This window comes from Hydra vulgaris, chromosome 12 (genome assembly GCF_038396675.1).
Source record: "Hydra vulgaris chromosome 12, alternate assembly HydraT2T_AEP".
In the NCBI taxonomy this organism is placed as follows: Eukaryota; Metazoa; Cnidaria; class Hydrozoa; order Anthoathecata; family Hydridae; genus Hydra; species Hydra vulgaris.
Genome location: NC_088931.1, coordinates 40495319 through 40639497, shown reverse-complemented (window position 1 = coordinate 40639497; position 144179 = coordinate 40495319). Strand labels below are relative to the sequence as shown.

The following is a 144179-nucleotide window of genomic DNA, read 5'->3' as shown; positions in this document are numbered from 1 at the left end:
ATCTTTTAGAAGATCTTGATTGAATTTAGTTTAGATAATACTTTGCACTCATTATATATGAATGTAGAGTATTATTTATGCTTATATTTATACTTACGTATTTGAAAGATGTAGTTATGTAGATTATTAACCTCTCATTATAGGCGGTTCGCAAACTTTACATTGTTGTATCTATCAAACACTAAAATTTTTGTAAGTAAAATTTGAAATCTGTCAATTAGTAAAAGTTTGGTTTAAAATAGTAACAGTATACTACTAAAAAACTGCTTTTTACATCCTGTGCCCTTCAATCCACATTTGAGGTTGGAGTGCATAAGTTTAAGAATTATTGTTTCAATCGTTGCATTTTTTCGCACGACATTTGATAAAGCACAAACGTATTTTGTTCTATTTCTAAGAGTTATCTATCTCAAACACCTAAAAAAAGCTCAATTGTGGAGCAATGTGGTTTTAAAAAAATATTTTTTTTCTAAGTGTGTTATCTTTTAATGTGTCGATTATTGATCTAAGAGATGTTTGCATCAGCTATGTTTTTCATTACTATAAAAGCCCAGCTAAATTTTCCCTGTTTCTTCTTTTTTCTTATGATGGTAACTATAGTTTGATTAATCTCTCCTCAAAAAACTTTTGGACAGAGGAATCCGTTTTGCTTTTACCAACACCCAAAGATTCTTTTTTGCACCAATCTAGGCCAAAGGTTCTAGATTAGTGTAAAAAGATTTAAAATCCCATTTTAAGTCTTTTGATTTTAAATGGGATTTTAAATCAAAAGATTTTGACGCCACCCCCAGTTCTTTTTCTAGTTCTGTTTGTTTTGATTCAGTTTAAGCATATATTTATCTACATAACTATATGAATGTTTGATCATTAATAATACTCTATTGCTCTTAATAACCAAATAATTGATGTTCTCAATTTAAATCTTTTATCGCATAAATTCTTCCCCAGTCAATTTATCGTTCGGGTGTTGTTTTTTTTTGAATAAAAGTGTCAAAAATATTAGATTAACAATACTAAAACTAAAAAATCTTTAAAAAGTTCGTTATATATTTTGCACATATTTGTGCAAAAGGTATAACATAAAAACCAACTTGCGTTTCAAATATTGTAATGTAAATTAACTATGATTTTATGTACACCTGCTACCAGTTCACTAAGTGAACGCATTTTTTTTTGACACCTTACGCAATTTGTAACCAAATCAGCAGAATGTGATCAAATGATCATGATTTTATACGAAAACTTAAAATTTTTTAAATTAATTTATGTAGTACAATCTTAAAGTATTTTATTAACCCTTGGAATTAGGAAAAATGAGGTCGGTAATGAATTCCCGATCTTAAACTGTTAGAGGTTGGCATCAGGCCGGCAAAAAAAATTTGTCACCAAGGGGTTACCATAAAACATAAAAAAATGCGCGATCGGGGTTTTTTTGCCGACTTCAAACATTTTAAAGTCGGCAGTTAGGTCGGCATTGCCGAATGCTGACCGTAATTCCGAAAGCTGATCTATTAAAATAATTAACTTTTATTTAATCTTCTTTTATTAAATTTTAATCTTGATTTTTTAGAGGTATAGGTAGAATTCCCTTAAAAACTACGCAAATTTTCAAAATGGAGTACATTCATTTTTCTTCCCTGCAAGTCGTTATCCTTGTTTTGCCATATTTAGTGAGAATTGGCAGAGTGAATTTTCTGATTTTTTAAAACATTCCCCTTAAAAACTACAAGGAACATAATTGTATTTATATGGATGAAAAATTTCTGTAAGTTCTAAATTTTTTTCTTATTATATCAGAAATCAGTGTAGTATGATATATAAGGAGGCTTTCTATCTAAGTCTAACAAAAAATAGCATTTTAGCTAGTAAAGTCCCTTAAAAACTACTCGGTTTCCCCCTTCAATACTACATTACATTAGGTAAAATATGCATCCACAAGCTCACTCAGAATAGCCAGGAATGGAGAGAATGTTTATACTGATCTTCTTTAACTAAGAAATGGTAAAATGGTTATAACTGGTACCTTTCTGTTCATTTTGTGCTCATAATCTCTAATCAAGTATGTATATTCTTTATTTTTAGTGTGTTTAAATAAAATAATAGTATGGGAAAACCGCAATTTAATTTTAAGATTTCTGCTGGTAGAAAAAGAAGTAGAACAAAGACAAAGCCAGAAACTCGAGCTGAAGCAACAGTTTACAGGAAAAACATAAGAGCCAAACAAAATCAAATATCAGAGGCAGTAGATAAGTGCACAGAAAATAAAAAACGAGGACAGGCAGCAATAAAAACAGGAAAGTTTCCTTTAATTAAAATCATGGTACAACAGACAGAAGATTAGATGACAAAGTTAAGAATGTAAAATAGAACATTTGAGAGTGTTACATCCAGATGATGAGAAGGAAGTAGTTTGTTTTATTAGAAACAAAAACAGAGCCCATCAGGGACTCTATAAGAAAGAAGTTTCTGAAATTATTTTGCATGTGTTGAAAATTAGAGATCATTTAGACAAAAATGGAAAAAGTGGAAAAAAGTTTATAAAACTATCAGCAAGTACAAAAACAGCCCTACAAAATGGAAGGTATAATATTGTCATTAAGAGGCAAGGCCGAGTTAAAATGAAAAGATCCCTAAATTGTACTCGGGAGATGGCTACAGCTTATCTAGATACACATTTTTTATCACATATTGTTTTTTTTTAGCTAGACCTAAATATAAAAAGATCTATTTTCAATTTCATTCTCAAGTGTTCGACAACTTAGTTTTTATTCTTGAATATGTTTATATGTTTGTACTTTGATAATTTATGTAACTTGATTATCTTATTAATTTTTTACCCTTTTTTATCCCAGATGCCTAAGCAGATGAATTGATTGTTTGTAGTATAATTAAGAACTATAAAAAAACAAAAAATGGTATATAGGTCGGAGATATTGCCACAGAAAAAGTTTTCAATCATAATGAAACACCATAGTTTGTCAACTTTGGTGTAGATGGTACAGCCACTGGGTTAGTTTATGCTGGCAAAGGAGAGACATGTAAAAAAATGATTCGCAAAAACAGAGAGTGCATAACTATAAACCCATTTGTTTCATTATCAGGTGATTACCAACTAAACAAATCTTCACATCTAAAGTTGTGACTTTTATAGTTTTATATTTTTAAAAAGTGAATTATAATATTTATACTTATAGGAGAGGTTGTGTCAGGTAATATTTGTTAGCAAAAGGCATAACGAGCCAGATGGCACCACAAAAAGCTGTCAATAACATCAAAAATTTGATCATCTCTACGACAGAGAGTGGTTTGTAAGATAACTGTTCATTATTGGCTGCGTATAAGAAACTTGATAAACATCTCACCGAAAAAGGTATAGAGCAACCTGTTGTACTTCTATAAGATGGTCATTCGTTGTGGTTTGACTTTAAAGTTCTTAATTTTTTGCGTGAAAAGCAAATCTATTTATTTGCGTCTTCTCCTGATACTACTGGAGTCACACAGCTACTAGACTAAGCACCAAATCAACAGCTCCATCGATATTATAATAACATGCAAGATGAGCTCTTTTTCTCTTTTGAGACAATAAATTGAGAAATATTCATGAATATGCTAGGAACAGTGTAGAACAATTGGGCATCTGCTGCCAATATCGTAGCTGCTAAGAGAGTTGGTATAAATAAGAATAGTCTTATTGTTGATGATATGCAACAGGATAAATTTGAACAAGCTGCTCTTCTTATTGGTAAAACTGATGATGTTTCTCTACAAACTTCTACTCCTAAGAAACACGAAGTTTGACGTTAAAAGACGGACCCTTGGCAACAACTCCAAGATCACAATTCAAAGTCGCCCAAACAAAAGGAAGGTAAGGTTTAGACTAATATTGGAAATCAATGTATGAAATGTCACAATCATTCATTGAGGAATCATATGAGAAAAGCCTCAATTTAGCAAAAATGCCTGGTTTACTTTCAGTAAACCGGGTTATCAAGGAGGTTAATCAAACAAAAACAACAAGGGTCACTAATGTGCGTGGATCTATGGAGGCTCAAGATGTGCTTTCAAAAGTGGCTTCTCTCGAAGGAGAAAAACAAAACAAAAAATTGTGATTCAGAGGAGAAAAAGAAACTTAAGCTCCAAGAAAAAGAACTGTTTTATCGTTGAAAACTGCAATGCTCTAGTGTAGAGGAATGTCTTGCAAAATCTTTGAAACAGTGTTCGCAATGTCATTCCATTCTTAAATCTGTATGTACTCAAAATGGCTTGTAACATTGATAACAAAAAGCCGACAATGATTCTCCATGCATCTGCAGAATCATCCTATGATTCTTTAAAAAAACTACTCTATTTTAGTTCTGATTCAAATATTTTAAATCTTAATGACTCAAAGATGTTTTTTAGATGAAATGTTTGCTTATTTCCTATTATTCAAAATATACATTGTTATTGTATTAAAAGCTAGATTTCCTATAATAAAACTAGTGACCCCTTAAAAACCACATCCATAGCACTGCAAAAAAAAATACAAAATAATCTTTTGTTTATTTTGTATTTTTTTTAGAGTTTGTAAATTAGTTAATATTACATTGGTGGATTAGAATAAGTCTAACATTATTTAGAAATAAAATAACTGCAAATTTAAAATTAAATTATTAAACAGGAAGAGGTCATAATGCATAAATTGAACCATTTTTAATACTAAAAATTTGATTTGCATTCTCTTTTTGAGGATTTTAAAATTGCAAAAGAGGTAAATTTTTAATTAATTTGTCATCTAGGATGTTTAAAGATACTGATTTTATCATTGCTTAATAATTTCATTGACATTAGTGGAATCCAGAGCTGAAAGTTTGTACGTGTAATGTTTAAGGGGTATGTGTTTTTAAGGGAATTCTATCTGTATTAAGTAATTTTGCAAGTTTTTATTTTTTTCAATAAAGTATTACATCATGTGATGGTCTTAATTATGCTTAAAATGATGCTCTTAATTATACTTAAACAAGCGTAGTACTCTTTATTTTAAAATTTGCATGCGTGCAGGCACGCCAAAAGCTTTTGTGATGCCCGGGTCCAAAAGTTCAATGGATGCGATTTCATACTTCGACAAAAATTTTTAAAATAAAATACAAAATATAACGTAAAATAAAAAAAATATTGAAAAATTTCAATCAGTAAGGAGAAAAGTAATGAAAACGACAAACTCAAAAGAAAGAATACATTTAATCAAATTCACTTCATTACTCTTTTAGAACTTCATTACTCTTTTAGAAGGTTGATGAATGATTTCAAGTTTTTCTGCTAGTGGCTCGACTGCTTTAATCCGTGAGCTCCATTGCTTAACAGAGAGTTTATGTAATGATAACCCTGTCTCCTCCTAAAGAACTTTCGAACAACCAGAACTGCAGCAAACATATTGTACTGCGGCGAACAGTTTTTGAATATTTTTTTTATACATGTTTATTTTACAACTACAAAGTATTTACAAGTAACTACTAGCAGATTGGCGGTAAAGATATACAAATACAAATATCATAAAAGATAAAGTTCAAAAATACGAAGTAAATAAAAATATAGTTGCATAGAACTCCGAGACATGATTAAAATAAATACCAAACGCAACAATTTAATAACGTGAACGTAAAAAATAATCCGGAAATATATCTCTATATTCTTCCAATTAAAATAAAAAATACAATAAATAAAAATGAAAATAGACAGAAGTCAGTCTTGTCATCAAGTACCTTTTTCTAGACGTGTAAAACACATAAAAAATTAGTTACATACATGGTATATTTGTATGTGTTACATTTATATCTTATTATTATTATTATTTTTTTTTATCGATTTCTATTAAATGTTAAGTTAAATTTTTTGTTTGTTTGTTTTATTAGGGGTATTTTTTGTTATTTTTATATTTAAATTTTTAATTTAAAAAAATTTCTTATAATTGCTTAATTTGTTTATTGTAGGCTTTAGCTTTATTTTCAGCGAGTGTTCGTTGTTTAAATTTATTAGTGGTTCGTTTCTGGAAATTATTTTGCCTATAAAGTTACCTGTTGCTCGTGTATTGTATTTATTTATATTGTTTTTAAAAAAGTGTGCTGTGAAATGTTCTAGAACGAGACTTAGTTTATATTTAAACATGAAAAGTATATTTTGATGAACATTTATTTGAAATATATTTAGTGCGTTCATTTGTTCCATGAAATGATTGAGCATGAGTAAATAAGTTTTTGCTGTGTCTTAAAGCGTTTTTTTTTGACGTAAGGAAAGTGGTTCTAATTTAGATTTGTGGGTACTGCTACATGCTATATTTGTATACAAGAAATAGCTATGTATGAATGAAAAGTAAACAAGTTTTAGACTTTTTTGTGACAAAAATGGTTGTGTCTTGTAGAGTAAACCTATGTTCTTGATATGATATATCTACGTTCTATGATGTTTTTGTCATTATGTAGTTTATGTGGGGTTTCCAAGATATGTATTCATCAATTATAACCCCTAAAAACTTTGTATTCAGAGCTATTTTGATGGTTATATTTTTTATATTAATTGTTGGTAGGTTCAGGGGTATTTTTTTAATTTGTTGAGATTATAGTGGATTAGTATATACTTAGTCTTTTCTATATCGAGTTACAGTTAATTTGATTTAAACCATATATGTCAATTTTTTTTAGTTCATTGTTTTTATTTAGTATTTGTTTTTTCAAAGAGGTCTTCGATTGTCTTTGATGAGCAAAATAAGTTTGTATCGTCGGCAGGCATTACAGTTTTAAAGATATTAGATGCATTTGGAAGATCGTTTATATTAAATAAGAAACAAAAGAGGAGCAAGAATGGAACCTTGGGGTACACCACATTTTATTTTTAGTAAACTTCAATTGCTTTTTCTATCTATAATAGCACACTATTGTTTGTTATTAAGGTAGTTTTTAATTTATTTTAAAGCTTAATTTTTTATACTATAGTTTTTCATTTTTGTCAGTAAAATCTCATGATTGACGGTGTCAAACGTCTTTGACATAAAGATCCTTTATGTGAATTTTTTTTAAATGATTTACATATCCTATTTTGAGAGGTTAAGGATTGCATACTCTGTTGAGCGTAGCTTTTGGAAACCATATTGATCTTTATTGATAATTTTGTTAGTTTTTATTTATTCATTTAATTTTTTGTCGATTATTCGTTCTATAAGTTTTGAGATTACCGAAAAGATTGAGATTGGTCTATAATTGTTTAAAGAATTGGTTTCTCCCGATTTATAGATTGGTACAATTTTTGAGTTTATCAGTTACAATCCCTGTTGTAACTGATGAATTAAATACTAGGTAAATTGGATTACGTATCTACTTAAAAATATCTAACATTACATTGCAAGAAATGTCATCGATCCCTGGGGACTTAGTTTTAAGTAATTTCATTCCTATTTCAAGTTCGTTTTAATTTAGTTCATTGATATTTAAGGAGCAGTATGAGCCTGTTAAGTAACTTTTACATGTATTATTTGGGCATTGAATTTTTGATGCAAGATCAGCACCAATGTTGGCAAAATAGTTGTTAAATTCGTTTGAAACATCCCGTATATTGTTTGATTCATTTTCATTAGTTATTACTCTAGAAGGCATTTTGTTAAAATTAGATTTACTTTTACCAATTATTTCCTTCATAATGTCCCATGTCTTTTTTAAGTTTCCATTAAAAATTTTGTATTTGATTAGAATTATGTATAATTTTATGTTGTTTTTTTTGTATTTTTGAAACAGGTTTTTTATTGCTTGTAGAGGGATATGTTCGCTTTGCTTCTATTTTTTAAGTATTTTACGCAAATTTTTTTTTTGTTTTGATAATTTTCTCATTTCTTTTGTAATCCAAAGACAATTTAAATATTTTGCTTTTATTTCTTTTTCTTAAGTTTGGAAAAATTATATTATATTGTAGGATAAATAAATTTATAAAGGTAATGTACGCAGAGTTTGTGTTTCCTAGGTTACACCTTGGTAGACCTTTTGCCGATTTGTTGCCAATAGCAAGTCCTTAAGTTTTTGAGTTGACGTTTAATCGATAATTCTTTTATAACATAAGGGACCATCCATAGAGTACGTACGCAGTAAAAGTACTGATTTTGAACCCCCTCCCCCTTGTACGCACTTGAACTCTTTTAACGACCCTCCCCCCCCCCTTGCGTACGTACGCATTATTTATTCCAAAATAAAGCCCCCCTTCCTGAATGCATAAATATTTTTTTTAGTTATTTAGGTGCTCTAAGAAGTCCTAATGGTCTTATCACAGAGCACCGCCACAAGAAGAATATCAGTTATTAAGTTAGCTCTCAGTTTCCAACTTCACCGATAACGTTTATTTTCTTCGAGCGTGGATCGAACACGCAACCCTTTGGTTTGAGTCCAATGCTCTAACCACTGCGCCACGGCTGCTATAAAACATTAAAAACCAAAAAATATCTAGTTATTTCAACATTTATCTGTACTTAATTAAAAACCGGGAAGTTAATAATAAAAATAAAGAATAATATTATAAAAAAGGATTCTTGCGAGTATGCTATATTTTATATTTCCACAAATGGTGACTTTAATAAGTCAAACATATTATCAAATACAGACATGAACTCAGCTTCCACACTTTTATCGACAACCTCCTCACTGACATCTTTACTTTTATTAATATATTCACTTTTACTTACACTCTCCTCACTCTCCAATTCAATCGTTTTTTTTTTGTTTATTATGTGCTTTTTTATGCCGTTTCATTCCAGCCTCACTTGGCCAGTATTTATTGCAGTTAACGCAAACTCAGTTTGATAGCTTTTCTTTCATCGATGGGCAATACAGACCAAATGGTATTATTTTGTATTTTAATCCTTCTGTAGGTATATCATGTAGCAAAAGGCGATGTGTCAGTGGTGCAAATGTTGGTTGGTTTGATACGTTTTTAAAATATGTAGACGGCTCTATTGCTTTATAAACATTCTCGCAGTATTCGTAAATGGCTGGAAATGGAATGAAACGATGGGGTAGGTTTTTCATCCAGTTTGTTTGAAACGGTGTGTAGCATGACTTGTCTTGGCTTTTTACGATTTGAAGGCTATATCGCGATTGCTGACAACGTTTTTCTACTCAAACAGGATCAGGAGTAGATGGTTCATATGCTTTTCCAACTGGTACAGCCTGGCAATGAACAAGATACCCATCAATGACTGTTTTCTCCCAAACTTGGGCTAAAACGGTAGCCGCTTTTTGAAAGTTCTCAAGCTCCAATTTTTGGTCGATTGTTTTTCCTGAAGAATCAAGGTGGTTGCCAAAATAATCATGAGAAAGAAGTGCCATTCTTCTTTCGACGGGATTAAAGGCTGGAAGCCCAGCTGCATTTACACCATGAAGAAGGACATCTAAATCAAGCAAGCGGAAGAGATCAACAGCAGTTGCTAAGGTTTTAGGGAAGCGCGGTGCCTCATCCTGAGCTCCATCAGTCTCCATTAACATAATTGGTCTACATTCAACCAACTTGGTTTTAAAAAGCTCTCTGACATCAAAAGCATGTGTAAAAGCATTTGATGTATCGTGTTTCCCACTTCTTATGCGTATGAAAGTGTCCCCACTGTAAGATACATTTCCAGTTTTGTTAACTTCGCATATGCCATACACTGGTGGAATCAATTTGTGCTGTGGGTCAACGACAAAGTCGTAATCCATGAGTTTGACCTTGTATTCCATATGCATCAGCAATTTTCGCATTGAGTTTTCTGGACGTAATAGCTTCACTGGAACCGTGTTGACATGTTTTTTTCCTTCAGAAGTGTTTCCACGTTGTGGTAAAAGACGAAGGTACAAACAACTCCTACTCAAGGTAAAGCCTTTTTTTGTCAACTCTGTCTGAAGGTCATCCAAAGTGGAGACGCTACGAAGGCATTTTGTTCTTTGACGTTCGTCAGCTGCTGATGAGTTCTGCACAATTTTTATAATTGTTGATAAAAGCTCTGGTTGATCAACTTCAAGACGCGGTCGTCCAGGATGGTTTCGAATATACTGTTTCAAGGCACTTGACGTTTCAGGATTGTTCTGACACACAGTTTCGATACTCTCTTTAAGTTTTTGTCTTCGTTTTCTTTGACGAGCCGATTCACGAATCAATCTGAAAACAAAATTTCATTATAAAAACTTCTATACTTAAGGTTTTGCGAACTTTGGCTGATGTTGCAAAAGAAAAAGTACGCAAATTCTCATTTCAAACTAGAAATTATTATCGACAAAAAAATTATGAAAATTTCTGTCTGAAAAATATTTTAATGTATCTGTTTAACATATCTCTTGATATTTACTAGAAACCTGATAGTTAGACATTATAAAACGAAATGTTTAATAAAGAAATTATATACAATTAAATTATCTTACCTGTCCAATTTTGTATTTCTTTTCTTAAGCTTTCTTCCACAGTGTTTATTTGTTCCTTTGATACGGTAGACAAACCAGAGTCGCGTACGATTATCAAGGATGAACGTTGCGATTCAAGATCTGAGATTTTTGTTCGACTCCTAATTTGTGCCGGATTTTCTCTTTCCTTGTTGTTGGATGTTAAATCTAAATTGAAAAATACTGAAAAATGATTATAAATTCTTGGCAGTTGATACTAATCGATTTATTTTGGATATAGAAAATAGGTCTAGTGGCTAATGATAAATAAGTTTATGTGACTGCTCTATAGTCGTACGATATAGTTTGATTTATAATTTGGTTGAACTCGATGTATAGAAAATGTTTTAAAATATTACAAAAATTAAATTACCAAGTTCAATGCTTCAGGCTCTATCGTAGTTGCATTTAGAAAATTTGGCATTTCATTTGATGAAGACGGCATTGGATGAATATTTTTTTTTTTGCTAGGTGGTGAAAAGGCATTTCCCCAGAGTGACATAATTGATCCTTTCGATTTTGTTGCTTTCACTTTTAACTCGTTTACTTTTTTTTCATACAAGGATTGATCATTTTTTACTACTGCTGTTACAACATTTTTTACTCCTGTGCCTGCTGATATTGCTTTTGTTTTTAAAGCGTTGAATGCGCTTTTTTATACAACTCAATGAATTGAAGATATTTTTTCTTATTCTCTACAAATCCGTGCGGCATCTTGGTAATAATAAATATATATTTTTTTCTTTTTAATTTGGTGTTTTCAGTTTTCGAATAGAATGAAAAAGTTTTTATTGTTATCGTTTTGCTGTTAACTCATTAATTGCTCTTGCTCGCATAATAAAAAGTATTGGTTTCTATCTGCATTAAAATAACTATTTTTTAAAATTATTGTCATCGTTTTTTTAAGAGAAAAGTATTTTTGCCTTAAAACCCTATTTTAAATTCTTAAAATTCATTTAAAAGGGGGGCTTCAAATTTATTTAATGGACTAAAAACCCCAATCTTAAAAGCAATTTTATCATAATATTAGCTTATTTTTTATTATATTTAAAAATAAAAATATTAAATTCATTTAAGAGAAATGAACCACGTTGCGTAATTAAAAATAAAATACTTTTATTTAACCTCTTTTTGCTTCTCATCTCGCTTCCAATCAAATTATATTGCAAAAAATAAAAAACATTATTTGGAACAATTATCTCTCGATTTCTTTTTTCTTTTATTATTTATAAAGAGATATAAAAAAGAGTTGTGACCGAATTTAGAAAAAGAAAATATAATACTGCCTTTAACACCCCCACCCCTTGTACGCATTCGAACGCTTTTTGGTAACCCCCTCCCCCCATACCTGCGTACGTACTTTATGGATGGCCCCTAAGATTTTTGAATTATTAATTTTTGTGTAATTTTGTGATAAAGAGAAGTAGGGTAGTTAGGTTAATATGAGTACCTTGGTATTATGAGTATACTTAAAGATTTCTTAGATGCAAGCAGTGAAGTTAAAGTTGCTTTGTATTTTTCGAATCAACTTTATGTGGTGAAAACAAAAATCAGCACAATTAGCTTAAATTTATATGCTGTAATTAGCGGCTATCATCTAATTAAAACGCAATTAAATTTTTTGCGTTGTTAAAATAATGTCATCACGCATGGATAAATCTGTGGCGCGAAATTTTAGTGCTAAAATAATGAAACTAATTTTTTCGTAAAGAAAATTATGTTAGCTAAAAACACAATCTTTTTGGGTTGAAAAACAATGCATAGAACTATTTAGTTTTGACTTTATTTAAAGATGCCATTTTTGTGTAATATGAGCATGCTCAAATTACCCAGTGATTTTCATTGAAATTACCTAGTTTAAAGTCCTAAAAAAGCAGTGGTTTTAATTGGTTTTTTGAATAAAAATAAAATATAGTAAAACTTTTTAATATTCTAGCAATACTAAATATTTTTTTGTAATTTAAATTTAAAAAAATTGAATTTTTATCGTTCAAAGGTTTGAGTTGATAAAGTTGAAAAAATAACAAACTAATTTTTTTTTTTTTTTTTTTGCGGTAAACATAGTAGTATTGTTTCAATAAAAAGTGGCTTAAAATTTGATCTTTTAAGGATAAGTTTTGTCAATAACAAATCATTATATTCCAAAAATTTTCAGGTTGATATTTTTTTACTTAATGTTATTTTTTTGAACTAATATAAAGTGGTCATATTACCAAGTGGTCTGGGTAATATGAGCATTTTCGCTACTTTTTAAAAACCTGTGTGTTGCTAAGAAAAAATTTCGGCTGCCCAAATATCTAAGTGGATTATGAGTAGTGATCCTTAAAAATTGTTTATTCGCAAAAAGTTTGGATCCAGCATTATTATTTTTGAAAACATTCCAATTTTGCTTACGGTGCTCATATTACCCTAATCTACCTTATATTGGAAATTGATCTGAAATATCTGTTATCATTATTTCTGATTTTAGAGAAGTATCTTGTATTGAGTTTGTTAATATATTATCAATAGCAGGAGTAGGTTTGGAAGTTACCCTGGTAGGTTTGTTGATAATGGGGAAGATATTAAGTTGAAACACGTCGACAAAGAAATTTTTATTAATCGCATCCTCGTTGTACATTAAAATATTCATGTTTATATCTCCAATAATGAATAACTTTTTCTATTCTCTATTTTTTGTAATTATATGTTTCATGTAATTCGGAAATTTACAAGTATCACCATCTGGAGGTCTGTAGCATGTAGAAACTAGAAAGTTGTTTGACGCAGTGTTAGTAATTTCCATTGCGAGGACCTCACTTTCGCCATCAGAATTTGAAAGATCATTTCTTAACGTAATGTTTAGATCATTCCGTATATAATTCACAATTCCTCCTCCTCTGTTGTTAACTGATCTTTCTTTAGAAAATATGTTATAGTTTGGAATTTGGAGGTCAGAGTTTGTTTCTGCTTCGTCAGAGCATTAAGTCTCTGTGAAGCAGATCATTCTGAAAGTATCTTTGCATTCAAGTAGAAAGTTTTTTAATTTTTCTTTATTAATAAGTAAACTTCTGATGTTTATTTGTATTACCGTAAAGTCATTTATAGTGGTTTTAAGTTTAAATTTAAAACTTTGTATATGCAGACTCGGAGTATTTTTTGTTTAAAAAGTTAAAGCCGTTATAAAGATAGTAGGCGGTAAAGATTAGTTTCAAAGATGTTCAAACGCAGCGTTTCAAAGTCTATTGTTTCATTAGCCTTAATGAGTTTTTAGAATATAAAAACTTGTTAGATGCGCTCGTTTAAAACAGCTGTTTATCTTTTTAAATTTATCAAATTTAATAATGGCGTACTTACCAGCTTTACAAAGTCGTTTAACTTTTCTCCCATAGTCTCTTTCGATGTTCTATTGCTTTTTTCGCGTAGTCTTCGTTAATATATTTAAAATTAGGATTTTACAATAGCTGATGGTTTTATAACGTATACGCCACATGCACTACACACAAAAATGTGCACACGGTTGGTGTGTGTATAATAAAAAATAATTTAAATAGCTAGAAATTATACCTGCAAAATTTATTTGTTAAATACCCGCTTAACAAACTGTTAAATAATGAAATTTGCAAATTATTTTTCAATGGTCTTTACTTTTATTTATGCAAATAAAGATTTTACTCGAATTTAGTAGGCTGCAAATAATCAATTTTATCATTAAGGAGTGTGGAGAAATGAAAATAATTCTCCAGCGTGGTTAACTGGAGATTAAGCGCATGATCAGCGCCTTGTTTAAATCAACAGGTTTCTTTTGTTAGTCCACTGTCTTAATAAAAGCAGAACCGTTAGTGCTCCAACCTATATTAGAGACTGACTTAGGTTTTTTGTTCGAACCATTAAAAAGCATGAACCAATGTTAGGCAACAAAAACATGAAATCCACCTAATTAACTAACTCACTGGTATAGTGTACAAAATGTATGTTAACTCTCAGGTTAACATACTTCGAAGCAAATTAACCCCGGGAATTAAATGTTTTAAATTATGGCGAAATGAATTAACCGGGAGCTTAAATGTTTCAAACCCCAACCGAAAGTAATAAACAGACGTTTTAAACAGTTTAGTTTATAATAAAATCCAATGACATTGCCTGTCACGACTACGAAAATGTATTAGTATTTATAATTTTTTTTTTTTGTTATATTAGTATTTAGTTTTGAAAAAAGGAGGTGAAAATAATAATATTATTTTATCTGCATGAACTTCAATAAACATTTCTCTTTTTCAAATAATAATAAAATAATAATGCCTAAGATTTTTAATGCAATATTATTTAATAAGAAATTTCTGATTCGAAAAACAAATTTCCTGATTATAGGTAGTTGAAGAGGGTTTAGATTCAAAAATTTGGATTGCGCAAGTGTGGATGCTTTTTGTTGTTGTTGTTGTTGTTGTTGTTGTTGTTGTTTTAACAATTAATTTCTACAAAGTTTTCAAGTTTTTTATTGAATTTATTTATCAAATTTATAAATTTACAATCCAATTTTGTTAAAAATAATATCTGGATGTATTTCTGCAAAAAAGTTTTGTTAGTTTAAGTTTGTGCTGCTGTAACTGTTGGTTTTTAACGCTCAGCGTCAAAATGTATATTATACTTGCAATCAATATAAAACATTAAATATGTGATATTTAGATTTTTTTTTCCAATATGCATAACCTTGCATTTTTCATAATTAAATTTTGTGAGCCAAATAGATCCCCATGACTTTATATTATTATATCATTTTGGCAAGGCTTATTGAATTATTTGAGTTCTAATTATTCTCTATTTTACTGTCATTAACATAAAGTTTGATAGAGTTTTTGACTTGATCTGGCAAGTCTTTAATGAAAATCAAAACAGTACTGGTCCTATTACTGATTCTTGTGGATATATGTAAAATGTAAATGTAATACTGTAATGCAAATAAAACTGTACTATTTGTAAAAGACTGAAATATGTATTATACATATACACTGCAGTTTTATATTCATAGTTATACACTTTTATGGTTTGGGCTGTTTTTCATTATATCATTTTATTTATCAAAATGAAATTATAAAAAACTTGAAGGAAATCCAACATACTAGCTTAAATTTAAACTATTATTATAAAACAGGGCAAAGTATTGGTATAAGACCATCACTAGAAGGTATGCAACCTATGCTCCAAAACTTAAAAATTTTGATCTTGTTTCAAAATTCCCCATTATGATGTAGAACTAATCCAAACTATTTCCACTTGCTACAAACCAAATAATAAGAATAAGGGAAAAGACAAAACCATCTTGGTATTTTTTTGATTTTTTGTTGAGAACATACTGTTGTATTGTTCAGCACTTGTAGTGTAAACAGACTTGAACATTTAAACTTTTTTGCAAAATTAAACATTTTGTTTCATCCTAACTATTAACTTTCACTTTAGTATTGGCTTCCTACTGTTACATTTGAGATTATGAAGGCATTTCACTTTGGTAATATTATTTTGCTTCAAGGTCTTAAGGCTTTTTTTTAATATTTTATACCCTAAATGTTTAGGGTGTAATTTCTATTTTATATATGAGGGTGTTAGAAATGACTGCTAATTTGAGATTAATGGATGAAAGTCTGGAATTTTGTGATTCCCTTCAACTTATATAAGAGACATCCATTGTATAAAAAAAAAGTTATGATTAAGCAAATTGCATTTGCAAAGCGTTAATTCAAGAGTAAGTATTCATGACAGCACATTTTTTCTTCCTTGTTTCCAGAGCTAAAATTGCTATACTTTAATTTTATTGGTTGATATACAATGAAATAAATATATAGCAAGTAATTAAAATAAAAATAAAAAATTTGAAAGTTGGAAGGTGATTTTCAAATGCATTAACATTTTAATGTTTTTAATTTCGATTTGGAAATATTTATGATAATGCATTTGAAGTTTTCTATGCATAATTATGTTGATATTTTATTTTATTATTATTATTAAATTGAAAACTGTAGTGTAAAAATTACACGGAAAGTAATCGCATAAGAGATTACTTTATAACAGTTGAAGTTTACTTTTATCTTTTTTATCAATATTGTTTTTGTATAAGGTTTCCGAGAGTTCTTTTTTTCTCTTACGATTCCAGGTTAAAAAGTTTAAGTCTGTTTTCATATTTCATTTTTTTTAAAGATGGGACCATTTTTGTCGCTCTTTTTTGAACTTTTTCCAAATGGTCTATATTTTGTTTTTGGTGAGGATTCCAAACCGAGATAGCATAGTCGAAATGTGGTCTTACAAGTGATGTGTATAATAGTTTCATGGAGATTTTATTTATTTATACAACATTTTTTTGTTTTTTTGTTTTAGAACTTATACTGTTCTCAAAACTTGATAAATTTAAAGATCAAAACAAAGGATTTTGATTTAAAGACAAAAATTAAAACTTTAAACTCGAAGACCTAGATCCCGACAAAGACTTTGAGTTTTAAAACCTTTAAAACATCATATAAATAATTAAAAATATTTTGTTCATCAGATGTTATTAAAAACATACTTGCAATTAGCGAAAAAAAAAAAAGAATTATTTTGCCTATTCTAGCTGCAAATGGCCTTGGAGTCAAGACTGCAAGACTGCAAATGGAGTGCAAGACTGCAAATGGATCAGGTGATCAATGAAACTTTGTGGAATCGCTTCCCAGGCCTTTTGGATTTGTTCAAACAGTTGATCCTTATTACGAACAACTTCACAATTAATTCTGCGGTTGACAATCTCCCACAGGTTCTTGATAGGGTTGAGATCCGGAGATTGAGGCGGCCAATTCATCACCGATAGGTGGTTGTCTTGAAACCACTGCTTGACTACTTTTGCAGTGTGTTTCGGATCGTTGTCTTGCTGAAAAACCCATTTTATTGGCATATTCCATTCAGCATGAGGTAACATAACATCTTTCAGGATATTTTTATACATGAAACGATCCATTATTCCATCGTTTCGATGTATTGGACCTAGACCGTTAGCAGAAAAACACCCCCAGACCATTACATTGCCTCCACCATGCTTCACGGTCTTATGGCAGTAACGTAAATCGAGGCGTTTTCCGGCCGGTCGACGTACACAGCAAATACCATCGCTCCCAATGATGTTGAACTTCGATTCATCATTGAACAGGACAGTTCGCCATTTCTGCACATTCCAGTCAATATGAGATGTAGCAAACAGGAGTCTTTTCTTCTGGTTTTTTAGTGAAATCAGCGGTTTCTTTGCAGGGCGTCGAGAAAACAATCCGGCTTCAACATCACGTCGTCTGATTGTTCGGTCCGATACAGGCAGCTCTAATTGCTTTTGTATCTCGACTGATGATATCCAGGAATCCTTCTTGATGGATCTGAAGATCATAGAATTCTCTCTAAAGTGGTGGAACGCGGTCTTCCACCTTTGTTATCTGCTGCCAACTTCCCCGTAGAACGATATTTGGAACATGGTCTTGATACGGTCCATTTTTTCACGCGATATTTATCACAAATACTTTTTTGTGACATTCCACTTACGTAATCGCCAATAATTTCTTTCTTAGTTTCAATCCAAGACTGTCGGGAGCCATTTTTGCACTTGAAGTTATAAAAATAATAAAAATAAATAATCATGTTTCTCAAGGCTTACCGTGTTACATTTACCTTGTGATGATACAATAATGCTCTGTGGAACCCAACGTCTTGGTTGGATGTGGACTGTATTGATGTAATGAAACAATTGTTGTATTTCACTTCTTGTATTGATGTTCTTCGATAAAACACTTTGATAAAACTCACTTTTATTAACTGTCTTGATAATACTGACTTCCATATACTCACTGAATTACATGTCGATTTACATGTCTCTTATATAGTAAAATGAGCCTGTGTGAACCTGTTCTGGAAGATTCTGGATTTGTATGGATGCTTCTGAATGTTTCTGAATATTTTTAGATGCTACCAGATGCTTCTTCTGGAAACTTCTGGAAGCTTCTGCATGCTTCTGGAAACTTCTGGACACTTCTGGATACTTCCTTTAATTATTAAAAAACTTCCTTGACGTTGACACGGACCAGACTTAAGAAAATGAAACAAACCAAAAAAAGTTGCACTTGTTTTGTCCGCTGCAAAATGGCACTTGTCAACGAAATTCTGCCTATGTGCTGTCACCTGTCAGCTGATTGCTCATGTCATGGCATGCTATGACTCTAGACTCCTGAACTGTTTGCTGTGGTAGTATAGTTCGTTTCATTTTTAAGACATGTAAAATTAGGAACACTTTTTAGCATTGCTCGATGTTGGTTGCAAATGTTTTGTCCAATACTGTCCAATACAATATATAATTTTTTATTAATTTTAGGGGCCCCAAGAAGTCCTTACAGTCTTATCACAGTTCACTGCGGAAGCTCATTTGAAAGTAAGTTCACGTCTCTTTCTTTACCGATGTTAGGAAGCGTGCCCATGGTTCATCGGTACCTAACCGATGCGTTGAACCATGGATCTCTAGCTTTTAAATCACTGCGCTACGGCTGCTCATATATATAATAGGGGTGCACCGATGCCTACTTTTGGTCGATGCCAATTGGTACAGGCCGATACCAATGCATCGGCCTTTAATTAAAATTTGTACTCTTTTTTTAATTCATAAACTCAAATTTTTTTTTTTTTTTACTAATAGGTAAAATAGGATTTTTTTTCTAATATATACATAAATAATGCTTAAATAATTGTTATATTGTTATTGTCAAATAGTTGCTTTGCTCATTGTTGATCTATTTTCTATTTAATTTTATTTCCAAGTTTTTTTTTCTACTTATAGATAGAAATCCCTAAAATATAACCAGAAATTTATATATATATATATATATATATATATATATATATATATATATATATATATATATATATATATTTAACCAAAATATATATATATATATATGTATATATATATATATATATATATATATATATATATATATATATATATATATATATATATATATATATATATATATATATATATAGGTACGTCTTTACACATGTCCAGCCTAACCAGCTGCTGCGAAGCCAAGGCATTTGGAGAGGCCAGCCGGAAAAGAATCAAACTTTTCTTTATTTTACAAACTTCACTTTTACACTTTTACATTTTTAAACTTTAAACAGAAAATATATCAGCTGGGGACGGCCAATTTACTCTGACGCACAAATACGGATTCAATAAAGTTCAATAAAAAAAACAAAATACTTCAAGTAGTTGAAGTTAATTTGACGATGAAATGAGCTGTGTCGCTCTCTGTCTATTTTTGTTCGAGAGATTTAATCAAATTTAATTTGAAAAGAACTTATGTTATTGGTGGGCACCAAAAAATACTCTGCTGCTGTGACGAATCCAAGAATCTTTATTCATTCAAATCATTTCCTTGATCCGTCACTGCTCTGCTGAGCTTGCAAACGTCAACAAGATGAATTGATGTCTATCGAGGTACCAGAATTCACTGTGGGAGAAAAAACGATTGTTGAAGTTAATCTTATTATCAATCGACTTTTATTTAAGCTTGAAAGGCGAAGACAAGTTAATGCTTTACTTCTCCCTAGTTTTGGATTCTTTGTTCGTTTTCTAGATATGGATTCTGTCTCACTTACATGGATTTACTTCTAGTAAATCCATGTAAGTGAGGATTTGAACAAAGAAATTTCAATCGATTCCATAATGTCAATGTTGTTCTAAGGATGTTTGCTGTTGTTAAAAATTGTACTGGAAAAAGTTTCTTTTCAAACTTCAAAAAGAGCAAAAAATTGCTACAGGTCTAATAGCGAACAAAAAAAGCTTATCAGCTCTATAAAGTATGCTATGAAAAAAAAAAATAGTGCTGAAAAACAGATATTTTTGGTAGGGAGTGGGGGGGGGGGGGAGAGAGTCTGTAGAGGTCACAATTATTATTTCGCTTAGAACCTAAAGACGGGCCTATATATATATATATATATATATATATATATATATATATATATATATATATATATATATATATATATATATATATATATATATATATATATATATATATTTATATGTATATTTATATATATATATAAATAAATTTCAAACTATATTTTAGGAATTAAACTTATAAAAAAAATTAAATAAGAAATAAATTAACAATGCGAAAAGCAAGTAGAAGTCTAATAGACCATTTTGATATAGCTGAAAATAAACGTTCAAAGCAATTTGAAAATTTTGCAAAATAAAAATACCAAGAAGAGAAACATCTGGCAGAATTTTTTTTTACATTAAATTTACATTTCATGATTTTAAACGTATCTCTTTTTATAGTTTGGATCCATAATTCACATAATTGTTTTCATAATTTATAAAACGACACTAAATGCGTTTTTTATCAGCTTCTGATAAAAAACAGTTCAAAAAATAATTAAAGGTTTACTTCGGCTTATACATGCATTTTAGTTTATGAAATAATTACATTTTTGCATACAATATAGAAACATAAAGATAAAAAATACCGATTTTTTTAAACAAATACGGCCTTGGTTACCATCGGTCAATGGTAACCAAGGCCGTATAAAAATGTATATATGTAGATAGAGCCGTCTTAACGCATAGGCAAGGTAGGCCTAGGGTCCTCCAAAATGTGTCTTTTTGTGTAACTTTAGCAATTTAGGTTCCCAATAATGAAGTTCTTTTTGTCTTCTTTAAAAAATACTTAGTTCAAAAAAAAAAAAAAAATGCTCAAGTTCTCGCTCACACCGTTAGGTGGTCGACAACATCAGCTTAACAAAATGTTTTTTGATTGTTTATTATTTCAATAGTCAAAATTTTTTTATCGCCATCAGAAGCACTAAAATCATTCCTATCGTAATAAACAATATTTTCATTCACAAGGATTCCTCCGCCGCGTTTATTTTCTTATCTTTAAAGCGAAATTAATTTAAAATAAGGAATAAAAAAGGTCGAAATCCACGTTTCAGTTAAAAAAAGTATATTAAAAGTAAAGATTTCTAATAATTAGAATTTCTAATTCTGCACGTGAACATTCGAAACCTAAATGACAATTTAGATAAACTTCTTAACACTTGTTAGACGAGCAAAAAATCGTTTTAATATCTTTTTGTTTTAATAATCATTTTAAAAATGTTTCTGACAAAAATTCAAGTAAAATAAAATTTTAGATAATTTAATTTAAAATATTTTTTGTCAGAAACATATTTAAAAAGAAACCCTTTTAACTCGCTTGGATAGTGATTAAGCAATCCGTAAGCGCATCGTAAATACAAACACTCAAATATAATAATCATATTGAATTTAAATTTGCTGTGATCAAGTAATATATCTGAAATAAAAGCCCTTAAAATGTATAACCGTAGTTATAAAATGTATAACCGTAGTTATAAAATGTATAACCGTAGTTATAAAATGTATAACCGTAGTTATAAAATGTATAACCGTAGTTATAAAATGTATAACCGTAGTTATAAAATGTATAACCGTAGTTATAAAATGTATAACCGTAGTTATAAAATGTATAACCGTAGTTATAAAATTGCGAAGAAGGAAAAAAAGCCTCTAAAACAAAAGTCTAAATTTCTTACTTTGAAGTCATTTCTTTTGGTACAAAAGTCAAAGCCTGTAGTGACGGACAACGTTTTTTGTAGTCCATCAACAAGTTTTATCAGATCGAGCATTTCCAAATGAAATCCCACTAAATCAATTAGAATTAGACTCAGACCCAGAACTGGAACAAGAAGCGGGACAGCAGCCAGAGTCAGAACAGGAGCCATAGCAGGAACCAGATTAGGAACCAAAACAGTAGCCGGAATAAAAATAAACTAATTCCAACTCTACAACAAAAACAATGACACATCAAGAAACTGATCCAGCATTGTTATCCTTAAGTTATCCAAAAAAGCTCAAGCATTTTGGATATCTAATAGCCCGTCCATTCGCCAGAACAATGATGGAGCTTCAAAAATTCAGAAAGGTCAAGTTGTAGACAAAAAAAGTACTTATCAAAATCTTGCTTTAGACGCGAATTACACAATGGGTAATTTGTCAACTGTGAATGGCTGTTATATTTACTACCCGTTTTTGATAATGCATCAAACATGGCAGGAAAGTACTCAGGACTGCAAAGAAGGATAAATGACGACAGTGAATCGGCATTTTTTATTCCTTGTGCTGGACATTTAAATCTGGTTGGCAGCAGAGCTGCTGGATGTTGTCTACAAGCTATTTTTTTTTTTGATTTTGTTCAATACCTCTTCAACTTTTTTTCTGCATCAACTCATCGTTGGCAAGTGCTTCGGCATTTTGTTGGCAGTGGAAAATAAATTATCAAACAGCTGTCTGGAACTCGATGGTCAGCACTTGCAGATGCTGTTACTTGTTTGCATAAGAGTTATGATGAGATAAAAAAAGCTCTTGAATCTTTGATAGAATCTTTGATAGAATTTTGATAAAAGACAGAAGTCGGACAAAAGAAACCCGAAATAATCCCCAAAATATCTAGAAGAAAATGAACGAAAAAGCACGAAAACGTAGCATGTAAATATAGCTGTTGATCTAAAAAATGTTACCATATTAACATCTTCGTTTCATTTTTTATTAGAAATTTAAATGATTGAACAGTTAGAATTATCTGCAATAAACAACGCAAATTCAATAACAATTTTCCGCTAAATAAACTAAATATAGTTAATTTATTTATAATTAAATAAAGTTAAAAACTTTTTAGTTTACAATTAAATAAATTTACCTAAAACACATGTTTGATTTATAAACACTATGTTAGTATATGTAACTATATTTATTACATTTAATGGATTTACATTACATTTATGTTCCAATCAAAGAAAATCTCAAACAATAATTGTCTTCAGCTAATATGATTGAACAGTTAAAATTATCTGCAATAAACAAGGCAAATTCAATAACAAATCCTCCAAAATTCCGCGATGATTTTGTACATGGAAAGTTATTTCAGCAGAATACTTTTTTTGCTATCCATCCAGAAAGTATAGGAATCATATTATATTCAGATGATTTTGGATCTAATTCAAACCCTTTGCGGCAACAAACTCAAAAAGACACAAGACTGAATGACGAGTCAAATGAGATCGAGTTTTTGTCGATGGAACTAGATGTGATAGCTCCTTTGAGCAGCGACCATGATAGTACTTGTAGAAAAGAGAAAAATTTAAATGATGCAGGTCATCAGCATCATGAAAGCTCACGTTCTACGACTCCAACTAACGGCATGACGTATGACGGTTCGCTTTTACGTTACATCATCTTTATATAATTAATTACACAGGTCAACAAAAACTTTTTTTTTCTGGTGCTGAGCAAACAATTTGTTTTTTGTATAGCATTTCTCATTTTGATTTCAAATATGCAACTCTTTTTTTACCATCACGTCAAGTTGTAAAGATATTTAGGTTCAAATCTTAAGTATTTAGGGTAAAGTCCCTAATATTGTCGAAAAAAAAGTTATTCAAAAGCATGTCAACCTGGGTCTCAAAAGAAGCGTATTTTCATAGAGATTTTATAAATTATAAATATTTTCCTTAAAATTTATTGACAAAAAATTATGTGAAAAAATGCTATAGACTCTTAAAAAAAATTTCAACAGAATGTTATTCAGCAAAAATACAAAAAATATTTATTTTTATTACAAATGAATAACATTTTTAAAATCTCTATGAAAATACGCTTCTTTTGAGACCCAGGTTGACATACTTTTGAATAACTTTTTTTTCGACAATATTAGGGACTTTACCCTAAATTCTAAAGATTTGAACCTAAATATCTTTACAACTTGACGTGATGGTAAAAAAAGAGTTGCATATTTGAAATCAAAATGAGAAATGCTATACAAAAAACAAATTGTTTGCTCGGAACCAGAAAAAAAAAGTTTTTGTTGACCTGTGTAATTTAAGATAAAACAAATCAAAAGAAAAATTCTGAAAATGTTTTGAATTAACTAAAATATTTAACTTCACGTTTGATTGTTCTTCGATAAAAATATCTGCGCTCTCCGTGCAAGCTCCAAGGTGTCAACAGGAGAATATTTATTAATTGCCTCGATACCACTTGTTTCGTTGACGTCCTTATTTTTTGAACGCGGTAGATGGCTAAATTTTGCAGCTAGTCGAAGAGCTTTAATTGATTCCGCCATTTCATTAGATTTCATAAAGAAGTTAGGTATTTCATAATGTGTTTTTTTTCTTATATTAAATTAAGATTAAAATCAATTGAACTATTTTAATTTATTTAAAAAAACCAAACAAAAAGAATTTAAAAAATAATTTGAATACTAATGTCTCTAACAAATATGAAGTTAGTTCTTGAACTTTAGAAATGTGAAGTTAGTTTTTCGTTGAAAAACTAACCTCACATCCAGAAATGTAAAGTTGATGCTACTCATACTTATTTACTATAGTCAAAAAAGTCAGAACAGCAATAAAAATAATAGCACACTAAGTAAAAGTCACAGCCATGACCGACGCCATTAGGGGCAAGGGGAACACGCCCTCCCCCCCCCCAAATATTTTTTCTAAAGGACCCTTTTAAAATGAAATTTCAAGATAGAGAGGACTTTTTTTGAAAAAAACAAGTTATAGCACAGTAAAAAGTCACAGAACAACAAAAAAAAAATCACAGTACGGTAACAAAAGTCTCAGAACACTAAAAAAATTAACAGAGAAGTAAAAAAAGTCACAGAACAGAAATAAAAGTCACAGAACAAAAAATCATTAAAATTAAAAAAAATAAAAAGATACATTTCAGTTGAGCCATCTTTAGTAGGGGTTTTTGGAATATTATTTTCAAATGAATGTAAATCAGAAAACTCATGCCTCCCCTTTGCTGATTTGCTACTGTGAGTCATACAAATATTCTGATCAATGGATTTTTTCGATGTTTTTCTACTACTGTTTATGGCATCAACATGATCATCATCGCATATTATACCATTGGGATTACAGCATTTATTGAGACCTTGAAGGCATTTTTTTTCCATTGAGTGAACTAAAAATGTATTTTGAATTAAGTCAGAAGAGTTTTCATCTTGTTCATCAATATCACGTGCTGAAGTTTTTGCACTGACATTAATGACGTCAGTTTCAGTTTCAACAAATGGAATATCTTCTTTATACTCTATTGGTAGTACACTTTGATCATCATCACTTAACCAGTCTTGCTCAAACTCTAAGTTACTAAACTCTTTTAACCTGTTGTATTTTCTTTTAAATTCCTCAAGGTGGTTCATAAGCTCATCTGTGTCATCATCTGAACTAAGTTCCTCAACATTATCATCAACTTTTTTTTCTTCTTTATCAAGGATAACACTGCCATCATTTTTTATTTTTTGCTGATCTAAATTAACATCCAAAGACTTTAATGGTTCGATTAACTTTGTTTTTGTTATATGTTCGTCATTGATTATGCAATTATTTTCAGTTTTTGTATTTTCACTAAACTGTGGTTTACAAACAGGAGAAACATAACTAACCGGACTAGAAACATAACTAACCGGACTAGAAACATAACTAACCGGACTAGAATCTCTGATACTTTTTGTTATACAGTCTAGTTCTTGCAAATTTGAATGAAGTTTATCTAATAGTTCTAATTTGCTTAAATTAGAATCATAATATGAATCTTTTTTACTGGATGTCAAATCAAAGCTGACAGCAGTGTTAAAACTCTTAAAAAACTTAGCTGAGTGAGAAGATGATAGCAATACATAAGGAACAATTCCTATTTTTACTTGTCCATTATTCTGTCGATTACAGTCTTTTACATTGTACCAACCCAACAGTTCACGCATTCCTAAGGCACACTAATACATTAAAGAATTATTTATAGTTAATTATTATACTATTATTTTTAATTTATAACTACTTATATACAGAATATTAAGGCAGAATTTTATAAAAACTTTTAGATACTATAGGTGGAATTTTAATAGTTCAACGAGTCAAAATTGTAAATAAAACTAAATAAAGCAGTAATATAGGAGAGTAAAATATACCTGAAAACAGTGGAGAAACATCCACATACACGGTTCCAAGCAGAATGTCAATTTCAGAATTTGGCTCCTTATTTAAGCTCCTCCATACTGTAAATGAAAATTCATGATTCTTAAGTGATCTAAGATCAAAGCATTCATCTTTCTGAAAATTCCAAACTGGATTCTTGTTATTGGATATAACATTTGTATATACACACTTGTCAAAAATAGTATACGATACATAAATAAAGGAAACAACATCTTTATTGTGGTTGACTTTTGGAAGATGCAAAGCTTCTTCAATTCGAATTGATATTGTTGGTACGTCTGGATTTTTAGGTATTATTGGCTCACTCATTTCTTTATTGTCATTCAAAAAAACTGGAACTTGGGCACTAAATTGATCGGAAAACAGATCAGAAAAAATGTTAACTGTTTGTGTGCCAGTTCTTCTGAAGTAATTAGATTTATCTTCATTAAAATGAACAGTAATATTGCAATTTGAGCGACATATGCACTTGCTTCCAGCTCTGAACAACGGATAGCACCCACTAAAAAATATACATAAAAAAATCTATATACATGATCACATATAGACAACCACTGTTGCCTACTTTTTCTTATAATATACATACCTTATTGTATCAACACTATAAGGATCATGAGAAAATGGTTCCAAGCATACGTAAGAAGAGCCAATCAAAATATCAGAATTCTCATTATTTTCCAACCTACTATTATTTAACCAAAACTCAACTTCCAGACTTTCCTCTCTCAAATACCTAAAAAGGTTTTAAAAAATAATTGTAAATTAAAGGGACAGATTAAGTATTAACAGATTTTAAAAGCTGATTGTATATTAGACTGGGGTGAAAATAAACAAAAGTGTGAATTTCATCACAATAAATCGTACTTAATCGCCAATCCATGTATGAACAAGAAGCAGTTGTAAAAAATGCTTATAAAGCATTTTTTACAACAAGCATCCTGTAAAGCATTTTACAAATTGTAAAATACTTTTACAGGAAGTGCCCCATTTTGACCCTTAAATATCAGACAAGTCTCTAATATTATAGAAAAAAGTATGCCATGTTGGGTCTCAAACGAAGCGAAATTTTATAAAAATTTCGAAAATAATAATTATTTTACATTTAGATTATTAGTTTACATTTTAAATTTGTTTCTCAATGAATCACAAATCCGTCCTTCTACATATTGTATATATATACATGGATTTATTATATATATATATATATATATATATATATATATATATATATATATATATATATATATATATATATATATATATATATATATATATGCAGTATGTCAAAAAAGTACCCCTGTTGATTTTTCATTAAAAACAAAATTTTATATGCTTAAATTTAGATTTTTGACCTCAATTTTTTTTTTATATTGAATTTATATCAAAAAACATTTTTATAACAAGAAATTACTATTCTTATACTTAAAATAGAAATTATCCACTAAATTAGAAAAAGTGTAAGTCAAAAAAGTGTATCACCCCCTAATCATTTTTTAACTTTTCTGTTGTTTAATTTAGTAAAATTGCAGAAAATAAGCCAAAAACAATCAAATTTGATTGATAGAAGTTATTCTAACTAATCTTTTAGCAAAGTTTGTTTTCTTTTTAGGTTCTTAATAAGAAAATTATGGTGAAAAGATATGAAATTCATGAATCAGTAAAAAAACTGATCCTGGGACATTACAAAAGTGGAAAAGGATATAAAACTATTTCTAAAATAGTCCATTTAAGTCTAATAGTGTAGGAAATATCATTAGAAAATATAAAAAAATGGGTACTGTTAAAAATTTGCCAAGAAAAGGACGCCCAGCTAAGACTACCCAATGCATTGATAGAGAAATTATTCGAAAAGTTGAACAAGATTGAGGATTATCTGCACCGAAGCTTGCGAAAGATTTACAAACAGATCATGGTGTAACTGTAAATCCTCAAACTGTTCGCAATCACTTGAAAAATCGAGGTTTTGTAGGTAGAGTTGCTCCAAAAAAGCCTTTTTTGAGTAAAAAGAATCAAAAGAAAAGATTGGCTTGGGCTAAGAAACATTCAAATTGGACTTTGACCAATGGCAAAGAGTTTTATGGTCCGATGAAACAAAAATATGTTTGTTTGGTTCTGATGGTATCATACGCAAATGGAGGAAAAATGATGAACGCCAAAATCCTAAATGTATGAGACCAACTGTCAAGCATGGGGAAGGTGACATTAAGCTTTATTATAAAATTTCAATATAATATATATTTCTAACTTATTTTTTCCTCTTATCATAGGTCAAATGATGGTTTGAGGCTCTTTTGCTTGGAGTGCTGTTGGCGAACTCGAGTTCATTGACGGAATAATGACAAAAAAGGTTTATACTGACATTCTGAAGCAAAAACTGAGATCAAGCGCCAGAAGTGCTGGCTTATCTTGTAATTTTATCTTTCAGCAGGATGGAGATCCTAAACACACATCAAAGTTAGCTACTGAGTGGTTAAAGAAAAACAGTATTATGATGTTAGATTGGGTTCCTCAGTCACCAGACCTAAATTCGATTGAAAATTTATGGAATCTTTTTAAACTTAAAGTAGGTGATCAAAAACCATCCAGTTTGCCACAATTAAAGGCAATTCTCAATGAGGAGTGGGAAAAATTTGACACACAATCGCTTAAAAACTTAGTAAATTCAATGCCTAAAAGATGTCTTGCAGTAATCAAGGTAAAAAGCACACAAATAGACTATTAATTTTATATTAGCAAAATAATTATATAAGGGGTGACACTTTTTTGACTTTTTTGTAATTTAGTGGATAGTTTTGTTTTAAATATAAGAATATTAATTTCTTGTAATAAAAATGTATTGTGATATAAATTCAATATTTAAAAAAAAAAATTGGGTCAAAAATCTATATTTAAGCATATAAAAATTTGTTTTTATTGAAAAACCATCAGGGGGTGATATATATATATATATATATATATATATATATATATATATATATATATATATATATATATATATATATATATATATATATATATATATGAGTATGTACGTATGTATGTGAGTATGTACGTATGTATATTAGGGTGACAAAAAAAAAAGTATTCAAAATTTGACTATCAACCCTTTATTGTGTTCCTTTTAACTAAAAAATAAACTGTGCGAAAAATTATTATATTTTGATATGTTGCTCAATGAACTTGATACTATCAGATTTTAAGGTCAACGGAAAATAAAAACGAATGTATTTTAGTTTTTTTTTTTGATGCAAAATTTTAACTTTTTATTCAAATTTAATGTTTATTTTAATCAGATTTTGATACAAATTGTTTACTTGCTTTCATTTGTTGATTGTTCACTTGTTTTCATTAATGCCTTCATAATTATGGACTTTCGCATATCTGGAATTCAACGTTGATGTTCTTCCACGGTTTGTAAAACATTGCAATTGAATTTCATCTTTTGTCAAGATTTTTATGTAGTCTGAAACAAGTTTCACCCCTCTTTTGGCTTTGTCATTCACAACTTTCGTAGAATGAACAATCTTGTATGCTTCATGTTATTTGGTTACTGTGCTCCATGTGTCTAGGCAATGATCCTTCATAAATGTCCAATTTATTCCAAGCATTTCAAATGCATATTTTGATCTATTTGTTACAAAGTCATCTAAGTTCATTTTTACAATTGTATTCATTAATCCTTTACCTTCAGGCCTTTTTACCTGTTTTTTTATAATTGGCTTTTGAAGTGCAACCAACATTTTTTCTTTAGTTTGGTTACCAACATCATTGCTAAAAAAAAGAGACTCATAAGTTCTTCAGTTAAATACCATAAATGTCCTGCAATGGCTTTAATGGCAGATTCAGCAACTTCTTTGTGAAATATTTTGAAAATATCAAATTTCTTAATCAGTGTCAGGTCATTGTGAGGAGCAGATGAAGAGATGGGAGCCCAAAACCAGTGTTCTATGTAAATCAAAAATTAAAAATCATAGATTCTTCTCTTCATTCTTTGTTAAATGAAACTGATGTCGAAACAAGTAAATTTTAATAGAGTGCTTTTACCACCCATCGTGCTTGGTGCATAGCACCAGGAGTACGAAAGGTTATTCTGCCTTGACCTGGATGAGTTTTTCCTAAAAAAATTATAGACAGTTGCAAAATTTCTTTGCAATCATCGCAAAATTGTTTTGTTCCTAGCAGCATATTTACAGCAAATTCTATTGCTGATGGTACAAGCGAACCATACACTTTGAGATCTGCATCAGTTAAGAGCCAAGATTCAGAATTCAATTTACTCTACTGATCACAAAATCGTAGAAACAACTTATCCTCTGGACCAGAAAATGCTCAAAAGCAAGTTTTGTAAACACGGGATAAAATCACTTTATGAACATGGTGTCGACAGGCTATGTATAATTAAGACTTTTCAATTAATTTTTCCAGCAAGGTACAAGCACCTGAATGTATGCCTGTATTGCTTGAAGTAGTACTGGTGCATCTATTCAGTTTTGGGACTGACAACAGTTTTTCTACATCATATCCTGTCACTAGGATAGACAGTCAATCCACTTAATTTTTGCTGTTCTAATCAGGTAACAATTTTCCGTTCCAATGAACAGTTAATGGAACGTGTGGCTTGAATTCTAAGATGATTCTTTTTGCAACTTCTTTATGATTTTCAATACGTGCACATTGAAGAGATTCATATGATGTTGAAACATGTTCAATATTGGCACCTAACCCTTAACTAATTGTAGACAAAACCAAGGAACCAGAACGATTCGGAATTTTCAAACGATCAAGAGCTGAACAAAATGCTAGAGTAATCACTTTCTTTTTATTTTTTTCTTCCCACTTTTTCAGTTTTTTTGCTATTGATGGAAAAAAGTCATCTACTTTATTATCAGTACCCTGAGAGGAGTCTGATTCTGTCAAAACTGGGTCTGTGACTGTTCAACACGTTTTTTTTCTTTACTATTTATCTCTTTTGTTTCTCTTTCTTCATTTGCTTTTTTTCTGTCTAAAAAACGCTGTTTTTAGAATTGTGAATTGTTTGAACAATTCAAAATTAACTGAACTCATGTAGCCTTTTCTTCCTTCTCTTTGTAGTATAAGAAACGTCTTGTCGTTGCTTTGTCAGAACTCTAGCTCTTTGCCAAAAGTCTAGAACCAGATTTGTCACAAGGTCTGCACTTTGTCTTACATTGTTGTTATTTTTAAAAAAAAAAAAAGTTTGCAAAACTTGCCTTTTAGATGGCAACTTTTGTCCTGTGATCACAGCTTTAGCTTGACCAACATGCCATTCTAAATTTGACTTCTAGTCTCCATTATAAATCAATTTCAAAAATATCTATCGAATTATGTATTTTTAAAATGTATTTTCATTCAAGACAATGAACTCATTTAGAATTACAGGATGATGCACTAATTTTGGCAGTAGTACAATACTGATGCAATAACTTAAATGGATGATGAAGTATTACAGTGGGTTTTGTGAATTCCAGCCAACTTATTTTATTTTTAACTTTTTAAGTGATTTAGTGTGAGAAATATGAAAAACTGTGTGTTTGAGCAATCTTGCAAAACTAAAAAACTGGCTGAGCAACCCCTAAACATTAACATATTGCATCAAAAATTTCCCAACATCATTTTTTCAATGCATTTATTTGTCACCTTAATGTATATGTGTGTGTGTATATATATATATATATATATATATATATATATATATATATATATATATATATATATATATATATACACATTTAATTTTTTGTCACTTTGCTAAAATTTAAGTATATAAAAAAAGACATTGAATTAAATTCTAATTAAAAATTCTAAAATAAAAATCATTTGATCTATTTCTATTTTTTTGTTTGAAAGAAAATGGAGACTATTGTTTTGAACCTGAAAATATAGAAATATTTAAATTTGAAACAAAATGTAAGAAACAATTATTGATAACAGATACAAGATTTGTAAATGTGATTAAAATTTGACTAAAATAACTGAATGTGTTCAACAATGTGCTTTATTGATGAGCAATTTTTCCTTGTGTTTAATGAGATTCGTGTTTCAAAGTTTTGGGTTGAGAGAAAGTTACAAATAAATAAAAATAAAAATAAAAAATAAATAAAAATGAAAAATAAATAAAAATGAAAAATAAAACAAATTTAAAAAAATGTGGAATAACTAATGCAATAAAAGAAAAAAAAAATCCAAAAAAAACTTGCCATGCTAAAGTTGGAGTTGGTATTAATTGAAATTGGTGCATATGGTTGATTTCAGATAAAACAGACTCATTAAATCTCCTATATCTTGAAAACCTACTTTGAATGGCACCTAAAAATAGGAAATATAATCAAAATTAGTTGTAATTAGAGCATTTGAAACTTAACAAGTTTATAAAAATTGTATGTTGTTAAAATTTATTATTTTTAAAATTCATATTATTTATTTTAGGAAACCACTTATTCGAGGGGGTTCGAGAGGGGCTCTATGTATAAGATGATTCAAAAATAATACGTAATTAACATAACATTTAAAAAAACTTTCTGAATGGCAAAAAATACCTTGATCGCAAAACTTGTATCTAGCATAAATAAAGCTTCTCTCAGTTAAGAAATTGTCAATGACTTGGATAGGAAGAAAAAGTAGATTGATTGAAATTATGAAAAAACACAGCCTTTTATCTGTAGATAGCAACCAAGATTCATCATGATGCTGTACAATAAATTTGGGAGTCCAACCCCTTCCCATACCATAGTTAATTAAATTGTCTCGATCAAAAGGATTTAAAAACCTAATATTCAACTCGACTCCACCAGTCACTGTCTTTTCTTCAGTACATAGCTTAAATAAGTACCACCCTTTAACACCTAAATGTTATTTTAAAAGTTTTAATATATATATATATATATTAATATATATATATATACACACACACACACACACACACACACACACACACACACACACACATATATATATATACATATATATATATATACACACACACACACACACACACACACACACACACACACACACACACACACACACACACACACATTTATTTATATATATACATATTTATTTTTATAGTTATATATAATAACAGCAAAAGTTATATAAAAACAAACAACCATGCAATGAATAATTCATTTAAAATAAACACTTTTTTATATAAAAAAAATTAAATGAAAAATCTTGTTTATACGAAAAAAGCATTGTTTGTATGTCGTTTATATGAAAAAAGTATTGTTAGTTTAGCAAATTCAAAAGATAAAAGTTTTTATCTTCAATTGTTGTTTAAATTGTTTCAGCATAAGTTACCTTGATTAGATTTTTAGCATAATTATTATATTGCTATTAAGTTTCAAACTTATTTTTATTTATTTTATCATCTAAAATCATTTGTTCACATTTTTACAGTTAAATTACTTAAATTAAAAAAAAAAATGATCCTGCACCAAGACACCTAATGATCCTGCACCAAGACACCTGATGATCCTGCACCAAGACACCTAATGATATGGTTGGTGTCATATTTTACAAAAAACATTTTTTTCCTAAAGTATATCATGTTGGTCTCAAATGAAAAGAAATTTTATTGGGATTTTATAAAGAAAATCTTTATCAAATGTGACCTTCTTAAAGAAGATATCGTTTAAAAACGTCTTAAAGTTCCTTTTTTCAACTTTTGTTTAAAAATATTTGTTTCTTTACAATAAATTTGAAAAAATTGATTTTTATTTAAAAGCTTTAAATTTTAATATTTTTGGTAATATACGGCATATTTTTGGTAATATAAGGCACCATGTTGCCAGGTGTCTTAGTGCAGGAACTTTGTTATGAATTGAACAAAATAAATGTGATTTTCTTAATCAGCATTAAAATGTTCATTTATTCCTACAACTAGGCCAAAAAGACTATTTTTTTGTCATAACCCTAATAAACACAGTATAAAATTATTCTACATGGGTAATTTTATATTCACTGTATAAAATTAGCTTCGTGCATGTGTCTGTGTGTACACATATACAAAAATAAATATATACATACATATCTGAATATAATATATAATGTCTGAATGTATGCATTCAGACATTCATACATACATACATACATACATACATACATACATACATACATACATACATACATACATACATACATTTATGTGTATATAAATAAACAAATAGACCTAAATCTGCAATAGTAAATATATATAGTATAAATATGTAGTAAATATAAATATATAAAAAGAATCTCCAAATATTTAAAATTGTGTTTCTATTTCTGTTTTTACCAGTATTGTGAGTAAGAAGCTGTTTCAGCGGAATCTTTGCTTTGCCTAAGATAGTTTCATTAAGTTTGTCTTCATTTGTCCTAAATAGCAACAATGAAAACAATCAAAGTTAATAGTATATATAGTTTTTCTGATTGTTTTGATGCCCACTAAGTAAAAGTGAAGCTATTATGAACTATAATGAATTATATTGAAATATACAAAATAAAGACCTAATAAATACAATAAATATTCCTGCTAAAATGTAAATAAACTTAAAAAACAGTTTTTAACATTTTTAATAATGCGATAAGTTTATAAATATGTTTTTTTAAATGCTACTGGCTTATAAATATATTTTTTTAAAATTAGTTTATAAAAATGTTGCTATAAAAAACCTAGTAATAACGTTATTCAGAAATTTAATTTTACGGTTTGTTAATAATGTCTATATTAAAATAACATGTAATAAAATTGTTTCTTAATTATTATTTTCTTAAATGATAAAAAAAAAACCATTTTACTAAACTTATTTTAATTTTTCACAAGTTTACTTTGTTAAAAAGTTTTATCATGAACACAATATATCTACATATCTGAAAATATAAGAAAAAAAGAAGAATTTTAAACATACATTTCCTTCTCAAAATTATTCTTAACTATATTATTATCAATATTTATTAATTTATGTTACTTCGATAAATTCTTATAAAAGGTTGCATACAGGGATGGCCCTTTTACTTACCTTTATTTTACTTACACGAGTAAGTTAATTTTTATCAAAAAGTAAATTACATAAGTAATTTTAAATGTTTTATGTAAATTTACATTTCCTTATAAGTAATTAATTTTTTTGAAATAACTTTTACTTAATAATATAAGTTTTTTTACTTTCAAAAGTAAGTTATGTAAAAGTAGACTACATCAAAAAGTAATTTACATGCAAAAATATGTCATATGAAAAAGCTATTTTACTTTTACATTTAAAAGCTAATTACTTATGAAAATTACATTACATAATATAAAAGTTCCTCAAACTGTAATTTACATTTACCTATAAAAGTAACTAATTAAAAAAAAATTATATTAAAAAATAACTTTCGCATGAAAGTAAATTACATAAAAGTAATATGCACCCAAATGTAAATTAAGTTTACAAATAAAATAATAATTTTTAAGAAGGAATTTTTTATTTTAAAAGTAATAACAAATCTTTATTAAAATAAAATTATATAAAATAAAATTTAAATTACATAAGCTTACATTTTATATAATTTGTAAAGTAAATTAAAAGTAATTTAATAAAGTAAGTAAATTTACTTATATTTTACAATAACTTTGACAGGATCTTATACAAAAGTTATGCAAAAAAGTAAAACTTCAAGTCACTAACATTTAGATAGCCGCAACATTTGATTTGCGCGGTTTTAGGTATTTCTTCCCCGTAAAGTTTGAAAATATCAATAATAGGGGTCTGCCCATGATTAAAACCCTCTCTAGTTCTGGTCCATGAAAGTTTTAGGTAAAATAAGCATTCTCTGAATCAAACCGTCTCAAAAATATTCACTCTCTGGCCAACCATTTGAAAGGTCTGGAATTTCGACAAAGTTGAAACAAGGCAGTGAGCAGAAGGCGCATATACCCATGGGAGAAAGAAAGGGTGATTAGAAAGGGTAGTTTATTTGAAAGGAAAATAATTGGCATAATTGTTGGTTCGTTTTTACAAGTTTTTTGCGCAAATGTATTTATTATTTAAAAACTAAGGAGAAAACGTTTAAACCTGTCCTGAATTTTGGGGGCTGTAACACCATGCCCTGAAGATTAAGGAGCCCTGAACTTTTTAAGAGGATGCTTTATTTTTGTGAAGATTTTTTGCCACTTTGATACGATAAAAGTCCACCTGCTCAAGAATATCATTTGACTCTAAAAGTCTTGGTTTAAATAACTATGGTAATTTTATATGGAAAATTTAGAAATTTTCACATAAATATCTTAACCTGTGTGTAGTATCAGTAGCCTAGGTGCTGCAAGGCCAGCAAAACTTACGGTTCTACAAGCAATTAAACCTAGAGCCGCAAGGTTTAGGAGCCCTAAGATATATTTAAAGAGTTTTTTATTTTTATTAAGAAAAGTTATTGTTCCAGAGAAACAGAAATTGGACACCTGGACCAGTATGCCTACTGGCCAAAAGTATTTTCATATGCCACTGTGTAATATACATACAACCCGAGCTATAGCTAAGTAATGATTTATATGTAGATTAAAAAATAAAACTTGTGATAATTGGAGCCTGGAAATAAATACCCTAAAACATTACCATCCTTACCCCAAATGTGAGGGCAACAAATTAGTAACTTTTAATTTTTATTTTCTTACACTAAATTTAAGTCGACAGGTTTTAAAATTCAAAGGTTATGATTATATAAAGTTTACACCCAAACCGAACAAGGTGGTTGTTTCAACATTTTCCTAAACATTCTAATGTGATATAAACAAGAATATACTTAAGTTTGGCACTTAAGTAGGTTTTATTTACCAAAAGTTTATTTATTAAACAAAATCATTGGTTTTTCATTATTATAATAATATTACATCTCAGAATTTACGCAAGTAGACATCATTCTATTATTGGTTACCATAAAGTCTTTAAATGAGTTAAACATGGTCTTTAACAAGACATTAAAAGACCTTATTTGTTCGTAACTATAAATAATACTAATAGTTAAAGATGCTCTTGATTAAGTAATTCTAATCGGTTTAGTGATAAAATGGAATCGCTGCATTTTCAAATTATGAAAGCGTTTTATATTGCTTTAGATGTGGTATAATACCTTGCAATACTTGTATTTAAATCAATTTAAAGTTAAACCTTGTATTTTGTTTAACTTATATTTTCATGGATAATATTTTTTTAAACGATTTTATTTATATGTTAAAAAATAAAATTATTCGAAATTTCTGTTTTTTGTGCAAATTTCTTCTGTTTTAGTATGTTATTTTAGAAAAAGATTTATCTTTTTCTAAAGTACTAAAGCAGAGTTTGGTATTTTAGCTACATATATATTAATTTTTTTAGATGCATTCCCAAAAAATACAAAACTATAATTGTCAACTAAAATAAACTTATTAAACTCAAACTTCAGAAAAACACATCATCATCAATTTTTAATGACAAGTTTTTAATGACTTTAAATGGCTTGACAATAAGACTATTTGCCTTCTTCTTGTCCCCGCCATTTTTACAAAAGAAAAGTAATAATTTGTATCTGCAAATTTAGAAAAATAAAAAATTATAAAAATTAAAAATCAATCACTGCATTAAAGGATGTCTTTATGTAATAATAATAATAAAAAAAAAAAAAACAATGACGAAATTAAATTTGAAAAAAAAATGAATTATCAAATTGATAATAAGAAAAATAAGAATAATTTGAACAATATTATATTACTTTTGAAAAATACAAATGATCTTGTTGGCTAAAGTCACTTATAAAAACTTAATTTTCTTTGTTATTCTTTGACAAATTTTCAGTCCGCGTCATTTGACTACTTATTTACGAAAAATAAACTTTAAATAGTAAAGTTTAAATTTTAAAGACGAACTTATAACTTAATTAAAGATAATATTTTAAATCCCCTAAATAATTGGGGAGGTTGCTCAAAATTTATATGGTCATTTTTGAACACTAAGAGATTATTACATGACATTAGAGACTTTTTAATGAACTTAAATTTAGTTCAAAGTGTTAAAAAAATGTATATATAAATGCTATAAACTCAGCACTCTCACACTGATGGCATTCAAGAGAAGTTAACATTTTAGGGGTTTATTGTTAACAGACTCCAATTATCGCAAATCTTTTAAAAAGCTTTACATAAACATGAATATATAAATGGAGTTTGCTCCATGTCGTTACATAAAGTTAAATTCTCAAACAAAAACAAAAAGCTTGCTACAGGCCTGATTTTAAATATGTGATTAGAATCTGGTTGTTTAAATATTGTGATTTGCCCTTTTGTTAACCTTTTTACTTTAAATTTTTGAAAATTTAAAGTAAAAAAAGTAACAAAAATTTAAGGAAAAAAAAAAGTTCTTGATGTTATTTCATTTGTATGATAAAATATCAAGACACTTTTCTTCACAGTCGACCATCTTTCCTTACCATCTTTTTTCAAATAGATTATATATGATAAAACGCAAAAAAAGATTATATCCGATAAACACTCCTTTAATCATATAAATTATATCAGATAGTTTAAATGACTTATAATTTTTTGAAAACTGTTTTAGCAGTTGATGTCCTTGCGGATACCAAAAATTTTATATTGCGTCATATTACCATAACAAAATACTTAATTGAAAAGGCAAATATAAAGAAAAAATTTGAGAAAAAGCACGCTCTAACAAACAGTGACTTAGTCAAGGTTTACACATGCATGAATTACCCATAGCTTAGAAATTATGCTCCCTTCCCTCTTCCTCCTCCGACAAAGTTTTATTATGATCACTAACCTATTTCTGCTCAACAAAAAAAAGAAAGAAAAAATCAATGATTATTTAGCAGTCCCTATTAGCATTCCTGCAGCAGGGAGCCCATCTCCACACTACTGGTATACCCGCATGTTGACTATATTTGCTCCTAATTATAATAGATCTATCCTTTATGATATACGTGAATTAAAATCCTTTCCTGATGCCCCACTACAAATACTGCCCACATATATCAGAGTATTACCTAAAGTATTACCCAGGAGTGCCCTCAAAAAGGCAATGGATTTGAATATGCTACCTTTCTCAAAATTTATGTTAAATCAACATGAAATGACTGTTCTTTGAGAAAGTAAATAATATAACTTACATTTTACTTACAAAGTAAAGTATAAAATTTCAAAGAAAAAATTTACTTTTTTTTAAAAGTACATAACAATTTTTTTCAAATTACTTTTATGTAAGCTGCTATTGCTAATTAGTTACTATTACACGTAAAAGTAATTTGTAGTTATGATGTAGTTTTATTTTACTTTGTAAAGTAAGTGTTATGTTTTTTAAATATTATATTTACGTATTTACGTAAGTTTACTTCATAAATACCTTTTTTTACATTTAAAAAGTAAATTACATTTCAAAGTAAATTTTTTACATAACTATAACCAAAATTACTTTACAAAGTAATTTACACGAATTACCATTAAAAGTAAGTTACATTAACAAGTAAAAGTAAAAATGTAAATAACTTTTACTTGTAAAAGTAAATTACTTTTTCGAGTAAAAGTTACTCATTTAAAAAACTTAATTTAAGTAATTAAGTTTTACACATTAATTTATTTAGTTTTACACGTATAATTTATGAAGAAAAAAAAAATGAATTGCTTTTAAATATAAGTAAATTATATATTTTTATATGAGTTATATAAAGTAATTTACGCTTAAAAGTAAATTGCGTATTTACATCAAAATAAGTAAAAGTGCCATCCCTAGTTGCATAAAATGACGACTGGTTTATTTTGAAATGATCTAAGCTAAACAAGAAAAATGCATGTAAAGGTAAAAGAAGTCCAGAAATAGACTCTCACCTGATGACCAGAGATAGATTCTCACCTGATGACCAGAGATTCACAAGATTAAGATGGTATAAGAATATTAAGATGGTATAAGAAGAGAACTTGGTAGTCCTTGAAAAAGTAAAACCAAGAATTTTAAAGTTAATAGAATGAACAAAGCTTGTTTAAAATATTTTGAAAACTTACTTTTAATTTAATTTTTAAAATTTATAATGAGTTTTTACACCCATTATGAATGGTTTATTCCCACCTATTAATGGCTCATTTGCTTAACCAACTCATGCATACCGCAGGATATCAATGTTATCACTAATTTAAACAAAAATAATCTCAAAAAAAAAAAAAAAGAATTATTATAAAAAATATGTAAAATACAGTAAGTCTATAAAAGTCACATAAAACTTTGACAACACAGACAATCATTTCATTAGTAAAATGTGCTCAAAACAAAAAAAGGTTTTGAAAGTTTCTTAATTATATGAACAGAAATAAAAGTGGAATTTCATTATTTTAATATAATATAGCAAAAATTCAAGACATTTGGAAAAAAAGGTTTTAACAGAAATTAAAAACAATCTTCAAATAGCTATTGATATTTGCAAATTTATAAAGAAATTAAAAAATTATTTATATAGATAAATAAAATAAATATATAATAAAATATATTAAGAAATTAAAAAAAATTTCTTTGTTATATTAGGAAATTAAAAAATAATTTCTCTGTTATATTAAGAAATTAAAAAATAATTTCTCTGTTATATTAAGAAATTAAAAAATAATTTCTCTGTTACATTAAGAAACTAAAAAATAATTTCTCTGTTATATAAAGAAATTAAAAAATAATTTCTGATATATTAAGAAATTAAAAAATAATTTCTTTGTTATATTAATAAATAAATAAAATAATATTTAAAAAAGTGTTAATAGAAGCTATTCTTAATATTAACAGAAGTTATATTTGAAAATTTTTTAAAGTTATTTTATTTTCAGAAAAGCAATACTTTATATAATCTAGGCAATAATTTTTCATCTTTTCTTTTTCATGCTTTCCTCAGCATATTTACTATTCTTACTATAAATGTTTTACTATAAGCAATATAAAAGCTTACATAATTACATAATTACAGGGAAAATTATACGTCATAATTACAGGGAAAAGGTTTTACATTTTAACTAAATTACATAAATTTCTTAAGGTTGGGTTGCAAAATTTAAAAATAAATAAAATGACCTATTTTGATGTAACACACAAGAAATCAAATATTTTACACATATGTACACAATACTTTAAGCATTTCAATAACTAGAAAGTCTAACACAGAGCAATGAGAAAGTGTCTGCAAAGAAAGTTACAGAGCAATTAGAAAGTGCTTGCAAAAAAAGTCACAGAGAAATGAGAAAGTGCTTGCAAAAAAATATCAAACTAACAAAACTTAGCAAAATAAATATGAAACTTACAAAACTTGACAAATAAGATAACCATTTGAAATTTCAATCAACAAATCAGATTCGTTGTTGACTTTTAGAGGTACTTCATATTGAAAATTAAATGTGGGTGAGTGTGATGCAGCAACAACACAACTTTCTACGAATGAGGTCTCTGAAAGAAATGATAAATGACAGCGCACATATGTTCTTACTCCATTTTCTAAATATTGATCATGATATTTGTGGTGCCTAAATACTTCATTCACAGCATCCTGCAAATAAAACAAATACTTCATTCACAGCATCCTGCAAATAAAACAAATACTTCATTCACAGCATCCTGCAAATAAAACAAATACTTCATTCACAGCATCCTGCAAATAAAACAAATACTTCATTCACAGCATCCTGCAAATAAAACAAATACTTCATTCACAGCATCCTGCAAATTAAACAAATACCTCATTCACAGCATACTGCAAGCAAAAATCTTTTTTAACTGTTTATTTCAGTTCAGTTAAAAAATACAACACATTTATTGAGATTTTTTAATTTTCTATATCAATAAAAAAGCAAATTTGACAACTTTTAAATAATATATTTTTTTTTACAATATAAATATTACTTATTTTTTCATACTTAATAATATGCATACTTTTTAAACAGTATAAACAATAAAATACATTTATTTTATTTAAAAAAACACTTATACTTCATTTTTGATCTTTTTTTTGCCATCAAGGAATGTTTTGTTAATTTTTAATTGGTCACATGCAATAACAATTAACTACATAACATCAACATACATTTTATACTTTTTTGTTAAATGTTTTATTAATATATTTAAATTTAAAATAGATATTACTCATATAACAAAAAACAAAGTGACAAAACACTTAACTAAAAGTAGAAATTTCAAATAGAAAAAAATATATATATATAATCAAAAATACTAATTTGATTCATGCAATTAACTTTATCACATGCAATTAACTTTGTCACAATCAACTTTAGCAACATGTCAAAGTTTGCATCAAATCTTGAAAATCTGATATAAAATCTTGAAACAACAATTATTCAGATTACAGTGTATGGATTTTACTGCTTTAGGCTCTTCTTGAGCTAGTGTTAACTCTTTTTTTTTAAAAAGCATTTAAAATAGATAAAAAATATAAAGCAATTATTTTCAAGTGTATAAAATTTATTATAAAATGATGTCAGTGGTGAAAAACTTTTACTTCTAGATCTGGATAAACCTAGGATTCGGCCAGAACAGCTAGTGTTATGCTTTAATTTTTTTTCAATATTGATTTTGAAAATTGTTTTTTCATCAAAATGAACAATGTATGGTTACGAGACATGGTTACGAAGACTCTTAGATGCTAAGTTTTACATCTTCTTTAGCAATAACTGCCATTTCTTGAGCTATTTGTTTCACCTTTCTAGATGCTGCTGACCTGCTGCAACCTAGATTTGTAAGATTAACCCCATAGCTAGGATTACAGAAGTAACCTTTGCCAAAACATTGGGAGAAATACCAGTAACTGTAAGAATTGTGGTAAAAAGAATATCTCTTATTGTATTGGTGGTTTGACTTTCTTAATAAAAATGCATTTTTTTCATTTTTTTTATTTAGCTTTTCTTTACCACTTCGTAATAGTTTCTCACTATTATTTGTACATACTACTATCACTTTTTGTGATTTTTCTTATTTCCTATCAAACCTTCTATTAAACTATACATTATATTTTTAACAATATTTTGACATTTTTTTCTATTTTGAATTAAATGAGATTTACTTTGTTAAAAATATGGGATGAAACTAAAATATTTACTCCAGAATTTCATAATATGCATTAATGTTAATTTACTGTTGTCAGTTTTTTCTTTTAATGACTTTCTAAATGTAAGAAAACTTGTTTTTTATTTAAGAAAAATTAACAATAGAAAAAAAAGCAATTAAGCAAGCAAACCAATCAAAAGAAGACTTTTAATAATGCTTAAGTAGTTCAACGGTTTCATTGCATATTTTTTTTTTAAGCCTTTTTTTAATTTAAACAACAATTATTAAAAAAACAGGATACACAATAATCTAAAAAAACAAAAGACCATTATGAGCACATTAAAAAATTAAATTTTATGATTTACTATGTGCTCAAAGCCAAACTATTTGAGAACTATTTATTCATAAACTATTTAAGATAAATGTATTATTTTTTTTTTAAATAATAGATTTATCTTATAATATCAAAATATTTACAAGATAAATGCATATATTTGAAAACTTTTTTTGTAATTGTATTTTTCTCATATTTGCCCCAAATATATAATATATATATATATATATATATATATATATATATATATATATATATATATATATATATATATATATATATATATATATATATATATATATATATATTTATATATATACATACATACATACATACATACATACATACATACATACATACATACATACATACATACATACATACATATATATACATACATACAAACATACATATATATATATATATACAAACATACATATATATATATACAAACATATTTGAGATTTATAGAGATAGAGAATAGAATCCAAAGTAAGAAAGTGTCGAGCTCGATAAAGAGATGCAACCTTAGCAGATGCTAATTTTGTAACTGATTTGATATATGGTTTCCAAGAAAGATTGGAAGTAAGAGTTAATCCTAGAAGATGAAGAGTAGATGACTCATCGAGTACATCACCATTCATAAATATAGGGAGATCTAAATTATTGCGATAACGATTGGCTGAAAAAAATTCAGTTTTATTTGTATTGAAGTTCACCAGCCACTGTGAGCCCCATGCTGTAGCAGTAGTGAGATCCTTTTTAAGCTCATATATGTGTATGTATATACACACATATATATATATATATATATATATATATATATATATATATATATATATATATATATATATGTATATGTATATGTATATGTATATGTATATGTATATGTATATGTATATGTATATGTATATATATATGTATATGTATATATATATGTATATATTTGGTTAGCAACTAAATAATTACAGATTTCACTCATAGATAGCTTTAGTTGAATTTTTAGGTTTGCTGACATAATTGAAATGTCAAACACATTTGATAGTTGGTACATCAACTGTCACTCTGGATAAAATTTTTTTTGATTGGTTGTGTAGTTTTTGTTTGGCGTCTATTGAAAAATGGAAAATCAAAACAAATATATTTTACTTTTTTATTTGCGGAAAGGAAAAAAACGCATTGCAAGCTCACAAAAAGTTATGTGCTGCTTATGGTGACAAAGCTTTAAAAGAAAGGCAGTGTCAAAATTGGTTTTCCAAATTTCATTCGGGTGATTTTTCACTCAAAGATGAAAAATGCTCTGGTTGTCCAGTTAAAGTTGATGACGACCAAATCAAAGCAATAATCGATTCGGATCATCACAGTACAACAAGCGAGATTGCAGAGAAGTTTTATGTATCACATAAATGCATTGAAAACCACTAAAAACAACTTTGCTATGCACGAAAACTTGATATATGGGTTCCTCACGAACTGAAAGAAAATCATTTAACACAATGCATTAACATCTGCGATTTGTTAAAGAAACGTAATGAAAATGATCCTTTTTGAAACATAATGAAAATGATCCTTTTTAAAACAATTTATAACTGGTGATGAAAAATGGGCTGTTTACAATAATGTCAATTGGAAAAGATCGTGGAGCAAGCCAGATGAACCAACTCAAACAACATCAAAAGCTGATATTCATTAAAAGAAAGTTATGTTATCAGTTTGGTGGGATTACAAAGGAATTGTCTACTTTAAACTTTTACCACCCAACCAAACGATCAACTCAGATGTCTACATTGAACAACTAACAAAATTGAACAATGCAGTTGAAGAAAAGCGGCTCGTATTGACAAATCGAAAAGGTGTTGTATTCCATCATGACAATGCAAAGCCACACACATCTTTGGTCACTAGGCAAAAATTATTGGAGCTTGGTTGGGATGTTTTGCCACATCCACCATATAGTTCTGACCTTGCACCATCTGATTACTTTTTATTTTGATCTTTGCAAAACTCCTTGAATGGTAAAAACTTCAATAATGATGATGATGTCAAATCATACCCTTCAGTTTTTTGCTGATAATAACCAGAAGTTTTATGAACATGGAACTATGATGCTGCCTGAAAGGTGGCAAAAGGTCATTACTCAAAATGGGTAATACATTACAGAATAAAGTTATTTTGTTCCATGAAAAAATTGTCTTTTAATTTTCTAAAAAAAATCTGCAATTACTTAGTTGTCAACCCAATATATATATATGTATATATATATATATATATATATATATATATATATATATATATATATATATATATATATATATATTTATATATATATATATATATATATATATATATATATATTTATATATATATATATATATATATATATATACATATATATATACATATATATATATATATATATATATATATATATATATATATATATATATATAGCGTAGAAAATAATAGCTGGTCAATAGACAATGACCGCCCGAAATGACTAAATTTGCTAATTTGACCTCCCAAAATAAATTCTTGCCAGTCATGGTTGACTGGTTGAAAAAAAATCAGAGTTATTTAAAAACAGGGTTTGACAAATAAACAGAATGTTATTTGGAAAATGCCTATACTAAAATTTCATAAAATCATTATAATTTTGAAAAACTTTTAAAAATAGTTTTATTGTTAATGATATCCTACTTTAATTGTTACCGGGTTGTTAAAGCAAAAAGTTTTAAAGCAAAAAGTAGTTAAAACAAAATTTTTTTTTAAAATACTGCCTGGTTTTTATCTTTGTTTTTAAAATGTTGCATTAAATGCGATAGTGGTGTAGTGGTAGAGCGCTCGCTTCATAAGCAAGAGGTTCTGAGTTTGATTCCCAATACATCCCTGGTAGCACCGCGTTCAACTTGTTTCTCTGCGCAGCGGCCTTGTTCGTCAAGGTTCATGTTTCGGAGTTATAGAAGTGAGAGAGGGTTATAACCACAAGTAGCTTCCTCATATGTAGTGGCCTTGTTGGCCTTGGGGAGGAGAATTACAAATAAAAAAAAAATAAAAAATAAAAAAATTAACTTTATATCAAAAATTCAATAATTAAAAATTGATGAAAATATTATACATGTTGTAAACTATATCTACTAAGCTTTTTTGCTTCACTTTTTTAAATTACTTTCATTTTACTAATGCTGAAAATCCTTTTTTTCATAAATGAATAAAGTTCTTATTTTACTATTATTTTAGTTAAAATAATGTTTCAACTAAAATAACAGTAAAATAAGAACGTCAATCATTTATGAAAATATATATTGATATTAATGTGAAAATGTATATTAGTTTTAATGTTTATTAATTTCTGTATTTAATTAAGAACATTTTTTCTTTTAACTGGAATTAGTAAATTTGCTTTATTTTTCTTTATTTTTTTTTTCTCATACATTTGATTGAATGATTTATAGATAAATAAAATTACTAATTGTAAGTTTGGAATTGGATATTTGTAATAGGATTATTAAAATATATATAGGATATTATTTAGTAAAACTTCATTTTATGTAACATTAGTAACTTTTATAGTAGAGTTTTGTAAAACAATCATCTTCTTTGTATTAAATATTCAGTTTAAATAATATCTGTGAACGAGAGTTAAAACAATTTATATTAACTAATTAATACCCCTAATAATTCATACTGATGATAAAATCGTTTTAATTTAAATTACATTAAATTTTTATTATAAAAAAATGTATAAAACAAAAACAAACGATATAAAAAGCATGTTTTAATATAAAACAACCTTGTCATGTTGGTTTATTGATGTTTTATACAGTTGTCATGTTGGTTGTCATGATGTTTTATACAGTCTAAAACATTAAAAAAATAAAAGGCGTTTAAAATAAATTGCGTTTTACCGCCAGTGTGAGCAAGGTATAACATTAGCGGTTTTTGAAATGATTTTATTGAGCAAGTTATATAAAATGTGCCCTAGTTTTTCTTTTTTAACTTCAGAGATTAAAGTTCTTATTTTATTTTTATTCGAAATTTTTGTATGTGATTAAAAATATCATCTGAATTGTACTTTGTATTTTTTTCATTTAATCTTTTTAATTATTTTTCTTGTAGCTTTTTCCGCCATTAGCGAAGTCATTGCAATGAAATGAACTATTTTTAAATAAATTAAAAGTTATCAATTACCCATTTGCACTTTTAGAAAAAGCATTGGTTTTATTTAAAAATATTAATATTTTTGCTACGATACGAACTTGTTAATTTTCAAGAGTTAATTTACTTTTGTATTGATAAAGTTCAGTCATGACGAATTTCTAAGACAAAAACTTAACAAAAAAATTTGAACAGTTGACCGTTAATTTCTTGTGTTGGCCGGTCAAATTGACCATTCATCTTCTATTTCTTTTTTTCCACGCTGTGTGTGTGTGTGTGTATATATATATATATATATATATATATATATATATATATATATATATATATATATAAACAGCAACATATATATATATATATATATATATATATATACATATATATATATATATATATATATATATATATATATATATATATATATATATATATATATAATATATATATATATATATATATATATATATGTATATATATGAACAGCAACATATATATATATATATATACATATATATATGTATATATATATATAAACAGCAACATATACATATATATATATATATATATATATATATATATAAACAGCAACATACATATATATATATTATATATATATATATAAACTGCAATATATATATATATTATATATATGTATATTATGTATATATGTATATATTATATATATATTATATATATGTATATATTATATATAATATATATATATATATATAACATATTATATATAATATATACATATATATATATATATACATATATATATATATATATATATATATATATATATATATATATATATATATATATATATATATATATATATATTGCTGTTTATTGTATCAAGTTTAGATACAAAGTCTTTTAGTTGATTAAAAGTGGTCAATATATTGTAAATTATTTACAAAAAAGATCAATATTTATATATATACAATAGAACTTAAAGTTTCATGCCTATCAGCAATCATCAGCGAAATCTATTTTTTAAGTCAACAAAAAACCATTTAAAAAATACAACAAATAGTCAATAGTTTGAATTCTGACGTCAAAACAAAACAAATTGATGAAGAAAATTGGTTAATTACCCATGTCGAATTAGACGAGAAGAAACTTGTTTCTATGCCTGCACTTAAATATTATTTCACTTTTTTTTATTTAACAGATTTAGATTTTTGAAGAAAAGACTTTCATACATTTCATTTATACATAATTTAGAGAATTTTATGGTTATAAGCATTGCACTGTTTAACTATTTTCATTTAACAACTAGATTTAAATTTGCATCTTTCAAAATATGCTTTGATAGTTGATTATCATTTTTGTACTTACAATTATTAAAGGATTTTATATGGTTGGCATATCTAAGTTTAACTGGTGTTTCACTTAAACTGATGTAGAATTTATTGATAGAAGTGTGAGCAGGATCATTGGAACTTACATTAGCTTGACATATAATGTTTTTTTGTAATGCATTGGTTTGAAAAAGGGCAGGTATTCTTATTGGTTTGACAAAGGGCAGGTATTCTTATTGAGGCAGTTGCAGTTGGTTTAAGGTGAAATTTTGTTATTGTTTATAATGTGGCGATTGTGTGCATTTAAAATAGATATTCAGCATACAGTTAGAACTTATTTTATCATGTTTGTGTTAAAAATTTGGTGGAGCTTATGATTTATTGAGAAGTGTTTATCAATTAAGGTTAAAAAGCTTTTTCCTACATTAGAGATTACATTTTTTCTGAAAGGAACTAAATGGTGTTGCATTTACAATTCTTGGTGTGAGGTAAGTTTGAATTAGGGTGGAAAGTTTGTAATTAAAGACAAACTTTAACAGTGCGTCATAGGAGTGGATCTTTAAAATATTCTTCAATCAATGAATTTGCAGACAATCTTAACTCAATTAAAGACAGAAGTTATTTTAAAACATTTGGCGGGTGGTTTCAACCAGGGTGAATATAGTTTAAAGAATTTCCAGGGCTTGGAATATGGTTGGAAAATAAGGTCATTAAGATTTACATCAAATGTAACATCAAGGTAATTTATGACTTTCATGTTGCACTGTATTGATATAGAAAGATTGTTTTTTTAATATATTAACAAAATGTTTTTTTATTTTTTTATTTGGGGTCCACTCATATTTTTAAAAATTGCTAAACCATCATTGCAATATAAATTGTCTGCAAATTCATTATGTGAAGCACTGTTATATGATGCAATGTTAAAGTCTGGCTTTAATTACAAGTCATATGATGCACTGTTAAAGTCTGGCTTTAATTACAAACTTTCATACTGCCCTAATTTAAATTTACCTCAGACAAATCACTAATCTATTTAGCACTCCACTTTAAGTTTCATCACAATGTTATATTTTTTCATCTACAATAATGAAAGAATAATGAAAGAATAATGAAAGAAAAGATTGATGCCCCATTCCAAATCCTTAGCCAATGTAGCGTCACTTTTTAGCAGCAGCAGACTATAAGATTGTCAAAGTTAAAAATACTTTACTAAATTTAGACACCAGTAAACCAATTGGAATAGATGGAGTTCATCCACATGTATTAAAAGAGTTTGCTTTTGGCTTGGTCCTTACCACTTTCACTTCTGTTTTAACCATCACTCGATTCTAGAACTATTCCTTATGAATGGTCTTGTGACAACATTACACCACTCTTTAAAAAAGGAAATAAAACAGATCCAACCAATTACAGACCGATCTCTTTAACATCAGTGATATGCAAGATAATGGAACACATCATAAAAAGTGCTAAAATGAATCATCTATATGCAAATAACTTAGTACATACAAGTCAACTTGTGTAACAAACCTCCTAGAAACACCTGACTTTGCAACTGAATCAGTTGCAAAATCAAATCCAATATTCTGTCAATATAATCTTCCTTGACTTTGAAAAAGCATAAAAATGAATGCTGATGATACTAAATTACTTGCAAAAATAAATTTAAAAGATATTAAGAACAGTATAAGTATACTCCAAGCTAATCTAGACAATTTTATTAATTAGACTAATACATGGCTAATACGCCTAAATATAGATAAATGTAAAGATATGCATGTTGGTAAAAACAATCTTATGTCAAACTACACTCTCACTAATGAGATTTAATCTTGCAAAAACTACCTGCGAATAAGATCTTGGTGTTTTAATACCAAACAATCTTAAATCTTCAGCACAAGCATGTAAAATTGCCTCATCAGCTGGTAAAATAATTGGTCAACTGAAACATGTTTTGTCAGTTGTGATGTTAATCTCTGGAAGTTATATACTTGGTTTGTATGTCCACATCTTGAATTTGCAGTTCAAGCATGGAATCCTCACCTCCAAAAAGATATAAAACTTCTTGAATCAATTCAACGTAGGGTGACACAGCAATATAAAATATAACAAAACATCAATAATATACAATGGATTAACAATAAATTTAATTACAATTTAATTAATTGAAGTAATTGATAATTGTTGACAAATTGCTTATATAAATAATTAACAAAAGCGAACCCAAAACACTACCCTGTGGCACACCACTAGTTACATACACCCAGTTGAACTCCTGTTTGCCAAGATCAACTCTCTGCTTTTGATTAGTTTTGATTAGAAAGTCACCAATCCGGCAAAACAGTTTTCCAGTGATACCAAATGCTTCTAGTTTATGTTTAAAATGTTACTTATCTTGGGACTTGAAGTGATAGTATCACCATTAAAATCATGCAAAGCACTGATTTGCTTTATATTTCTTGATTTGATTTTATGTAGCTAATAGTAATTTCTTTGTCTTGTTGTAAACTATTGTATTTCCACAGCTTCTGATGCATTGCTTAGTGTTCTTTTCAATTTGATTGCAAACCTTAATGCAAACTTATTGTGAACCTGCTTATGTTTATGGAGAAATGGTGTAACTTGGGATCTGGTGTTGTGTTCTTAGAAGAAAACAAAACATCCCATTCAATATCAAGATATCAAGATTCAGATTTTTGATGCCTGATAATCTATAGTTCAAATTTGACTGCACAAAAACAGGTCTTTTTATTGTTTCAGGGGTAGTCAGATGCCATTCAATAGACAGGTGGTGTTGGTTGGTAATGTTGCAAAGTGGAGAAGGTGGCTCAATATTGGATATGCTGTTGGATGAGTCAGTTAGTATCAAGTCTAGAAAATTTTTATATTTGCCATTTGTATTGCAGAATGATGGAAAATTAACCACTAGGAAAATAAAATGATCTTTGTGAGTATGCACAAATCGATGATCTGACAAGGTGGTGGCTACTGATGCATATGCTAAACCTTTATTCTATGTTATCTTGTTAAAATTGAAATTTCTGGCTAAGCACATACAAACAAATACTATATTTTAGACCGCATCAGATGCCAAAACTAATGATCCTAACATTGCTTACTCAAGATATAAGAGTGCGATAGAGTCATTGTTGTGATTAAGAGGTGGTCTATAAATAATTCTTCTAATGTTAACAGTACACCATATTTGTTCAATAGCTTTACAGTTTAATTGATGCATATACAGGGGTCAAAATAGAAATATAACATTATTTCTGTCTTTATTAATGTTAAAAGGTTATAGGTGATTAGCATACAGAGATTTAAAAGGATTTCACAGAAGCCAAAAAATACATTTTTTTTGTCAATCAAGTTTTTTTCCTCAGATGTACCCTGGTTATATAATATCCTGTGATTGTGCAAATTAATGATGGATTTGACATTTGGCATACATAAGTAGCTTATTTTAATTGTATTTTAATTAAATATTGTGCCAAGCTTGTGAGCAATCATAAAGTGCAGATCTACCATGGATAAAAAACAACTGCCAATTTTTGATGCAACACCAGTACTGAAAGGTGGGTTGTACCAGAACGTTTTGTTAACTAATTTAACTAATGCATCTTAATAAGAAGTGCAATAACTTTTTAGTATGTTAGGAAGGTTGTTAGAGTCAGCATGTATATAACTGATTGAAGAATCCAGCTTGCAGTTAGGAAAGAGTTGTAATTAAGACTTAATGTTAAGTTCAGAGAATTAACAATTTTAAAATTACAACTGATGAATATAAATAGATCATTATTTTAAAAAATTTTTACAAAATGCTTCTTTATTTTTTCCATTTGCAGACTACACTGCATAATTTTTATTTTTGATTTTGCATTTAATAGCTAATGATTGGCGTATAGGAATAAAAGTACCATAGAAAAGTTGTACTTTCTTCATTTAAATATATATATATATATATATATATATATATATATATATATATATATATATATATATATATATTTAAATATAAATATAAATAAAATAAATGTATGTATGTATGTATGTATGTATGTATGTATGTATGTATGTATGTATGTATGTATGTATGTATGTATGTATGTGTGTATGTATGTTTATACACAAGAAAGAAATTGATATAATAAAAGAAAAATTTGGAAATTTAATTACTTTGAAAATTAAACTTATTTATAAGGTTTTTTATGAAAAGCAATTAAAAAATTATACCTTCAGCCCACACAAACGCATAATTGATACAGATAAAAAAATAGTCTTTGTTTCTGTCATATTGGTTACAGTAGCAAAATTTTCTTGATGAAGAGTATATTTAATATACAGTTCTAAGGAACCCTTGCAAAAGTTTTTATCAGGTAAAATCGGAATACTCAACTGCTGCATGCTGGGATTTCCACTACTGGCATAAAACAATAAAAAAATCTTTGATATTTCTAGTGTTCCCTAAAAATTACAAATGACATTGAATGTGAAATTGAAGCATCACTTATGACATCATACTTAAACAGCAAAACAAATAGCAATATTATGTATGTATGTATATTTATCTATGTATGTATGTATTTATATATATATATATATATATATATATATATATATATATATATATATATATATATATATATATATATATATATATATATATATATATACACACACACACACTACTAGTACTAAATTTACTACTATTAAATCTTCCACTACTACTTATATACATGTATTATAAAGTTGAGTCACATATAATTGTCATCATTTTATCACTTCCGCACTTGCATGTTTCTTATAACCCAGATTCTCCAATAATTTTTTCACTTATATTTTAGATGCTTTAGATATATAGACTACATAATAATAACTATAAAAAAAATGTAACTTAAATACATAATAATAACTATAAAAAAAACGTAACTTAAATACATAATAATAACTATAAAAAAAATGTAACTTAAATACATAATAATAACTATAAAAAAAATGTAACTTAAATACATAAAAATGAAAGAAAAAGCTATTTACAGCTTTTAAAGGAAAGAAATCTCTAATTTGTTGTCATAAATATTTTATTTTCATTAGTTTTCAAAAAATTATACTTTTCCGAAAATTTAGCAAATAATGTTAAGTGGATGAACAAGGCTAGTTTAAACTAAGGAAACACAAAAAAATATTAGTTTAAACCATGGAAGCACATAAAAATATTAGTTTAAACTATGGAAGCACCCAAAAATAATTTTCAAGTGATTAACATCCTACAAGAGAATTTGTTTGTAAAATATTTATATTACATAGCTGACTGTTGAGAAGCAAAAGTTTGATTTTTTATTAATTTTTTATTTCTTTTTTTATTAATTTTTTATTTCTTTTTTTATTAATTTTTTATTTCTTTTTTTATTAATTTTTTATTTCTTTTTTTATTAATTTTTTTATTAATTTTTTATTTCTTTTTTTATTAATTTTTTATTTCTTTTTTCCTTCTTTTTTTTTTTAATTCTTTTCTATTACTTTGCTGATTTTTTATTTTAAGTTTTGTAATTAACAAAAAATTTGGCATTTCAAGGGATTCCTAAGTGCAAGCTAAACACAGCTTATTTAATTTATAAATAAACATTAGAAAACAAGTTTTGATTTAAACTCACCAAATTAAATAAAGTGTCAAATACAAAATATTAAACCCAAATACAAAATATTATTATTTTTTTTATATTAAAGCAAACATCCAAGCATTTCTTAAAATTAAGTTTTTTAAGAAATGTCTGGATAACTTTTAAATTTATATCTTTCTTATACTACATTTGTTTAGTAATTATATTATTTAGTACTTATATTATTTAGTTTATATTATTATTATTATATTAGCTTTGTTTTTAAAATAAAACAAATATAAGGTAGAATAAGACTTTTAAAAGTGTTAACTTATAAACAAATATAAGGTAGAATAAGACTTTTAAAAGTGTTAACTTATAAACAAATATAAGGTAGAATAAGACTTTTAAAAGTGTTAACTTATAAACAAATATAAGGTAGAATAAGACTTTTAAAAGTGTTAACTTATAAACAATCATAAGGTAGAATAAGACTTTTAAAAGTGTTAACTTAAAATTTTTATACGAGTATTATCATCTATTATAAAATTTTATATACAAGGACAAAAGCCCTTCTTTTAGCATGTAAGACTAAAATGTGTTCTAAGCCTTCTTTTAGCATATAAAACCAAAATGTGTTCTAAGCCTTCTTTTAGCATATAAAACCAAAATGTGTTCTAAGCCTTCTTTTAGCATATAAAACCAAAATGTGTTCTAAGCCTTCTTTTAGCATATAAGACTAATGGTTTTGGCACAGAGAACTGCAGAGGAGCACTTAAAACTTAATTTTTTGCAACAAACTGTTTTCTGTGATTTTAAAACAAAAATGATCTTAAAATGATCTTTATCTTAAAAAATTAATAACAATTTTTAAAAAATCTATTTCACTTTTCACAATATTTCTTTTTTGTTCCTTAGTAAGCTATAGTTATTTTAAAACTCTTTTTGTGTTACTAAACAGATAAGATAATACATTAATCAGACCAATTTTTTTTCAAAAAAGAAAAAATCAACATGCTAGAAATTTCTATCGTAAAAAATAATATAGCATTAAAAACAACGTAGTTTTTTGTTTACATCTTGGGAAATAATCTGTTTTAGTGAGTTTAATTAACTCTCAATTTATTTTCTTAAGTTTATTTAACATATGAACACAACTTGTATTATTTCTTAAGTTTATTTAACATATGAACACAACTTGTATTATTTCTTAAGTTTATTTAACATATGAACACAACTTGTATTATTTCTTAAGTTTATTTAACATATGAACACAACTTGTATTATTTCTTTGGGAGACTTTTATTTTTCTAAAAAATTATCTAGTTAAAGGTCGCAAATTTTGTTTGTGTTTTTCTCAATTCCATACCAAAATTTACTTCACTTTGAAGAAGAAAACTAAAAACTTGAAAAAGTTTATAGCAAACTTAAAATTTAGGAATCTCTCTATGAGTCTGTTGGTTTTTCATCCTATCAAAATAAATAAAGTTTAATAACTTAATAAATTATTGCTCTAGATTAAATTAACTCTTAAATGTTTCATTAGTCAATTGCAGAAACCTCAAACAAAATTATACATTAACATCAAAAAAGTTAAGTAAGAAGAAACATCTCAATTTTGTTTTTTAGTATTGATTATGTCAAATAAGGTTGTTTTTGGTGCTTCCTTAACACACATAACAAAGTGTTCTGTCACATAAGTAAAAATGAATTTAAGAACATGAAATTTCAAACAACTTATAGATTTCAGCTTTAGATAAATGTAAATATTATAAATACTATTATATATAAACTTTAAGATTTCTAAAAAACAATTCTTGAAGTTAATTACAATGTTTATCTTAAGAGATATACTTTTTCAAGCAGCTCTTCTAGCTCACAATCTCCTCTAATTTGTAAATTCTTACTAAAAGAAAACTTTTAATTTTCTTAAATATATACCAAACAAACACTATACCTATTTGCATATTTGTATATTATATATACAAATATGTAAAAAATCTAAGTTTGTAACAAATTTGTGGCTTTAGAATATTAAATTTAACCAAATGTATCCTGGTCTGGATTGCAGCATATATTTACAAAATAAAATATAATACATCTTGAAAAAACTCAGCTTGTGTCTTTAAGATCTATAGCTTACTGTACTTAAGGTTATGATTTCTTGTCCACAAAATCATCAAAGCCTAAATCTGTTGTAACTTATGCCACAAAAATTATTAACAAAAGTTTATTAACAAAAACTGTGGTTAATAAGTATATTATTAACCATAGCTTTTGCTTAGTTCTATAACTGTTTAGTATTTACACAATATGTAGAACCATGGCACATTTCTTCCATAAGATTAAAATTCAGTTCTGAATCCTAAATTGTTTGTAGTGTCTATACAATACAATTATTTGTTTATATTACGTTTTAAATAATTATATTATGTCGTATAAAACAAATATTAATCCGTGTAATATAAATACAGGATAAAAATACTTATTTTTATATGCCAAAATAAAAATAAAATAGAAATCAGGTAAATATAAGCTCATTACTACTTTAATCAACTTTAAATACAAATAAACAAACTTAAAAGACAAGCATTTCTTGGTGATACTTGTGGTTAGAAAAGTACATGCATTAATTTTTTAAATTAGCTTTGCCTGACCTGATGGACAAATAACCATAAGTAATATTTGTCTAACCAGGTTAGATAATTTGTATTAAAATTGCTTTAAAACATAAAACTATTTTTCATAAAAACTTTTATCTAGAAATATAAAAATTAACAATCGCAATTGCTTCAAATAATAAACTTCTAAAATCGCTTTTGCCCATTGCAATTTGTTATTAACAATTGTTTAACTCATCCTATGGGAATACAATTGTATGCTCACATAAAAAAGCGCATGAGCAAAAATCAAATATATATATATATATAAATATATATATATATATATATATATATATATATATATATATATATATATATATATATATATATATATATATATATATATATATAATATCAGTTGACAATTTAATTTTCAAATTATGTCTAGTTTTTACATTCAAGGTACTGCTACTGTACAAATACTCTTATATAAAGGTTAGCATGACACTAGTATATTCCGCTCTTAACTTTAAAATGCACACTTTATTCCAGACACTATTTTTCACAAAAAGATGAGAAAAAGCATTTTAATAGCTGTCATAGTATGATATACTGAATACTTGAACTTACATATAATTCTAATACATATAAGTTTATTAGCTTGAACTTTAACAAAAAAAAGAAACAGAAAAAAAAATCTTTAGCAATAAAAAACCAGAATTAGTTGTAAATTTTTTTTTTACTGTGGTCATTTTATATTTATTATATTATGTAACACTTTTTGCATAGTGTAATAAATACAAAAATATTACATGATGTAATAAAATATTTGGTATTTATTATACTATGTAACATATATTCTATTGTTGTTGCCTAGGTAAATATTGTGTTTTCTTAACCCCATTATGCCTAAAATTAACATGAAATATTTATTGTTCCACAATAAACATAAAATATATAATATCCCACAATAAAATATATAATATCCCACAATAAAATATATCATCCCACAATAAAAATGAAATATTTATTGTCCCATAATAAACATGAAATATTTATTTTCCCACAATAAACATGAAATATTTATTGTACCACAATAAACATGAAATATTTATTGTCTTGTAATAAACAGGAAATATTTATTGTCCCACAATAAACATGAAATATTTATTGCCCCATAATAAACAGGAAATATTTATTGTCCCAAAATAAACATGAAATATTTGTGCCACAATAAACATGAAATGTTTATTGTCCCACAATAAACATGAAATACTTATTTCACAACAAACATGAAATATTTATTTCACAATAAACATGAAATATTTATTGTCAATAACTTTGCTTCTGTGATCAGGATGATATTTTGAAATTTTTCATAAGTTAAAAAAAAAGTTAGCAACATAAGTATAAGCACAGTTGACTTTTGAACCAAAATTTCAGTTATTTGTTATTGCTGAATAAGAGATAAACAAACCTTAGTTAAAGAGCAATTACTATTTGATTTAGATGACATTAATTTTGCATCCAATAGATGCATTTTGTTATGAGGCAATAACTTATAATAAAAGAGAAAGAAAGTATTCTGCAAAAGCATATCTTAAGATGTGAGAGGCCTACAAAGCATATTGTTTAAAGTTTTCTACTTTTAAATTTATTCAACTAATTGTAATATTAGATAATATTATTGTTACACAATGGTAAAGGGGAAAAAAAAAGGTCAAGAAGTTTGTTACCACAAAAATTTGTTGGTAACAGTCGAGATGGCAAGAATGCACCTTTTAAATAAAGCACCTATAAATGCACCTATAAATAAAGCTTTCATTAAAATATAATAGAATATGAAGATGCTTTTTTATCTACACAAATAATCAATTCGTGTATGCAAAAAAACTCAATAAAATTGTTTATACTGAAAAAAAAATCCAATAAAAAAGATTTTAACTTTTATCAATGAATTTGAAATGATGAAACTTTTAAACCTTTAATTTAGTTGCAAAAAAAAGGAATACCTTCCCAACAAGTAAGTCACTTTTATGAACATCGCAGCTTTGTTTCCATATCTCAAAAATGATATCTGTAGATCTGTGTGTATTCATACACTGAAGTAAACATTGTTGTAACTGTATGTTAAAGGGAAGAGAAAATATGTGGCGATCTGTTTGTGGATTTGACATAAATAATCTTGGTTTTGTTTGAAAATAAGACATTTTGAAATCCCCTATAACAAAGACCATAAATATGAATATAAATATTGAAAAACAATAACATTGTCATGAAGACTAAAAACTTCTATTTTGAAGAAATAACAGCAGGGAAAATTTAGTTAACTTTAATTTTGTACCATGTTAATATAAAAATAAATATAACATTCTTAAAAAAAAAAAACAACTTAATAAGTTAATTAAATAAGTTTGTTTAAAGATAAAAAATAATTTTATGTCTTAAGAAACCCCACATCAATAAAAAACTGACTGCATTACGTCAGAAAAAAATGTTTTTTTTACATTAATCACTTTGCATTTTGATTTGAAAATGAACAAGGTAAGTTTACATAACATAAAATGGAACAACTATAAAATAATAATGATATTGTGTTTTACTAGAAAATTAAAATAATATATATATATATATATATATATATATATATATATATATATATATATATATATATATATATATATATATATATATATTCGCACAATTTTATTTCATTTTAAATATTTTATCTTGATTATATAGGATCAAAGTACAAAATAATTTTTTTTCTTAAATGTTGTGGTGTTACTTATTTTAAATTATTTTAAAATATGCGTATTATTTGCTTATATATCTCAATGTGAGTATTATTTGCATATATATCTCAATATGAGTATTATTTGCATATATATCTCGATATAAGTATTATTTGCACTTATATCTTAATATGACTATTATTTGCATATATATCTCAATCTGAGTATTATTTGCATATATATCTTAATATGAGTATTATTTGCATATACATCTCAATATGAGTATTACTTGCATATATATCTTAATATGAGTATTATTTGCATTATATATCTCAATATAAGTATTATTTGCATATATATCTCAATATAAGTATTATTTGCATATATATCTCAATATGAGTATTATTTGCATATATATCTTAATGTGAGTATTATTTTCATTATATATCTCAATATAAGTATTATTTGCATATATATCTCAATATAAGTATTATTTGCATATATATCTCAATATGAGTATTATTTGCATATATATCTTAATGTGAGTATTATTTGCATATATATCTCAATATAAGTATTATTTGCATATATATCTCAATATGAGTATTACTTGTATATATATCTTAAAACAAGTTTACATCATTTACGGACATTGTAGACAACTGTGCAAGTTTGTGTACCTGAACCTTTGAGTAAGTTATTTAAATTGCTTCTGACAATCATTAAAATTAAAAGGGAAGGTAGGAACTTTAAGGCAATTGAGATATTGCTTTTTTCATTTTCAAAATACTTTACATCATTTAAGAATGGTATTTGTAGTCATTTTTGTTGTTGTCTAGAAAGTACTAGAAAGTAAGTATTTTAAAAACTTTTTTCATTATAAAACAAGAAAACAAAAAAAAAAAGGGAAATAAAATCTTTTAAAGAAATTTTTTTATTAAAAGATTTTAATACCTGTTAGTGTGTTTTTTTGTTGTTTTTTTTTCAGTATAATAAACAAAAACTCAAAATATTTTAGTCAATAGTCATTAATTTTTGATTTTAGTTGTCATTAAATTCTAATTTTGAATTAGCAGCTTTAGATGCTTCAATAAGATGGGTATACTCTGCCCTAGTTTTTTTTAATTGCAACACCATTTTAACAAGTACAACACATTTAAAATAGGTAATCCCTTCTTAAAGCAAACATTTTATTAGAACATCCAAGTAAACACACCAAAATGTTGCTCAGGAAAATTGTACTTGATATAGCATTCAGCTTCTCTCCCATCTGAAAAAACTATGTTTAGTTTTTCAACAGCAATTTCAATTTCATGAAGTACTAAACAAAAGTCAAAAAATATTATTATAAGAAGCCATCTGAAATGTGTATGTGAATATAAAATGCTTTTACAAAAAAAAAGATTTGGAAAAAATAAGTTTTACCATTTGAACTTTGTTGCATAACATCAATTTTTCTAAATATAAACCACTTTATTTTAATTATCTAAAAATTATGTGAAAAAAAGAATAAAATTAAATGAAATTATGAATAAAAAATATTGTAAACTTTTTGTATTTTTAAAAACATTACAAAATTTAATTTTTAATAAAAAAAAAAAAAAAAAATATTAACATTTTTTACATTTATAAATTTAAAACAATAACATAACCCTCCCGCTTCCCCTCACAGTATACCCCTAGTAGTTATTTCAATTATTGATTTTCCAACTAATTTTTTGATATGATATATTTAGTTGAAGCAAGTAACCTCTACAACTATAGTGGCCCCCTGCACCTTGAGAAAGTGAATATATATAAAAAAAAATGTTTACTTTAAATTAAATTTGAAAAAAAAACTTACCTATCAATTCCTTTTATTTGGAGATGAGATACTTGCATATGAAGGAGATAACTTATCTGAACATTAAATACTCATATAGTTTATCACTTAATTGGTTAAAATATCGATGTATAAAAAAGTAAAATTAATAATAAAAAAAGGTTGAGAATTTTCAGAAAACTTTCTTTTTAAATAATGTACTTTTATTTCATTTTTTTAATTCATATTTCTGAAAAATTGGTGTTGGTGGTGTTAGTTTTAATTTAATAATAATGAATAATTTCAGATTATATTTTTAATTACAAGATATAATGTGAAGATGTTATAAATCAAACCAAGTTAAGACCACAATCAGCTTTGATAAACAATCACCAGCAAGAAATCCTTATAACTGCACAAATATGTATTTGTCAACACTTAATGTCAGTCATTTTTTATGGGAGATAAGAAGTATTGGTCTATATTTAAAGTACTATTCTAATTAACTGGGCATTCGTTCTTAAGTACACTCATTATTAGAGAGATCTTCAGATCCGAAAACTTTTAAAAATCTCTTACTCTCCAATGTTTAGAGTCTTGTTTGGAGCCCTCAGCACAAAGTAACTATCAACTTCATTGAACATATTCCATTACTCAAACTGCTTGACACCTCAAAAAGCTACTATATAAAACAAGATGTGAAAAGTGTGGCCTATTTTAACACTTAGACAAAGCCGTAAAGAAATTATACAATTGTATAATTTGTATGTCTTAAGTTGACATGCTGTCTTGACAATTGATCTCTGAGCATCTAATAATTTAACTTGATTCATGCTTTGTCTGGCGTATTTTCAGCAACAAGAAGGTAGGCTTTAGCACAAATCAATTTTGCTACTACTGTAGATGCAATCATTTCTCTATTAACAACTCTATTGATTTTAAAAATATTTTTGTGCAAACTTTTTATTTTAAAATGAAAATAAAGTTAATAATAAAAAATAGACAAGGATAGAATTAGCTGTTTCAGATGTCTAATATAGATACTCTGCTCTACAGTATAATAGAATATCTTATGTAGATCATACTTTTACACAGTGTATTACTATCTACTATAATTTAATCCTTTAAATACCTGTTTAGGTAAGCCAACTGCAACCAACAGTTTAAGAGTGCCACTCTCTTTACCAGTAATAAGATCAAAAACTGACATACGGCTATCACAAAGAATAACTGGACACTAAATTAAATGAAACATTTTAATTAACTTTTTTTTTAATGAAATTATATTAAGTAAACTAATATAGAATACCTGTGATTTTAGAAAGATGTCTGCAAGATCACAATCTTTAAATACAGTAAATAATGTTTGAAGTGGTACTTTACAAATACCTAGTAGCTATAAATATATGAGACAAAAAAAAAAAAAACATTAATATAAAGCAAAAAATATAATTGTATTAGAAAAACTGAAAAAATTTTCCCTACCTTATCTTTACCTTGATTTAAAGGTTTATTCCATAATTCTATAATCAAATAATTTTTCTCTGTTTTATGAAAGCTTTTTGTTTTAATAGGAACAATCTAAAAATATTTAGAACATTATTATTATAAGAATTATTATAAGTTTTATTATATTATTATATTATTTTAAATTATTATTATAAGTATTATTATTATAGTACTATTATAAGAAACAATGAAAATTATTAAAAAGGCTAATCTACTCAAAATTATTAAAATAACTAACCTGCTCAAAATTAAACTTGGGATTGCATGAACCCCATATCACTTTTGTTTTCATCTCATAATCCACCCAAAAAACTCGACATATACAATATAGATTCCAATGAAAACATTCATTAAAATTCACTGATCCTTCATAGATTGCAATGAGATTTTGCAACTCATTGTCTAACTTCCCTAACAAAATTTGATCTTTTTCATGATGTATTCGGAGGGACTTGCTACATTCATGATGTATTTGGAGGGAATTACTACATTCATCATTTCTAGTTACCTTTTTCTCTGGTTTTTGTAAATAATTTGAAGAACTATTAACATTGGGTAACAGCTCTATTACAATCTATATTTAAAAGAAAAAAAATCATCACCATAAAATATCATTACCATAACTTTTCTTTTTTAATAAAAATATTTTAAATTATAATACTAAGACCTGTAAATTCCCAATTGAAACATATTTATCTTTGTTACTGTAAGCATGTTTGTCAAATATATCAATCATGAACTCAGTAGCAAGATTTTGGTTTATAGCAACATCCTTTAAGCTTAGAGAACCACTTCCAAAAAGATCTGGTTTATTGTTTCCATATTTTGCAAAAAGATTTAAATTAATGTGGCAATTTAGCCAATAATTAATTGTTTCCTCATTAAAACTAACTGGTAATTCCAAGCACCTATCGAATTTTACACAATTGCCATCTTTAGAGCGTGATACTAATCTCACAACTTCTATGCTCTTGTGAACAGGAAATTTAAACTCAACATAATAAATTAAACTTTCATAAAACTGATACAAATGAAGTTCTTGAACATGAAATTTTGCAAATTTAACTTTGCTTAAATTAGTTATCTGATCTATGCTCAAACTTTCTTTGTTAAAATTATTTTTAGGTTCTTTTAAATAGATTTTATTAGATTCTAATAAAACGCTGCTGTCACTACTATCTACACTGCCATTGTCATTATTATCTCCACAAAGCAAATCTTTATTCTCGTTTTTAAAATGTTTATTTTGTTTTTTTAAGGAATGAATAGATGTTTCTTCTCCAGAATCTTCTGATAAAATAACTGAACTTTCATCGAGTTTATTTTCTTTTTTTTTAGTGTAGAAAAGATCTGACAATAAAGATGAATCATGAAGCGGATCTCCTTCTTCACTTTCTATGACACTATGATCTGAAAATTGCTCCAATAAAATTTCATCCTCATTACCAAGTACAAGATCAATAGTTTTTCTTTCCATTATTTCTACAAGATTTTGATTAAGGACGTTTGGAATTTCAACATTATTGTGATCCTTAAAACCACTATTAAAAAAAAAAAAACTATAAAAAAATAGCCATAAACATAAATAAATAATTAAATAATCTTGGTAAAGAATTAACTCCATATTTGATAAAGAATCTAGAGTGCAGCTGTGATCATTGATCACTACTGCACTTAAGAATTGAGCTTATAACACTATGTAACACAACATTTGTTCCTGGCTTCTAAGTGTCATACTTCAATTAACTTATGTGAAAAAATCACTTCATTAGGCACAAACTTTGCTTACACAAAAACAGCGCAAAGAAAACTCATTTTTTTGTGAAAATATAATGATTTTTTTTCATTTTCATCATTATGATCAGGTAAAAACAAAAATTGCACAAGTAATAGACAAACACAGTTGGAAACCACTCAACAAGATTCAGAAATGCTTAGATTTTCTAGATTTATGATTGTACTGTGAATCGATCTTTTAAAGTAGCCACCAAATTTAGACCCTCATCATGTTTTTGTTATATTGTCCTTGTGTAGTCCCCTTTGAGATGCACAGAATGATCCATCAGGAGAGACGGGTAGTTGTTTCGATTGTGAAGCAACACAGCTTTGAGGCTCCAGGATGAACTGTTTATGAATAGGCCTTATTCAATAGGATTATATGCAACACCTATAGCCTGGAATAGACCAGCAACATCGTTGCAAAAGCACAGCCCATCATGCTGACTGAAAGAGTTAAAGAATATTTGATCCTGCTTCCTCTGATCTGTGACTTGTACACTACATCAGCCAAGTTCTAATGTCTGAGCCTGGATATGAGAAGCTCAGCATTCAATTTTGTAAGCCCTAGGTCTCTAATCAAATCATTAATGTCTTTCTGATTAGATAGGGTGTACAGCTTTCTATCCCCAACTTTATCTGCAGAATCATAGTGAATTGCTGCTGTCTCCTGAAGATGGCCGATGTCGCTTAGGAGAAGTCGGAACAGGTAGATCAGGGCTGTGTGGTACTGGGGCTATGGAAGAAGGTATGTCCAAACAAACAATCTGATGGGCATTTTTGCTGGTGCAACGATTTTTTGGGTTTACCATGCAGAAGTAGCATTTGCTTGAGGGCCAGTCAGCTCTTGCCAAATTTGCGAGATAGCAAACTTCATGGCTCACTTCACTCCTCTGTATCAACCTGTAACATAGCACATAATAATGCATAAGAATTATAACTTGTCAACAGGAAATTTCAAAATATGGAACGATTTCAAGATGGAACATATTTGCCTACAGTACATGCATGACTTATGACAAAACTTTGTAAATTACAACTCCTTGAAATGAACTAGATCATTTCAAGGAGTAGAAATTTTATTAAAATAAATTAAAGCAGATCTATGCAAGAAGCAACTATTCAATTTACCTTCAAGTGTTTTCTTGCAATACTCGCATGTGAAATGCGGTGCACAAGATTTGTCTTGGTCCCCAACAGGCAAGCCGAAGTATGCCTTGTAGGTCTCGCACATTATACAACTTGCTTCCACAGAATACTTTTTCGTTCTTGTCTTTATGAATTGTCCGCACACATAGCAGAATGAATCAGCTGGATGCAAACAAACTCTTGATGCCATATCAAAAAAATAATTCTCATTAACTACAAATCACTATCTTTTCAGTCTGCAACAACACGAATTGGAATCTTGGTTCGAGACACCTGTGCTTTTATACTTATACAGCTACTTTTCTAGAACATTCCAGAACGTTCTAGAAAGTTCTGAGAGTTTCTTGAAAGTTCTGGAAGTTTCTGGAGCCTTCTAGAGTGTTTAGGAGAATTGTAGAAACATCTGGACAACTCTAGCAGTTCAGAAATATTATAGGAGAAAGCTCAGCATTGGAAGCAAATCTAGAATTTCCTTTTTTTTTCTGGAACAGCGATTTCCTTTCTGTTCTAGAACTAACGGGTTAGGAAAACACACTTTCAACCCAGAAACAGAACAAAAGTGAGAACTTGTTACATAGTGTAATTTGCAAATTTTCTGTATCTTCATTCTTTGAAACCAATAACAAGTCAAAGAATGAGTTTACCTAACCGATAAGTGTTCATAGTATATCGACAAAAAAAGAGCATCAATACCTGAAAATGCTGTTGCTAACAGTTAGAACATGTTATATTGGCCTCAATAAAATCAAGCAATGCTACCATTACTCTTGTTAGAAAATACTATTTTTGGTTGTTTAATAACAAAATAATTGTTAAATTAGTAACACAAAAATATTTAAAAATTTTTAAATTCGTGTGTCAAAACTTTATTAATAAATTCATACTCAGTTTCATTGCATCTAATTAGCTGGGAATTTATGCTTGATTTTAGCATAGCATCTCTCAAATGCTGACCTTTCACCAATAATGTAGTTAAAATATTGTCACTTTGTTCCTTATTTAAAATGACATCCGAATATGTACAAGCTGAAAGTATTTTACCAGGAAAACTGTTTATTATTTTTGCTGGTGAATGATTCACAACTTCTTTAGGAGTTTCATCTAAATGCATGCATATATATATATATACATATACATATATACATATACATATATATATATATATATATATATATATATATATGTATGTATATATATATGTATGTATGTATATATATATATATATATATATATGTATATATATATATATATATATATATATATATATGGGTTATTCCATATGAAATCACCTAGTTTTTCAAAAGTGCCCCAGGGTACCACCTCAAATTTACTTCAAATTTTGACCACCCACAGCTTTTTTGAAAAAAAAACACTATTCTGAAAATTTCAGCTCGATTGACCAAACCGTTTAAAAGTTATAATTGAATCAAAAAGTTATTTTAGCACTTGCAGCAGCCTGTTAAAATATCACTTTATTAAAAAAATGTAATAAATTACATTCACTTTGTAGGCATAGAATCTAGGATAGGAAATAGAAAGTAGCGTGGACAGTTAAAATAAATTATGAAACTTTTTACTGGCGAGGTTCTTTACATAGACAATCACCAAAAAAAATTTAAAGACCTATACTCTATCTTATGACATGATAGTAGCCCTATCACTTAGGTGTATATTTTTAATTTTTCCCTGAATAAATATAATCAGTTTTTCCTAAAAATAACATTATCAGTGTCTTAACTTAATTTATTTGATAAGATTTTATAATATGTTTTTGTTTAATTTTATGCATATAATTATAATAATATAATTTTCACATGGTTATAATTTGAGTGTAAAATACTTCAATTCCTTCAAGAGTTTGTATTAAAATCTAAACCCACACAGTATTTTCTGAATTTTATTACTTTATTTTTTAATATTGCAAGAACCAAAAACTAAAAAGTTTTGTGCATGCAGAAATAGTTATATATAGAAATAGTTTATTGGTTGCATTTTAAACAGTTTTAACCACATTTGTACTTGATTGTACTTGATTTTTATTGATTTTATTACTGGAAAAATATAAAAAAGTTTTTTTTTAGACTATGTTACATGTTTAACCCTCAATTTTAATATTTTTAGATTAGTAAAAAATGTCAGAGAAATGTTGTGTGGGAAGAGTTTTAAATGAATATTGTGATAAAATGTCAAATTGTAGAATGGTAGGAAGAATAAGACTAAAAGATACTGATATTGAAGTTTTTATTCAAAGGATAGGATACACTTTCGAACCAAATAAGGAGTTTTCACCATGAAAAAGCTTATATTTCTAGATATGAAGCACTTCAAAAATACTGTTGTGATCCATTTAAAGTCCACAAGAAAAAAATTATCAAGAGATTGTGTAAAGTCAACATATTAATAGCAAACCAACTTTAGATCAAACCTGGTCAAAAAGTTTGTACTGACTGTATGAATGAATTCAAACTTGAAAAATTACTGAAGTTATTCAAGATGAAGCTGCTGAAGAAGATTTTAGTTGTTCAGACCTTGATTAGACTGTTCTTAATAAGAGTGTGTCTTTATTGGAAATATCTCCACTCAAAAATGTAAGTAGGCACAACAAATTAGGATAAGGAAAGCAAAAAGCTAAAAAAACTTGCAACAAGTATGACAAACCTAGTAGCATCAGCATTAGATATAGACCCAAAAGATATAAAGAATAGAAAAATATAGAAAAGATATAGAATGGAAAAAGAGCAAAAATGTATAAACTGTAATGATATAGACCAACTGTTAGATGCAATAAAAAATAAAATGAAAATAAGTTTGAAGGAAGAAAAATTTTCACTACTAACACTAACTCCTGATAGTTGGTTAATTGAAAAAACTTACAAAACTTTGTTTCATAAATAACGGGTGATGCGGAAGTTATCGGACAAAATAAAAACGTCAATAACTTATTTATAAATAAAAAAAAAAACTACTATTATATTTTTTTAAAATAAAGCATTTATCTTTTAATAAAAATATATTATTTTTTATATGAAAAAATACTACCATCTGCAATTGATCTCAATTTTGCTCTGACGCCTTTCATATGCGACTGTAAAAAGTTTAAATCAATTTCTTGTAGTTTTAGTTTAATGCGATCAATCAAAACTTGCTCTGTTGAAGCTTGCCATTCTCCCTCGTAAACCTTCTATGCCAAATGTCCCCGAAAATTTTCAATTGGTCGAGCTTGAGGCACATTTGGGGGATTGGATTCTTTATCAACGTAATAGACATATTGGTCCATCCAATTTAGAAAATCTTTAGAATAATGAGAACTTGCTAAATCTGGCCAAAATAAATAGTTAAAGTCTCCATACTTGTGAATAAATGGAAGAAGTCATTTTTCTAAACATTCATTAATATAGATTGATGAACTGATCGCTACAGCCTTGGAAGTGCGAAACAATCGTTCGGACATACCACGGTCAGATATGGCTATCCACATTAATAATTTTTTTGGAAATTTCTCTTTTCCTATAAAACGAACACTTTCTGGGCATGTCTTTTTGTTGTTTGTGTAGTATCCAGAATTTCCAGGCATGTTGTCCCCTGCAAAACAAAAGTATTTTTCGTCATCGATGACTAGAAGCGATTTTGTGTTATAGAGTTGGTTAACTAGTTTCCTGTTTCTTTTCTTTGCCTTTATTTGTTGTTCTATAGTGTATTTTGGAGTCTTTTCACGTTTTCTATATTTAATATTCATTTTTTTTAACTGACGACTAATTGTCGATTGATTTACACCGAATTTAATACCTATTTTTCTCTGACTGACCCCTTTTTGATTGTTGACAAGTCTCGTTAATTCGGCTTTCTTTTCTCTAGCCCAGGATGTCGGACGATCAGGGTGCTTTCTATCAGAAAACGATTGAACAGTTTCAAGTCTTTTTAGGTTATCATATATTGTACTTCGAGCAAATCCTTCCTTTTCGAAATGATTTACGATTTTTTTTTTTTATATTAGGTTTATTTACAAAAAACATTTTTAGTCACTTTCGAAAAGATTCTCGTTCAGCTGCATTTAACCTCATTTTAAATAATTGTGTTTCAAATAATAAAGTTTATATTTTATAGAACGTTTATGCCTACGCATAAAACCACAAAAACTAATTATTATGCTCAAATAATGAAATTAGGATTTATCCGATAACTTCCGCATCACCCGTTAATGTAAACATTCATAAACAAAAACATTTAGTATTAGTTCGATTAAAGGAACTTTATCTTGAGTTTAAGAAGTTATACCCTACGCACAAAGTTGGATTCAGCAAGTTCTGTGAACTAAGGCCAAAGTGGTGCATCACAGTTGACAGTAGTGGAAGTCACTCAGTTTGCATATATTCTTATCATCAAAATGCTAAGTTGATGTGCCTTATATGTAATATATTATATGACCCTGATTTACCTCAGGGTCATATAATATATTACAAAGATTTGATGAAAGTATGTGTTTGTAATATAGATAGTCAAAGCTGCATGTATCATCTATGTTCCAACTAACCCGGTAAAGTAAATTTGAAGACTTACTTGAAAAATGTGTTTGAAAATAATGATTTTGATTTTGACGATCAGATCACAAACAAACAATGGGTATCAACTGATCGAGCTGCACTTGTCACAGTCCAAACAAGCATTATTGAGTTTATTGAAACTCTAAGTGAAACTTTGTATGACCTTTGTCACCACCACTTTATCAAAGAAGCACAATCCTCCTACTTATCAAAGGCAAAAAGAACATGAAATTAACACACTTGTCTTATTCTTATGGATTTTCCAGAGGACTATAGTTTTCTTGTGCAAGATGCTGTACAAGGGTTTTACTGGCAAGCCAATCAAGCTACCTTACATCCATTTGCTGTTTATTACAAAGATGAAAAAAATTAACTCAAATGTTAATGCTATGGTACAACTTCTGACCATCTTCGCCATGACCAAACAACAGTTCATTATTTTCTCACAAAGTTACTCCCTATGATCAAAATCAAACAACCCACAATCAATAAAGTAAAATACTTCAGTGATGGTGCTGTGTCACAGTACAAAAATTACAAATGTCTGTTAAACTTAATGTACCATCTTGATGACCACAATATGAATGCTGAGCATCACTTCTTTGCTACATCCCATGGCAAAAGTCCATGTGATGGAATAGGAGAAACTATAATAAGAGAAGCAGCAAAAGCGAGTCTACGAGCAGTAAATGAAAACCAGATTCTTACACCAAATGAACTGTTTACATGGGCTAAAAAAAACATTAAATGTGTTAACATATTTTTAATTTCAAGTGATGATATCAATAACCACAAAACTTATTTTAACCTAAAGAAATGATATGAAGAGATGAGCACAGTCCCAGTCACAAGAAGCTATCACAGTTTTGTACCAGGTGGAGAAAAATTATTTTTACGGAGAATCTCTAGCAATACTGCTTATGATACCCATTTGCTGAAAAATATTAACTTGGCAAAATAAGAGCCTTCAAACTTTCAACCTGGTAAGTACATTGCATGTTTTTATGGTGATGAATGGTACATTCAGCATTGCACTCAAAATGCTAAAATTATGTCATAAGATAGAGTATAGCTCTTTGAATCTTTTTATGGTGATTGTCCAAATATAGAACCTCGCCAGTAAAAAGTTTCATAATTTATTTTAACTGTCTACGCTACTTTCTATGCCTACAAAATGAATGTAAACATACAAAATTTCAGGTGATCATCTTTTTTATTTCAAAGTTATGCTCTGTCAAAAATCAAAAAAATCTACTGTAAGCTCCAGATACTTAAATTTTTCGGATTTTTGTCAATATTAAATCATAACTTTTGAACGGTTTGGCCAATCAAGCTGAAATTTTGAGTTTTGTATTTTTTCATAAATACTGTGGGTGATCAAAACTTGAAGGAAATTTGAGGTGGTACCAAGGGGACCATTAAGTGATTTGATATGGAATGACCCATATATAACATTTATATATATATATATATATACATATATATATATATATATATATATATATATATATATATATATATATATATATATATAACTGTTATATATGGAGATAAAGGAATAACAGATTCTAAGATAGCACCACTAGAAGATTGGTAAACATCTTGACCAAATTTGTTTAACTTCTTAGTGATGATTGGATCAATTATTTCAAGAAAACTATCTAAATATATGTAGATTTATTAGGTGATCAAATACTTTATAAATAAATTTAAAAAAACAGAAACTTCAAAAATATAGTTTATTAAAAGGATGCTAGAATCATTTGATACTCAAATAGTATTATTGATGGAAAGAGCAATATTCTGAGATTTAGACAGTTCAGTAACAACATAATTTTAAAGGTAGCATAGATGAATAATGCTTATGAGTGTGTAAATTCTGATAATAAAAAATAATAAAAAAATAAATAAAAAAATAAAAAGCAAGAATCGCAAAAATGCAAAAATGAATTTAAACACAAAAATACAAAAATTAATTTAAAATTGCATTAAAATCATCATTTGCTTATAACTGTATCATTTTTTGTTAAAATTGTTTAAAGGAATCCTCACCTAATAAACCATATTGAGAATTTCTAAAAAAGTTGATAATTGTATTCAGCAAACAACAAAAATTTTGCCAACAACAAATTTCTTTTCTAATAAGCGTAACTTATTTTAGATATTTTATACACAATAATTACAACAGTTGAGTAACAACAGAACAATTACAACAGTACAATAAAAACATGTTGTCTCATGTTCCAATCATCCATCAATAAAAGAGAACCAGAAAAATATTACTTATCCACCATGTGTGCTCTTCTATGTAGTTGTATGTATTGTACAAGCAACTATACAATACCCATCATACAAATAAAAAAAATGCTAAATAACACATCATGCCATAATGCCACTAAAAACAGTTTACAAATGAGAAAAATAGATCGCTTGCATTTGACTCTGTTGTAAAGTCCATTTACAATGTCATGCTGAAATAGCCATCTGTATAGGCTTCAGTACACAGATGGACTAGGTGTTTGGGCTTGGGCTAGCAGGATCTATATATGAAGGATATTTATTTAGCTGTACTTCTAATTCATCTTTGTCTGAAAAAGTGCCTAGATTAAAGTTGACATTTAAAAAACTAAATTGAGTATAATATATAGAAATGAGACTCAACTTAAATCTGCTGATCTTAAATCATTTGTCTACCAATTTGATTTTGCAGTAAATCTTGTTATATTAGCAAAACTACTTGCCAATTAATGGTACTTTTATTTTTTAATTATTATTAATTAATGGTACTAATAATTAAATGATAAAGACTATGAAGACTATAGGAAGAATAAAACACATATATTTATAATCATCCTCACTTAAATGAAACTTGCTTTGCTAAATTTAATTATGATCGTTTATCAAGAAAAGTATGTTTAATAAATCCAGTACTAAAATGGCACTTTCAATTTAGTTTCTTCAAACTTCACTAGTTCTTTTATTTCTTTTATACTTTTCCAACGTTTGTTAAGTTTTTATTTGCTTTTATATTGCATAAGGAGTCAATCATTTTTTGTGGAAATTGACTATTTTGTAAAATATTTTTATGTCTTTATCCATAGTCATAAAATAAATAGTCTGGCCAGTTGAAGAGCGCTTTTGTTTATCTTATTGTTAGCGTATTTTTAGAACCCAGCCTACTAACTAGTGCACACTGTTTGTAAGCAAAGACTCATTTAAGAATAATATTTACAAAAAGGTTGTTGATTTATCCTTGGTATTTGCAAATGCCTGGTGCTAATTGTTCCATTTTTGGTTGTGGTACTTCTAAAAGAAATAAAGGTGTTTCACTTTTTAAGATACCATCCACCGATGATCATTTCAATAAAGAATGGAGAAAAAAACTTATACACATTATAACTAAAGATAGAGTAATTTACAAAAGCCTAAAGACCCAAATAAAATAAAAAATATTGTTTATTTGCGAAAAGCATTACAAAGCTAACATGTTAATTGTCAATCCAATTAAAACTACTCTCAAGCCTGGTTCACTACCTACATTAAATTTTCAAGTTAAAAGGTTTTCATTGCAATGCCCTTCTTCATGTTAGCTTATTCCCAAAAAGCATGAGGATCAGCTTCTTCTATATCCCTAAAGAGATCAGCTTTTCCTTCTATATCAGATGAAGCAGTTAATAGTAAGTCATATAAGTCTTTTAAGGAATTGGTTAAACGAATTAGCTTTCAAAAACTTGACTGGGATATAAATGCTAGTGAAACTTTTTTTAAATTGAGTAAGATGAATGATGTTCACACTGTTCCGAAGTACAAAATTTACATTGACTATATATGGCTTCTACCAGGTAATCATGAAATATACTTGCATTTAAAAAGATCAATGTTTAATACAACTATTTCTAATCTTATTTCAATTTTGTTATCATATATGGTATGCCCTGGTATTACAAATAAATCAGTTAGTTCTTATGTATATCTTATTCAAGCTATACCTAAAAAGTTTGAATTATTTAATAGTTATTCTTTACCTTTAAATTAAACAGAACATATTGGATCTCTTTCATGCAAAGTTATTATTACTAAGGATAAGATTTGTAAGGCATGCCAATGTCTTCAGTCTCAAGAAAAAATAACTTTTCAAAAAAATAGTGATAAATTACTTATTCCAGCTAAACTTTTCGCTATTGTTTAGGTCTTGTTGCAAAGTCTCCTGCAGCTTATGAGGAAATTTGTTTTAATGAAAAAACAGATTCTGGATTTGTAATTTTACCAAGTCAAAGGTGTTTAAGAGACTACAAAAACTATATCTGACCACAAAGAGGATTTAACAATGAAATTGCCGATGAATTAAGTTTAAAGGTAAAGGATTTTTCTGAGCAAGAACAGTTTATCACTTTTTATTTGATGAAATGAAAATTCAGGAAAACTTGGTTTGGGATAAGTATTAGGGGTGTTAAAATAAATAAAATTTCAAAAATGCGAATACACAACAAGCTAAATTTGGGGCAAATATTAAATCAAATACGATTACAAAAAAAAAAAATCAAAAACATTGAGATTTATCTTGTGTTAAAGCGTCAAACCCCCCTTAAAAATCCCCCAAATAGTACCCTCGTAGCAAGGCTTTGAGCACAAGGTAAATCTTAATATTTTTAATTTTTTTTTTTAATGTACTCATAATAATCTCCACTTTTTTTTTAAATTGATGTGTATCCGTGATTTTTCTTAATAGTTCTTTAAATTGAAAACGATTTTATGCAAAAAAACGAAAATATGCGTATTTAACAAAAGAATGCGCAATAATTCGTAGTTATTTTATTTGTTTATATTCACATTGTTTGGTTTATTAATTATTAATGTTTCTTTTGTTATTTGATTTGTGTACTTTGTTTGCATTTTTCTTTTGTTCTCACTTAATAAACAATTTTATTACCTGTCTAAAAGTTGTAAAAAAAACAACTGACAATTGTAAATTAACATTAATGTATATTGCAAAATTCTGCAGTAGACATTTTAGTTTTATCTCATATTTTGAAATTAGTGAATGTCATTTCTTTTAAAATAGTTTTAAAAATTAAAATGGACAAATAGAAAACAAAGGAGAGTCACAAAAAATGAAAGTTTCAAGTGCAAATAAAAGTAAAAAAACAATTAAAAAGTGGCAATGAAAAGCGAAATATAAAAACAAAATAAAAAAAAACATTTTATTATTGAGAAAGTGAAACCAGCAATACCAAGTAACGAATTTGTTTTGAGCTTTTTTTAATTTTAAATATCTAGTTTAGGATATAAGATTATAGTTTATAATGTGAAATCTTATGACTAAAAGATTTCACATTGTACAATATATTTTTATTATTAACTTTAGTTGATCAACTGCCAACTGGATTAAATATTTTACAACACATAGCTTTTAATTAGTCGATGCTTTCTAACACATTAAAAAAGTTAATGATAATTGCATGCTCGGTAAAAAAAGACAAGAAAATACGAGAGATGTGTTGAACTGCATTGTTGGTGTATTCTAAGCAAAATCAAGGGTCCCTGGTTTAAAGCTAGATTCCCTCTTCAATCAGATAATAACTTGATACAAAAGCTGAATAAGTTGAACAAAAAATATTTGAATTTGAAAAAAAATATGCACAGGAGGTCGCCTTTAGAATTAAAAAGGCAACAAGACTTTAGAAAGGAGCTGGGAAACATCTTTTGGGCAGAAATAGCTGACTTACAAAACTGGATAAAGAAGGACAAGAATAGATCAGACCTAGATAGGAAAGAGGACCTAGATTTTTTATTCGATCAAGAACACAACAGAAAGTTATTTCTAGGGCCTGAAGATAAAAAATATAGCGAGAAGGTATTATATATTATAATATAAATCCATATTATAAACCTTTTTTCTGAATTTAAAAACTCTCCTCTCATTGCTCACTCTTCTCCAATTTTTCATTGGTTTTTATTTTGGGTACATTAATTTTTATTTTATAGTGTATGCTGTTTATATTTCGGAGCAATCAAGAAAGAGAAATCCATCTATAAAAAATGCTGTTAAATCAATAGAAATAAGTTCAGAGTTAGAATTTAGTACGGACACCAGCGAAGATTGATCCTTTGATTCCGATTTTGAACCAGGATATTAACGTTCTATAGAGTCAAATTGTCTTATAAAAGCTGAGATCCCAAAAGATATTATTTCTGGTAATGTTGCTCTAATTGCCACAATTACTGATAATTCTCCAAACATTTTGACAAAAGTTACTGTTGCAATCCTTGATAGATCTGGGGTTGATCTTACAAATGTAAATTGCAGTGGGTCAACAGCATCTAGAAAGATAAAACAAACAGCTCATGAAATGGGAGTTATTGCTAAAGAAGATGTCGAACTTAGCATCCAAGCTTCTCCCTACCCATGCATTATACATTTTGACGGAAAGACACTTTTTGAAATTAATAATGGAAAAAAATGATAGACTTGCTGTTCTAGTAACTATTGATAATGAGTCCCATCTTCTTGGAGTTATGCCATTACCCTCCTCATCTGGAGAAGATCAGTACAATGGTGTAATGAAAGTCCTAAAAGAGTACAATCTCGAATCAAAGATTGGATTACTTTGTTTTGATACCACATCAAGCAATACAGGAATACATAAAGGATCTTTAATAAGAATATCTACTGAGTTAAATAAATATCTAATTCTTTTAGCTTGCAGACATCATGTTTCTCTTTTGAGAATCACACACTTTTGTGAGACTATAACAAATAAAAAAACTAAGACCCCCGATAACCTTTTGTTTAAACATTTCAAAAACTTGTTTGAGTAGCCTAATTTTGAGTACAACCCATCAATGTTAGTAAAATTTGGTTGGGAAGAAATTAAAGGAACTGTTGTTGAAAAAACTGCTACAGAATCTCTTGAGTATTGTAGATTTTGCTTATTGAGAAATAATATTGTAAGGGAAAATAGAAAAGAACTTGCAGAGCTAGTGGTCAGCTATCTTTCTCCTTCTATCATTAAAATTCGAAAAACTGGAGCGGTTCATCATGCAAGATTTCTTGGGAAATCTATATATTATTTAAAAATGCAAATTCTTTCAACTCAAATTGATTTTATTCAAAAAAAAAAAAAAATTTTAAGGTAATAACTGAATTTATAGCTTGTTTTTATGCAAAGTGGTACCTGAATCAAAAAATACAATCAAAGCTCCTTTTATGGATGTAACTGCTATTCATCAAATGCATCAGTATAAAGCAGTATGTACAGAACCATTTGCTGCTGATGCTGTGTTAAATTCTTTATTTAAACATACATGGTATCTTGGCAATATTATCATTTCCAAAACCTAAGTCATGTTACTTTAAAACTGAAAATAAGCAAAAAAAAGATATAGAAAAATTGTTGAAAACTGAACTTAACATTCATCAGCAAATTCCTAGTTTAGCTTCTTTGGTTGACGAGTTCTCCTGGTTAATGTTTGATATGATCGGAATAAAAGATCAACAAATTGATGATTGGCTGACCTTGCCACCTCAGTATTGGCACACGCAATCAACATATGAATTATTTTTAAATTTTGCAAAAAATATTGTTTGTGTAAACGACCACGCTGAAAGGGCAATTGGAATGATGCAACAATTTGTTCACCGCTACAGAGGCGAGAAAGAAAAACAAAATAGGCTCATTGCTGTGGACAAAGTTCGCTCAATTTTTAAGGCATCAGGCAGTGAATCTTTATTAACCAAGAGACAAAATAACAAAGTTATAAGCAAGGAAAGAATCGCAGAGGGACTACTTAGCTTACGCTGCAAAATTCAGAAGATAGCTTGAACTTTAGTATATGATAAAAATATTTTTTAAAGATACAAGTTGCACGTAATTTAAGTTTGTATCATTCAATCAACCTATAAAAAAATGTTTTTCTAAAAAGCTAAATACAAATAAAATGAAAACCAAACAATGTGAATATAAACAAATAAAATAACTACGAATTATTGCGCATTCTTTTGTTAAATGCGCATACTTTCGTTTTTTTGCATAAAATCGTTTTCAATTTAAAGAACTATTAAGAAAAATTACGGATACACATCAATTTAAAAAAAAAGTGGAAATTATTATGAGTACATTAAAAAAAAAAAAATTAAAAATATTAAGATTTACCTTGTGCTCAAAGCCTTGCTACGAGGGTACTATTTGGGGCATTTTTAGGGGGGTTTGACGCTTGAGCACAAGGTAAATCTCAATATTTTTGATTTTTTTTTTTTTTTTGTAATTGTATTTGATTTAATATTTGCCCCAAATTTAGCTTGTTGTGTATTCGTGTTTTTGAAATTTTATTTTTTTGAACACCCCTAACAAGTATTCTGGTGATCATATTGGATTTGTTGATCTTGGTGACACAAATATTAACTATGCAACTCTTAACAAAGTTGATGAAATTGCAACACATATCCTTGTTTTTCTTGTGAGAGGTATTATAAACCCTTTTAAATATTGTTTTGCAAACTTTGCTACAACAAACATCCAAGCTATTCAATTATTCCCCTTATTTTGGAAGGTTTTCAGTATTTTAGAGCTTTCATGCAATCTTAAAGTAATTGCTACAACAAGTGATGGTGCCTCATGCAACCGCAAATATTTTAGCATGCATTTTCATATGACAGAAGAACAAGATATTAACACAAACGTTAAACTTATCTACCACATCAAGAATAAATTTTCTGATGATGATCATTATATATATTTCATAGCTGATCCTCCACATTTGATAAAGACTGCTCGAAATTGCCTTTTTTATTCTGCATCAGGTAAAGGAAGATATACGTGGAATACTGATAATCACATTTTGTGGAACCACATATCTGAATTATTTTATGAAGATCTAAACTGTGGCCTTCACACTTGCCTAAATCTCTCCTTAGAACACATTAGGTTAAGCCCATTTTCCAAAATGAATGTAAGATTAGCAGCTCAAGTACTTAGTTCATCTGTTAGCACTGTTTTAAAGGCATTTGGTCCTGCTGAAGCCTCTAGAACTGCTGAATACTGTCAGATGTTAAATGATTTTTCAAGCCATTTTATTTGATGAATGATGAAAGGCTAATGAGGCTGACTAAATTTTTTTTTAAATATTTTGAAGATTGGAAATTAATTGAAGACCTGGAAATTTTACTAAGGCTGATCGGGGGAATATGTTTTTATCTTGGCAAACATATGAAGGGATCAATAATACTGTTCACTCAGTTATTGATTTAATTAAATACCTTTTAAATAAGGGTGTCCAATATGTTTTAACTGAACAGCAATGTCAAGATTCATTAGAAAATTATTTTGCCCAACAATGAGCCATTGGAAGAAGAAAGGATAACCCATCTTTACATGATATTGGGTATAATAACAATACGATAAGAAACCAATGTACTTTCAAACCAATTATAGGAACTAATAGTCTTGACAATAATCCTAAACCTAAGACCTTTACCAAAGAGAAATTACCATGCCAAAATTGGTAAAAAAAATGAACTCATCAAAAGAAGGAAATTAAAAACGGCTAATTTCAAAGCCACAAACCTTATAAAAGCATTATTTGTACAAAATAATTGTGTGTGTGTGTGTCAATATGTATATATATATATATATATATATATATATATATATATATATATATATATATATATATATATATATATATATATATATATATATATATATATATATATATATATATATATATATATACACACACTTGTCGTTAGTATTTGCAAAAAGGGCTCCCAAGTCTTGAATACTGTTTTTTAGTATTCAAGACTTTAGAACCCTTCTTGATAATAGTGAGATGAAAAGATTAAGGTAAGTTGTGTTACAACTTACCTTACTCTTTTCATAACTAAAACTGAGGTGGCATTTTTAGACTAAGTCAAATGAGCCAAAATATGACTTGCAAGGACATATCCTACAAGAGTTGAGGTTTTATCTGTGAGATTTTCATAAAACCTTTCTGACCAGCAACTTTGTAAAATTGTGGATAAAAAACTTCCGCATTACCATTAAAATTTTCAATAACTTCCTTTATTAGATCAAATGAATATTTTGCATCATCTTCAGAGAAACTGTACCATGAAATCTCATCTCTGATATATGGAGGGTAGCAAAGATCGTTTTGCACAAATTTAATGCTTTTTAAAATGAAAGTTATGAACTCGTCTGCAGTACACGCATGCTTAATATCAGTTGTTGCATTTGTTTGCAGTGTTGAAGAGTCAATCAATTTTTAATACATTGTTTCCAGTTTAGGATGTTGAATGCTGGATCCTCTTGACTCAATGCATGGGTTTTGCTTATGTCTCTGTTTTTATGACTAGGCAACTCATTCTTTTATCTCCTAATGAAGGTACAGCTCTAAAACTAAGTTTTATGGTTCTGAGGCCGGCTGGTAGTCAGGTTTCCCGAACTCTGAGGTAGCTCTCAGAGAGGCTGATTCCATCAACAGTTGAAAAATATCAAAGTATTAGCAGTGTCATGTTGCGCATGGATGGTGTTCCTGTTTGTACTTTTGGTGTGCATTGCGGAGGCCACATTTGGAGCCCTTTGTTACGGCTTAGGGTTTATTAATAGTAATGAGGCAATTGCTTGGCTATTAAACAGTGTCCTGAGTACTATCTATGCTTTAATTCAAGTTCTTCAATCAAATTTAAAAATGAATAAAGTACCAAAAACTATAAAACACAAAAAACCATCATCATCACCAAATTCTCTAAACCTATCATTCACTAATATTCGTGTAATTCACAAATTCAATAATGGACACTGCTCTAAAGAGCTAGCATCTCTTGTGCCATCTTCTAAAATTCAATCTCGTGTTACTCATCATTCAACTAAGTCTCATCTTTTTTCTGTGACTGTTCCTAAGTGCTCCGAAAACGCTTATTCATCTAGTTTTTTTCCTCGAACATCAGTTGTTTGGAATTTGCTTCCTTCATCTTGCTTTCCTAATTCATATAATTTGCAATCCTTTAAGTTGTCCGTCAATCGTTAACTTGCTTTACAATCATCATCTTTTTTCTTCCAGTAACTTCCAACTCTAATTAGTGGCTGCTTCCAACCTTGTTGGAAGCGAAGTTGTGTAAAAAAAAAAAAAAAGTTAAAGTTGTTTAAAACGCTTCCATTCTTAATTTCTGTAAGAAAAGCATCGACATTATTAAGAAACTTACTTTTTTCAAAAAAAACGTCTGATTCTAGATCTAATATAAGAGAATCAATGGACTGTTTCTCTCCAAAGTTTGATATTTTTTAGAATTTTGTGCAGGTATTGGTAGTCTAGGCACGATAAATAAACTATTTTCAACATTAATTCAAATTTTTAATTTTTATTGTTAAAAAACAAAACAATCTTGCGAAAACGGCCCAACTGGCCAAACTACGTCCTATTATGACTATGCTTTATCAAATCGCAGTCAAATAATATCAATTTTATATGTTCTATCAATCAAACAACGAAAGACCATATTTGTAGCAAGATGGAACAAAATTTTAAAAATTTTGTAAATGACCTGTATAAAACCTGTATTATTATGTATATTTTTTGTCCGCTAATTATAAAAACTGTTATTTTTTAAAATACTTATTTTATAATACTACATCACTCAAGATATATATATATATATATGTATATATATATATATATATATATATATATATATATATATATATATATATATATATAAAAATATATATATATATATATATATATATATATATATATATATATATATATGTACATATACATATACATATATATATATATATATATATATATATATATATATATATATATATATATATATATATAATATATATATATATATATATATATATATATATATATATATATATATATATATATATATATATATATATATATATATATATATATAGATATAGATATAGATATATATGTTTGTATCTGAGTCTTGCTTTCTAGCCTGCTGGAAAGCGGCATCTGTTATCCCTATCTTCAAAAATTCTGGAGAGCGATCTGATTCGTCTAACTACCGTCCCATAAGTCTTCTTCCTATCATAAGCAAGGTTTTTGAATCTTTAATTAACAAACACTTAATTTCTCATCTTGAACCTAATAACTTACTTTCTGACCATGAATATGGATTTCGATCTTCTCGTTCTACAGCTGATTTGCTAACAGTAATAACTGACAGGTTTTATCGTGCATTAGATAAAGGTGGAGAGGTTAAGGCTATCGCTCTTGACATTTCAAAAGCTTTTGACAAAGTTTAGCATGCTGGTCTTCTCCATAAGCTTTCTTCTTATGGTGTATCCGGCAACATCTTTAAGATCATTGAATCCTTCCTTTCCAATCGTAGCATAAAAGTTGTCCTCGATGGACAACACTCTTCTTCTTATTCTGTTACTTCAGGGGTTCCTCAAGGTTCTATCCTTGGCCCGATACTCTTTTTAATTTACATTAACGATCTTCCAGATATTTTCACATCTAAGGTGGCATTGTTTGCTGATGATACTACCATTTATTCTTGTCGTGATAAGAAACCAACACCCTCTGATTGCTTGGAGGGGGCATTTGAGCTTGAAAAGGATCTCACTTCTGCTACAGCATGGGGCTCACAGTGGCTGGTGAACTTTAATTCAGATAAAACTCAATTTTTTTCAGCCAATCATTATCGCAATAATTTAGATCTTCCTATATTTATGAACGGTGATGTACTCGATGAGTCACCTAATCTTCATCTTCTAGGATTAACTCTTACTTCCAATCTTTCTTGGAAAACATATATCAAATCAGTTGCAAAATTAGCATCTGCTAAGGTTGCATCTCTTTATCGAGCTCGTCACTTTCTTACTTCGGATTCTATTCTCTATCTCTATAAATCTCAAATCTGGCCTTGTATGGAATATTGTTGCCATATGTGGGGCGGATCTTATAATGATGCCCTTTCTCTTTTAGACAAGGTGCAAAAACGCATTGTAAACATAATTGGACCTGCTCTTGCAGCCAACCTCCAACCATTATCACATCGCCGTAATGTTGCTTCTCTTTCTCTTTTCTACAAATACTATAATGGGCACTGCTCTAAAGAGCTAGTGTCTCTTGTGCCATCTACTAAAATTCATTCTCGTGTTACTCATCATTCAATTAAGTGTCATCCTTTTTCTGTGACTGTTCCTAAGTGCTCCAAAAACGCTTATTCATCTAGTTTTTTTTCTCGAACATCAGCTCTTTGGAATTCGCTTCCTTCATCTTGCTTTCCTGATTCATATAATTTGCAATCTTTTAAGTCGTCCGTCAATCGTTATCTTGCTCTACAATCTTCATCTTTTCTCTTTCAGTAACTTCGAACTTTAATTAGTGGCTGCTTGCAGCCTTGTTGGAAGCGAAGATGTTTGAAAAAAACAAAAAAAAAAAACATATATATATATAAATATATATATATATATATATATATATATATATATATATATATATATATATATATATATATATATATATATATATACAGCCCTCCGAATTAGGGTCGACATTCAGCAATGTTGACTTAACTGCCATCCTAAAAGTGTTTGAGGTCAGCAAAAAATTGCCGACCTCGTTTCCTTGTTTTAAGGATAAACCTTTACATCAAATTTTTTTGCTGACCTGATTCTGACCTCTAACATATATATATATATATAAATAAAGCTTTATATATATATATATATATATATATATATATATATATATATATATATATATATATATATATATATATATATATATATATATATATATATATATATTTATATATATATATATATAAAGCCCTCGGAATTAGGAAAAATGAGGTCTAACAGATTAAGGTCAACAAAATGTTTCTGACCTTAATCTGTTAGAGGTCAGCATCAGGTCGGCAAAAAAATTAGATGTAAAGGTTTATCCTTAAAGCAAGGAAACGAGGTCGGCAATTTTTTGCTGACCTCAAACACTTTTAGGTTGGCAGTTATACATATATACATATATTTATACATATATGCTATTTTGTATGATCACTTACAATTAACTTGTTGCTGATCTTCTAACTCTGTTTTTTTATTTATATGCTTGAAATTGTTTACTGGTGAAATATCTGTTTTGGAAATAGTTTCTTTATATTTAGAATTCTAAAAAGAAAAAATTACTGTCTAATTGATGCTTAATTAAATGTATATGATTAATCACCTTACAAAATACACTTACCAAACTTTTACAGTGAAAATTTTTCGGTGGTTTTAAAGGCATTTGTTCAAACTGTTTATCTGTAGTAGGGATTATTGAAGATGCGATGTTAAATGTATCTTGAAAATTATACAGAATTATTTATAAATATTTATTTTTAAATTTGAAATAGCCTTTAATAGTTTATTGCATTTGACAATCTTTAATCTATCAACTTTAACATTTTTACAGAAACATTAGATAAACTATTATAGGTTTACTAAAGAAAAATAAAGAAACATAATAAGTTGAATATATACAAAAAGCATTTAAATAATAAAATTTAATTTTTTTATCCATTTAGTTTTTTAGTTCCATTAATTATTTTATTAATTACAACTCTGTTCACTTTTTAAACTAAATCAGTAAACTTTTATTTTAAAAATAAAAAAAAATTTTAATAAATAAAAATTTTCTGCACTAATTAACTTATTTTTTATTTTATTTTTAACTATTTTTTTAATGTGCTGATGCACCCCAACTAAAATAAAACTAAATTTAAAAAGTTTTTGTTAAACTTGTTTTTAATGGTGCACCATTACTTTTGATTATTTGACATATTATATACATATTTGTACATTATATTTCTCTAACCTCACTCATAATGTTTTTAAAATATGTTATATATTTTTTTAAATATATATATACTTTTTTTTGTTGCACAGTTTTAAAAATTGTTTCTTTGATTGAAAAAAACTTCTGTGCAAAATCTTAGGTGTTTTGGATAATACTTAGAGGTTGCTCAAGGAAAATAAAAATTTACTGTGTTAAAAGCATTGGCAGCAACAACAATATTTAAAAAACTTGAGCTATAGCTATGATATACAATTAATCATTTTCAAAATATTCCTTAAATAATGCAAATAACATTCAAATGTTGCACTATTTGCAAGATCAAAAGTTTAGTCTGTAGCAATAGTGGCATATGTCATCAAGATGCTTTTGCGGCAATCTGGAATGCGTTTTCTGTTGTCCTCAACAACTTGTATTAGTTTCTGCATTTCAGATTCAGTTTTTGTGATGGATTGATTAAATGTGATCATAAGAGCAACAAAACGTCAGCAGTGTCATTGATAACTTTCACAGATTTTATAATTGCTTTAGTATAACGAAATTCAGCAATTTTCTCCCAGGTCTTTGGATTGGTTCCAGATAAAATGGTTACATTGAGACCAAGTGACTGCAAAGCAGCAGTTAATGATGATGTAACAAGCTCATGAAGTTGCTTCTTTTCCAACTTGTTTAATTCTACTGCTGGACACTTTATACCCCTAACACTCCAATCAGCTCCACTTTGAATCATAGCTTCAACAATCAACTTTTTTTCTGTGTTACAAACCCTGTCAGAAAATAATGAAAGTGGAATCATTTCTGACCCAAGGTACCAAGTGTGATTTTGAAGCTTCATCATAGCAGCATTTGAAATGACCTTGTTGATCTCATAATATTGTTTAATTCTTGTGAAGAGCATCAGATCATTTGCTGGAGCATCACTTGCAATTGGACAGGCAATCCATGCTGGTACATAGATATGAGCAGCAATGATACAAAATTCGCACAAGTTGTTCTGTTCTTTCATAGTCAGCTTGAATTCATTTCTTAAGAGGTATATCTTCATACAATAAATGACTTTAGCCATCCATCTAGCCATGTAATAAGCTCCCGGCATGCGAAAGCGATACTTCTTGGTGGCATAGTCTGATAACGGAAAACCCAAAATTAAAAGGCAAAGATAGATCATCTCTTTGTAGTCTTCTCTTGGTAAGTACGAAGAGTCATCTGATAAGAAAGGCTGCACCAAACAGCAAGCCTCTGAACTAAGTTGCTGAAGCTGTGGTTCAGCAAGATGGGTGTCATCTAATGGAGCATAATTGGCTTGATTTATGCTTGGCCAACACTTCTGAAATCGTTCAAATAGAGCTATGTTGGGCCCACTGCTGGGTCCAAGCAAAACTGAGTATATTTCCCCAATAATTACTTCATGCATATGGTGACGGCAAGCAAAGTAGAGAAGATTTTTCTCCATCAACTTCTCTAGCAAGATGCACGCACCATTTTGGGAACCCGTGTTTGATGCTGTTGTGTCAAAACACATACCGACAATATAATTTGCAATATTCCATATGGTCAGTAACTAGAAGGTTGCTTTTGCTTATGCCAGTCCAGTGCCAGATGATATCTTTACAATACCCAGTATTTTCTCCAGATTACGACCAGTCACATCAAGAGCAATTCTATCAACATTGGACTTTGGATTTTCATAGTTGGTGCTGTTTCTCATCATCTTACCATCCCAGTGGACGACCATATGTTGTTTCTCACTTACGTAAATTTCTGCCGAATGTGATTTTGAGTTGATGAACGGTGCATGATGCGTTTGCAGCAGACTGTTGATCTTGATAATGGTGTACTTGGGAGGTCCTCTCCACTTGCTCTAGCAATTGCAGCTACCAATATAATGAATTTTTGGGCAGATAAATTGATTTGATCAAGTGTGGATGATACATCTGGAGAAACCAAAATTTCATTGAGAATATGTGGCTTTTTATCTTTAGGACTTTGTTCACAGTCAGTTGATTGGGTTACTAGTTTTTTGTGATAAACCGGAATTTTTATTTCATAATCATCATTGTCATCAGGAATGTCACTGACTTCTGTTGCTTTGTCACTGTCACAATCAAGACTAAAGTGGCTACAGCTAGGGGTAAGGACAGCATTTGCTTTTTGTCTTCTCTCTTCCTCATTCTGCTTTCTTTTTGTTTCTGCTTGTTGACGCTCTGCTGTTCGCTTTTTTTGTTGAGATAATTTTACATCTTCTCCAGCCATCTTCATCATATGAGCATTCTTTTGGTCTTCCAGAAATATTTTATCTTCATCAATTTTAATTAGCTAGTTTGCATCCTTGTGTAAAATGTCAAACAGTAAATCTAATTTGATACTAAAATCTTTCTCTCTAGCAATCTGTGACTTATTAGCTCTTTCTTTATTCTTTTTAATTAAATTATATTCATCAACACATGCTTTCACTTTTGATACAATATGAGGCTGGTAAGTCATTGGAATTCTAGCTTTTTTCCAGATGTGAGCTAAACCATTAGATGTTGCTTTTGCACCGGCTGGAACTGTTTGTTTCAATGCTTTGTGATAGTGGAAAAATGTCCTTAACACATCAACCATTGTTGGAAGGACATTGCTTGGTAGGTTCTTCTTAGGTTGACCAATCAACCATATTGCAGTTCGATTACGTGTCAAAGGAAAATTTGAAGAACTTATCTTTGCACTCATTTTCAGCAACAAGCTCAAATTAAATGATACCAAATTAAACTCAACTTGAGAAATTAAATATTAATTTGCAAACATAATTTAAAATATGTGATCAATATTTCAATATGAATGTGATGAAATCATAAGTATTACAAAACTACAAACACTAAAGTAAGTTAAGTCACCCAATAATATTTAGCACTAAAAAACAAGATATTGCCATAACAGCTATAATTATTATTTTATAGGATTAAAATAAATAAGAACCTCAAAATCTTTAAATATTTCAGTTGTTCAGCAAAAAATTACAATTAATGAAAATGTTTTTCAATCAAAAACATCAGATGACAAGATGGCTGCTTGCCACATGACCAAAGAAGTTAGCTCATAAAAGACAATGGAACATCAAATTTGTTTAATATTTTATCTAAATTGATAAAATTAGGAAATTATTTAAGGCATAATGCTATTATTATAAAACTAAAAGGCCATTGAGCAACCTCTAAACATTAATTTATTTTAATTATCTTTTGCACAGTAAATTTTAATGCCAATTTGCACAAGATAAACTAGTGTGCATTCAGATCAGAGAAAAAAAATTTTTTCAAGTGGTTATGTGAACACCTCTGATATATATATATATATATATATATATATATATATATATATATATATATATATATATATATATATATATATATATATATTATGTATATATATATATATATATATATATATATATATATATATATATATATATATATATATATATATATATATATATATATTCAAAATAAAGAAAAAAGAAGCAATTTTGTAATTCTTATTTTATGAAGTTATTAATTTTGTAATTCTTATTTTATTTTGCTATATTTTAGAACGAGGCTGACCAATTTTTTGGATAAGAATTTAAAAACTAATGTTATTTTATTATATAAAACACATTTATAATATATTAGGACCACCCTAATGACCAGTTGCAAACTTGAACATTTATGCACCTCAAAAAATTAATTAGAGACTTATTCCTTAAGGTACTAAAGATTTTAAATGTTATGATATTGTTTTATTGATAACAATAAAACAAATACTTTTTTATAATCTAAATAATAAATATATCATTAAAAAAACCTTTCATTTGATTTTCTTCTTTAGTTAGTAAAATCATTTAAAAACCTTTCTTTTAGATTTTTTTGATTAGTAAAACCCTTTAAAAACCTTTCTTTTGGTGTTTTTTTTTGGTTGGTAAAACCATTTAAAAAACTTCCTTTTAGTGTTTTAAAATTAAGATACATAATGTTCTCAAATAAAAAATATGAAAGGACCTATGTCATGGTATAAGCAGAACAATGAAAAAACACACAAAAAAAGAAAAAAATGATGTTTTCATTACAAAAAATTAATGTTAATGATTACATGGTTATTGTTGTACAAAATTACTTTTAATAATGCATAACTTGTAAATATAAATTTAGTCAATAGAAAAATTATAACTAAATAAATAAATTTGTAAAATATAGTCAATCAAACTATTTGGGTTGACTGTATTTTATAAAACTGCATGGAACCCTCCTAATGATGATCAATTAAGTATTTTATAACTGTATCTAATGTATATATAGTTCATCTTTAATATTTATATTATATCTTACAAAAAATAATAAACATACCTGATATTGATTTGAAAGCAATTGTTATAGATAATGTGCCCACCTGCTTTCTTTTCAAATTCACAGTAGAGCAGATCAATGGATAATGACTAATATATAGTGTACAAGTATATATACACACATTTATATTTATATGTATATAAATATACATATACACACAGATATATATATATAAATATACATATATATATGTATATATATATATATATATATATATATATATATATATATATATACATATATATGTATACGTATATACAACTATAAATATAAATATAATTGTATATATATATATATATATATGTATATATATATATATATATATATATTATATATATGTATATGTATATACAATTATAAATATAAATATATATATATGTATATATATGTATATATATGTGTATATATATATATATATATATATATATATATATATGTGTATATATATATATATATATATATATATATATATATATATATATATGTATATACATATATATATATATATATATATATATATATATATATATATATATATATATATATATATATATATATATATATATATATATATATATATATATATATATACAACCCGTAGATGTTGTCTGAAAGTTTTCTCCATATTTTGTTGACAAAAAGTAAAAATTAAAATGCAAGACCGGAATTATTTTTTTTTATTAAGTAGATGTAGCAGCACTCTCTTGCGGGTCAGGCTATTTGTCAGTCGATGTAGCAGCACTCCCTTGCGAGTCAGGCTATTTGTCAGTCAATGTAGCAGCACTCCCTTGCGAGTCAGGCTATAAGATAGTCAATGTAGCAACACTCCGCGCATGATTTACAGTAAAAAAAAATAAAAATAAAAACATTTTATTAAAAAAATTAAAAATAAAAACATTTTATTAAAAAAAATAAAAATAAAAACATTGTTTATATTGTTAAAAACATTCAGAATGTTTTTAAAACATTCTGGTCAATTAAATTTGCGTTTTTGTGGTTTTTTTTAAAAACGATTTATTTGTAATTAAATTAATGGTTTTTACTTTCGTCCAACACGCAAATGTTGGACGAAAGTCAAAAGTAATTAAAAGTGACGTATGTGTTGGCGTAAGAATCATTTTTTTCCTTCCGCTCTTCCCAAAGACAACAAACTATAGATCTATATATATATATATATATATATATATATATATATATATATATATATATATATATATATATATATATATATATATATATATATACTCTACCCAACGAAAACATATATAAAAAAAAATCTTTTGATTTAGCGTCTTTTCTTATAGATAAAATATTTAAGAAATACCCAAAAATTGGTTTGCTTGCAGTAACTTGGTGAATATTTGGTACTTCAATCTTGGCAAAGTCTGCACATGTACGCCCATATACAACATCAAACAACAAGCTCTTCATATCTTTAAACGAGAAAAGAATGTTTAATCAAGTTTCAAAAGTTTCAGGCGAAGTTTTAAAAAGAAAATATGGGGTCAACAGGAGGTGCGTCTGATATTATGTTGTTAGCTTCAGGCAAGTCACTGGTCAGAAATAAACCATTGGTCAATTACATGTGTGTTTCAGCAACTAGGGTTGATCCTAACGCCATTCGCCAACCCTGTTAAGTAGCTGGTGATTATCAGTGACAAAAAGTGAACAATTGAAAGTTAGGTCAGTTAATGTGGGTTCTAGTCAAGAAAAAAGTAGAGTGAAATAGAAGATAGAAAAAAACTTATACAAAATAAACATGTTTACTAGCAGGTGACTTGTTAAAAAGGTTTATTGTAACTTTTTTTTTGTAAATGAAGAATGTTAAAAAAATATTTTAGGGGTCCATGTGGAGAAGTGCAAGGTGTTTTAGTAGCAAAAATATGAATAATAAACCATGTATTTCAGATAAGATAAGCAAATAAAAGAGTTATGGTGTTAAGATTTACTATTAGAAGGTCAGTGCCTAATATAATTTCAGTATATGCACCTCAAACAGGTAGGACAAGTGAAGAAAAGAAAAAGAAATTGTTGAAAATGTAGAAAAATCTACATTAAAAATTTTGGAGAAAATGAGAGACCTGTATGTGGAGACATAAATGGGTATTGGGTACATCATACTTTCAAAATTTGTTTTTTCCAATTTGGCAGATAATTTAATGGTACCACTATATGTGAATAATGACTTTAGGTTTTTTTACCTATGCGGGATTGCAGTTTTTAGGTAAAATTGATCATTTATGAATTAATGCAAGGGGGGTTACAATTTTTAAACTATTGAAATCTGAAACTTTTTAGATTTTTTTTATATTACCACATGCTATGAAACGTAGGTAATTTTTTTTTCGAAAAATAAATATATTAGTGGGGTAAAAAAAAAGAAGCGCATTAAAAGATTAAAATAAAAGTGTTCAAATATAATAAGACATACAAATTTAAAACAATCAGACTTTCATTGTTTGAATGACGTCATTTAAAGCTCAGACAATATGACTATAATAATTATTTATAATTAGATGGTTTTAAGGGCAATACAGGGGGATTGTAAAAACACCATAACTGGTTCAGGAAAAAATGGAGGTTTTCTATCAAATCTGGAATAATTAACCAGGAGGCAATTATTCTGGTTAATTATTCTATTTGTAAGCTGCATTGTAATAAATTACCATTGAGGCATATAACTGTTAAACTACATGCTCCAACTATCAACTAACTCCAGGATTGTTTTACTGGCCCTATTGCAAAGGCTCTATCTAAAGTTAATGGCATAAAAAGAATTGAAACATTTGAACCTATTTAACAGTTGGAACCTTTGATTGAACATCCTGAAAAAAATTCAATGTTGACAGATGCAATGCTTTGTTATAAGTTGGTATATTGTTTATATATAGACCAAATCTATCTGTTGTGGCTTGCCACAACAGATAGATTGCCACAGCAGAAGCTTTAATTTTTTTTTATATGAGTGAAAACTGCAATCCCGCATAGGTAAAATTTATTTATTTTTAAATCTTTTTTTCCCAAAGTTAACATTATTCACATATAGTGGCACCATAAAAATTATCCAACCAAGTTAAAAATCAAAATTTTGAAAGTATGATATACCCTAATGAGCATGTCGATGCAGTCACATGGTTTTGAGTACATGGAAAATAGGGGTTAGATTTGAAAAACATTGAAGGAGAAAAGCTGTTAGAACTTTCAGATGCTATGCGATTGATAGTCTGTAATACATAGTCTTATTATGTCTTAACTAAAAAGTAAGACAAAAATGGGTAACATAAGTGTAATACAAGGTGTAGCATATATTACATGGCACAAATTAGTTACTTGTAATACAAACCTGTTGAAAATTCAAAGAAAAAAGAAATCTTTGTAAATGCAGAACTAAAAAATTGAAATGAAGTGTGCAACCATTTTAAGGGAAAAAAATTTCAGCAAAAGCAGGAATCAGATCAGAAAGAAATGTGAAAACTATATGGACATTAAGAGATATATATAATAAACATAAAGAAAAGCTATTTAGAATCTTCTGATAAGGTGGAAAAACAAAAGGGAACTTAAAAAAACAAGGAATTGTGGTGGTAAAAAGTGAGTAAATCGATAAAATAAAAAGAAAATCTTACAAAATGTGGAAAAATGTTTGAAAATAAAAAAGAAAGGCTATTATATTGTTTTGCAAGACAAAACAAGTTGTATACAAAACTCAACAGTATGAACAGAAATTGTTTAACAAGATGCTAGATTTAGAGGACATAGAAAATGCTTTGAGTTGTAAATGGCTAGAAAAAATAGAAATGTTGTTGGAAAAGGCTTGAGATAAAAACATGGTCAATCATTTAAAAAAGTATTATATAAATAGTTAAAAAATAAATAATTAAATAAAGAGTTAAAAAAAATTATCAAATAAAGAGTTTAATTGAATAAACGAAGATTTATCTGCAGTGAACAAGTTTATTGATAACCTATAGTGGAGTGAAATCAACTATTCAGAGGGCTCAGTTGTTGAAGATGTTGAAGGCTTCAGGGGATGTAGGTTGTTGTTAGATATTTGAAATTCAATCGTACATGATGGCAAAAAAACAATTAAAAGAAAAGTTGGATGGTAAAGATTTATAAAAAAGGTAAAGACACACTAAAATGTGGTTTATATCAAAAGATTGGTTGACTAGGCAATTTTTAGAAAAAATTACTGCCAACTAAAAAGAAACAGAGCATTTATCAATAACAAGCAATTTGTTTATAGGCCAAGAAAGGGTAAAAACATAAGTAATATTTATTGAAAGACAAGTTTAAGAAAGATTTTTAGAAGAAAAAAAAAGATGGTAAAACACTGGACTGGTGTCCAGTATTTTAAAAGAACAGAGATGATGATTAAATGGATGCCTGGTGTGACTTTTTTTTTCCTGGTGTAAAAAAAAAAAAAGCAACAACCTTTGATAAAGATTGTAAGGGTATATCTAATAAGACACATCAAGAAAGATTCAATGGTTTAAGCATGCAGAGCAGACGTGGACAGGAAAGCCATGCAATCACACTCTATTCCTGACCATGCTTGCTATTATTTTTTTTGAAAGCATGACCACAGGTTTTTTAGTTATTTGAAAACATGCTGAAAAAACCCAACAAAAGTAAGAAAATTATAAACAAGTTAAACTATAAAAAACAAAAGAAATTTTAAAAATAAATTAAAAAAAATAAAAATAATTCAATTAATCTAACCCGAAGAAAACTAAAACTCTATTAGAAAGTTATTTTTAATTATGTTTATATTTACGTTAAGGTTGAATAACTTTAAAACTTTAATCTTTTCTAATGTTTTTTACATCTGTTAATTAATAGCAAACTTTAGTACAAATTATATGCCTAAACTAAACAAATTGTAAAGCGATAAAATTTTAAGTATTGTAATTTACACAATTAAGACTTATCAAAGATGATATTTAATGCGAGCGCTATGGTCGGTATGAGTTTTGATTTCGAGTATTTTAATATGAACTTTTATTTAGAAAGTTTTTTAATTTTCAAATTAGTATTATATACTTAACTATTATTTTTGTTTATCAATCTTAAAAATTTATTCTTTTCTTTTTTTATAAGGTTTATTGGAATAAGCAGTGACATAACCCATGCATTTAAAAAAATAAGCCATGCATTTAAAAAACAAATATGGTAAGGGTTAGGATTAGGAAATTCATAGACCGGTATATTTAGAGCAATTATACCGGTCTATGAATTTCCTAATCCTAACCCTGATTTTACTTCTACTTCAGAATCGGACTATTAACTTTATGTATTCTTTTTAAAAAATTATTGAAGACATTATATTTCTTTAAAGTCGTAGTTGTTTATAAAATAAATAATAAAATTGCATTCAAACATAGTAATAAAATACACAAACTTTTAAATAAAATGTAATTTTTTAATAATATTCTTTGTTAATTAATGTATAATGCTTCTTATCAATAACAATAGTTAAAATTTGTAAATTTTATAAGAAGTGCTGAGGGTAGTAAAAAAACATTTAATAGGGTAGCAAAAAAAAAGACTTGGAATGTTTTTGATGATATTAACTTAATGCGTTTTTTATAAAAAGTTTATTGAAACATTGATAGTCATCGTTGTTTATAAATTAAGATTACAAATTGTTTTTTAAAAAATTGGTTGTCGTCGTTGTTTATAAAATTAAGATTACAAATTGTTTTAGAAAAATTACAATCATCTTTATTTAAAAGCGTTTAGTGTTATGTAAAAACATTTCAAAATAGAAAGTTTACTCTCTAATGAAATGTTTTTACACAATGCATAACAACAACAAAAAAATAACTTTGCAATGTTTTCGACTATTAAATTTATGGTTTCATCGAAAAGTTTATTGAAACAATCGTTTTCATTGTTGTTTATAAAATTAACCATACAAGTTGTTTTAAAAACATTTACATCGTAAAAAATGCACTTGTTATATAGTATATTTCAATAAATTAAATAAAAAAATTTTTTATAGTATACAATCATTAAAAGCAATTTCTCGCTTTATTACCTCATACTTTATTTTGCAAGTTTTTGAAACATTTTCAAAAATCTAAAAAGCCATGGTTAAGTTGTCGTAAAAAAGAAATAAATGTGTAGTCAGGAATAGAGTGCGATCCCACGCCTTTCCTGTCCACGTCTGATGCAGAACATAAAGATGCGTATGGTTGCAGAGCCTATGAAACAAGGGAGCTACATTTCCCCCAAAAAAAGATGCTAAAGATCAGATATATTGAAGAAACAGTATTATGTGAGACCTCCAACCAGTTAAAAATGCATTCCAAAAAATAAACTTAAAAAGTTTACATACCTGCTAAATATGCACTAAATTGCTTTGGTCCACATCGAACAGGATAATGTGCCTCAACACATTTGTGAGTATTATCTAACCCATTACCATTTTCTACAATTGGCCTATAAATAATTAATAATAATAGCATTAAGCATTTTAATGAAGAAACACTGATAAATTCTGTTTTACCTGTAAATACATATCTATAAATACAGATTTAAAAATATTTTTAAAATTTGAAAATATTTTTTAATCTGAAATTTGGCAAATATATTAGTTGCAGAAAAAGTATTTCATGTCTCAACAACTATATTGTGAACACAAATTGTTTTTGAGTGAAAGTAAATATACAAATTTATATTAAGTTTTTCATATTTGACTTTAATTAAAGCTATAAATTAATGCCCCAGATGCATTATCTACAATGTGCATGGTAAACCAATTTTTGAATTTTATTTCTTTTTATTGATTTTTGATTTAAAAAGTAGTTTTAAGATTATACATCCATTAAAACCACAAATCAAAGGATCAAACTTGGTTTAAAATTGCTTTATTATTGAACATATTAGTACAGAATTTAAAAACAAGTAAAACCAGTTCAAAACACATAGTGAAACCGTCTCAAATCGCAAAGGTTGCTATACATAGTGTGTTTATAGCTCATACATTCAGCCTACGCAGCTTTTTGAGCAAGCAATCTGTTTTTACATGAGGTATTGGTTTAAATCTTTTTTTTTTATTGCCAATGACGTTTGCTTTAAATCCTCATTGAGACACATGACTATGGGATTTTTCGGTTTTTTTAGTTAATGGTGAATATTTTTTACTTATTAATACTTTATCAAATCCTTCAAGTTTATATTTAATCCTTTTACAACTAATTACTAATTTCTCTCCTCTCTCTCTCTCTTTCTCTCTCTCTCTCTCTCTCTCTCTCTCTCTCTCTCTCTCTCTCTCTCTCTCTCTCTCTCTCTCTCTCTCTCTCTCTCTCTCTCTCTCTCTCTCTGTTTAATTTTGGTAATTTAAAATGAAATCTCCATAAAACACTATAACTAGAAATAAAATTTAAAAACGCTGACATCATGTTGGTGTTGTTATAACTTTTTTGGTGAAAAAAATGTTTACAAACCTCAATAAAACACAGTTAGAAGCATCTCCCCACCAAACAATTTTAACTTGTACATCTTTTGGAGGTCTTGGAATGCACCATTTTAAAACATCTACTTTAACAACAAGATAGCATCGAAGCTGTCCTTCTACTTGTGGTGGTAAGCTCGATCCGACAACAATCGCCATTTTATTAATAAGTGTTAACGTTTTATTCAAACCTTTTATGATTAAGTTATCAATTAAAAATAAAGCATATTTTAATTTATAAGAGATTAAAAGTACAAAAATGATACACGACTAAAAAATTAGTTTTATTTAAATTAGTTTAGTCTTTTTTTATTTTTATTTTAAGATATCAAATGTCTATTTACTATATTGTACCCCGACGTAGATGTAAACAATGTTGTAAACTTTACATAACACTTTTTTCTAATTGTAAAATTTGAAAAATTATTTATTTAGTCATTCCAAATAAATTAAATTTTTTTTGAATAAATTCCTTTTTTATTATTACCAGTTTACTTTATTACAGCAATGGATATATTATGTTATATTTACTTGGTGAGGCCATAACTTTACACTAAAAGCAACCAGTTATGATCAAAGGAACTATGAACTTAATACCCATAATGAAGCACACCATTTTAAATATAACTTGTTAAGACTTTCTTTGAAACTGTTATAAAAGATAGCTGACACAGTATTACTATCAAGTGAGTTCCAGTGGTGGACTACATTCGACTTCGGATTTAAGGGGAAGTTATGCTCACCCAACCAGATTACGTTAAAAAAATAAATGCGCTATTACACCAATAAATTCTCATGTTTGATAGTTGCCTCACTATTTATTAACTTTTTATTTCAGTCTAAAAATAAAACATTTACTTTATTCTAAAAATAAAAAATATGTTTTAAAATCGGTTATTTGGGAAATTCTAATAATACCCATCATACCCCCTCCTCTCTCTTCTCCTGATTTGTAACTGCTTATTTAAAACAATAAGTTACACTTTTTAAATGTTAAACTTTTGATTTTATTTAAAACACCTGGTAAGAATATATGGCTTACATGTGGCTATAGTTTGTTTAAAGTGTGAAACTATAAACTATTTGAATTTCGGTATTGATACTTGGTGTGACTCACATTAAATGTTTCACATAGTTATGCCACTTGATGATATAAACTTGATGAGATGATAGATTACGCGTAAAGAAAAATAGATGTAGCTATCATATGGACTATATAATTTTGCCAGTTTATGTAATATAATCTTCCAACAAGAAAGGTATATATAGCCCATATGTTGCCATATATCTGATGGTTAGTTTCTGCCCACTTGCGTAATACGTAATGCGGTTCATATAATTATGCCAATTAATTTAGTATAATATTTAATCAAATTCGTGGAAAAAAACCCACAGAATATAATAACTATAAATACCATAAATCGGACTGAAAAAAGTTAAAAAAAAGCAACTTAATATTCTTACTAGCCTATATCTAAATTTATATTCACTAAAGAAACATTTAGAGCTTTAAAGATGAATGTTGTTATGCAACAACGTGTTATCCCACATGAATAGGTAACTGAAATAATTGCCTTTAAACATTAAATTCTTTGTAATTTAAAAAAATTTGTTTTCTTTTTGGTTAATTGCATTTTGCAAAAATGTTTAAAATTTTTTTTTTTTTTTCTATGAGTAATCAGTCCGTAAAAATTTTATCTACGTAAATTTTTTTTTGCAATAATGGTGTAAGAAACATAGAATTATCATCTATAACTATTACGAGGCAACCTTGAGAGAGTAGGCGGTGTACCAACTGTTGCTAAACAATTGTGATATTCTATTTTAAAGTTTTTAAGAATTTTAGTAAAGTTAATTACGTAATAAAAAAATTCATTAAAAATAAATAAAAACTTAATTTTAACACATTGTTTATGTTGCAAAGTTTCCTCTTAAAATTAAAATTTAAAAGCATATATCAACAATAAAACTATAAAAGCATATATTAACTATAGTCAAGTTACTTACAAAAATTATCATTTGATGTATCATCACATTCACTATCCGTTAAATCGAATTCTTATTAATCTTTATTGTCACTAAAACTTTTATTTCTAACTTGATATGGTAGTATTTTACAAGTAGAACTTTAAATTCAAAACTTACAACAGTAATTTCCCGGATTTTTTATTTGACATTTTTATCAAGAGTAAAATAAAAGTACAAGTAGAAACTCATCAAAAGCATCAGGATATGTAAACCTCCTTTTAGAAGTGCTGTGACCGGAGCTTTCTTCGCACACCCCCATTCCTAATTTGAGTGAATGAAATAGGAAAGAAGACATTTTTATGAATTTTATATTGGGCTTCAAGTAAACGTTTTGTAGTTTTATAAATTATGTCTTGTAGGCTTACCATAATAGAAATATGTTCATAAGAAAGGTATATAAAAATAGTTTTCGATTTGTATAGACTATAATGAAATGAAAACACTAAACTTTCTGCCTTTTATGACCACTTTCGTGATTGTTTATAAAAATAACTAATACACTCACGAAGAGATTTTATTCGCTCTTAACAGTAAGCGAAAGATACAAAGAATCAAAGTGAGGTTTTGATTTATTTAAGAACGGAATCATTTGATGTAGCAGCGCTCTCTTACACTTCTCCCTAAATCAGTATGGTATCTGGTCTCCGTTTTTTTATAATCAAAACCTCATTTTGAGACCTAGTATCTTTCGGTCACCGCTCTAAACAAAGAAGTGATATTCCGAAAAAACTCTGTGTAATATGATTAATTTTATTCGGTTTTTTAATTCGGACGCATAAGGAGTTTAAAAACATAACGACGAAGTTTATTGATAGCTATATATGTATATATATATATATATATATATATATATATATATATATATATATATATATATATATATATATATATATATATATATATATATATATATATATATATATATTCATATATATATATATATATATATATATGTGTGTGTGTGTGTGTGTGTGTGTATATATGTATATGTGTGTATATATATACATATATATATATACATATATATATACATATATATATATATACATATATATATATGTATATATATATATACATATATATATATATATATATATATATATATATATGTATATATATATATGTATATATATATATATATGTATATGTATATATGTATATATATATATATATATATATATATATATATATATATATATATATATATATATATATATATATATATATATATATATATGTATATATAATATGAAACAATAAAATTAAATGAACAAATAGATATATATAAAAAAATTAAAAAGATTGTGCTTAATTGTTCAGGAGAATAAAAAAACAGATTAAATGGGGGGAGTAGGTATTATTTAGTCAAATCCTTAGGTAAATGGTATATGGAGTGCTCTAATCTAAATTATTTTTACATTAACTGTTAGAGCATTCTATAATTAACAATATTCCATTCAAATCTAAGAATCGACCCAAATTCTAATTTTGGTCAGTTTTTAGATTTGAACAGAATATTATTTATTTTTTAGTTACATCGTTTCTGCACCGAGGTCATATATGTACATATATATATATGACCTCGGGCAACTATAAACACTTTTTAAACATTTTTGCATCATATAACAAAACTGTTAGTCTAATCTCTACCTTTTTAGTCTAATCTACTACTAGTCTAATCTCTATGTGGCTTCAATAACTTTGTTATTGAAGCCACGTAGGGATTAGACTAGGAAAAAAAAATTGTGAACCAAAATTATAACCAATCAGCAACGTCATTCTGGTTTTTAACACAGTAATTGGCAAGAATACCTCCATAAACCATTTGGTAAATGTTCTACCATCAAACCACCCATCAGTTGTGATATCTTATACAGTTCTAAGTGGTCCACCTTGAGTCCAACCCTGGTAAAGATACTGTTATAGCTACAGTTAATAAGGAATACTACTGCTTTAGGAAAAACTCAATTAAATTAACCACAAATAATAAGAACTGCAATCAGTTGTAAAAACTATAAAAAATAAGTCCATCAAAATAACAACAATTACTTTTTGCAATTGTCACTTTCTGACTGTATTGGAAAAATGCTGATATGTTGTACATCCATACTTTGCTGGCAACCAGATTACGCAATTACAACAATCCTCCACCCATAAATCATTCATACTGTTCAAAATATGCTGATTTTGCAATGGGTTCGACTTGACCTTTGGTTTTTTGTAGTAATGGGCTCAGAAAACCAGGTTCTTCACAAGGTCTCTTGGGACCAACATCTTTACTTTCTAGCTGTTCACATACTCTGTTTGGATCAATAACTTTGTTAATTAGTCTGCATCCTCATACTTGTTTTCAAGGACTATTTATGCTATCTGCTGTTTTAACTAAAGGTTTAATGCAACCTTGACATCACTTCCTTGAAAAGTTTTTAACAAGTTTTTAAACATTTTAAACATTAGTTCTGCTTGACCATTTGAGGCTGGATGATAAACTGCTGCATAGATTGGTTTAACATTACTTGAAGCTGTTTATATTGCTCACTCAAAAACCCAGATCCTTTATCACTAACAATAACTCTAGGTATACCATAGGTTGAAAATAATTTTCTGAGTACCCTAATTGTTGCCTTGGCTTTAGTACTTCTTACAACTTCCATTTTAATCAATCTTCCTAATATGGTATCATTGTATGTGGCTATCCTTAATTGTTACTCTGTAATAGGAGTTTTTACTAGCTCCATTATAGCCACTTCCATGGTTTTTAATCGTGACTTTTTTCTCGATGCATCTAATGGTAAACAGCTTAAACCATCTGCAGCTGCATTTTTTTTGCCAGGACAATATAGCAGTTTATAACCATATGCTGACAGAAGCAGAGCCCCAGCAGAAGTTTATGATAAGTGACAAAGTAAACTTGTGCCCATATAAAAACTGATGAAATATTTTTACTGCAAAAACTAATGCTCATCCTTCCTTTTCAATTTGGGCATAATTTTATTCAGCCATACTTAATGTTCTTGAAGCAAAACTAACAGATTTAGTTCCATCATCCTGCTGTTGATTCAGCACAGCTCCCAAGCCATGTAGACTGGCATCACAGTGAAATATGTTTTTTTTAATAGATCAAAGTGGGCTAACAATGGTGCATTGCAAAACAAAGTTTTAACTTTTTGAAAAGCTTCCTCACTATTTTTACTCCACTTCCAAAATATATTTTTTCATACAATTATGGAGCGGCTCATTAACAGAAACCATCCAAGATCAATCAAGAGGTTACTTATATCACAGACTAGAGACCCTCTAGTCTGTGATATAAGTAATTGTTTGAACAAATAAACTTTCTGTTAAACTATCAAGTCTGGTTTGTCCACTATGCTTTTTTGGAACATGATCCCAAAGTTTATATTTTTATGTAGTGTTCCTAACAGAATGTTATAAATTTTAGCTGCTTTCCTGATAGTAAATGGTTTTTAACTTTATTTACTGCTGTTTGTAAGTGTAATTTATTTTGTAATTAATGCAACTGAATCAAAATAACACAATATTTATTGTGTGTGTTGCTTTTCCTTTTACTAAACTTGGTACTGATGTTCATAGTCACCCCCATTGATGGTGTGTGTGTGTATGTGTATATATATATATATATATATATATATATATATATATATATATATATATATATATATATATATATATATATATATATGTAACTATGAATGATTGTTTATATAGGCACTCTGACATCACACGGAATGGAATAGAATACTGCCAGGGGTTTTCGTACATACATCTTATAGCCTGCTGCTGTAAGGGAGTGTCGCTACATCGACTGCGAATTTCTTTAGTAAAGGCTTTGAGTTTACTGTTTGCGGTAAAAAATGGCTTTTAACAACTTTTTGTGTTTAAAAATGACAAAATCAAGTAAACTTTATGTAAAAACCATTAAATTTAATTGAGGAAATTTTATTTTAAATGCTAATTCATTTTTTTAAAAACCACATTAATGCAGCATAATAGACTAAAATGTTTTTTATTTTTTTAATAAAAATAAAAACATTCAAAAATTTTTTTATTTTTATTATATCAATTGACAAATAGATAGAATATGCGAGGAGTGCTGCTACATCAACTGAAGGTTTTTATTTGAGCAGGCATTCTATCAATTTAAAAATACATATTATTATAAGTCAGGGGTGTAACATGGTTGCCCAAGCAGCACATAATGATGTTTTCTCAAAGGGCAACCTAAATTTATGCAATTTTTATGTATCAAATTCTTAAATTTATGTAATATTTATGTAACAAATTGTTATTTTTGTTACATTAATTTATACAGTGTTTTTAGAAAAAGAAGAAAAAAACGAAGAAAATGAAGAAAATATTGCTGTCCCTTGCCAAACCTTCAGTCCATGTAGCGGCACTTCCTTGCGGCAGCAGGCTATAAGATAGTATAGAACCTCTCTGCAGGAGGGTTCAATACACACATTGACTGACTAAATGCTAAATACTAAAAAACAATACACACATTGACTGACTAAATACTAAAAAACAATACATAAGATAAAATAATGATATAATATTATTATTATGTATTATTATTTTATATAAAAGTTATTATAATAATATATATTATTATAGTTATAAAGCTATAAACATTTATGTTTAATAATTTATTGAAACATTAAGGTATAGATTGAATTATGTTATATGTTTTTTTTATATTTTTATATGCTTTTTTTTTTTTTTTTCAGGTTAAATATAAAATGACTGATGAAACACACAAAGGAAGTTTGATGCAGCCATTTTTGTTACTAGCTAAGTCGTCTCATGGAGCTGCTTTATCACGACTTATTCAGCAAGTGACTGAATTGCCAGGTATTTACAAATTTGGTGAGTTGTTACAAATGCCTAATGTGGTGGAATTATCAAATAATGAACTATTTAAAAAAGACTGGAAGCTTCTCAATTTGTTTGCCTTCGGAACATTCATGAGCTATTCTGCAAATAAGGAATGTTTTCCAGAACTGAATTTAAATCAAATTACAAAGCTAAAATTGCTATCTCTTGCAACATTAGCCTCAAAATCAAAATATGTAAGTTATGATGAAATTAAAACCGAAATTAGTCTTACCAATACAAGATATTTAGAAGATTTAATTATTGAAGCAATATATGCGAATATAATACAAGGAAAGCTAAATCAGCAGGATCAACGTCTTGAAGTTGATTTTGTTATAGGGCGTGACATACAGCCAGAAAAGGTTGACTACATTGTTACTATACTAGATAACTGGTGCAAAGGTTGTAGTAATGCAATTGTTTCGTTGGAAAAGCTGACAGAACATGCAAACAACATGAAAGACACGAAACTTCAACAAAGGAAAGTTACTGAGAAAGAAATTGATGAAGTTAAGAATTTTTTAAAAACTCAAGATCACTTAGTAGATGCTAATTTACAATCTCAAAAAGATAAAGCGAGAGGTCTTCGTAATTTAGTAAAGCCAACTTCAAGAACAAAATAGCAGAAGTTAAATTATATATTTGTAATTATCAAAAATGTTGTTCCTATTTATAGCTTCTTTAATTAACTTCTTTAACACTTTGGATTTTTACTCATGAAAAACTAAGAACATTTTACTTACACAAGCATTTTGTTGTTATGTTTTTTAATTCTAGTTGTATTATTTTTTACATTAGAATAATTGGCTATGGGGATTTTTAAAGGGATGTAGTGCCAGGTAATAGCATTCTCCTGTTCCATAGACGTATGGCAATGCTTATTTCATTCGCAAAAAAAAATTTATTTTTGTAGATCATTTTAATACGTAGACAAAAACCTGTACTACATCCATCTTGCATCCTACCTAACATCCGTTAGGGTTATGCCAAGGCAGGTATTGAATACATTCATATTTATTACAATGCACAGTTATTTCTACCTATTCTTCATTTCTGTATGACGCTATACATCAATAAGGATAAGACAGGTATGTACCGACCTACCCCAGCAATGCTAAAACGTTTACGCTGACCAGCGATAAAATTTTTTTTTTCAGGCATTCTTCAATGCCTGAAAAAGAAAACCTAGCGGTTTTTACACAGTGCACCGCGGGAGAGTATTCAACTTTAAAGTTCAGACTTTCTTACCTGTGTTAGGAGAGAGTAGTTTAAAACGGGCCCCTTTTCAAAAAGTTATAGAGTCAACTAACTGTAAACAAACGAAAATTACAAGCAAAGTATCTTTCAGGAAATTCAATTTATGCTCTACAATTTAACATCAGAAAATTTGAGATATAACTATGTCTTACGATAAGAAATAACCGTTGAACAAAAATATGCCCATTAGGGGTCCATTTCACCCTAGAGCTAGCCTAAAATGGGACCCTTATTTAATTTTTGAATAAAATCTGATTGTTAATCGAAAATTGGCTATAACTAAATTATAGATGATACATAATCTTCTGTTCATTACTCACATAAAAAATTGACAAATTGCTTAAACTCAAGTGTTAACCCTCGAACTAATGTTGTGCAAATTAAAATTATAATATGTTTGATTTTAAAAGACATAAAAAAACACAATAAACGAGTGTTTTTCATAATTACTATAATTAGAAAAATATTAGGCTCAATAAAATTTCAAAGTGGTCTTTTCAAATATTTTGAAAATTTAAAAACCCTTAGTTTTATTTATTACTTATAACGGTAAAGTAGTAAAGGTTAGTTAATTTTATTATTCAATGCTTCAGCACATGAGATTGCTTTTTTTATTGGGTTTTTATTTTGATCAGTCCTTTGACGGAGTCTTTTTTTGGCTTTCGTATTTTTTTTTCTTTTGCCTTTTTAATTTCTTTTGTTAATAATTTTTGGTTTTCTTTTAATAATATTTTTATTGTCTTTGTATTTAGCTTTTTTTCCAAATCACATTTGTATGGACTGCTTGTCCTAAACCTTGTGCTGATGATTTTTTTTTTTTTTTTTTGCGGAGTAAACTTCTAACAAGGGAAAATATTGTTTTTTATTTGATACTGTTGGTGATCAACTGGCTCTAAAAAGTTGAATTTCGTTTCAGAACTTGCTCAATAACTGGCGTTTAAATTTTCTGAGGTCTGAAACTCAATGAGCAGAATCTCATTTTAAGCTATGTCTAGAATCTACCGCGCGGAGATTAATGTTTGCCCAGAAACAACTTCTCGTATTGTTTTTTTAATGAGCAAAGGAATGTCAGTTGAAAGTCCTGAAGCAAAACCGTTGTCCGTAAAAACATTTTGATTGAGCGGGAAAATTCCTGTCTTAATAAAACCATTAACCTCAGTGATAGCAGATGCTGCCCACAAGTAGTTATTTTTACACAGTTCGGATATTTGATGAATTGTTAAAACTTGATTGATTTTTTAGCCAATTTTCAAACTCTTATGCATAATAGATCGTTAAAGACGTCATTATAGCTATTTCTAATAGTTATGGTTTTTGGTTACAATACAGTAGTAGATACAACAAAATAACGTTGTTTTTGACAATCTAGCTTAATTACTTCTAGATTTGAAGTATGAGTGTTGTGCCTATCAAATATTAGCAAAACAGGTTTATGCTCTGTTGGGTTAGCATGTTTTACAAAGTGCATGAACCAAGTAACAAATACATCACTTTGCATTCAACCTGATGTGACAAACATTCAACCTGGGTGACAAACATTCAACCTGTGACTGATGACTGTGACTGTGACTGATGATGACTGTGATGACTGTGATGACTGTGACTGTGATGACTGTGATGACTGTGACTGTGATGACTGTGACTGATGATGACTGTGATGACTGTGATGATGTGATGACTGTGATGACTATGACTGTGATGAAAGTGACTGTGATGACTGTGACTGTGATGACTGTGACTGATGATGACTGTGATGACTGTGATGATGTGATGACTGTGATGACTATGACTGTGATGAAAGTGACTGTGATGACTGTGACTGTGATGACTGTGACTGTGATGACTGTGACTGATGATGACTGTGATGACTGTGATGATGTGATGACTGTGATGACTGTGACTGTGACTGTGACTGTGACAACCTGTGACTGTGACTGATGTGACAAACATTCAACCTGGGTGACAAACAGCAATTGAAAGAAAAACAAAAAGGGGTAGCACAAAATGATGCAGTCATGTAGATTTCTATATATAACTAACTACCCATGCTCAGCAGAAGTTAGGCATCCAACTTGCTTTTTTACACAAATAGCAACTACTTTTGATGGCTTAATTGGAACAGTAGTGATACCTGTTTCATCGACATTATAAACTCGATCTTGAAAAAATTGATGCATTTCCTACAATGCTTGGTGAAAAAAACTATTTTTTGATTAGTTTTTTTAAATGTTTATGTTCTACAGCACAATATTCTACAGTTATTATTATAGTATTTATTGTCTAAGCAAGAGATTTGATAGGGGACCGTCTCACCTAAGGGGCCTGTTTTATACCAATTTTCCCTACTAATATAGTCAAAATAATTATTGAACCTTAGAACAACTTATTCCGTTGGTTAGAATAATGATATTACGCAACTTGCCGAGTCCGACGATTTCTAGATTTTTAAGCAAATAAAATAGCCATTACATTTCGCGAGAGAATTCGCTTTGATATTTGTGTAGATTTATGTACCGATCTAGTTGAAGAATAGACCTTTGTAACGCTGTACAGCGTTAGCTTCATTAATAATCTAGACCTTCTACATGAGAATTATGATAAATTTGATACTGACAGTGTTTGCAATACATTAGTGAATTTCAATTTTATAAAAATGTTATTTATCAACTTTAAAAGTTTTAAGAACACCTTCTGCTATTACTGTTTAAAAATGAATGAGATAGAAGCATTATGTATATTTCTCAAACGTTTTTCTTCATTTTTTCATTCGTTTTTCTTCCATTTTGATATTCTAACATGATTCCATGGTTCGCAAGAACTGTACTTTATATGCCTCTCAACAAATTTACAAATGTCACATACTTTTAAAAATTTAGGATATTTATTAAAAGATTTTAATCAAACCTGAGTAACTATAAATATTTACCAACACGATTGTTAATAATAGAGCACCATTAAAGAAATTTTACCTAGTTTGTTGATTATAGGGTAAACCCGTAAAGTAATAGACGAGCAAAAAGTAATAGATGAGCAAAACTACTGTGGATTGCTCAAAATGCCTATATATAGGTTATATATATAGGTTTACTCAAATTCCGCAATAGAATATTTTCTGGGTTCATTTTATTGAATTTATAATTAAAAATTTTTTTTATTGTAAGGAGTATAAAAAGGGCGTTCCAGCACATTTTTTTTCAACCATTATACTAACCATAATTTCTTAACCTATTTTAACTATAAACCTAACCATAATTTCTGGGCTAAAATAAAATAATGGGAGTATAACAACCATAATATATTAATATATTATGGTTACAAACTATAAACTCTGAGCTATTTTTTGTAATTTTAAATAAATTTTTCAAACTTATCAATTCTTTACTATCAACCCATGAGTTGAACGAATCAGGATACCCATACCACTTTACTAATGATTTGTTTTTAAGTTTACGAATAACTTTTTCAATCCTAAATATGTTTTGATCAGTTTTTTGCATTTCTAGTTCATAAAAAGTGCCTTGTATTTCTTCATTATTATCGTCAGTTATTTTATATGTTGGTGGATCTGTGAACTGAACTTGTGACACTGTAAAAACTTCTTCAGTCCATCTCGGTGTGTACCCTTTTTCAAACGTTCTTTTCTTTTTAGCTATCCTAACTCTATCACCAATTGAAAACTTTGGTTTTACAGACTCTGATCGTACATTTCCATTAAGATTTAACCAAACAATATTTTCATTGTTTTTATTGCTAGCTTCAACTGGTGTCATTTTAATTGAGGAATGCTTTGTGTTGTTGTATTTATTTACCATTTCATCTAAAACGTCAATATATTTTCTAGTAGAATTAGCTGAAAATTACTTAAACATTTTATCTTTCATTGTTCTATTCCAACGGTCAACTATACAACTTTTTTCTTCATTTTCAGTTGAATATAACTCAACATCAAGCGCTTTAACATGCTTATTATAAAACTCTAAGCCTTTATCTATCCACATTTTTTGACACTTTCTTTCTTTAAAGATTTTATTTAAAGCATTAGCAACATCAACTCCAGTTTTACTTTTCAATGGAACAATCCATCCATACTTTGAAAAAACATCTATCACCATTAATAAGTATTTTATACCGTTATTGAATTTGGAAAAAGATTTCATATCAACTAAATCAGCAGCCCATACTTCATCGATTCTATTTACAATAACTTTTCTTTTACTGAAATGTTTTACAACTGGTCTATAAAGTTCGTTTGCAAGTTTGTCAGTCCATTTCAGACCCATAAGATTTACTTCTTTATCCTCTTATTTTTTACTGATCGTTGGTAGTTTTTTTGAGTAGTTTTAGTTTCAACACCTAATTCATATGGGTTCAAAGAACCTAATTCATATGGGTCTGAAAGACCTAATCCAAACTTTGCTTTAGATGATATAATAGGTTTTATAATACCTCGTTCAATTCTTTCACGTATTATCGGGTTTTCATAGCATCCATTTCTTCGATCATAATTTTACCAGCTAAATTTCTTTTTGCGGTATCATCGAATATTAACGCAGTACATTTTTATATACATAGAAAAATAATGCTGTATAGCATTTTTATATATAAAAATGAAAATCTTAATTATATAAAAATGGATAATATAGATTTGTCATGGAATGCGAATAACAATAAGAGAAATAATAATAAGTTGTTTCCTAAGTGTATAAGAGGCATTATTGTTGGAAAGTCGGATTGTGGAAAAACTACTTTATTATTGAATTTACTTTTGAGACCTGGTTGGTTAGACTATAATAATTTACAAGTTTTTGGAAAATCTCTTTTTCAACGAGAATACAAAATATTTAAACAATCTTTTAAAAAAAAATTATTAAAAAAAAATTATTCTTGAACTATTTAAGTTACAAGACAAAATAGAAAAATTAAATGCATACCGTGAGCTTATAATTAAAGACATTTCAAAAAATTTAAATAAGAAAACAGATATGGAGTGTAAGTTTTTTGAAACAGCTGAAGATGTACTAGATCCTCAAGATCTTGATATTCATAAGAATAATTTGATGATATTAGATGATTTACAATTAACAAAGCAAAATAAGTGTGAAAAATATTATATAAGAGGAAGACATAGTAATGTAGATTGTTTCTATCTTGCACAAAATTATTTTATGTTACCGAGGCAAACTATACGAGAAAATACAAAGTTTATTTGCTTATTTCCATAAGATTCAAAGAATTTAATTCACATTTATAATGATCATGTTTCAAGTGATATGACAAAAGATGAGTTTAAAAAATTTTGTAAGAAAGCTTGGTCTGAGCCTCATGGATTTGTTATTATAGATCTATCTTCTAAAAAAGATTATGGAAAATATAGAAGTGGATTAGATACGTTTTATATACCAACTTGTGAATTTAAAAAAATATAAAAAACAAAAATATTATCTTCTATATAAAAAAACAAAAATGGCATATTTATCAGTGAGCGGAAATAGCAGTATATTAAAAACTAAGTTTTCCCCAATTATTCCACTTAGAGAAGACAGAGAATATGAAATGGCTCTAGTTAGTTTAGAGACATATTACAGTTTTTCTAATATTAATTCTTCAAACAACAATTTTAGATATAGCGCAAATAATGGATCAACTTGGAAGGATATAAACATTCCAGATGGATGTTATGAAATTAATGATATAAATAAATATATCTAATTTATTATGAAAGGAAACGGTGATGCAAGTTCAGGAGCAAATATTAAAATTGAAGGAAACAATAATACATTAAGATCAGCTTTAACTATTGCAGCTGGTTATAAAGTTGATTTTACAACTTCAAATTTAATTAGAACTGTTTTTGGTTTTGACTGTGGAATATATTCAGCAGGCTACAATATATCAACTAATATAGTAAACATATTAAATGTTAATAGTATACGAGTAACAAGTAATATAATAGGATCATCGTATATAAATGGAGGAACTAATAACGTTATATATTCATTTTTTCCAACTGTAGGTCCTGGTTATAAAATTGCTCAAGAGCCGTATAACTTAATTTATTTACCAGTAACACTAAAAACAATATCAAAAATAGAAAATACATTGCTTGACCTAAATGGAAAACTTTTGAATTTACGAGGAGAAGAAGTAACTATCACATTTCATATAAATGAAGTGAAGTAGTATTTATTATTAAATAAATCTTAAAATAATTTTTTGTAAGTTTTTAAAAATTATTTTGTATTACATATAAAGATGAGTAAATATACTAACATTAAAATAAATGTTTCGCAAGGGCAATTTCAATTGCTTTTTTAAGAAAAACTTAAAAAAGCAATTGAAGATGGTTATGGAGCTAGTATTAAGTTATCACATTCAGATCTTAATGGTGAGCATAAATTAGCTGTAACAGATTATCAATTAAATAGAGTTAAAAGGGCATATGAAAAAGGTAAAGGCTTAATGATTAATCTAAGTAAAGCACAACTAGCTCACAATTCTAAAATAGAGGGAGGATTTATTAGAGCACTTTTACCTTTCCTTGGTACAGCTGGAAAATTTTTATTACCAAGCGTCGCTCCAGCATTTGCAACAGGCTTATTAACAGGAGTAGGTTCAGCAGCTGGATTAGCTATGGTTGATAAAATTGCTGGAAGTGGTACTGTGTACAGGAAAAAGAATGGATAAGGATTTAAAATGACAGCAGCAGGAAATGGTTTATATTTGAAACCATGGAGTAAAGGAAGTTCTGTAGGTAATGGTTATTACATACGAATGCGGAAATGGATATACATCAACAGGTGAAGGTTTATTATTTGGTAAAGATTCACCATTTGCTAATATTCCATTTTTAAATTTGATTTTTTGAAATTTTTTTTTACATATATAAAATGCCAAGAAATAATCCGCCAATACACAAATTTATAAACAAATATATACCAGATGAACCTCTAAAAATACTTCTTCATTCTAAAGTACACAAAGATTTGGAGCACCCTTCAGTAATAATAATAAATGATAATAAATATGAAATATTTGCACAACAAGACATTACAATAAAATCTCTATCACATCAATATATTCTTTTAAAGTTTTGTGTAGTAGTTAATGAAGGTGTTGCGTTAGTTTCATTAAAAGAAGAACTTAAATTCAAAATGTTAAGTTTACAAAACTCTCTAATATCAGAAACTGTTGATGATATTATAATAAATGTTGTTAACAATTCTGATTCTGATCTATTGATTGTAAATATTTTTTTTTAAATTATTTTTTAAAAAAATTATTTTTACTTATTAAAATGGAGTTTAATTACAAAAAGCTGTGTAATAATATTTATTCAGATATACCAAATGCACAGAGTGCAAATGATAATAAAACTTTCAATAAAATATATCTAAATCTTCCAAGTGCACCTGATGAAGAAAATAAGATTATTAGTGCGCATATATATCGCCTAAACACAACTAGTGAAATTCAAAAAAAAATAGAGAGTGAGAGAAACAAGAGAAATATGTTAAGTAAAAGTCATAATATAGCTGAAAAAATAATTTCAGCAATTGATAATTCATTACTAGCAAGCACTATGGTACTTGGAACTATTGGAATTAGATTTTTAGTAGCTATTGCATGTGAAGGTGCAGCATTAGGAGCAGGTGTTTTATAATTAATAGGAGGGCAAGTTAATAAAAAATTAAATTTAAAAGCAGAAAAGGATGAAAAGATTAAAGTACTTGCTGATTCAAAACTAAATACAATAAGTGACTATATTTCTAAGGCTTTAGTAGATGGAAGTATAGGTGACAATGAATTTAAACTAATACTTAGTAAACTTGAAAAATTTAAAGCCATGCTTGAGCAAATTAGAACAAATTCAAAAGAATTAATTAATGAACAAACTAAAGAATCATTAATTAAACAAGGAAGAGATGAAGCAACTTATATACTCAAAAACAGATTTAGTAAAAATGTAAACGTCAAAACATAAAACATAAAACGTAAAACGATTTACGTTGTGCTTTTTTATATTTATTTATAAAAAAACAAAATGTCATTTCTAAAAATTGAAGATCCTGAAAAAAGAGACAAAATTGTTAAAGAATTACTTAGATACTAAAAAAAGAATACGGCAGAACAATTTATATGAAAAGACGGGTGAAACTAATTTACAGTTAAGCTTAGAAAAATTGTACAAGCCATTAATTGACAGTCAAGATGGAATAAAAGAAAACATATCTAAATTGCAAGATCAAGCTGATAAATTCGCACTCACTTTTTCAAATTATTATCCTGAAGCAAATAGAGAGATAATGATAACTGATTCTAAAGAACTATTTCCTTCTCATGAAGAAAATAAAGGTATAGGAAAATATAAGGCTAGGAAAAATTGCAACAGATTATCTAAGAATGTATGCTAATAGTAAAAAGTCTACAGATACTACATTTTGGATACATTCTAAAGATGATATATTTTATATTGTAAAAAAACCAATACATATTAATGATAATGATATAACTATTGATGATGAAACATATTATGGTACTCCTGGTCTTTGGGAGTTGATAGTAAAGTTTAATCCTGAAAAGAATTTATATAATGAAGATGACCTTAAAAAATATCGAGATATATTAATACAAACAGATGCAATTACTTCTGATGCAAACCCATACAAACCAAAGTTGTCTCGTAGTGGAAAATACAGAGAAATAATAGCTTCTATTTGGAGAGATATAAATAAGAAGCGTAAATCAAAAGGAAATGGAATTGGAAAAAGAACGGTAATACAAACTATAATTCTTCCTAGCGACCCTGATGCATTCATTGATAGACTTTATTTATGTATAGATGCACGGAAAGCAGGCAACACTGGAGCAAGAAATGAAGCTGGTGCAGATTGTGATGTATTATTAAATCAAGGTGAAATGACTGATAAACAGTATAAAGCAATACAAAATAATTTATAATATATCAGTGCATATAAAAAAAAAAATATAGTACATAAAAAAATGCTAACTGTTCAAAATAAGAGATATATAAAGAAACATGCTATTGGAGGAAGTGGTAAATTCGAAAGTATAAGAGATTTATTTAAACGAATAAAAGCGTCAAATGTAACATTAGCTATGATGAAGAAGATGGCTGCTACTGATTTAGGAAAAAGTGCAATAACTGCTGCTAAATCAGAAGGAAAAAAACTTTCAACATCAGCGATAGAAGCTGCTATAAATGCTGCAGTTGAAAAAGGAAAACAAATAACTGATAAAGCATCTGTAAAAATAGTTTCACAACCTGTTAATGTTAAAAAAATTGATGAAATAATTTCAAATTTGGTTCCATCTAATGATCTAATTAATAATGGGTCTGAAAAACTTAAAAAAAATAATCCAGATGAGGTAACAACAAATATAATTAAATTAATGATGGGTTCTGCAATAAGATCAGCAAAAAAAGTATCAAATGAAAATGCTATAAGAATAGAAGATCTAGTTAAAAAAGGACGCGGCCTTTGACTTAATAGACTTGCGTAGATTTAATTTGTTAAATCAATGAGCTATGCGTAAACTTTCTAATTTTTTATGTAGTTTTTTAAGAATCGTCAATCAAAAAAAAAAAATTTTATATTGTATATAAAAAAATAAAGTGACAACTTCTGAAGTATTAAATTTTACAGAAATACCAACTGTAGATAATGGAATTGAAAAACTTGAATTCCATAAATATGAGCCAGTGGTTCGTACAAATCTAAATGGTACTGGAGAAATAACAATCAACATTGAGCAACAAGATTTGTTCAAACTTCCATCTGAAGCTTATCTCTTATTTGAAGGACAACTTGTTAAAGCTGATGGAACAGCTTATGCTAATACAGATGCAGTGACGCTTACAAATAATGGTATTATGCATTTATTCAGTGAAATATCATACCAATCATCAAACCAAAATATAGAAACTGTTTATCACTCAGGTCAAGCAACTACAATTTTAGGAATGCTTAAATACCCAAATGACTTTCAAGTAGCGCAAGGATTAAATCAATTGTGGTATAAAGATTATGCAACAACAGCAGTACTTGCTGATAACCAAGGGTATTCAATAAGAAAAACATACATAATTTAGAAACCAACTACAAAAGGATCATTTTCATTTTGCGTACCTTTAAAACACACTTTTGAATTCTGTGATAATTACGATAAAGTTATTTATGGGTTTAAACATACAATAACTCTTAAAAGAGGTAGCCCAGTGAAAAAGCGCACATGGGATACGCGTGGATTTTTTCCACATGTAACCCATGTGGGGATTATTATTTTGTCCCATGTGGGTTTCATATGGTAAATCCCACATGGATTCCATATGGTAAATCCCATATGGGATACGCGTGGGTTTTTACCATATGTAACCCATATGGGGATTATTATTTTGTCCCATGTGGGTTTCATATGGTAAATCCCACATGGGTTTTAAGTGGTAAATCCTACATGGGATTTAGGTGGAAAATACTACATGTTATAGATCTTAAATGCCACATATTATAATCCAAATGGTATAAAAGGAGTCAATACTAGACAAATAAAAGTCCGAATGCTTCTATGATAATTTTTAAAATTCTTTTAATTTAAAAATTACTTAAATAGTAATTTAAAATTAATCATCGAAGCTTTCAGAAAGGCTTAACTTAATCTGGTATTTGCTACTTTATCCCATTTGGTATTCAAAACGTGTAGCATTTTTGATCTTTAACATGTGATGTTTTCCACCTATAACCTATGTAGGATTTACCTTAAACTATTATGACGAAATTTTATAAAATTAAAAAACGTGTTGCAAAATGAATTTATTTAAAAATAAATGCTATTAATCAATACATCCAAAACGAATATTAAAAAAACTATTTTTTCTTTTGCGATTTACACGTCTTTTTTTGTCAATTGAATTAATTAAATCGCTTCGGCTTGTATACTACCGGCTTGTATAATACCAAGGTTTTTAGGATCTTCTAACTTTCTTCAAACATTTTCTAAAAAAAAATATAAATACAAATATATATAAATATAAATATATATATATATATACATATATATATATATATATATATATATATATATATATATATATATATATATATATATATATATATATATATACATATATATATATATACATATATATATATATATACATATATATATATATATATATACATATATATATATATATATATATATATATAGAGAGAGAGAGAGAGAGAGAGAGAGAGAGAGAGAGAAAAAGAGAGAGAGAGAGAGAGAGAGAGAAAAAGAGAGAGAGAGAGAGAGAGAGAGAGGAGAGAGAGCAATTTTAATAAGGAACCTTATTAGTCGAGCAATTTTAATTATTAGCCAGTTTGAAGTCATTAATGACTACAATACTTCACAAATAATTATTTCCTAATTTATTACTTACAATTACTAACGTATTATGCGTAATTGAACACATATTATGCGTAATGAGCTTGAACCCATGAGGAGAATCCTGAAAAAAAGTGATCAATAAGGATAAGTAGTTAAACATAAAAACAAAAACAAAAATGTAAAAACCTACTTTTTCAATGATGTAGACTTCTATAATAACAGGCCTTGACATCGCGCAAAATGCCGTAAAAACTGAAGCCCGATTAAACTTTCACTTTTACTTATATTGATATATTTTTAAATTAGGTAGGGTGTAATGGCAGTCTATGTTTTCTAATATAATCTCTAGTAAAAACGGAAATATAAAAAGAAAACCAAAAAATTGTTAAAAGATAATCATGCTTTTCGTATTTCAAATTTCAATAAGAATATTTATGTAATACTAAATAGTATCAATAACAAGCAGAACCATAACAAAGTATATATCTATATATTAGAAAGATAACTGTATTTTTAATTTTTTTTGCTAAAAATGGAAACAATAAAAATCACCAACAATAAAAAACACCAACAAAAGTTGATTCAAGCAAAAAAAAAGTTTTATCAATATATCTCAACAGGGTTAAAGTCCTTATACTTGGCAACTTGTAGTCAATACACAAACAATCATATAAACTTTGTCGCATAGCAAAATACTCATATGCTCTACATAAAATATCTGAAGTATATAAAACTTCACCAACATTAACTTTTCTCATAGCATTAAGGTGTTCGAATAGAATATTTGACTGAAGCGAACTTTCTTTATTTTTTAAAAATCTAACTGCTTCAAATAAAGCTGATTTTGTTTTTATTAACTTTAATTTGTTTACAGCTAAATATGAAATATTACAAGTTGTGCCATTATGGTTAGTTACAAATGAATAATCATTGAAAATTACTAAAATAAATAATGGAACACCAAGTTTGTACATTTTTGATTGCATGTGCAAACTTTTTTTATTAAGCTGGAAAACAATAACATCGTTATTATCACTTAACAAAGATTGAATATCGTCAAATATAAGTTCATCCTCTTTTAGAAAATCATTTAACTCATCTGGTAAAATGCTTCGAAAACCGCTTGAAGTTACATTTTTTCTAACTTTACTTGCTGGTGTGGCTAAACAACTATGCGGAATATTTTAAAAACAGATGGTGGATTTAAAGGTCGTTGCTTCCCATATTTGCTTTCAAAAGGTGCTTCATTTGGCCAATGCAGTTGACATAATGCTGTATAGTCTGTAACAATAAAACCAGTTCTTGGGATAGCTTTACTACATCTTTTTCTCTCCTCTAGATTCTTCGGGAATTTATAAATTGATATTTTTGTCGTAGTTGAGTATTGATATTTTTGTTGTAGTTGTAATTGATATTGTAGTTGTATAAATTGATATTTTTGTTGTAGTTGAGATAGATAGTTCGACTTGCAAAGAGATACACAGCATTTTAAAGGCATTTTCAAGGCATTTTAATTATTAAAAAAACTTATCGTTAGTTTGACAATATTATTACCTTACAACGTTATCGTCTTGATGTTGGGCTATCTAATTTATAAACCAATCACATTTTAAAGATTTATTAAAAAAGCGCGAACACAAACTTTCGTCTAATGTTAAAAGATGAAAATGTAAACACAGTATTAGGAATTGGCCTTCAGTTTAACAACTTTGTTGCGCGATGTCAAGGCCTGTTATTATAGAAGGCCGCGGTCACACATAATATAATATTCTGAAACTAATAAACTAACATCTAAATTTCTATAAGTAAATTTATTCTTTGATCATTGCCTTCATATCTTATTTTGATATCATAATCTATTATGGAATTATTTATATAACATATCACAACAATATTATTAAATTTGTGATGTTCAAATATCATATGAACATTCTCTAACATGTTCATATGATATTTGAATATAGTTCTTGAGTATATTATCTGCAAACAATTGACTGATGCAAGTTCTAATGTTGTCAAAAACCAAGCATGCATGCATGGGACACTGCAGTGTCCCACAAAGAAATGCAGGTTTGAAAGTCAAATTTTCTTTATTAAAAAAAAATTAAAATAGGGGGGAGATAGAGAGGTTTCTGTAACTTTTTTTAGGCTCCAAAACTTTTAACTTTATATATAATAAGGTTCATAAAACTTAAGGGACTTACGAAGTACATTGAGGAACAAAAACAGGATATTTACAGAAACTTTTAAATTTTTAATCTGGAGTACCACAGTGTAATTGGGAATTAACGTCTCTGGGTCCAGTATTCAAAGTAATATGATCTAAAGTAATATATAAATTAAATAAAATGCTTTAAAATGCATGCAGTTATACATATAACTCCTGATAGTTAACTAATGTATAACTAGTTATACATAAAATTTATTATATAAACTTATTTTTTAAGGTTATGCTTGAACAAATTAGAACCAATTAATTCAAATTCAAGATTTAGTTCAAGTTCAAGTTATTTGTTCATTGTTTTTTCACTATTTTATATTTATTTGTTCAAATTTGTTAGCTAGTACTAATTCTTACTACAGTAAGAATATTTATAATTGTTGAACGTGATTTTATTAGTAACTTAATTTTACTATCAACATATTTTGACAACACCCTTTACATTTTAAATGATGACAGCTTTACTTTTCTATTGATGTTAAATTTATTACGTTTCAATATTTCAGATTGAATTTTAACTGAATTTTTGTAAGCTTTGTAAGGGTTTGTTGTTTATCAAATGGTGTTGTAAATAAAGTAAAAATAATATATATATATATATATATATATATATATATATATATATATATAAATATATATATAAATATATATATATATATATATATATATATATATATATATATATACATATATATATATATATAGTATTTAGGCTATGGGATCATCCATAAATGATGCCAGTAGATAGAGGGGCAGTGTGAGTTTAACAATAATTGACAATGGGGAGGGGGTGTTGAGACTAAAATAATGTCAATTAAAAAATTGAATTAAAAAAAAAAGTAAAATATTTTATTTAAAAAAAAAGTAAAACAATTTATGCTAGCTATGAGCAGGTTTTAGAGGTATTTACACCAACAATGTGGTCTAAAAACTTCTTGCTTTTGTTGCTTAAAACTGTTGAGGATCATAGGAAAAACAATTTAAATTCAGAAATTAGCTTGCTTATCTGAAAGAACATTTTATGTTTTTTTTTTTTTACTTTTAGTACTGTTGAGAATAAATGTATAATTGAACCAGAAAAAAATTGATGATATATGCATTTTTTATATTATATTAACAATTCAGATATATCATCATAATACAATTACAAAAACTGACATTATTTTCAATGGGAGATGGCAAAAAATTGACTGAGGGTGAAGTTGTTCAATAAACTGGGTCATCATCTGACATCATTATGCATAAATGACCCTACGATTTAGGTAAAATAAGTAATCAATTTGCCATATTTTTCTTTAGAAAGTGTAAGAAAAAAGCATTGTTATGCTGAGAACCTACCTATTGAGCAAGCTTTGACCACCTATTTTATAATTTTGAGAGACAGAAGTGGAGGTGCGAATCTAATAACAATGCTCTAAATTGATTTTAACTTTGTAGACTAACATTAATATAGTATTTAGTAATAATAAATGAAGTTTACATGATTTTTATAATTTGTATTTATTTCCATTAATTATCAGTTGTCAGTCTCCATTTTATAAAATGAATTAAAAAACTTTTTATTTATAGTATAATAATAATACATAAATACTAGTTTCCTAATGCAATTATCATCACAATGTTAATGGTATTCGTTTTAAAGTGAAATTTTGTATCATTTTTATTTTTTTACTGTTATATATATATATATATATATATATATATATATATATATATATATATATATATATATATATATATATATATATATATATAAATATATATATATATATATATATATATATATATATATATATATATATATATATATATATATATATATATATATATATTATTTTTACTATATTTACAACACCATTTGATATACAACAAACCCCTACGAAGCTTACAATAATTCAGCTAAGATTCAATCTGAGTTATTGAAACGTAATAAATTTAACATCAATAGAAAAGTAAAGCTGTCATCATTTAAAATATAAAGGTTGTTGTCAAAATATATTGAAAATAAAAATAAGTTACTAATAAAATCACGTTCAACAATGATAAACATTCTAACTGTAGTAAAATATAGTACTAACTGATAAATTTGAACAAATAAATATAAAATTAACAAAAACAATTAATAAATAAGAACATTAACTTGAACTTTAACTAAATCTTGAATTTGAATTAATTGGTACTAATTTTTTCAAGCATAACCTTAAAAAATAAGTTTTTATAACAAATTATATGTATAACTAGTTATACATATAGTTAACTATCAGGAGTTATATGTATAACTATATGCATTTTAAAGCATATTATTTTATTTAAACATTACTTAGATCATATTACTTTGAAAACTGGACCCAGAGGCTTTAAAAATTGAAAAGTTTCTGTAAATATCCTGTTTTTGTTCCTCAATGTAGTTCGTAAGTCCCTCAAGTCTTAAGGACCTTATTATATCTAAAGTTAAAAGTTTTGGAGCATAAAAAAAGTTACAGAAACCCATCTCCATCCTATTTTTTTCTTTTTTTAATAAAGAAAATTGGGAATTCTTTGACTTTCAAACCTGCATTTCTTTGTGGGACATTGCAGTGTCCCATGCATGCAAGATTGGTTTTTGACAACATTTCAACTTGCATCAGTTAATTGTTTGCAAATAATTTACTCAAGATCTATATTCAAATAACTATAATATTATCCTAATAATACGTCTATTTGCACAAATCTTAATCTTATTTCTATAAAGAAAGATAAAAATTATTCGTGGTACTTACATACTTGCTTGCCATTCTCTTTATTAATATAAAATATTTTCACACAATACAAACGTAACGCAATGCAATGTCGATTTAAATTTTTTTTTTTAGTTTCCAGCTTTCAAATTAATTCCCATGCAAATCCCACAGGAAACCCACGTGGGATTTCCCATGTGTGTAAATACCATATGGTTCCCACATGTAACCCATGTGGGATTACCCACATGGGTTTAAGGTGACAAATTTCCATACGGATACCACATGGGAAAATCCGTCCCACGTAAATCCCATCAATCCCATACGGAACCCACGCGGAACCCATGTGGGACGCGGTTTTATTTTTCACTGGGAGTGACGATGACGCAATTTTTAAGCTTGCTGGTGTAGGTTTAGGAAAAATTAATCTTAATAAAATTTCATTGTTTATACCACATGTGACCCCATCAGATGAAAATCGAATCAAAAGTGACACTTCCAGTAAGTTTTGATGCGTAAGGACATCTTCTGAAAGACCGAGATACATTATTGTTGCATTTCAAACAAATAAGGATGGAGACCAAAATGCTAGTGCTTCAATATTTGATCATTGCGACTTGAAAAATATATACATTATGCTTAATCGAGAAAAATATCCTGCTGTTTATTATAATTTGTCCTTCCCAAATCAGCAATTTTCAAGAGCTTATAGAGATGCAGCTGTGTTTAATGAAAAATTTTATGGAATGAATGAATCACGCACAGCAATATAACTCCATCTGACTATAAAGATTTATACCCACTTTTTGTTTTTGATGTTAGTAAACAATCAGAAAGATTAAAATCATCAACAATAGATGTGCAAGTTAAAGCAACATTTAATATAGTTGTTCCAGCAGATACTGATGCATATGCTGTTGTATTATCTGATAGAATGATAGAATTTCAATCAGACGGGAATAAAATGAATATTTATTAAATTGTTGTAAATTAAATTTTTTTGAAAATTATTTAAATTTCTTTCTTTATATTTTAAAAGAATGAAATATACAAAGAAAAGTTTAAAAAATTTATTAGAAGAAAATAATATTTCAAAAGCATCTGACAATCTCGCTACATTGCTAATGATTGCTATGGAAAATGGGTTATTAGATAAAGAATCTATTATGACTGAAGTAAAGGAAGTAAATGAGAAAAGAGCAGTTGGGAGACCTAGAATACATCCAGTAAAAGAAGTAAATGAGAAGAATCCAGTTGGGAGACCTAGAAAAAATCGTGAAAAAGAAGAAAAAGAAATAGATCCAAAATTAGAAAGATTAAGAACAATAAAGAAAAAACCAGTCACTGTTAAATTGACTAGCATGGAAATATATAAATTATTATATAGTGCTATGCGTGAAACTAAGCATGGATGGAGATATCTCGAATTACGTGATGGAAAAGTTGATAATGGATTTAAGATTGAAATATTAAATTCTGAAAAATTAAAAAAATTAAATCTTGTTATATAAAAAATGGAAAATATACTAGATGAACCTATTCCAGATATAACATCTTCAGAAATTTTAACTCCTACACCTTTTATATATAGAACATTGACAATTACAAAAGAGCAGGAGATTGCAAAATATCAAAATATTACTTATTATTGTAGAATACGAGGATGGGGATGTATTTAAAAATCAGAATATAAAAAAATAAAAGATGCTTAAAAAATATTTACATGTGCTTTGTAAATATTTTTAATAAAAATACGACAAGATTTTTTTATTTTGAAAAATCCTTTAAAGAAAATGAGAATTAAAAAAAATATCTTGCTATATAAAAATGGAAAATAAAAAAGTCACAGAATTACAACAAATCGCAAAAGAGCGAAACATTAAATAAGTGAATTATTAGAAGCGTTAGCGCACACACCTGTTGAGCGCACACAAACGCAATCTACATCAGTCGAACAGAGAAATATATTAGATGATCCTATTCCAGATATATCATCTTCAACAATTTTAACTCCTACACCTTATATTGCTACTAATAGATCAATATCTCGAAAAGAATCAAATAATTCTATTGCAAATTGGATTATGTCTTTTGTTCCTGATAAAATTAAAAAAACAGCTAGTGAAAAGATTGAAGCATTAAAATCTAAAGTAGTAGAGTTGTATAATAAGTTTTACAAAAACCCAATAGAATTTAAATTATAGAAATCATCTGTTAAAAATGTGACAAAACAATATACAGCTAAAGGGATAAAAGGTTACAATGCCTTATCCTTCATAAATGCTGCTAAAAATAGTGCTATTAAAATACTAAAAGAAAATAAAAATTTTAAAGTTTATTTCGTTCTCTATTTTGAAATGGAGCGTACTGATATTAAAACAGGAGAAACTATAATCACATCTGCTCCATTTAGAACGAATAATCAAGTTGTATTAGAAACAATAGATTTAGACGAGTTTTATGAAATATCGAAGCAGAAAATTTTAGAATCATTATCATCTTTTCAACAAGCAGGATCAGGTTGGAGATTTGTTTCTGTTGAAAAGATGGATGTAAATATTATTGAGTATAATTTTATTAAAACTAAATCATATAAACCACTTGATAAAAATTTGCAAATAAAAATGCGATAATTAATATAAAAAATGAAGATAATCAATGTTTTAAGTGGTGTATTGCAAGAGCATTAAATCCAACAGATAATAACCCTCAAAGAGTAGATAAGGAGCTTAAAAATCAAGCTGAAAAAATAAAATGGGATAAAATAGAATTTCCAGTATCATTAAACCAAATAACACAATTTGAGAAGAACGATCAAGATATCAGTGTCAATGTATATGGTTATGAAAACTTAGAAGTTCATATATTTCATGTATCAAAAAATAATGATCGCTAACATTTAATAAATTTACTATTAATCTCAAATGGCGAAACCAATCATTACTGTTTAATAAAAATTTTTAGCAGATTACTTTCATCACAAACATCTAATAAACATTGCAAAAAACACTATTGTAGAAATTGTTTGTTAGGATTTAATTCAGAAGAATCTTTATCTAATCATAAATCGTATTGTGAAACACATGATTCAGTACGTAACGAACTTCCACCACCAAATTTAACCATGCAGTTTGATAATCATAACAATTCTATGAGAGTACCGTTTGTAGTATATGCCGACTTTGAAAGTTTTATCAAACCAATGAACACTTGTGAACCAAATCTGAATGAATCTTATACTAAACAATATCAGAAACACATTCCAAGTTCATTCTGTTATTATATTAAATGTCTTGATGAAAGTTTTTATCAAAGTAAATTAGTTACATTTACTGCAAGTAGTGAAACAGATGATGGTGCACAAATTTTTGTTGATAGCTTAGAAGAAGATATTAGGAAAATTTATGGTATGATTAAATTTCCAAAAAATATAATATTTACTACTGAAAACAAGCATGATTTTAATGCAGCAATATCATGCCACATTTGTAGAGAAGATCTTGGAAAAGATAAAGTACGTGACCATTGTCATATTACTGGAAAATATAGAGATGCTGCTCATCAAAATTGTAATTTAAATTATAAAGTTCCAAAATTCTTTCCAGTACTATTTCACAATTTATCTGGTTTTGATTCTCTCTTATTTATAAAGAAAATATCGGGAGGAAAATTGAGTTGTATACCAAACAATGAAGAAAAGTATATTAGCTTTTCTAGAGAAATTAAAGTTGATGAGTATATTAAAGAGGGTAAAAAAGTTGAAGTTAAACGTGAACTTCGTTTCTTAGTTATAGATTTATGCCTTCTAGTTTAAATGCTTTATCAAAGAATTTAGCAAAAGATCAATGCAAAAATATTGGAAAATTTTATTCATGTAAAAAATTAGATTTGTTACTAAGGAAAGGTGTATACCCATACGATTGGGTTGATTCTATTAATAGATTTAATGAGGCACAATTACCGCCAAAAGAATCATTCTTTTCAAAATTAAATGATGAAGATATAAGTGATATGATTACTCACATGCACAAAATGTATGGAATGAATTTAATTGCAAAACATTTAGAGATTGTCATGACTTGTACAATGTTTCAGATGTGCTTTTACTAGCTGACGTCTTTGAAAATTTTAGAGATGTTTGTATGAATTGTTATAAATTAGATACTGCTTGGTAATATACATCACCAGGATTAGCTTGGGATGTAGCATTGAAGAAAACAAAAATAAAATTAGAATTGCAAAGTGATTACGATATGATACTAATGATAAAGAAAGGTATAAGAGGTGAAATTAGTATGATCAGGCCCGCCGTGAGCCTTTGCGGCGCCCAGGGTCAAAATTTCCCAAGCGCCCTACTGAAAGTGAAAGCTGATCTAATGATCCATAATTCAATACATATAATAAGCCATTTGATAACAAATCAAAGAGGATAAAAGAATATAGAATTTTTTAATTTTAATTAATGAACATTTGAACAGTTTATTTCTAGATAATTGCAATGGTCTTTTGACTTGGTTATACACTCATACATAAAATGATAAAGTCGACAGTAGAACATGGTAGAAACAGACCAAAGACAATCATTAAACACTATTGGATGTTAAGAGCAAAAATTTGTCTAGAATACAACAGCTATTGTTGTTTCAACTTCAGAGGAAATTGATCTTTCGAGCTTTACTCATGGCGAATTTGGAAATCACTTCACCGTAGCACAACTTTTTGGCAAGATCATGCTTAATGGAAATAACCAGAAGATTCGTGAGTCGTTCTTGGCTCATTGTAGACCTTAAAGCTGTCTTAACTAGAGCAAGCTTACTAAAAGATCTCTCGCCTTCCGCAACAGAAACAGGGATGATGTTGAAGATGCGCAGCAAAATGCAGACTGATTCGAAGAGCGGCTGAAGACCTTTCTGGTCTCCCCGTTGGGAGAAGTTTCGTAGAAAATTGATTCAGGAACCTTCTTCTTATTAGAATCTTTCGGGAAAGCTGAAGGATTTCGAGGAAGCCCCTGAAGAAGCACAAAATCTCTTTCCACTTTGGAAAGATGTGCTGCCCACAAAGCAGGATCATTGGAAGGAATGGTAGCGATGGGTTCTTCTGTTGGCAACACCTGAGAATAAATTTTAAAAAATCTTATTTTATAAGCTTAAAAGTTTATTAACATCATTTCTTTTAAAGAGGTAGAACTTACCAAAATATTCTCTTCATTCACAGCTACCATTCCGATTTTTGATAGGGGCTCTCCCGAACTTTCAGAAATGTCAGTGACATCGTTTTCAGTTCCAACCTATAAAAATAAGTTAAAAATTTATATAACATTGAATTAATCAAATGGGAAAATATCCTTTCACGGGGAAAACTATTTACTACTTGAATCGATTGACTTGGCAGGAAAGAGTTTGAAGCAGTAGGACTTTCATCTTCTCCTTTTTTTGTAACTGTAATACCACAGTCTTGAAGAGTGCGTTTGTTCTTTTCCTCATTCGCAGTTCTTTGAGCAGCATTCTTTCTTACTTGACAACCAGAATCTTTCTTTTTAAAACCAGACATGTTTTAATTCTTTTTGAAACAGCATCCGCTCATAAGCAAAGAACTGTTTGAATTTCTTCTTGATTGGGTCTATCAGACTATCACATCGATATCACGTGTTTCAAAATTGTTTCAAATTTGAGAGATTGTAAAAATTAGAGAAATAAAGTTAATAAAATTGTTTTAATATTTTATATCAATATCAAACTACTTGGATTTAATCTAATCTCTTTTTTTAATAAAGTAAAAAATCTCCGTTTTTAATTGAATGAAAATCTCCGTGCACTAAAGTTATTTTAAACATTTAATTTAGCGGGTTGTTAAATTAATCATTAGTATTCACTTTATTTGCGAGTTTCCGCTATATAAAAAGAATCGCTTTATTTAAAACTAATGTTTTGAAAGTAATGCTAATTTCTTAGTTTTAAAGCATTAATTACTTTTTTTTATTTAAAAAGTCCAATTATGAAGCACTTCATTACAAAGTTGAAAATTTAAACTAAAAAAATTGACCGGCCAAAAAAAGCAACTGACCGTCTATTATATGTTTTAGCTGGTCAAATTGACCGGCTGCTTTTGATTTCTTATTTTCTACGCTGCTTCCCAGTACTTCATCTTTTTTTTAAATAAACATGAAAAAAAAAATTATTTATATTCGGCTTCGTGCGCCCCTGTCGACCTGGCGCCCGGGACAAAACAACCCAGTAGACCCCCCCCCCTCACGGTGGCCCTGAGTATGATATCAAATAGGTTCGGAACTTCTAATAATAAGTACATGGGTGATGAGTATGATCAAAGCAAACCATCAACATTCATCTAATATTTAGATGCTAATAGTTTATATGGATGGGCAATGAGTAAACCACTTCCAACTCATGGTTTTAAATGGATGGATGAAAATGAAATAGAAAACTGGAAATCAATTCCAGTTTTCTATTTCATTTTACTAGAAGTAGATTTAGATTACCCTGAGTATCTACATGATAAACATAACGATTATCCTCTCGCACCTGAAAGGATAAATATTGATAAAGTTGAAAAATTAGTGCCTAACTTGAATAATAAGAAAAAGTATATAGTACATTATGAAAATCTAAAACTATATAAAAGATTAGGATTAAAGATTACTAAAATTCATAGAGGAATAAAATTTTAAGAAAGAGCATGGCTAAATGAATAAATTGAACTAAATACCAAACTTAGAACTAAAGCAACTTATGATTTTGAAAAAGACTTTTTTAAACTCATGAACAATTCAGCATTTGGAAAAACAATGGAGAATGTTGAAAACAGAGTTGATATTAGATTAGTAACAGACAGAAATGAAGCTATTAAACTAGCATCAAAACCGAACTTTGAAAGTAGAAAAATATTTGATGAAAACTTAATCGCAATACATATGAAAAGAACAAAACTCTAATGTATGAATTTCATTATGGTTACATAAAAAAAAAATATGCTGATCGAGCAAAACTATTATTCACTGATACAGATTCTTTGGCATACGAAATTAAAACAGAAGACTTTTATGCTGATATTTCTAAAGATGTTGAAAGAAAATTTGATACAAGTAAACTTGACCCAAAACACCCAGCAATTAATAATGTAGATTTTAAAGTTGGTGTTAATAAGAAAGTAATTGGAATGTTTAAAGACGAGTCTGGAGGAGCACAAATTGAATAATTTGTAGGACTCAGATCAAAGTTGTATTCTTACAAAGTACACGGAAAAGATAACAAAAAATGTAAAGGAGTAAAAAAAAATCTTGTCAAAAAGTGTATTACACATGAAGATTACAAGTTTGTTTATTAAATAAAAAAGAGCATATTAGGAAAATGAATGTAATAAGATCATATTCACATGAAATTTACACAGAAGAGGTCAATAAAATAGCATTAAGCGCAGAAAACGATAAAAGAGTTATTTTAGAAGATAGCATACACACATTAGCATATGGACACTACAAACTAAAAGTAAATAATTTACAGGTCAATTAGGTAAAGAGGTCAATTAGGCAAAGAGGTCAAAGAGCCCAAAAATATAAATATTCAAGTACGCAGGGATTTCACTAGATTTGCTGGTACAAAGACGGAGATAAAAAACAAAGTTTTGACTCTTATGAACTACCACCTCCCGTTGAAATTGTTGATTATTTAAAAAGTCCTGTTTATTATAATAGTGAAAGAGTTCAATTTGAAAATACCTCATTCTGTGGACACTTGTGTTTATATGTTTTAAAAAAACTAGATGAAGGATGTGATTTTCAGAATATTATTAATAATTTTTGGTATTTTAAAAAAAAAATAGTTAAAAATTTTTTCTTTATATATAAAATGCCTGTTGATAAATTCGAACGCGATACTACTTCAGCTGTAGCTGTAGATGGTTTAACAATATCTCAAGCTACTAACTTGTTCATTAGGAGAGATCGACAAAAATGCAGCTAGTAATATTAATATGAATTCTAATAAATTAATAAATGTAGCAGAACCTACTAGCTCACATGATGCTGCTACAAAAAATTATGTTGATAATAAAACAATTAATCTTAATGAATTAGGTATAATACCAAATTCAAGTTTAACATGCCTTGGATTAAAAGAACAGACTATTCCACCAAATACAGGTGTTAATGCAACAACAGTTTTTGTACAATCTTCTTGTCCTGGTATTCTCAGAAAACCATGGTTAGCACTTGAAGGATCAGATCCTAATCATAATGTTCCATATAATGTATTTCTTAGAATATACGCAGATCATGCAATTTGCATAGGAGATTATTCTACTTCTACAGATAGTGTTGGAGATAATAATATTCCTTTAGCCAGTGATTTTTTATTTACACCTCTAGGTGGATTATTTTATGCAAACTCTTTACAAGGTTGTGATGCGCATACAGCTAATGCAATAGGAGTCTCATCTGGTTTAGAAGATTTTTATCTTTCTTCGTGGAACGGTGCTAATATTAATTTATTTAATAATGAATCATCTGGACTATTGTATCAATCAAGTGCAATAATTGGTCCTACAACTACTATCTCATTTTACAGAAATTTTACTTATTCCATGCCTAGTGTTCCTCCTGGAAGAACATTAGTAGTTACATTAAACTCTGGAGATGCACAAATTGGACAATCTGGAAGTTTTCATGTAATAGGATATGCTTTATTTTACGCTTAAGCTATATTTCATTTATGCGTAGATTTCACTTGTGAAATCATTTGAGAAAATTGTGCAGTCTGAAAAATTGATTTAAAATTACAAAAAATAACTCAGAATTTATAGTTGGTAACCATAATATATTAATATATTATGGTTGTTATACTCCCATTATTTTATTTTAGCTCAGAAATTATGGTTAGGTTTATATTTAAAATAGGTTAAGAAATTATGGTTAGTATGATGGTTGAAAAAAATGTGCTGGAACGCCCTATTTATACTACTATTGTATTTATGTGAATCTTAAGTAAATTTTTTTATTTGAGTTGCTGAAAATTTCGCCATTTTTATTTTTCTTTGTTAAATGAAACACGCCCATTCATGATCACAGTTTCACTTAACTAAGTTAGGATTGAATGAAAACTCTTTACATTTAAACTTTGAAATCGGCAAACAGAGAACGGTTTTTTACGCTTTATTAGCCAATGTGAACTAATTAACTCACCTAAAGTGAGATATCTTTTAATTTATAAATAATTTTGGAAAAAAAAACTCGATGGTTATTCGTGGCTTTATTTAATTGAATACAGTAGTCCTTCATGTTAAACGATTAATAACCTGTTACATTATTGTAAACATTTTAAACTTTAATAGTTTCGAGATGGTTTCAATTAGGGTAGGGTGATCTGGTAGTTTGAGTCTGCAAGGTAATCTAGGTTTAATTCATGCTTATCTGTAATATTGATAATGACTTTAGGTATAAAACTTTTAATTTTTATCACTTCGTTATAATAAGCTAATTAACTTTAAGGTATAAGCAAGCTAGAAACGTCACTTTTTTAGCTAAAATGCTAGATACATCAACTCAGTCATTTTCTTTTCCATTTTTAAACTTCAGAGAAAACATATTCAAATAAAGCATAAGCAAATGGAAAAATGGTTATTTTAAAGCTTAATTATTATATTTTCAGACTAGAATAGCTTTAAGGCACTAATGCACATGATTTATTTAAAATTTTAAGTATAATCAGGTAATGTTGGTCTATGTATGTAAAATATTAAGATATGTCATTATATTAGTGAAGTTTTATAAACAACATTATAAACCTATTAGTTTCATCAGGTCTATTATGTGTTTATGTGTTTGTATAAAGTCAAGAACTGTTAAACATTTATGTTTGAAGTTTATATCTTATGACTAATCAAGAAACACCTGTATTCATTTGTATGAAACAATAAGTTCACCTCGGTAAAATAAAGTTTTATATTAGACCTACTTGGTTTAATAATATTTTGTTTTGTGATATATTATGATTTATGCTAGTTTATTTCACCTAAAATTTAACGCATTTTTCTTAAACATTGCATTAGAAAGTATTTTAAAAATGCCAAGAAGTTACAATAAAAAAATAAAACCCAAGTACGGTGCTGATTGTATGGAAAGTGCTATTATGTTAGTATGTGAGGAAAAAAAAGACTATTTATCATGCAGCTAAATAATGTTCTGTTTCAAAAGAAAAATTGAGACGAAGAATAAAAAACAAAAATTTAATGCAAGCACACGTGAAGGCCGAAAAAGAGTAGTGAGCAATGATGAAAATTTCATCATTATCACTCAGTACTCTTTTTCTTTTTTTTTTAAGGTTTTCAATGAAACTATGATTGTTGCTGCAATTGTCTTTCATTAGATTCTCTTGAAATTTGTAATCTAGTAGTTTGCACAACAATGATCATAAAAACGCCTTTTAAAAATGGAATTCCTTGGAAAGATTGGTTAATTTCTTTTAGGAAGCGTCATGTTGATAAACGGCAGTTATGTAGACCTGAAATACATTGTTCACATGAAGTTGTGGATAAATACTCTACTATTTTATCTGATGTAATTTATGTAGTAGTATATACAACCTTAATGAGACTGGCCTCTCCACAAATCAATTAACAAAAAAGTCTTTGTAAATCCAAAAAGCAAAGATACATATGAACTGCTTCTTCTGGTAAAACTATGTACTATCATATGTCCTAATGTATCTGCAGAAACAGCAGCAATAATGAAAACCAACAAAAACAAAAAAGGAAGAGAGTACAAGCAAAATGAGAAGAACTTCTTTCAAATGAAAAAGTAAAACGACGATTACTCAAGGAAAAAAAAGCTAGAGAGGAAAAAAAACCAAGTTAAAAAAATGTACTAAAGTCATTACTTTTACTAAAGTATCCAAAAATTACCCAAAAAGATCCAAGAAGTGCCCAAGCATAAATGTTACCATAGCATAAATGTTACCATAAAAATGAAGAGATTGAAAAAATAGTTAGTTTTTATGTAACAGTATTAAAACATTATTAATTCTGTTTTAAATTACCGTTTTTTATATTTGATTTTTTAGAGTTTTTAACTTTATTGTTGTGCTGTATATTTATAATAATAAATGAAAAAATATCTTAGAAGTTCTTTTTAAACTGAAAATTTGTATATATATTTTAAAAAAAGTGCTTGTATAAAGTGTGAATGTCAGATTTCTTATAAGCAGCAGTATTTTAAAGCAGAAGTACCCAAATTTGATGTAAACCCACATTACCCCACTACATGGGGCAATATGGGTCTATAAAGGATCTTCAAAAGGCTCCCCAGACGCATTGATAGTATTTTAGTAACAGTTTTTTGTTAAATTTGTTTAGTTTGTTTAGTATTGTTTAGATCTCCGATCATGATTTTAAGGTATCTTTTGTCAGAAAGCAGAATCCTATACACTGTTTTTTAAACAAAAATAGATAAAAACAGGCTTAGATTACTACCTACCCTTCCTTACCTTATTAAATACATCTGCAGTTCAAGCTGCACATTTTGTTCAAGATTTGACAAATTATACTTTATAATCAAGGAGTGAAGTTATTTTTTGTCACCCTTCCAAATAACCCAGACATTGAAGCAATTTGGAAACGCAGAACTAGGTAAAAGATTACAACATCTGTCGAGTAGTCCAAGATCATTTGTACATCTGGAAATTCAATGACCCCTAACAAAGGCTTTAGAAAGATGTAACTACATCTGGGAATTTTTCTCCAATTCCAATAACATCTGGAAGAATTTCCTCCAGATATAATTACATCTAAACAAAATCTTAATGTAACTACATCTGGTTAAAATAATGCATTATTAGTTAATAAATTTTTTCCTGATGTAATAACATCTGAAAAAAATCCTGTTAAAATAATGCATTATTAGTTAGTATATTACAGGTGTAGTTGGACAGATGCAGTTATACCTTCTGATATTTACTGATGTTGTTGAACAGATGTTATTAGACAGCAAAAACTAATACTGTTACTCTGACCCCAGAACTATATGAACTGTTATTCATCAAAATATCAATATTTTTAAATAAATAATCAAAAAATGATATAAGATTTTATAGTTATGAAGTTTCTTTACGAATATTTTCCATATTATATTCATGTAGTTCTATTTAATATAACAAAAACAAACATAAATCGTAATAAAAACAATATATTTATTTAAAAAAACCAAAAGAATGTAAAAATCGAAGATTTAGTCTAAAATTTAAATCAAAATTTCAATAATTTTTAATAAATCAACAAAGAAAGATTTTAATTTTTGTCAATTTTTTTATGAATATTTTCCATATTATACTAATATAATTTCAGTTAATATCACAAAACAAACAAAAATCTTAATAAAAACAATGTATGTTTAAAACAATCAAAAAAGTGTGACAATTGAAGTTTAGTCTAAAATCATATATTTTCTTATAAAATCATTGTGTCCTTTTTTTACAAATAATTCCTATTTCTTTTCCACTATACTCTATAAAAAAATTACGTTTGAACAACGTTGTTTCAACGTCTTTTGTATCATTGGAAAGACGTTGATATGATGTTATAAATGAAACAGTGGAAAAATTTACCAAAAACCAATAATTTTAGACTCAACAATTTAAAATGAAAAGGCAATGAATCAGGTTAAGTACATTGTATGTTGTCCATTATAATGCACAGCCTCAATAATCCAGTCATTCAAACCAATTCAACAGCATCAACGCATAACCAAAAAATTGATGCTGTTAATTCGGTTTGTATCTTTGGTACATAAGGACCAGTATACAAAAGAAATAAAAGATATAGCATTTTCAGATACTTTAAAAGTTTCCAGCTTTTCTGAGCTTTTTTAAAGACTTTTAGCAACGCTATTAGTTAATTATACAAATTTGTTTTGTCTTTAACTTTTATCTTTTTCTGACAAACAGGAAATATTTGAAACAAGATATCCTTGGCGCAAATTCCTTTTCCTGGTGATACATTGCGTTGTTTGCATCTGGGAATTTTTTGAGAATTTTTTTTTTGCAATTTTCATTTCACATATCATTTAGCATGTCTATTACTTTATTGAATGTATTGAGTTCACTGTTTGACTGTCAACATTTGACTGTGGTTATCTTGACTTTGAACGGTCTTCATTTAAAGAATATACACCACACCTTTTGAAACCACATTTCATGTTTTTTTGGAAATATTATCTCTTAACATTTTTCCATTAATTAAGACGTGTGGAAAAACAAATTCTGGTAAAGTTTTTTGTTTCCTTCCATCATGTTTTTTCCACTCAGTAAGTATTAATACTGCTTTAAGGGAGCAAAAAAAGCAAACATCTAATGGTTGTAGTAGATGAGTAGTTTTAGCTGGAAGACAGATGAATGTGATATCATACTCTTGACAGACATTACCACTTTTTCAGAAAAGTGTGATGATAAATTGTCACCAATAATAACATTATTTTCTTCTTTGCTTTGTATATACGGAATTATTGAAGAAGTTGGCAATTATATTAGATGAAGTCTTTGCTATATTCGTGGCAATATTGGTTGCATATCTGTTTGACAAAATATGTATGTTACCTTTTAAAAAACTTGTCGCCTACTCTTTTCCTGGAAAGTTATCTTTTAGAAAATATGTTTTCATTCTTGTTTTATTCAAACACCTTTGAGCCATAACTCTAAAATCTAATAAATCAAATGAAAATCCCCACTCCATGGTAATTTTTAAATTGTAAACAAAACTATTTTTCTCCTTAACACTAAACATCTTTGATCTGCTGTTTAATGACCATTTTTCATTCTATAGTTTCTACTCAGAGTGGAAATTGGAATTATATATTTCTTTGAAGCATCATAAAAAGCGTGTGTTTTGCTTTGCACTATGTAAACAGCCTTTAATTTTTTTAATTATATTTTCTCTTTAACACCTGACAATAAATTATAGGTAAAATAAATTATAATAAAATAGTCACCAATTAAATTAAAATCAGCTTAAACGACACGGCTCTCGCAGTTGTTAGCATTAAATGCTAATAACCAGCGGGTGTGTTTTCCACAAATCATTGGATCAGACTTCTCGGAACATTCTCCTCCGTCATAATTTTAAAGACTCTCTCTTTTCTTTCAAATTCCAAAACTGGAACGCTTCTTTCAATATTGATAACAAATACAATGTAATTTTACTTGCAGTAACCAATTATGTAAGGATTACAAGAAGTTTGGAAATATTGTAGTGCAAAAAGAGTTGCTATCCAGTTTTGAGCAACAAAGTGGATAGCAATAATTTCAGAATAGTCTCATTTTAAATGGTAGTTCAATTATAAACAATTAAAAAGTATAGGATGCCTAATATAGTAAATATTTGAATTTTAACCTTAATGGAAAAATAGAAAACAAAGAAACAACTTTAAGTATAAATATTATGCAGATTAAAACTTTCAGTAAATAGAATTATAAGAAACAAACTTAAAAAAAACATATAAGATTTAAATGAAACAAAAATCAAATTAATTAAATATTATATATATATATATATATATATATATATATATATATGTATATATATATATATATATATATATATATATATATATATATATATATATATATATATATATATATATATATATATATATATATATATATATATATATATATATATATATATATTATTAGTTATAAATATATATTAAGTAGCCATGATGCTGAGAAGCAGGCTTTCACTTTCAATCTTAAAGATAAATCTTAAGTATAATTCTCGTTCCGGCCGGAATTTTATTAACAATTCCGGCAAATCCGGTTTCAAAATTTCCGATCCGGTAATTATAACTGTTGTATGCTTTGTATACTTTGCCATTCCTGACGCACTTTCTGTTTCTTTTGTATTCTCTGACCATTTATATGTTAAATCAATATATATATATATATATATATATATATATATATATATATATATATATATATATATATATATATATATATATATATATATATATATATATATATATATATATTCGCGTAACGGTAAGGAAGGAGTCGTGAACTTCCTGGTTAAATGCACTTCCGCGGTGCTCTGTGACAAGACCTTTAGGACTTCTTGGGGCACCTAAAATAAAAATTAAATATATATATATATATATATATATATATATATATATATCTATATATATATTTTCGCTTGTTGAGCTCTGGACAGTAGGGATTTTTTTATATAATGAGAATTTATTTGACAAACAAAAAAACAAGATTGCTGCCCCAAATAAATATTCCTCATGTTTAAAAAGTTTCCCACTGATTAGAGCGCAGCAAGCGAAAAGATAAAGTTATTTATATTTAAGATAAAAAGATAAAATTGTCAGATTATTTTACATTTTTATTCTTTAAAATGTTACTTTTTCTTTTTTTATTACACAGGAATAAATTTAGTCTAGTGCTTTTTTCAATTAATAAATATGGTTGTTTTACTCACAAATATAAATCCAATTCGGATAAATATAACCATTAAATAGGGGAAGTTGGGGCACAGTGGATCGGATATCTTTATTTTTTAAATTAAGCAAAAGTTAAAATACCCAGCGGGCACGGGTATGTTCATTGTACATACGGACGGAACGTACAATGTTAGATCAATTTTGGTTCAGATTGGAAATACTGAATGACGTCCAAATCTGAACGTACAATGTATATTCAAATTGGACGTACATTTAAAGTACGATTTTGGTTCATATTGGAAATACTGTCAGACGTCCAAATGAGAACGTGCAATGAACTATCTTTTGGACCTATGTCAAATAAGATTGTTCATTGCACGTTTTCGTATATACGAAGAAGAAACAGATTTTGGAACAAAAATATCTAAGTCAAATTGAACCATTCTTGTATTATATTTTATCTGTTATATTTGTAATGTATTACATTTTGGGTGAAGAACCTTTCTTGACTTTTTACTTTTTCTTTTTTTTGACTTATGTAAAATGACTGACACAAATAAAAATAAATAAAACAACTCATGTGGGATCGTAAAGATTTATTATGAAAAAAATCTTTCTCTTCAACAGCTTTACCACCACCACGACTGCCACCATCTTTTTTGTCAGGAGCACGTTTCAGAATATTGCCAATAGAATGGTGCACTTTATGTATAGTATCCTTCGTCATAGAATCTAAAATATAAAACTATTACATACTAACTCATCATAAACAAGTAAAGTATTTTAAACGACATTTTAGTTTTTTTCAAGAACAAATTAACTTGCCTAATAATTTAAGACAAAAATCATATCCAACGAGCATATCTTTTAAATATATTTTGACTTTATTAAATAGTTAATACTCTCTCAAAATTAAATAGACTCTTTTTATTAATAAAAACATTTAAAAATGTGAAAATAACGTACCTGTAATTACTCTTATGTTTGTTTTCTTGAAGGCTTTCTTGTGTTTACCCTCCATGTTGTAATAAGCCATTAACTTGATGGTCATAAGCCTATTATAAAAAATTTGTTTTAACATAAATTTTCTTACTGCATTTGGATAATTTGTACTAAAACCTTTTTTCTTCTTCTATTTTAAAAAAAAAATGATAAAATACTGCTATCAGTAAACTTTTTAAAGGCAAAAAAAAAAAAAATTTACATAGCTAAAATTTTAAAGTAGGTATAAACAACTAAGGTTTTAAAGAACAGTATTTAACAAACTTACATAAATAGGATAGCTTTGACATTAGCATGACATGAACTGCCACCAACCATTGTTAATTGTCTTTTCTTAAATCAATATGATATTATAATATATATTATTACATATTGGAACTTTTTCTTACATATATATATACATATATATACATATATATATATATATATATATATATATACATATATATATATATATATATATATATATATATATATAAATATATATATATATATATATATATATATATATATATATATATATATATATATATAATATATATATATATATATATATATATATATATATATATATATATATATATATATATAGATAGATACATATATACATACATACATACATGCATACATACATACATACATGCATACATACATACATACATACATACATACATACATACATACATACATACATACATACATACATACATACATACATACATACATACATACATACATACATACATACATACATACATACATATCACTTACTAGAAGCTGATATTTTACTAAATCATAAAGTTCATTATCAAACTTTTCAAATTCTTCTAAATCATCAAATTTTTTCGCATGATATGAAGGATGTTCCTGTTCATAGTGTCCCCCATCTTACACTGCTTTTTAAGAATTTTTGTGAACAAATGAATTACTTTGTATTGGAACTCTAAAAATAAACATCAAATTGTCCTGTAGATGTTTATTATGTTAATATTAATCACATAAACATCATAAAAACTTTTATTTCAGACAAATATTATCAGATTGAATCTAGAAATACTAAAGAAATATTAAAATGTTTGGCTATAACTGCATATCGGAAGAGCCTCTTTTGTTATTAAAAAAAATTATGGTATTTTAACTATTTACGAGTGCTAGTCATAACAATATGTAATTTGTTTAAATATTTTATGATCCTAACATTTTTATCTTTCCGTATAAAATAGTAATTAAATAAAGTTGAATACAATTTAACAATAGAACAACTAACAACTTAATCATTTTTACTATAATAATTATAATATACTAATATAATACAGTCGTCCCCCGGTTAACGAACTTAATTCAGAGTACGAACTAGTTCGTTATCCGAAAAGTTCGTTAACCGAAACGCGTTTTCCCATAGGCCGCCATTAAAAAATTTTTAATTGGTGGATTTTGCCGAAATAATGGGGGAAAAAATTCAAAAAATTGTCCAACTTGATAAATAAAATAGGCAAAGGTGAAATGATTGAAACCTGAGATTTATGCACTTTTAAAAATTGAAACAAATTGAAATTGTGCATGAAAATTGCTTGTCAAAGTTTTAGAAAAAACTAAAAATTGAACATGAACATTGCTTATCAAAAAATGAAAGTTCAACAAGAAAATTGCTTGTCAAATTTTTACCAAAAAATTGAGAATTGAACTTGAAAAATGCTTGTCAAAATTTTACGAAAAAATTGAAAATTGAACATGAAAAATCCTTGTCAAATTTTTTACCAAAATATTGAAAATTGAACTTGAAAGAAAATTCAACAAGAAAATTGGTTCGTTAACCGAGTTCCGGTTCGTTAACCGAGTTCCGGTTCGTTAACCGGGGGAGGATTTTGGGCAAACTTTCGGTTCGTTAACCGAAAGTTCGCTAACAGGGGGGTTCGTTAACCGGGGGACGACTGTAATAATTTACATTAACTATTTTGTTTATTAGCTTTTTTTCAAAAATGTAATAATATTAAAAAGTCAAAAAATGAAAACCTACTAGCTTCAGGAAGAGGAAATCTTTTAGATTGGAATTTTAGATACAGTAGGTGATGTAAAGTTAGGACAAGAGCTTGAAGATGAAGGCATCAAAACTGCTTCTGTGGAGGTATTTGAAGCATAAGATTTTATAGCTGGTTGAGTAGAACCTGGAGCAAGTTTTGAAATAGCTAGAGATTGTGAAGCTTCAGGATTTTGTAAAGGAAATAGTATTGAAGCTTTTTCTTTTTTACTAAATGCAGCTTCACGAAGTCTTTCAGCTCCAGAACTTGCACCTTTAAATGTATGGATTGATATATTAAAAGGAGATCGTGACCTAACTCTGTTCAAAGTAGGCTTTTTAGGACATGTGTAGCTAATATATATAAACAAAGAAATTACAACTATGCATGGTATTTAATTTGAAAATAAAAATAGTGCAAACTACATAAATCAATTAAACAATAGAGCATACGTATTAAATTTTTCTTTCAGGTTTTAGCCATCTTCTGATTTTCAGCTTCTTTCTTATTTGAGGATGTTTTAGATTCATCACTTGTGAAATCAAAACCTTCACATACTGATTTGTCATCTAAATTTTATATATATGTAAATATTATATATATATATATATATATATATATATATATATATAAAATTTATATAATTTTTAATTTATAAAAATAAACTTATATTGTCAATTTAGAGATCATTGACATATAAATGAGATCAAGAAAATATCAATATCACAATACTTACTATGACGACACTTCTCCTTAAGGAGCGGAAAGCAAAACAAATCATTCTGAGGTATTAACTGTTGTTTACATGCTTTTAAAACATAAATATCTTTATGCCATCGCACAAATTGCCTTTCATTTGGAGCTCCTTCAACCCACACTGAAGGGATTGTCAGCTTTTCTTCAACTGACCCTACCAGCCATACTGCTCTACACCAAGACATATTTATTTTACTTTAATAAAAGCTATAATATCATAATTATATCATAATCAAAACAAATCTAAAAGAGTTCTACACACAAAAAAGTTGTATATCATAATAAAAACAATAATTTATATAAATAAGCTAGTTTATAGATCCCAATTATTTAAATAAACATTTTTATCATTGTGCAGTAATGGAAATATTGATAAACCTCTTTTTTTATTCAAACAAACACATTTCCTTTGAAAATTTGCACAACTTAATGTTCTTTGGACAACTTTATTAAAATGTTTGGTGCAAAACAATGATATATTAAACTGCATTGATGGAGCTGGAGTAACAAAGACATAGTCTAAATATTTAGTAAAAATAACATTACATTGAAAGGTACCATCATTGTTCTTTGCCTTTATAAAAGCAATAGAATTTTTTCTGCTAACTAAAATTTTACATAGGACCAAAAAATGTTCATACAACTTCTTTGATACTATACCTCTTAACGCAACTGGACTAGTATATAATAAAAATTGTCGAAATTATGTCACTTTCCGTCTATCCAAGGCATTTAAACTTCTAGGTTGTCGAGCAAACTCGCTTGGTATACATCCATTATTACTCACCAATACTTGAGATACCTCTGAAATTTGAGCAGCAGATATTTTCCCACCTGGTCCTTTTTTCAGATAATTTAAGATGCAACACATTAAACCTAAACATACAAGATGCATGTAATCTAGTGTGAAAGAATAAATACAATCAATTCCAATTCCAGTTAAAGGAGACATTGATTGTTGATGATTATTGTGATATCCAAACTGTTCAAAAGTAATTTTATCTCTGAATTGAAAATGTTCATCTTTATTAAATATCACTCTTTCTTCATGTGTTTCATGAATAATGCACTATTCACAGGAATAATAACCAGAATGAAGGACTATACACTTTAAAAAGGCTTTAGAAGGTGCATCACAATCTGCTTATCTGGTCTCCATTGAACATAATTCCAATGTGCCTTAACTCATTCCATTCATTAACAAAATCTAACAAATATTCATTAATAGTGTCTGGTTTATGATCACCATAAAAGATAGCAATAATAAATATATCAGAGTTATCAAAGCATGCAAGAATTGGCCACATCTGCATACTTGATGATGAAAAAGAGGAATTCTATCAATATTCATTGACAAATTGATAATATTACCAACAACATTTTTTTCACTTAGGACACCTTTAATTCCTTTAAATATTCCATAATATGCATAATTCCCACCACATTTTCTTTCTACTGATATTTTTCTTGGTGTTTTTAAAAGAGTTCTTGATGAAATTTCACCCTCATCAGAATCATCACAACTGTAACAATCTGTATTTTTACTATCAGATTCACTACTGTTCGGATAATAATCATCAGTTAAGTAAGCATTATCGCATAAAAAAATATTGTCTGACATACTTATACTCTCCAATAATTCCAAATTTTGTTTTTTATTAACATTCACTAAATATATATTTGAAATTTAGTTGCTATTTTGGAACTATTATTTAAAAAAATTTCAAGGTTCATTTCTAATCCGAGAACGGACGAACTACGCACTATGCGTCGCTTAGCGGAAATAAGATTTTGTATATATTTTTTAGTGATTTTTCATATTTAAACTTTTTAAGTTTTTTTTTTTGCATTTAGTTTTTAATTCTCTATATAGAAAAAATTAGTCTTATTTTTTTTTAAATTTTGATATTTTAAGGGTTTTTTCAAGGTTTTAAAAACCGACTAAACTCTGTGAAGTAGTTCAATAACACACCGTTTTACCTTGCGATGGATTTTATAAACTATCAAAATGGCTACATTCATTCTTCGTCAACTTTTAACACACGCATTTCCCCCAAGGCATGTATTCTTAAGAAAAAATTTTAAAGCCTGTGCCAAATTTTTGCAATCTAAGTTTATTGCGCTAAATAATGCTAGCTGTATGGTTAGTTTCACAATTTTTTGAAGACTGGCTTTTGAGTTGATAAAAAACTTTAACAAATGTGGGGAAAAAAGCAGTTTGTTCTTCACTAAATACAAAGATTTTCTGGATAAAAAAAATAAAATACAAATTATATGTCTCGTAAGTTTTTCATTACTTTTAAAGTAATAAAAAACTTACGAGAATCTGATATTTCTGAGGCCTTTTCAAAAAATCAACACATTATTTTTTTTTTATGCTTGAAAAAAAAAAAAAAAAAACTCAATTATATCTATTTATTACACTGAATACAGTTTTTTTTCTTGAATGTATAATTATTAGAATTAGAATTTGATAATAGATAATTTCTATAATAAATGTTTATATCTTAAACTATACTATTTATTACAATAATTAAACTTTTTAAAGTTTTAATGTTTGTTGTTAAATAATTTTAGGAAATCAAAGAGTAATGGTTCATATTAAGAAAAGAAATCAAGAAAGTATCATTAAACCATGCAGCTGTAATTTATAAGCAAGTTTAAAAAAACGGTTATTTTCATAGCCACATATTGTTAAAAACCTATTTTAGCATCAGAACCTTTATTTTGCAATTGAAAGGAATGGAACTTTTTTTATTTA

General features: G+C 27.8%; 5 protein-coding genes and 1 long non-coding RNA gene across 8 annotated transcripts; 1 reads left to right on the top strand and 5 right to left on the bottom strand.

Annotated features, from left to right (window-relative positions):
- Positions 1-8753: 8753 nt before the first annotated feature.
- Positions 8754-11158, bottom strand: LOC136087764 (uncharacterized). Its single transcript, XM_065811230.1, has 2 exons — positions 10798-11158; positions 8754-10592 (listed from the first exon to the last, which is right to left on the bottom strand). Exon 2 carries the CDS (start codon positions 9747-9749, stop codon positions 9132-9134), a length of 618 nt encoding a protein of 205 aa, XP_065667302.1. The 5' UTR covers positions 9750-10592; positions 10798-11158; the 3' UTR covers positions 8754-9131.
- A 13232-nt stretch (positions 11159-24390) lies between these two features.
- LOC100207572 (C2 domain-containing protein 3) lies at positions 24391-100463 on the bottom strand. Of its 3 annotated transcripts, XM_065813239.1 has the most exons (27): positions 100087-100435; positions 99701-99982; positions 97686-97884; positions 96575-96678; positions 91559-91667; positions 90235-90323; positions 85283-85380; positions 85101-85206; positions 67394-67610; positions 64252-65125; positions 63823-64158; positions 63561-63656; positions 63385-63471; positions 63208-63312; positions 62118-62173; positions 61700-61731; positions 61491-61595; positions 59552-59760; positions 53570-53800; positions 41785-42026; positions 34786-34865; positions 33047-33352; positions 32708-32816; positions 27079-27225; positions 26465-26994; positions 25212-26262; positions 24391-24656 (listed from the first exon to the last, which is right to left on the bottom strand). In XM_065813239.1, the coding sequence occupies exons 3-27, from the start codon at positions 97850-97852 to the stop codon at positions 24428-24430; spliced, it is 5715 nt and encodes a 1904-aa protein (XP_065669311.1). In that variant the 5' UTR covers positions 97853-97884; positions 99701-99982; positions 100087-100435; the 3' UTR covers positions 24391-24427. The 3 variants fall into 3 exon arrangements, with proteins under 3 accessions (XP_065669311.1, XP_065669310.1, XP_065669312.1); XM_065813238.1 differs by having other exon boundaries at positions 99701-100463; XM_065813240.1 differs by lacking the exons at positions 67394-67610; positions 99701-99982; positions 100087-100435 and having other exon boundaries at positions 97686-97887.
- A 3993-nt stretch (positions 100464-104456) lies between these two features.
- LOC100206846 (COP9 signalosome complex subunit 7b) lies at positions 104457-105388 on the top strand. Its single transcript, XM_065813241.1, has one exon. It carries the CDS (start codon positions 104482-104484, stop codon positions 105238-105240), a length of 759 nt encoding a protein of 252 aa, XP_065669313.1. The 5' UTR covers positions 104457-104481; the 3' UTR covers positions 105241-105388.
- Positions 105389-109731: 4343 nt separating this feature from the next.
- On the bottom strand, positions 109732-110154 carry LOC136088111 (uncharacterized). Its single transcript, XM_065811774.1, has one exon. It carries the CDS (start codon positions 110152-110154, stop codon positions 109732-109734), a length of 423 nt encoding a protein of 140 aa, XP_065667846.1.
- A 6572-nt stretch (positions 110155-116726) lies between these two features.
- On the bottom strand, positions 116727-122560 carry LOC136088731 (uncharacterized). Its single transcript, XR_010642445.1, has 3 exons — positions 122240-122560; positions 117312-117380; positions 116727-116886 (listed from the first exon to the last, which is right to left on the bottom strand). It is a non-coding gene; the product is annotated as an uncharacterized LOC136088731 (long non-coding RNA).
- A 15418-nt stretch (positions 122561-137978) lies between these two features.
- On the bottom strand, positions 137979-143205 carry LOC136088730 (uncharacterized). Its single transcript, XM_065813237.1, has 7 exons — positions 141399-143205; positions 141115-141231; positions 140662-141015; positions 139416-139587; positions 138913-138977; positions 138609-138697; positions 137979-138374 (listed from the first exon to the last, which is right to left on the bottom strand). The coding sequence occupies exons 5-7, from the start codon at positions 138960-138962 to the stop codon at positions 138100-138102; spliced, it is 414 nt and encodes a 137-aa protein (XP_065669309.1). The 5' UTR covers positions 138963-138977; positions 139416-139587; positions 140662-141015; positions 141115-141231; positions 141399-143205; the 3' UTR covers positions 137979-138099.
- Between the last annotated feature and the right edge of the window lie 974 nt (positions 143206-144179).

What these genes read in the sequence shown, in the direction of transcription:
- LOC136087764 (XM_065811230.1), bottom strand. Translation starts at nt 9,749, where the DNA reads ATGCGAAAATTGCTGATGCATATGGAATACAAGGTCAAACTCATGGAT.
- LOC100207572 (XM_065813238.1), bottom strand. Translation starts at nt 97,852, where the DNA reads ATGGCGATTGTTGTCGGATCGAGCTTACCACCACAAGTAGAAGGACAG. An exon ending in TAAATCAAGGTAAAGATAAG is followed by an intron (nt 63,472 to 63,560) that starts GTAGGGAAAATT and finishes ATATATTTATAG; the next exon opens with CTACTAGGTATTTGTAAAGT. An exon ending in TGCGTTTGTGTGGGCTGAAG is followed by an intron (nt 42,027 to 53,569) that starts GTATAATTTTTT and finishes TTTTATTTGCAG; the next exon opens with GATGCTGTGAATGAAGTATT.
- LOC100206846 (XM_065813241.1), top strand. Translation starts at nt 104,482, where the DNA reads ATGACTGATGAAACACACAAAGGAAGTTTGATGCAGCCATTTTTGTTA.
- LOC136088111 (XM_065811774.1), bottom strand. Translation starts at nt 110,154, where the DNA reads ATGGGTCTGAAATGGACTGACAAACTTGCAAACGAACTTTATAGACCA.
- LOC136088730 (XM_065813237.1), bottom strand. Translation starts at nt 138,962, where the DNA reads ATGGTTGGTGGCAGTTCATGTCATGCTAATGTCAAAGCTATCCTATTT. An exon ending in GTCAAAGCTATCCTATTTAT is followed by an intron (nt 138,698 to 138,912) that starts GTAAGTTTGTTA and finishes TTTTTATAATAG; the next exon opens with GCTTATGACCATCAAGTTAA. An exon ending in AAACATAAGAGTAATTACAG is followed by an intron (nt 138,375 to 138,608) that starts GTACGTTATTTT and finishes TTTATATTTTAG; the next exon opens with ATTCTATGACGAAGGATACT.